Here is a 144,179-nt window from a genome sequence, read left to right on the forward strand (position 1 = left end):
GATAATAGTATAGAAAAAGATGTAATGTCAAATTATGTTTAATTGCAAGAATCTTTAAAATTGACCAAATCCAGCCAACAAGATAGCAAATGCAAGACTGAGAGTAGGTCCTACAGATGCAGATATCTATATAACACTGAAGTCTGAATTAAGGCAAAACAATGTGAGAGCTTTGCTACCTTATACTTTATGATTTAAATGACTTAATAATAATTTAATTTGCCCCGGTCTCCTTTAGATCCTCCTCCACCCTGAAGTCGAGCTGTGAGTGAGCACATTCTCTTATTATCCGCAAAATAACCAGCATAAACTGGGAGAAGTTGCCCAGTGCTCTGAGCCGGGTGCAGCCACTTCCCTTCGGCTTTCTGTATCAAGTCTCGCGTGTAGAAAATGAAACTCCTCTCTAACGTTCTGAGCTTTCCTGAAAGGACTTGGCCTTTTGTTCATGTTTTGCCTACATTAGAGGCGAACGTAGAGTTGGTAAAAAGGCTTGGGCGTGCAGATGGCATTTTGAATATAATCCTTTAAGATACAGAACCTGTGGGACTTGGAAATCAAAATTACGTTTGGACTGGCAGCTTGTACGCAGTAAGGTTCATCTCAAAGTAATTTGAAAGAGCTGAGATCCTAAGCTGCCTAAATCAGCCTTTTGAAAGGAAAAGACGAGCTCAGCAGGCCATGACTGTGTTACTTCAGCGACTACAAGACGCTCAAATGTGCCAGATCTAAGCGGAGTAACGCACTGTGATGTGTTCAGAGGAAGGATTGGATTCCACAAGACAAGAAAGCCACTGATGGAGACTTTTATGCAAGTTGATTAATAAACTTCTCAAAGGATTACACCAAAATCAATGGCTTCCTCTAGAATAATGTACAACAGGACGTGAAAACTCCACTGACAGCTGGCAGCAGAATTCATTGCAGGAAGGGAGCTGGCGCAGGGAGGACGACTCACGGGGAAGAAGGTGAGATCTGGAGGGCTTGGGTAGTGACTGGTCCTGCAGAAGCCTGGAAGGAAATGGCTGACTGTTCAACTCAAGGGGCATTTTTGGGGCTATTGAATGAGGGTATGAGAGGAGAGGTGGATGGGGGGCAAGAGGCGTGAAGACATGGTGTGAGGCTGAGCAACTAGAGAGCATTAGGTAGTCCAAGCACAAGGATGCTTGAAGTTCAACCTGAAGTTCTTTGAGATGTAAACTCTTGTTTGGTCTCCCTCCAAATCTCCAGTACAGTGATCTGATAAACACAAACAGTGCCTTTGCGCATGAATGTTTTTTGTGGGATTTGAGGAAGGGGCTGCAACTTACATCTGAATCTGTGCGATGCAGACCAGAGGTAGCAACCATGGGGCGGCAAGGCAATGAGTAGATTGAAGAGGTGGGAACCAGAGGGGAGCATAAGAATTCAAAGGCACCCTTCCCCCAGCCACATTTACTGGAACTGTCTGGAACTCATGGAGAGGGTTTGAGGGCTTGAGTGATACCATCCCATTACTTGCATTCAGACTTGTGAGGCCCCTATTGGATGGGGAGTTGGGCGTCTTCCTCAGGCTCTTCTGTTCGCCCGTGGGGTGAGCTGAGTGCGCTGTGGCTCTGATGCTCCTGCATCCTGTTCTCTGCCCTGAACACTGGCCAATGCGACCTGGCTTCAGGTTGGCCTTGGCTCGTGGGGAGCCCCACGCAGAGCCTCTGCAGGAGGTTAGAAGGAGAGAGGAGAGTGAAGTCAGGGTTTCTATTCCCCTTGACCTCCTCCCTCTGAGGTCACTCTGAAAAAAATGTGGCCTTGTCTGAAGATCACTTGCTTCCTTGTATAAGGGGACTGTCTTTCTTTCCAGGTTTCAATGACCATTCCTTGCCTTTCTACCTCAGCACTAGATGGGGTGATCAACCATCTTCCTTTGCTGGAACTGAGGGTGTTCCCAGGACATGGGATTTTGAGCTTTAAAACTGGGACAGTCCTGGGCAAACAGGGACAATTTGGTTCCCCTACCCTAGGAATGGTTAATAGCTCCTCTGCTGTTTCTAACTTCAGGTTACTAAATTATCCCTTGTGGTGCCCCTACACCCCATCCCTTTCTTTGTAGTCCTTTTGTCAAACAAACAAACACACTCTCCCGGAATTATTTTACTCAAGGGCGTTGTCTCTTTTCTGTTGGGACTTGACACCGGGTGTCCATGAATACTCACATCCTCTCTACTTAGGTTTGTTCTACTGCCAAATAAAAGGTTTACACTAGAACATTCCCTTACATCTTTCCGGCTCCAACATCATGAAGTTGTTGAAAAGAACATCATGGTCTTTATCTCTCTTTTTTTAAAATTTATTTATTTTTTATTTTTGGCTGCGTTGGGCCTTCGTTGCTATGTGCTGGCTTTCTCTAGTTGCAGCGAGCGGGGGCTACTCTTTGCTGCGGTTCATGGGCTTCTCATGGTGGTGGCTTCTCTTGTTGCGGAGCACGGGCTCTAGGCGCGCGGGCTTCAGTAGTTGTGGTGCACGGGCTTAGTCGCTCCACGGCATGTGGGATCTTCCCGGACCAGGGCTCGAACCCATGTCCCCTGCGTTGGCAGGTAGATTCTTAACCACTGCACCATGAGGGAAGCCCCGATCTTTATCTCTTAAAATTTTGTAACTCTACTTAATTCATACTGTCATCTTCTAGGAATTCTGCCTAAAGAATTCTTGAGGGCATCCGATTACCAGACCTCAGCTGTGCCCTGGGGAAACTGAGATGCAGGGTACATAGTCCGGGCCCTGGAGAGGGTCATGTGTGGTCTACAGGGAGGGAAAGAGGAAGATGCCAGACTGTCAGCAGATCATTTCAGCTGTCAGCAGATCATTTCAGATCACAATGTGCTACATATGTGCTAAACGAGATTTATACAAGGTGTCCTAGAAGCCCAAAGAGGGGTAGCCAACTAAGCCTAGGAGGTCACGGAAGGCTTCCTGGAGGAAGGGACACCTGAACTGAGTTTTAAATAATGTGTAGGGCCCAGGTGTTGGGGCAGAGGACATGAAAAAGGCAGGCAGAGTATTCCTTGCTGAGGCCTGGAGGAGGCCAAGGACATAAGTCCTAAGAGGAATATGGGAGGATTTTGGGGTGGAGTAAATTAGCTGTTCAGTTCGGGTGGAGCCTAAGATGTGAGGCAGGAGATGAGTCTGGCAAGGCCAGATTACAGAGAGTCTGGCAGGCTGCTGAAGGAGGTGACCCTTTACCTTGTGGATGACAGAAAGCCACTACACGATGGGCTTTGTCATTGAGCAGGGTGATCTAACATTTAAATATCCAGTTTCTTTCTGAAAATTAAATACAACGAGCAGCTCTGAACCACGACCAACAAAAAATAACGTGTGTTCAGCAAACTTTCTGAGGTCTTGCTCATACAATGGAACTTGAAATCTGCATTTTTAGTTATATGAAATGATAACGTGATGCTGCTATTAGGAAAAGTCATCAAACTCTACCCCAAAGGCTTCTCTGAAGGGAAAAGAGCAGATACTAGGCTTGATAGATTCACCTTGATTGTCTTCATTCATTTACTTCAATATTCATTTCAGTTCACCCACATTTTGAGGTTTTGAGGACAAAAGTATATCTGATTTATATTTGCCTCACCAGCAATTAAGACATTGTTTGGCACATAGAGAGGTCAATAAATATTTGTTCCATGAAAAATGTCTGTTTCGGGCTCCCCTGGTGGCACAGTGGTTGAGAGTCCACCTGCCAATGCAGGGGACACGGGTTCGTGCCCTGGTCCAGGAAGATCCCACATGCCGCGGAGCGGCTAGGCCCGTGAGCCGTGGCCGCTGAGCCTGCGCGTCCGGAGCCTGTGCTCCGCAACGGGAGAGCCCACAGCGGTGAGAGCCCTGCGTACCGCATTAAAAAAAAAAAAAAAAAAAGAAAAATGTCTGTTTCACTGAGGGCCTGCTGAACAGTAAGTACCAGCTGCACTAAGGCCGAGAAATAGAGTAACAAGACCCAAAGTTTCTGTCCTCAGTACATTAAAGGCTGCGGGTGGACCTTGAATTGAACAGACCAACTATAAAAGGACATTTTTGTTCTTTTAGTGAAATTTGAATACGGAGTGGGTATTAGATGTAATCATTATTATTTTTTTAGGTGTAATAACAGCACTGTGGTTGTATGACAAAACATCTTTTTTAGCATGGTAAAATTCAAAGTATTTAGAGTGAAATAACACAATGTCAGGGATTTACATTAAAATATTGTCACTTATGCCTCAAAAAGTTTGTTTAAAAACAAAAATTATATAAATTACTGCCAAAACAAGAAAGAAAGAAAGAAAGAAAGAAAGAAGAAAGAAAGAAGGAAAGAAGGAAGGAGAGAAGGGAGGAAGGAAGGAGAGAAGGAAGAACTTAGCTGGTTCCAGTCCAGGAGAAACTTCTAGGTTTGAAAACGCAACATTTGCAGTGTTATATACACTGGTGAGTAAATTCGTTTTGTGATGGGGCGTGAAAAAAGCATAATTACAGTGTGGGTAGAGACCAAGAAGCATGAATCCCTGAAGACGTATATTTTGCGTCAGGTCTCTTCGGTTCATAACAAGAGCTCATTTCAAATTGAAGTCACCCTTTCCTGTTCTCTATTTTAGTAGAACAATGTTTCTCACTTCCTCTCCAAGTATAGCATCCTTTAGAAGAAACATAATGGGGTAAGACACTCTCTTGTGATAACTTGGTTACAATAAATAAAAATGATCTGGGTAGTTATCTAGAGATGATGCTCCTTGGTGGCTAACCGTGTGACCCTGGTTACTGACAATAATAACATGATTGTTTATTTCACAAATTCATGAAAATCTTATGGAGTATCTACTCTGTCTTGAGTGATGCATTAGGCATGGCAGCAGAAAACAGGACAAAGTTCCTGCCTTCATGCTGTTTACATGCTTGGGGACTATGTTCATAGCTTACAATCAGCTTTTGTGTATGGGATTGTCTTCTTGGCTTCAATCTTGAAAACAATGTAGTGAGGTTAGCTGCTATTTATACGACCTTCCTTTCAAACGTAAGGGTGGGTTGGCTCACGCCTTGCTCATGGTCATGCTAATAAATGGCAGCAAGTATGATTCAAACTTGGATCTTCTCACTTGGAGTCCAGCCCTGTCCCCAGCGCACCACAGGCTGCTCTTTCTTATGTTGCATCTGTGAACCAAAATGCAATGCAGGTGCCATGTGCACATGGCTGGATGTCTGGAAGGGGGGAGCAGTGCCAGCTCTTCTGGCCACAAGCACACGTTCTACTTGGAGCTGCTCTGTGGTGCAGCTCTGAGGGCGGCTCTGTTAACTAACAGCACATTGTGACACTTCAGGGGAGATTTTCTGTTACCAGTTAATTATCACTTACATTTGTCAAGAAGGGAAAAAGCGCCTCTCACATCTTATTTTAAAATATAAAAAACCTTGGAAAAGTTTGAGGGTGATTTGCTGCTCTTGCAGCACCACAGGTGGCCCCAGCCAGACCTGAAACAAGTACTGGCGGAAGGGCTGTCAGTGTGGTGCCCCTGAGGCACTCCTCGGGGGTTGCGATCCCAGACCGGAGACTGCACACCGAATAAGATGCAAACAACACTGGTGAGTGCCTGGGAAGGGAAGAGCGAGGATGGAAATGGAAGATGGATCTCAAAGCAATTAACTGGAAATGATTTGTACCCAGAAGGGTCGCTGATGCCAAGAGAATAAAGCCAGACACAAAAGACCACATATCGGAGGATTCCATTTATGTAAGGTATCCAGAACAGACAAATCCATAGAGGTAGATAGAAAAAAAAAAAATATACACACACACACACACACACACACACAAACTTAAAAGAATCATCTTACTGGCTGGTTAATCTCAAAACTATTATAATTTGGCTATATACCCGTTGAGTGGTCATCCAGATTTTACCAGAATATCTTCTCTGAGAAGAACATTGTCATCTCAAAAGTAAGCTTATTTCATTTTAGGAAGCCTTGATTGTTAGAAAGTTCACTATTAAAGTGACTTAAAAATCTACGAGAGCGAGAGTGAGAGAGAGAGAGAGAGAGAGAGAGAGAGAGATTGCCCAGTGATTAGAATGAAACGGTATCAGGTACCTCAGACATTTCCCCCATTTATATTTATATCTGTGCCTTGAGAGACTGCAGTTGCATTTCTGGGCAAAGGGCAACGGTCTTGCAAAGACAGCTGAGTGAAAGTGTGCTCCAATCTAGAGCGGAGTTGCTACATTTTGGGATGCAGAAGTTCTGTCTGGGATTATTCCAGACCTTGGACTGTAGATTATTCAAAATCTAACTTTATAGAGCACTGCACCTGACAGACAGGAAGCTAGGAAAAATTTCAGAATTTTCTGTTGGAAGAAATATACTCCCATGCTCGTTTTAAGATGAGAAAATGTTCCCACCTGAAAAAAATGCATGAGAAAAACCAGATTACCAGAAATGTCATGGGTTTTATAAGCAGATCTACAATACAAAGTCTTTAAATGATGAAACCCCCAAGGACTTTGATTTGACTTATTTATAATCTGACTTATTTTATTTATTTATTTATTTTTGCGGTACGCGGGCCTCTCACTGTTGTGGCCTCTCCCGTTGCGGAGCACAGGCTCCGGACGCGCAGGCTCAGCGGTCATGGCTCACGGGCCCACCCGCTCTGCTGCATGTGGGATCTTCCCAGACCGGGGCACGAACCCGTGTCCCCTGCATCGGCAGGCGGACTCTCAACCACTGCGCCACCAGGGAAACCCCCAGCTCCCTTTTGTGCTTCTCACAGCTCCTCTGAAGTGCCCTCCCTTCTACCAGGGTGCCAAAGAGCTTTGTGGCAGAACAAAGGAAGATGTGACTTTTGTCCCTGGGAACTAACGCTGTTTTTTATTTTGAAAGCCCTGCTTTTAGATGGTTCCCAGCATACGAACATTTGAACAATGTCTTATCTTTTATCATCATTGCAGTGGAAAAATACTAGCCTGAGGCTGTGGGCTGCTTAAAGCTGTCAGAGCCTGCCCACCTTTCGTATTTCGTGATGACATGATGACATTAGAAGCTTTCTGCCACCCATACTCAGATCTGACTCAACATGGGAAGAATCCAGAAATACCAGAGCAATTCAGGAAAAATGGAAGAGCAGCAAGGGAGAAGCCAAGTGGAGAAGAAGCTTTGTTTTAGACCCGGATTGAAGGAGACGGAACCAGGTTAAGACACAAAGGATGTGAAAAACATTTATCTTTCCCAGAAAGTGGTGAAAGCTGGGGAACACAGGACCCACGCAAAGCTCCTATTCGCGGAAGCTTCGAGGCCTACGATTTTCTCTAACTGTGGGAGGGGCGGGTGGTTTGAGATGAAGGAGAGGCCCAGAACACAGTGTGATGGTGACAACTTTGCTTCTCCCTCCCTTCCTGTGGATTGATTAGGCAGGCGGGCAAATCGGTGTGCGAAGAATAGGTCTGCTGGATAACAGCTGCGTCAGTGACACGTTATCCAGTTTTGCAGGCACATACTGAACTGCAGCCGCAGAGAAATGAAATTATATGAGGCCAAGGGCTCTGCGGTGCCAGCTTCAGGGCTAAGCGTTGGCCTGGCCACTCTCTGCTCCCGGAAGGGTTTTATTTGCAGTCTGTCTCACAGCCTGCAGTTCCCTGCTGTGCCCTCCCTTAGCACGGAGGTGGTGTTTACTCACTCAGGTGAAGAGGACGTTTTAACTCTCCATCTTCTCCTCCAGCGTGCAGTATTGATTTTCTGCTGGAAGGAAGGAAGAAAGACCTTTCTTCAAAGTACCTTTGGAGGCAGAGTTGGCCGTGGATCAGGTTTAGTGAGAAAGGACCCATATTCAGGGAACGTGGAATCTCTTTCTCAGTTGCATATTGTGTTTGTACAATTTACTAGTCATGACAAGTTCATGTTTCACCGTTAGTTGTTCAAGAAAAATCCAACAGATTGAAGCTGCTACATCACTTGATTAGTCTAAACAAGTTCGGATAATTAGCTTGGCTAATTAATACCTATGTCTAGTGTGCAGTTTGAGCTGACATATTTTGAAGGTGGTGCCAGTTCAAAAATGTAGAAATAATTACTCCATAAAACTGGGCATGAGGCATAGTTCCATGGGATTTCACCTTGAATATGCAAATGCTCTCCCTTTTGAAATGTGATTTACAAAAATGAGGAGTATTTGAAAATTCTCCCATCTGGAAATGCTTTTTTTTTTTTTCCAGGAGTTTATGGAAACCCTGATCCTGCCTTGCAGGCATAAAATGCTTTCCAGTAACATCTAATAAAGGAAAAAAAATTAACAGAGCTATCTCTTGCTCTAAAAACTCAGGTATATAGTTTGCTGAATTTGTCGTCTTGATAAAACAGAGAATTAGTTTTTTATCACTTTGAAATTAAGTGCTCACGTTCAATGCCTCCCCATCGCTTCCCAAATTAAGTACGGATTCCCCAGCCTGGTTTTCAAAAGGACTGAACCTCATACCCAACCTCTACAGGCCAAATGGGAGATTGCAACGTACTTTTATTAAATATAAATACCACAAAATACTGTACTTAGGTGTCGGGGAAATTCCGGAGGCCACGAGTGAGAGGAAAAGACAGGAGATCAAAGGAAAACAGATTTATCGGTTCATTGATTCCTTCGAGGTCTATTTCCTGAGAAGTAACCTAAGGAGATGCATGGCGAACGGTACTCAAAAGAATCATAAAATGAAAAAAATGTCATTAATAAGTTAGTGGCAGCTGGAGGTGGAAATACTAACTTACTCTGCAGCATGCCTTCTTTGTTTTGGAAAGGACCAACTTTGGTGGTGCCATGCAGTTATTAAGATGAAGGGCAGAGAATTCCCTGGCGGTCCAGTGGTAAAGACTCCGTGCTTTCACTGCCGAGGGCCCGGGTTCGATCCCTGCTGAGGGAAATAAGATCCCACGAGCTGCGCAGTGGGGGCCAAGGAAATAGAAAAAAAGATGTAGGGCAAATGTGGATTGGGACCAAGGAGGGTTCTTGGAGGAAGGGAACAAATCCCTCGGCGTTGAAGTTTAACGTTCTGTGTCTGATGGGTTGATGTGACCATGGCTGAGGACAGCTGTTTATAAATAAAGATCTCAAGAGGAAACTCACTTTAAGGAGGAAAGCGGTCTCGAGTGGTGGCCAAGGCAGTGCATCATTAGAAAAAGACACAGGGCATCAGGGCATGGCTGATGCTAGAACACCTCTTGGCCACGGAGCGTGTCTGTGTGTGTGTGTGTGTGTGTGTGTGTGTGTGTGTGTGTGTGTGTGTAAACGTAAAGAGCTGAGCCAACAACAGATTATGGCTTTGGAAGGCCAGGCCAATCACAGAGTTCTGTGAGCACTGCTGTGTGCGAGCCTGGAGGAGAGATGCTGCTCCAGATGTCCCCTCACCTGAGGAAACACCGTCACAGCAGCAAGTTCCTGTGGCCTGAGCATGACCAGGGGTGGACGGGGCTGCCAGAGTGCCTGGTAGAGGACACTTTTTTGGGCAGAGACTCCATGTTGCACAGCATGGGGCTTTTCAAAATATAGGCACGATTTTCCAGCTTATTGGAGTTCCTGACTTATCTTGTAGCTGGGGGGTTGGGAGGAGACTATCTATTGAGGAAGGCGTGCATTATTGAGATAAATGGAAATAGGGATCTGAGGTGATTGGTTTCAAAACAAAATTAAATGTGACCTAATCTTTCTTGTGCCCCCAAATGGGCAAATCAGTCAGGGCTCTTCACACAAACTCTATCTATCTATCTATCTACCTATCATCTATCTATCTATGTATCTATCTTCTATCATCTATCTATCTATCTTCTATCTATCTATCTTCTATCTATCTATCTATCTATCTATCTATCTATCTATCTATCTATCTTATCTATCTGGTCTATCTGTAGGAAATTATACCAATAGGAAGGGAGAGAGACAGAGAAAGAGGGAGAGATTTATTTTATGGAATTGGTTCATGTGATTATGGGGGCTGCCAAGCCCCAAATCTGTAAGACTGGCAGAAAGTCTGGAAATTTCGGTGAAAGTTGATGTTGTAATTTTGAGTCCAAGATCTGTAGGGCAGGCCAGCAAGCTAGAAACTCAGGCAGGACTTCTATGTTACAATCTTTTAGGCAGAATTCCTTCTTCCTTAGGAATCCTCAGTTTTTGCTCTTAAGGCCTTTAAATGGTTGGATGAGGCCTACTCACATTAGGGAGGATAATCTACTTTACATAAAATCAGCTAATTGTAAACATTAGTATATCTGCAAAACATCTTCACAGTAATATCTAGACTAGTATTTGACCAAACAACAGGGCATCTATAATCTAAGCAAGTTGAACTATATAATTAACCATCACACTGGGGAAACAGGACAGGCCGGCCGTTTACCAAACAAACTTCCAACTTGGTAATGGAATAGTAAATGTATCACAAAACGAAGTATGCAAAGTAGTATGTGTCATAAAAGGGATGCAAACTAAGTGATATAGGGGTTCTGAGGAGTGGCAGTTAGCAGGAACCTGGGGGTGACCGGACAAGGACATTTCTGATAGAAGCAAAGGCCAGAACAGTTTCAGAGGAAAGTCTCAGAGGAAAGCATTGAATTGACATAGCAGAGCATAGCATGAGACATGTAGGAAAGCACTAGAAGACTGCAACAGGCCGGACACTGAGACTTAAATGGAAAGAGAAGGGGGCTGGTGGGAGTTTCTGAACACGAGAGTGCTTTTGTGTACAGTTGCAGGGGGTTAAGTGTGTCATGGGAGGTTGGATTTTTTTAATATGGTAGAAATGTGGTTAGAATTGTGCCCCAGGAAGACTACTATAATAAAGGTTTTCTGGATAAATGTGACAGAAAGTGATTCAGGATAAACAGTTGGGAGGCTCATAGCTATTATGCAGTGAAGGATGGAAATGAGGGTTGAAGCTGTAGAAGTTAAATTAAGGGGTCATGTTTTAAAGATATTACAGAAGTCAATCTATAGGACATGCCAGTTAATTGAGGGTAAAGCAAACAGGAATGGGAAGAGTAAAGGCAGATATTAATACTTCCAGACAATATGAATGAAAAAGTAAGGGTAATACTGACAGGACTAGAGAATTCAGGAAGAGAAACTGGTATGGAAGACAAGGTAATGATTTCATCTTTAGACATCTTGATTTTGACATGCTGGAGGGACAATCTGGTGAAATTCTTTAGGACCCAGTTATAAACATGGTCTGGAACTCAGGAAGGAGGTCAGGATTAGAAATATATGTTTGTTTCTAACGATTGTCTAGGTTAAGGTATGTCTGTGATACTCCCATGCTGGAGTCTTTGCCCTTCCAGGCAAATATCACTTCGTATTTACAAGGACAATACCATAGAGTGGTTAAAAGTTTTTCTTTTGGCTTCAGCGGGGTCCTACCCAGTTATTTACAGACTCTGTAAACATTGGGGGTGTTACTGAGCCTCCTTCTGCCTTGGTTTCTTTATCTATAAGTTGGGAACCATAACATCAGGATGGTTGTATTTGCTAAGTTAATACGCATGAAATACCTGGCTGGGCTACTGTTACACTCCTGGGACTCTTAACAGAGGTGGCTTTCCTCCTGTGGCTCAGATCCTCAGCTGTGGACACCAGGACATCCTCCCTCTCCTGCCCACCCCAAATCTCACATGAAACTCTTTTTCCTCTGCCAGTATGAGGTGCATTCACCTGGAGTGGTGAGAAAGTGCAATCCTTACCTGTCGGTCTATGGAGATTCTTCTTTATTCTCCTCTATATCTTGAGAGATTAGTTGATGATGTGAAGGTTGGGTTGTACCCTTAGCCTGAGGATGTGTGTCTCTAGTTTAGGTCCACTTACACAGACAGAAAAGAAGTTGTCTTTATCTGTTCCCCGGAAGAAGAAAAATCAATCCTTAATCAGACAAATGTACTTGTGTAGAGATGATGGCTGAAGCTGCAGGAGTGGCTAGCATTGCCACTGGAGTGGGTGTAGAAAGAGAAGAGCCTCTAGAACAGAACCTTCGTGGATATGATCATTTTTGAGTCTTGGAGAAGAAAAACTTGCTATAGTTATACTAATAAGACAACCATAATTAATAGCAAGAGCCTTATTTCTTTTGTTCACCACTGTATCCCCAGCATTTATTCATTCAACAAATACTTATTGATATCTATGACATATAAACCACTATAATAGGCATTGTGAACATAGCAGTGAACAAATTAGGCAAACAATTCTGGCTTTCACGGAGCTTAGACTGTAGTAGGCACTTTAAAAAATACTTGTTAAACGAATGAATAAATATTTGAACAAGAAGCATGTCTGCAGAAAGGGGGCCTCTAGTATGTGCAAGCACTGCATTTGGTAGGCACTGGGAAGTCTGTAAAGGAATAAAGATAGGAGGTGATTCTTGGAGGATGGACAGGATTTAGAGGAATGGAAAGAAGGGCGAATGTTCAGAAGAGGGATGCAGGGAAAGCGCAGAGATGGGTATTTGCATAATGTCTTTAATGAGTAAGAAGACAGTGGCTGGCAAGTTTGGGGGAGCATTCAGCTCCCCACAGGAGTGGAGAGGCAGAGAGTAGAGATAATGAGGTCAAAGAACTTGACCTCAAGGTCAAGAACCTGTTGCAAAATAAAGAACATGAGGTTCCTATTTTGAGTTGGAGCCTTCATCCATCATCTCCAAGTCAACAAATTTGACCATTACAGCATTTGCTGGTCAGTAAGAAGAGGAAACTACATCTGTTAAGCTTCTACCGAGTGCCAAACATTAGATCAGAAGCTATGAGTATATGGGACTTAAATAAATTTATCTCCACAACATCCACGTGCACAGCCATCCTGTTTCTTTTCTTATTAAATCAGGTTATACCTGGATTGGCTCAGACCAGCCAGGGTTGGTGAGAAATTGAATTTCCGTTTTTGCTGGAGAGGAATAGGCTTCGGCTCCCTTGTGGGGCAGGGTGGAGGAAGCGCCATAGCCTCAGGATCTGCACAAGCCAGGAGGCTTAAAAAAGGATTTCTGGTGTTTGGTCCACTGTTACTAAGATGTTTCTTTCGTGTCTCCTTTCTGCGTCAGGTTAGGGCCTGGACCATTGCTCCTGCCTCCCAGCCTTGAGGTGCTTGATGTCAAGTTCCCACTCATCCACTGGGGACCTCTGATAGGGCCTCTGCCATCATTAGGAGCAGGTTTCTGGCTCTCCTCCCGGCCCCAGTCTTCTCAGTACCTGGAGTGGGACACTCGCTTCCTCATCAAAGCACCTGCTCCCCCATCTCTCGTCCGTAACTGCCCTCCAAGCATCCGCTCCTCCCATACTCTCTTGTGGGGAGGTTGTCTTCAGGGCAGCTCATGCCATCAAAGAAAAAGTTCTTTCCCTCTGTGGCCAAGAATCTAAGACACAGGCCTATTCTGCCAGGACATGGGAGGAGGAGGGAAGAGGGGAAAAAAGAAAAGAAAATCAGTTCTTCATTTTCTGGCATTTCCTAGAGAAGCAAGAATAATACAAAAATTAATATGCCAGGGCTTCCCTGGTGGCGCAGTGGTCGAGAGTCCGCCTGCCGATGCAGGGGACGCGGGTTCGTGCCCCGGTCCGGGAAGATCCCACATGCCGCGGAGCGGCTGGGCCCGTGAGCCATGGCCGCTGAGCCTGCGCGTCCGGAGCCTGTGCTCCACAACGGGAGAGGCCACAACAGTGAGAGGCCCGCGTACTGCAAAAAACAAAAACAAACAAACAAACAAATTTAATATGCCAGTGTATTATCTTGCCGTGTGCATTATCTCCTCTAATCCTCCAAATCAGAGCATGAGCTAGGTACTGTTACTACGATTTTATGGAAGAATTAATTCATTCAATAAGTATTTATTCTCTCTGCCTTACAGTGTCCCAGGCTCTGGAGAACAACAACAAAAAAAACCCAGCAACAAGAAAAAACGGTGAATAAGACAGAAAAAAACCCAGATGAAGACACGAAGTCCCTGAAAGTAAATACTGTGCTTGAGATCACATAATCCATAAGTGGAAAAGCTACCATGAGCCCAGGACTATTTCTCCAGAGTCCACACCATTTTATGCTGCATTCGCAATATGAGCTATTCTGCAGAAAACTGCTTGGGCTTTTGACAGACTTCTTGGGAGAATAAAATCACTTATCACAAGCAGTGATAATATAAAAATAATTATTTTATAAAATAAAATCACATTATTAAATAATTATAAATTTATAAATAATTATAATTTATTAATATTATAACTATTTATAAATATTAATTTATAAATAATTATAAACATTATAAATAATTATCACAAGCAGTGATAATAATAGTACTTATCATGTAGTGATTGCCTACCGTGTAGCAGGCAATGAAAGAGATTGCCGGCAGTATCTCATTTAACCCTCACAAGAAGCCCACATTCTCACTTTTCATGGTTCAAGGAAACTGAAAATTAACAGCACGTTTCTTGCCAAGAGCACTGGGCCAGCATGTGAGCGAGCAGAACTTCAATCTAAACATCATTATTCCAATCTGGGGTGCTAAATAGTACTGTCCCTCATCCTGATTGCCTGGGGGTCTTGTTAAGTTGAAACTCCTCTTTTCTCCCATCTTGGTTCTGCCTCCGGCTGGGAAACCTGTGCTGGGTCGGGTATGGATAGTCAGTTTCTCATTCTTGTTCCTCAGTTACGAACATCTACTGTTATGGGTTTCTGCAGGTTTGGTTATAGAGGTCAGAGAGGACAGGAAAGGCTCAGGGAAAGTCTTACAACTTGATCCCTTTTGTGGACAGTGAATGTCCAGCATTAATTCTTTATCCCAACGGTCCCTGCAGCCATTTCTTGTGGGTCCCCCACTCTGGACTAGGCTTCCAGAGGCCCCTTTGGGTAGCCCAGACTCTATTTAGACTTCTCAGACATAATTGAGGGGCTGGTCCCTGCAGCCTTTAAACTCCTAAGAATACATGTTTCACTCTCTAAGTGGTTCTTTTGAAGCCCCCATATTATCTGGCTTAATGTGACAAAGTGCAGGATCACCTCCATGTCTTCTGCCCTGGATGGGTGACCCAGAGGGAAGGGAAAAACCTGACCCAAAGTCATCCTCATTGCCTGCCTCTGCAAAGGCTCAGTGAGTTTCTTAGTGTCTTTTACACAGCCTGAAACTGGAGGGTGGCAGGAGTATCCCAGTGGGACCTGCTCAGATTGTGAGACTATTTGGAACCTCTGCTGAAAACACAAAAAAAGTGTCGTTTCATATCCAGTTTGTATTGGCCCCAGAAGCTGCTTAAGGATGCATAAGATCATAGGCTTTGGAATCAAATTGCCCAGGTTTGCATCTTTATTCTTTTCCTTACTAGCTATAAGAAGTGAGGCAATTACTAACCTCTATGTATTTCTATTTTCTCTGCATATCCATCTATAAGACAGGGATTCTAGCTACCAACCTCATAAGGTTGTTGGAAGAATATAGGAGGCAAATACGTGTTAACTGAAGCACAGCACCGGCCACGTGGCTAACGTCCCCAAACTGAGCTGTTATTATTCTCACCACGTTGTCCTGTACATCAATTTCTGAGACAGATTGAAGGTAAACACTTCTGAGTGTAGAGCACAGGCTTTTGTAAAACCAAAACTCAAGAGGCAGATATAAGAGATAAAATACATATGACTTCTTTTAGAACTATGGCTTAATTGGATTTAGGGCTGCCATGATTTCTTTTCGCTTTCCAGAAAGGGAGTTTGTTGCCTAGTTTGGGCTGCTGTATTTCTTCCAGTGTGGTTGTTACTGTTTTCAAGTTGATCAGAAGCAATGTGCCGTGGTAATTAAGACAGAAGACACCGGAGCAGTCAGACTTGGCCTCTGATCTCTGCTCTGACACTTAATAGCTACTATGACTTTTTGCAAGTTACTTAATTTCCTCATCTGAAAAATGAAAACAATACTTGTGCTTACTTCATCAAGTTGTGAGGATTAAATAAGACAATGTAGGTAAAGAGCCTGGCACAAAGGTGGTAGCCATGGTATGGTAGATGGTGCTAGAGTTTGGTTTTTGATCATGGATTAGAAGCAAAATGTCTTTTGACTTTTGTTGTCAACAGATCTAAATTGTTAGAACTAATCTCCCCAAAGTAGGTTGGATCTGCTACAGAAAAATTCGAACATATTAGACAATGAACACACAATCTCAAAAGCTGACATAGTGATTGGTGCTGCTGGAGAGGGGTCTGGTTGACTTATTGAGAAAGGCTCAGGTTTCATCTAAATCCCTAAAAATAGTGCTAGAAACAGGGACGGACCATGGGGGTTCAAGACCCCTCACTGGGAGGTGGAGAGCTCTCTGCTTTCCTCTCAGACTTTGCCAAATGTTTCTTCCATCTTCTCTTCAAAGTATGAGCCTGTTGGTCTCAAAGTCATCCCAGAAGGCCCTTCCCTCAGTCCATATCCTTGGAATTTATCTGATCATTGGCTTAATCCAGTTCAGGTTAGGATAGGCATTTTGTGTCTATCCTTAGCTGCGCTCAGTTCTTTTTACCATATCTTCCTTTTCACAATATAATGGAACTGCTTTGAGGACAGATGTAATGAGCCAGGCTCTGACTCTCTCTGCTCCACTCTGTTCTGAAGAGGTTCTGCCCAGGCTGCTTTCCTCAGAGAACGCCATCTAGGGTGGGTGTCATCAAGGCTTGTTAAATCCCAATATGCACTAATCTTATCTGCTTTCTAGCAATATTTTCTTCCGTCCTCACCCTGTAGTTTCTCATCTGGGCTGGTCATGCCTGAGTGGTTTACCCAGAGGACACAATGATCAAATTGTTACCTAACACAAGTTCCTGTGCCCAGTGCACAACCAGCCCATAGAAACCAAAATGTCGAAGTTTGGAGCAGAGAAAAGTTTATTGCAGGCCCAAGCAAGGAGATCGGGTGGTTCTTCCCCACCCCCGCAACCAGACCCTGGCAGTGGTTTTTATTTATTATTTTTTTTAATATTTATTTATTTATTTATTTAGTTGAGGCAAGTGGGATCTTTCGTTGTGGCACACGGGCTCTTTGTTGCAGTGCGCAGGCTTCTTTCTACTTGTGGCATGCGAGCTCTAGAGCGCATGGGCTCATCAGTTGCGGCGAGAGGGCTCTCTAGTTGTGGTGTGCGGGCTTAGTAGTTGCAGCATGCGGGCTTTAGTTGCCCTGCGGCATGTAGGATCTCAAGTCCCTGACCAGGGATCGAACTGGTGTCCCCTGCATTGCAGGATGGATTCTTAACCACTGGATCACCAGGGAAGTCCCCTGGTGGTGGGAAAAACTCAGGAAGTATGTATGAGATACTATTATCTGAGTACTTCAGAGAGGAGCTAGAGCAGAGGGTATGGGGGAGGGCTCTAACCCGAGAAGGCCCCATAGGGTCCTACTTGGTTACAATATCGCCCCGCTGATTGGGTCGATTGGGTTCCTGTAGATCTTCCTTCTGGTAGTGCACTTCGAGCTGGTATTCTTCTTGTTGGTGATCCCTCCCCCAGGCCCCAGGGTCCTGGTTGTCCAAGGACCACACCCCCACCCAGGGCTTCTTGATGCTGCTGCTGCTTGGGGGACTGCCATTCTCTTTTTCACGAGTTGTCCTCCTCATGTGCTTATCTTCAGATAAAGATTATTAAAACAATTAGGAGCTCAGAGTTTTATAATTTTTTTAGAGAGAGAAGTAGAGAAAAAGAAAGAGGGAGAGACAGACAGGGAGAGAGCAACTTCTCTACGACAAGAGGTCTTCTTGTCACATCAGACTCACCCATAGGGCTTGTAAACACACATGCCTGACCCCGTCTCAGATTTTCTTTTTTTTTTTTTTTTTTTTTTTTTTTTTTTCTCAGATTTTCTTGACCAGATTTTTTTCTGGGCACCCATTTGAGTTTGTTGACTATGCATATGTGTTGATTCCAGTCTTTCCACTTGTGTAGTTTCCCTCTCTGGATCCTCTGAGAGGTATGAAAGAGGCAGTGAGGTGGACTCAGCCACAGATGAAAGTTAGACAGGAGAGTGGATGAAGAAAGGACAAATGAGCAAGGATATTGAGTATGTGGACAAGGGGGTGATTGAAACACATAGACTTAATAAAGATGGGAGAGCTATTGAAGATCCTGGTGAGGTCTCAGAACGCGTATAGTGAAACTGGTTGTGCAGGTCACTGGAAGGAGAGGAGGATGTTATCAGAGCGTGACATTTTTCCGAATTAGGATTTCGGAGGGGAAAAATGCAAAGACAGGACAATCACTCAGGTATGCAATAATCAATATAAATGAGCCTCTGGTAATCTGAAAATGGAATGATTTCTCAATCACCCCAGGCTTTAATTCAGTCCTTACTTTCCCTCTTGGTTGCATTACAGTCTCTACTTAACCTCTGATTCCCTTATTTTGGTGTCTCCAGTTTATAGCTTTTCCCATGTCCCTTCAGCTATTGACAGAACTTGGACTCTCTGGCTTTGAACCTCGAAGATAGATTTCTATCCTTCTATTGGTATTTCCTACTGCTGGCTGCTCCAGGGAACCACCTAAATGAATCTCTGGCCCTTACACTACATACCAACACTGATTCCTTACCTGGGTCTACCTTGGCCTTTGCAAACAGTATTGGGTACCAGGTTTCTTGCCTTAGTCCAGTGCTTTTCTTCCCACACACACACTGCCATGCTCCCCTACATACTTGAGAGCCTGGCTTTCTGTTTGTGACCAAGGACCCAGTTTCACCCTCTGTTTATGCACCCTTTAGAGCGCTCTCTTTGGGTTCCACCGACTCTCCCAGATCTTGCCATGAGTAGTGATGTGACAGCACTATGGGGGTGACCTGTCTGTTGTTGCTTTTTCTTAGCTTTTCTCTAGCTAAGTAGCCCTATTTGAGCTCAGCTCTTGAAATATTTCTGAGAATTTTCTCTTGCTTAACTTGTTTGAGATCAGTCAGCTCAACTGATGTTCCTCATTCTGAAAGTGATCAATAAATGACTCAGGAAGCCACAGAAAAGGCATTTAGTGTGGAGGCAGAAGATCCATCCTCATGTGATACTGGTGCTGATTTGGGTAATTTTGCAGTGACTTGAGTCAGAATGAGAGTGTGCTGTGCTTTAGAACATGAACAAGGTGACAAGAAATAAGGTTAGCTGGGGCTTCCCTGGTGGCGCAGTGGTTGAGAGTCCGCCTGCCGATGCAGGGGACATGGGTTCGTGCCCCGGTCTGGGAGAATCCCACATGCTGCGGAGCGGCTGGGCCCATGAGCCATGGCCGCTGGGCCTGCGCGTCCGGAGCCTGTGCTCTGCAGTGGGAGAGGCCACAGCAGTGAGAGGCCCGCATACCGCAAAAAAAAAAAAAAAAAAAAAGAAATAAGGTTAGCTGCTTTCAGGAGTCACTGGCACTCAGTCTATATTTGGAATCCAGGAACTTTTAGTGAAAAATGGTATTTCTTACCAGGCTCCATGCAACCTTACACTTAACCAACCCTGTCGTTAGACATTAGTAAAAAGACAAAGATTTCTACCACAAACACATCTTCCCAGAGATCTAGGGTAATGGTAACAAGATGGCAACAACAAGGGATACACTTCGTTAAACTTCTGTTGTTTTATTGTTTAATTTACTTTAGACCTATGTGAGATGCTACTAACTAAGGCACTTGTAAATAACTAGAGTGGTAGAAAGAACGCAATCTTGAATGAGGCAGATTTGATTTTGAATTAGAGCCCACCCCTATGCACTATGTCATTGGGACAAGTTCTTACTGTCTCTGAGCCTCTGTCTCCTCACTGGTAAAGTGGAGGTATAGTACCTGCCTTATCCAGTTGGCAAAGTGCCTACCACATAGGAGATACTCGTGGATACTGTGGATTGGCTATTCAACATCCACTCCAAACGCCCTATGTGGTACCCCCTCATTTCAGAGGCCGGAAAGCTGAAAAGGAAATTTCTCAGACTCTCTTGCAGCTAAAGTTCTGGATTTGATTTCAGTTCCATCAACTACATGCACCCAAACAAGACTTGAATATGGATCAGAGTTAAGGAGAGAGAGAGAGATTGCAGGAGGTAAAGCGTCCGTTTTGCCGACACAGACTGTGACGGAGGCAAGGTGCAAAGGAGTGGCTTTCGGCAGCAACAGTGTCCACTTTCCTTATTATGGGGATTCTGGGGGCTGGGAGTTGTTCCTGGAAGTTTAGTCTAGAGTTTGCTCCCCTAGCCCTTCCAGTAATTGCGGAAGCCCCCGAATACCTGATATAAATCTCTTTACGCTGAAATTGGTAATAGCAGTTTCTGCTACCTAAAACTGTAACTGAAACAAAACTGAGTGAATGGTAGCCAGACAGCAGCTAGGCCCCCTCCTTATGATGACATATACACTGAGCTCTATGCAGGTTCTATATAGGTTGTAGGAAATGCAACAAGGACTGGGGCACAGTCCCCCTTCCTAGGGAGCTTATTGTTTTGTAGAAGAGACACACTTGCAAGTGAATACACTTTAAGATGATCTAAGCACCATGTTATCACCAAACTGCTTTGAGAACCTAAGGATGGGGTAAATAGCAGTGGCTTGATGGGCTGGATCAGAGGGATGGCATTTTATAGTATTGGGAATAAATGCTATAACAAAAATGGGCAGAAGACCTAAATAGACATCTCTCCAAAGAAGACACACAGACTGCCAACAAACACATGAAAGAATGCTCAACATCATTAATCATTAGAGAAATGCAAATCAAAACTACAATGAGATATCATCTCACACCAGTCAGAATGGCCATCATCAAAAAATCTAGAAACAATAAATGCTGGAGAGGGTGTGGAGAAAAGGGAACACTCTTGCACTGCTGGTGGGAATGTGAATTGGTACAGCCACTGTGGAGAACACTATGGAGGTTCCTTAAAAAACTACAAATAGAACTACCATATGACCCAGCAATCCCACTACTGGGCATATACCCTGAGAAAACCATAATTCAAAAAGAGTCATGTACCAAAATGTTCATTGCAGCTCTATTTACAAGAGCCTGGAGATGGAAACAACCTAAGTGTCCATCATCGGATGAATGGATAAAGAAGATGTGGCACATATATACAGTGGAATATTACTCAATCATAGAAAGAAACGAAACTGAGCTATTTGTAATGAGGTGGATAGACCTAGAGTCTGTCATACAGAGTGAAGTAACTCAGAAAGAGAAAGACAAATACCGTATGCTAACACATATATATGGAATTTAAGGAAAAAAATGTCATGAAGAACCTAGGGGTAAGACAGGAATAAAGACACAGACCTACTAGGGAATGGACTTGAGGATATGGGGAGGGGGAAGGGTAAGCTGTGACAAAGCGAGAGAGTGGCATGGACATATATACACTACCAAACATGAAATAGATAGCTAGTGGGAAGCAGCCACATAGCACAGGGAGATCAGCTTGGTGCGGAGGGGTGGGATAGGTAGGGTGAGAGGGAGGGAGATGCAAGAGGGAAGAGATATGGGAACATATGTATATGTATGACTGATTCACTTTGTTATAAAGCAGAAACTAACACACCATTGTAAAGCAATTATACTCCAATAAAGATGTAAAAAAGACCAAAACAAACAGACAAACAAAAAGATCAATAGGTGGAAAGAAGGGAAGGGGTGAAAGGGGAGAAGAGAGCATTTCCAAATAAGGGGCCCAGTATTTGCAAAGGGGCCAAGATGTGTATGTGCTGTTAGAGAAGCATGAGAGGTTTGGTGGCTCTTGGGTGTGGCTGGGATGGAGCGGGGTGGGTATAGGACGGGGAGCATTAATGAGTTTGAAGAGTTAGGTTCCGACCAGATTGTGTAGAAATAGATGTGCCTAATTAGGGAATTTGAACGTTATCGTCCAGTGCTAGTGAGCCATCAGGGATTTTGTAGCAAAGGAGTGAAAATAAACAATTTTTCTCTTTATGAGGAAAATTCTGCCATCAGAGTGGAGAATAAACTGCAGGATGAAGATGCTCAAAGGCAAACAGTAGGCTGTTTAAAAAAAAAAAAAAGGTGAGAGAATGAGAGTGGCAGTAGTGATGGGAGGAGGGGCAGAATCTAGAATAGGTTTCTGAAATAAAAATGTATAGAATGAAGAGCAATTAGATTGGAAGGAGAGAAAGTAGAAGGGAATGAAGTATGTAGTCAGAATACAGGGTTCATTGGAGTAAGAACTTTGTTCATGGAAATATCCACGGTACTTAGAATAATGTCTAGCACTCAGTAGATGGTCAATAAATAGTTATTAGGTGAATGGGGTGAGCTACAGCGTCATGAACTGGATGATGAGATTATTTTTGGCCGCCTGTGGAGCACCCAGGTAGAAATGTTCACTGTGCCAATCTGGTGCTTAGAGGAAAGATCAAGCCTGAGGTTATAAACAGAAGTCTTAGAGAAGTTGAGCTTAGATGAGATGTTCCAGGGAGAATATCTCAAGTGCGGAGAGGGCTAATGGTGGACTTCCGGGATGCACCAGACCTTAAAAAGTTGGCAGAGTGGGACTTCCTGTGAAGAAGCTTGAGATGCAGTGACCAGCTATCAATCAGAACCAGACATGTTGGAAAGGTAGGTTAGGAGAAATGTGTTGGTACATGGTGCTAACTCCGTGCTGAGATCGAATTGGATAAAAACCTAAAACAGCCCATTGGGTTTCTAAATTAGGTCTTTAATCTTTTTTGCTAGTCCCACTTGAATAGAGTTGTAGTCACAGGGGTCATATTGTTAATCGGTTTGGTACTGAATGGAAGGTGAGAGATTAAAGGGGATAAGTGTTGATTTCCATGTCAAGAAGTACAAGGGCAAGGAGAAGCAGAGGGAGAGAGTAGTAACCAGAGGAGAAGCAAGACTCTCCTCTTTAGAAGTGGCAGAAACCCACCCAAACCTGCTTAAGGTGTGGAGAAAGAAAGTCGCTTCCCACATCAGTAAACAAAGGATGTTGCAGACATCAGCCACTGCAGCCCCCCTACCTGTGCACCCGAGGGGATTCAGAATGGAGAATAGCAGAATGCTAGCCCTAAATAGTTACGGTGCCTATCAAAGGAATAATTTCAATCAGCCCAGACCCTTGCATCTTCCCACACATAGAAAAGTGCTAAATTTATTAACTTGAGATGTCTGGTTTTCTTTAATTAGCAGACATTTTTTGATGTTCCGACTACCTGGTCTTTGTTGCAAAAACTCCTGTATATCCTGGCTTCTCCCCTACCTCTTCCGAATAGTCCCTCAGAGCTATCTGAGAGGCTGCCTCTCAGGCTTAAGTCCTCAGCAAGTCCGTGGAATAAAACATAATTCTCAACTTTTATGTTGTGATTTTTTTTTTTCAGTGGACAATGGATGTAAAAGGTTTGGGGAGGGTTACTGGCTTATGTAACCAAAACATGGGTAGGGCAGGGATGCAGCTGGCCTAAGACTGGTTGCACGGGAACTCTGACAGAGCCATCTTTTGGTCTCTCAGCTCAGCTTTCCTCCGTGTGCCAGTTTTATTCTCTTAGCAAACTTCTCTTTGAGGACTAAGCTACAGGCAAATTCAGTTTCCCACTCATATAGTTTTACCACGAAAGAGGAAAAATACTTTTTCCTTGCAGCTTTAGTTTGAAAAATTTAGGGAAGCCTTTTGGTTGGTCTTATTTGGGTCATGTGACTCACTGCCCATTGGACCAGTCACTGCGGTCAGGGGCTTGTTCATTGGCCATAGGATCACCGTATAATAATCACTGGGACTAAGTCGATGTGCTCCTGTAAGAAGATGGCTGTTCCCATGTTGCAGTGAGGAAGGGTCAGGATGGGGAGAAATTTCTCCCCCAAAAAGCAGGGGAGGTCAAACAGGATCACTGAGGGGGTAGCTGTGACCCGGACATTTACCCCAAATGTTCTCTACTGTGAGAAATGGCAAACAGAATGCAGTAGATTGAGTGGTGCCTAGGAGAGGGGGGAAGCTAGGACAGTAAATGCACATTTCTGGGGCTTCCCTGGTGGCACAGTGGTTGAGAGTCCGCCTGCTGATGCAGGGGACACGGGTTCGTGCCCCAGTCCGGGAGGATCCCACATGCCGCAGAGTGGCTGGGCCCGTGAGCCATGGCTGCTGAGCCTGCACGTCCGGAGCCTGTGCTCCGCAATGGGAGAGGCCACAACAGTGAGAGGCCCGCGTACCGCAAAAAAAAAAAAAAAAAAGCACATTTCTCTTTCGAGAAGACTGAGGTTTATTTATATGGAGAGCAGCCTCGGGGTGCGGGGGGTGAATTATCTCTCCCTCAGAGTCTGAATATCCTCACAAAACATCCCCCCAAAACATACAATACAGGTAAAAAATTACGATTGCTAGGCAAATTTGGTCTGAAGGCCAATCTCCTAGCTCCTGCATTTGCTGATGAAGGGGAGAAACCTAGTGGAGAGGATGAGATTAAGGAGACAGGAAATAGAGGAAGGGACTCGCTAATGGAAGTTCTAGAAGCTGGAAGAAAGTGTGTTTGGTTTTGAAGAGGAGAGTCATTTTGCCTCTAAGAAAGAATCAAAGGAGGAACGTGGAAGTATATAGATATTGATATCTATTGCTAAGGGGTTGCAAATATGTTTAGAGTGGAAGGGATGGAGGAGAAAATACTTCACGTGGCCTTCAGCTGTGTTGTGAAGCGAAAGGCACAACCTGGCTTAAATGAAAGGGACCGTATGCATGGAGTCAGAGATTTGAAGAGAGTGGTTGGAAATATTGAACTTCCATGGTGGCGAGTGTGAATAGGAGCAGCCCATGGATAGAGGAAAGGATTTTTGAGCAGCTTTATGGAGCATTGATGATAAACCTGACTCAGTAGAAAGGGAATATTAACTAAATTTAATCATAAGAGCTAACATTTTTTGAACTCTTCCTATACACCAGGCATCTTGTGAAGTTCTTTATTTGAACTGCCTCATGCAATCAACTCAACCACAGGTGAGGGAACTAAGACAAAGAGAGGGAGAGAACTTGCTCAAACTCATGCATTTGGAAAGCAGCAGAGATGGCATTTAGCTCCAGGCCTGTCTGACCTCAGAGTCGGAGCTCTCACCTCTACAGAACACTCTTCTTTGTGGCTGCTTTCCTCATTACATGCCCAGGTGGGCTGTCCACAGGCAAGGGATGTAGAAAGCTCAGGGCCCAAGTTTTATAGCTTCTCTTGCGTTGGGTCACGCAAAGAGCATTTGCATCCCAGCACTGACCTTCTTAGCATCGTGGCTTTGGGTAAGGCGCTCAGCTTTTAGGAGCAATGAGATGATAAGCAGCACTGGTTAGAGTTAGATGGAATATTTGAAGGGGCATGGGATTTAGAGGTAGAGAACCCGAATTTGAAATGGATCTGCCACCTTTCAGCTAGTTTAGGGAAAGTTATTTAAACTCTGTACACACTTTTTTTTTTTTTTTTTGCTTCTCACTTTTGAATATAGGGCTGGAAATACGCTCTTGGCAGGAATGTGGTAAAAATGAGAGATAGGTAAGTAAAGCATTAGAAGAGTGCTCAAATCTTAGTCCTTACATTATTGCCTTAGCATGACAAAGTGGATGGGGGAGAGCCACTCCGCCCTTTGTCTTTACTAAGATAAGCCAGTATATTTGTGCTTTCCTATCTTCTCTCCTAGTTGTATAATACATAGGCCTGTATTCCCAACTGGGAGCGATTTTGCCCTCCAGTGGACATTCGGTTCCATCTAAAGCATTTTTGAATATCACAGCTGGAAGGGAACTACTGGAATCTAGTAGATAGAGGTCAAGGATGCTATGAGACATCCTCCAGTGCACAGAACAGTCCCCAAGAACAGAGAATGATCTGGCCATTGTACTGATGTTGAGAAACCCTGCTAAAGAGGACAACACTGATGAAATGAGGCCAGTAGGAAGAAACGGTGAGGCAGAGAGGAAGAAGAGGATATTTTCTTCCTTTAGATACGTGACCCAGATTCATCAAGTAGAGCTTTAAAAAGCTCTGTCAGTGGAATATAAACAGATTAAATCCACTAGCTGAGCAAATGGCCTCCGGAATATCGCTGCCTTTTCCTTTTCCTCTTCCAGTTCTGACAAGAGTGGCTTGATTCGGAAAGCTTGCTGCCACTTCTCCTTGTTGTGAGGGAACACAGCCTGAGGACTCTGTCGTCAGCGTTGCTGGGTGTGCGATGAAGCCTTCGACCACTTTTTCTGAACTGAAAATTGGGTTACCTGATGAGTCAAGTATGAGCGTATCTATGGGGACAAGGTGACAGGACTTGTAAAACTGGGACAACCTGGAGCTTCCAGCTTGTGTCCTTGGAAGAGAGAAGACAGAAAGAACTCTGGACATGGAGCTGGGAGATCCAGGTACAAATCTCCACTCCCCTGATTACTGGCTGCCTGGTCCTAAGACAACCCTAATCTTCTCTGAGCCTCAGTTTCTTCATTTGTAAAATTAGAATAATGATACTTACCTCGGTGGTTGAAGTACATGTGAATGCCAGGATGCATTAGAAAGTGCTTTGGAAATTGACTAGCACAGTCAATTAACATTGTTATTTAGGGTGTTTTAATAAATAGTACTAGTGACATATATGAGGTGTGAATATAAAATAATAACAGTATATTTTCTATATAAAAATGTACATAGGGCTTCCCTGGTGGCACAGTGGTTGAGAGTCCGCCTGCCGATGCAGGGGACACGGGTTCGTGCCCCGGTCCGGGAAGATCCCACATGCCGCGGAGCGGCTGGGCCCGTGAGCCATGGCCGCTGAGCCTGCGCGTCCGGAGCCTGTGCTCCGCAACGGGAGAAGTCACAACAATGAGAGGCCCGCGTACCGCAAAAAAAAAAATGTACATAAATGTAACCAGAACTTGGGTACCCAACCAAATATAGACTTCTTAGGGGCAGAATCCTTGGTTGCTTTGTTCACTTCCTGGCATGTACGTCAGAGGAAAACCATATGAACAATGTTGGAGTCTTTCTATTTTTTCTTTGCAAACGTAAAGCATATGCAAAGTAGCTGAGCTTTCCAATTAGCTGGCTCTCAGAATAAAGTGAGAAAGTGATACATGTAGGTAAAATTATTATGTGATTGTCAGCAATTCTGATTAAATACATTTTGGGTCAGTTTTTGAAAACAGAAAGTTTTGTCTTTGATTAAAATAAAATTTGAAAAACAACACCTCCTCCCTAACAGAATGTTCCTAGCTTCTTTTCCCCCTTCTTTTGTAGCTTATCTCAAGATAGAAAACTTTTGGGAAGGCCCTGTAGTTCATTCATGGCTTAGCTCTTACGAGTGAAAGTCTTCAGAAATGTAGAAGTTCTGGGTCACGACTGACTGTGTTGGCTGGCACTTAGGCTAAGTTTTACTATTTTTGCATAGCAGGCATTTAATAAATAATTGCTGAAGGAAGAAAAGAGGAAGACATGAGATCAGGCATGTGAAGTGGTTATCAGAATGCCTGGCTCATAGTAGTTGCTCAATAAAAGACAGATGCTTGGATTTGTAAACGATGAGATGCCCGGAGTAAAAGTATTAAAAGGAATGTGCTGTGGATTCTGAAGAAGACAAGAAGTATTCTAGGGGCTCCTATAAAAGCCTTTGGCCTCTTGGTAAAAGAGACAAGAAACTGCCTTGATTCTCCTTATTTTTATATTGAACCCAGACATGATGCCATTTGTGGCATAAAATGACAGGGGTGAGGACAAAGGTCATATGTCAATGGTGGCTGAGTAAAAGTCCACCTTCATAACAACTTAATGGAGCTGACGTACCAGCCCTACACTGTTGACCTCCTGACTTGTGGTTGTGTGATTTGGATAAGCCACTAGATGTTGGCTCTGTCATTTTGTGCAGCCAGAAGGAATCCTAACGATCCAGCCACACTAGACTCAACGGGCACATCTGCATATGTGGATCCCACCACCAATGAGGGGCAGTCTTGAGATGGAAAAGCAAAGACATTCCCCTGTGTCTCCTTTATACTGGCCTTCAATTTTATTCTTCGGTAAGTTTCCAGGTACGTTTTTATTGATATTACACACAGGATTATCATTTCTTGAGCTTCCTTCTAGCTCTCATCTCATATTCCCCATGACTGTTCTTCAGGGTGACAATGATGAAGAGGATAATGTCTATATCCAAGTCCAACTCATCTCAGACGTTTGGGCCTCTCAGAGCCACATAAATTCACTCCTGGAACTGCCCTCTGGGCACCGAGGAAGTAGGCGGGAATGTCAGCTCTGCCTACACGTGCAGAGGTGATCTAGTCCAGGGGTCCCTTGGAGGTGTATCAAAGACTTACTGAGGTGGGTGGTCTTGTAGCGGTGCCCAGGAGGCCAGGATCCAACCTCTTCTTTCTCGCCTGTCCACTAGGATTTCTCCATTTTGATCTGTATTGTATAATGTACATTAGAAAAGGGGCTCCATGGAGTCACAGATCAGTAATAAGAGGAACGGAGAGGTTAATCTAGCACATACTTAAATTTATGGTTGCCAAAGTGGATAGCAGTGGGGAGAAATAAATTAGGAGGTTGGGATTAACATATACACACTACTATATATAAAATAGATAAATAACACAGACCTACTGTATAGCACAGGAAACTCTATTCATATCTTGTAATAACTTATAATGGAAAAGAATCTGAAGAAGAATGAATATCTCTATATATCTATATACATCTGAATCACTTTGATGTAACCTGAAACTAACACAGCACTGTTAATTAACTATACTTCAATAAAAAAAGAAAAAAACCTAACATATACTTGTTGAGAGTCCGCTATATATGCAACATCACTGTGGGCAGGTCTGTGCACTGTACAGATCTAGAGGCTGCAGTTCCCACACACTACAGTGTGAATGCCGCCCTGGAGTTGTGCAGTGAGGCAGCCCTATCTACAGGTGCCATGTACACGATGGGTACGATAGTGTTCTTACCTTAAGGCACTAAGAATTGTCTGTAAGGAAGGAATGGGGAAGATATGAAGGGCACACTGCCGTTCTTAGGTAGGGCAGAGTGAGGTAAATATAAGACATCTCAACTCAGGATGATGAAAGTTTAAAGAGATAAAAGGTCCAAAGTGAGTTCAAACAACTTTGAACAGGAAGCAATATTTAATATGGACCTTGAAAGAAAGCTAGAAGCATGTGTGGATTAGTGTAGACTGGTACCACTGAAAGAAATCTTCACTGAGGATAGGTGATCGGTAATAGGTGAGTACACAGCTCCTAGTGCATTCATGGGAAGCAAGGTTATTATCCCCATTTTAAAATTTTTTTTTTTTTTTTTTTCCTGTGGTACGCGGGCCTCTCACTGCTGTGGCCTCTCCCGTTGCGGAGCACAGCCTCCGGATGCGCAGGCTCAGTGGCCATGGCTCACGGGCCCAGCCGCTCCGCGGCATGTGGGATCTTCCCGGACCGGGGCACGAACCCGCGTCCCCTGCATCGGCAGGTGGACTCTCAACCACTGCGCCACCAGGGAAGCCCCATCCCCATTTTAAAGATAAGAACACCGAAGGAAGGAGGTCGAAGAATTTGCCCAAGGCCTTACAGCTAACAGCTGGGGGACACAGGATTCAAAATCAGATCCATTTGCTGTCTAAGCCTGAGCTCTCTCTAGGCTCAACCTAAAATAATTTCAGGCAGAGGAGAAGGAAACTACTCTATAACTTGCTTTGAAGACTTAATCATCTAACCCTCATGGCAACCCCAGAAGGTCCTGCTGTTATCTCCACTTTAAAGCGAACCCTGAGCCAGATTACACAAATTGGGGTCCTTGTGCAGCCTTGATGATGATCTAAGTATCCTTGATTTCAAGGCAATACACCTTCCTCTCAAGCACATGGCCTCCTCACGTGAATAAAAAAATAAGGTTGGCAGTGGGGTGGGGAGGGAAGGATTGGGAGTTTGGGATTAGCAGATGCAAACTAGTATATATAGAAGGGATAAACAATAAGGTCATACTGTGTAGCACAAGGGACAATATTCAATATCCTGGGATAAACTATAATAGAAAAGAATATGAAAAAGAATATATATATGTATAACTGAGTCACTTTGCTGTATAGCAGTAATTAACACAACATTGTAAATCAACTATAGTTCAATAAAATTTAGAATATATATATATATATATATATATATATATATATATATATATATATGGAAATAAGGATGGGAACCTGTGTGTGTGTGTGTAGAACGGTAGGTTATGTGACAGAAGTGGTGGACGGTGACTCTAGCATCCAATGCCAAGGTGAGGTGCTGTATCAGAAGCTGAAAATGTCAAAGACCTTCTTGCATCTGTTTTCTGTCAACAGCGGGCTCTCTGATGGCATGGTCTTCCATTTGGAAAGCAGATCCTGAGGCAGTGGCTTGTGTTCCTGCATTTATTCATGGGGAGGGATTCCAGAGAACAGAGGTAGGGACTGGGGGGAATGAAGGGAGAAGGAGGGGGGACCATCTAGAGGGATGGTCTTGAGTTGATCACTGCTGTGAGAAACTGGAGCTCTGCTTGATTTCACTGAAGTCTTTGGAGGAGCCATGCAGAATGCACCTCAGTATTGTATGGCCAAGGACACAGGCAGGTCGTGTTGCCCACCAGTCCCCAGCCCTGAGTGTTAAGCCCCGGCACTTCTGGTGGTTCACATGCTGGGCAGTATCCCACGGGGTCCCTCCCACGGAGTGGAGAAACTCACGGTGCAGCTGAGGCGCGATGCTGACCACGCAACCGGGGCTGGAGTAAGAGGTGGGCGGAGGGGGTGTGAGGGGGGCGCAACAGGTGTCAGGACGTGGGAGTCAGGACAGGAGCTTCCTCCAGAAGGGAAACAAGCTTTAACAAATACAGACCCGATGTCGTTTCTTGTAGGATCCATTTATGATCTCTAAATAGGAGATTTATATGAGGTAGTATGTAAATGCTAGAGAACAAGGAATACTGGAAAACAATTTTTAAAATTGTCATGAAATGTACAAAACTGACCATCTTAATTTTATTTTATTATTTTTTAACATCTTTATTGGAGTATAATTGCTTTACAATTGTGTTCTTTTCTGCTGTATAACAAAGTGAATTAATTTTAAATTGTACAATTCAGTGAAGCTAAATATAGTCACAATGTGGTGCAACCATCACCACTATCTAGTTCCAGAACTTCATCATCACCTCAAAAGGAAACCAAGAACTTATTAAGCAGTGATTCGCTTTCCCACCCCTCTTCCTCTTGTCCCTACACCCCGAATCTGCTTTCTGGCTCTACGGATTTGCCTACTCTAGATCTTTCACATAAACGGAATCATACAATATGTGACCTTTGTGTCTGTCTTCTTTCACTTAGCGTAGTGTTTTCAAGGTTGAAAAACATATTTTGAAAGGAACTGTTTTTGTTGCATCCACCAGCAATTTCGTCCTGCTTGGAGGTGGAAGGCAAGTCCTCCCTGCTGTCACTGCTTGCAGAACAGCGGCCCCTGGTGGACTACGGGAGAAGTTCGCTTGTCCACCTGCAGGCAAGCCCTGAGGAAATGAAGGTTAAGAGGGTTCGTTTAAAAAGACAGGGGGATTAAAAAAAAAAAAAATCAAATTTAGCTTGTCCTCACTACCGAAGCCTTACTAAAGCAAGACCGCAGGGGGAAACATCTGTCAAACTGGTGTTAGCAATTGATGGTCATCAAGCTCTGTATTACAGGGAATCTGCAGGGTCGAGATAAGTGTATGGGGTCATTTGCATTGCTTGTGATTACTCCCGTGGGATAGGATGTCCTTGTAACTTAGCTCCAATAAAATAGCAGCTGCCTTTGGAGAAATCCATACCTAAAGTTATGTTAAATACCCATAAATTAAACCTAAACACTGTTGTGCTATTACTTTGGTTATTAGTGGCAATCAAGTGTTTAAGTGCTGAAAATTGCCCCATCAAAATTCAAGTCCATGGCAACCAAGATAATAAAGAAGAAACATATTCTTATGTTGATAAGACTATATTTGAAACTTGGCCTTCCCCAGTGAGACAAACTAAGTAGTTAAATAGATCTTCGGCCAAATATTTGTTCCTATTATTTGGGTTCCTCTTCAGCTCTAGCATATTCCTAGGTACATTTTCTTCTCCTGACATAAAATGGACCCAGAGCAATAGAAGAGAGGCACGGGAGATTTTGTAGACAGCAGGTGGGAAGCCAATATTCACTAATCCTAATAAAAGCCTCCTTGTGTGTTGCTTCCATGGCTCCCTGAACTTCCTTCAGCAATTAGTAAGTTGCTGATTACTTAATTATTTTATATGTCTGTTCTTCCTCCATGGGGAGATGTGCTGAATATTTATATCTCTGTATCCCTATCTACCTATCTATGTAACCCTCTATCTAACCATCTATCTATCTATCATGTTTCCTAAAGCCCAGAAGAGTGCCTAGCTTAGAGTAGGTCCTCAGTAAATATTTTTGGATTGATTGTCTAATTGAAAAGCATTCTGGAAATATGGTTTCTTGTTTTGACTCGATATCTTGTGTTTTGACTTATCTAAGCTCTTGTGAGAATCAGATGAGACAGTGTGCTTTAAAATAGTACTTTTAAATAGTAAGTTTCCATTTTTTTTTTACCATTTTTAAATTGAAGTATAGTTAATTTACAATGTTGTGTTAGTTTCGGGTGTACAGCAAAGTGATTCAGTTATATATATACAGATTCTTTTTCTATTATAAGTTATTACAAGATATTGAATTTGATAAAAGAAGAGAACAAGACAAAAACGAAAACAAGCATGTCAGGTAAGCTCTTCAAGTTACTTAACTATAGGTGTGACATAGGCAACTAGCAATGAGAACAGAAGCCAGCTGGTAAGGCTGAACATCAATCCTATGTAGAGGTAAAGTGGGCTTTACAATTATGTCTTCAGTGAAAAAGAGAATAAGGAACAAAGTAATAGTGCTATTCAAACTTTCCCACTGAAGTACAGATAAAAGCAAATAAGAGTTTAAAAAAATGTCCATCGATCTGGGCCTGTGTGGCCCCAAATGGCCTGCTATGATTTTGAAATTACTTTGAAGTCATGGGCTTTGTCTCAAACATCACGTACATTTTGCATTCTATACCACAGTGTACCTCATTTACCTTGTGTTATAACATAAAAATACCCTGTACCCCTGCTCAAGACCTGAACATAACTGACGTTCCAGCCAGCCTCAGTGAATTTGTTTAGGACCCTTAGGTATGCTTCCTTGCACTGTGGAGGATGTACCCCACTTGAGAAGCTGGGGACCCCAGTGGGAAAAGTATGGAGTAAATCATTCAGCCAGAGGTAGACTTTTGTCCCAAAGGATCTAATTCTCCTTTGGGTCTGCACACTGTGTGTGTGAAGGGCAGCGCGTCTTCATTTTGTTTACTTTTTCTTCCAGTCTTATTGAGATATAATTGACATACAGCGCTGTGTAAGTGTAAGGTATACAGCATAATGATTTGACTCACATGCCTCATGAGATTATTATCACCGTAAGTTTAGTGAATATCCAACATCTCACGTAGATACAAAATTAAAGCAATAGAAAAAAAACCTTTTTCCTTGTGATGAGAACTCAGGACTTACTCTCTAACAGCTTTTATAAATAACATTCAGCAGTATTTATTGTGTTGTACATTACACCTCTCTCTGGTACTTATTTATCTTATAACTGGAAGTTTCTACCTTTTGACTACCTTCATCCAAATCCACCTTTCCCTCATCCCCCAACTCTGGTAACCACCAATCGGATTTCTTTTTCTATGAGTTTGTTTGTTGAAGTACAATTAACCTACAACACTCTGTTAGTTCCTGGTGGACAACATAGTGAGCCAATATTTCTGTACATTTCAAAATAACCACCCCGAGGAGTCTAGTTACCATCTGTTATTATACAAAGATATTCCTTTATTATTGCCTGTATTCCCCGTGCTGTACCTTTCATCCCCGTGACTCACTGATTTTTTTAACTGGGAGTTTGTACCTCTTAATGAGAGACATTTAATTTAATTTATTCCAAGCTTAGGAGACTTGGAATGTTGTCATTCACTGCAGAATTTTAAACTAAAGTCTTCAGTTTTCCTGTTTCTAGACTAGTTTGACTCAATTCTCTGTGACAACTATCTATTAAATACCTTATACATATATATACTGTGCTATAGTAAAAACTAAACCAAATCAAAACAACCTTATTGAGTACTGATTCTTCAGTCACCCCATTCTTCCCATGGAAGAAGAAATAAAGGACCAAAGAGACTGCCTTGGCCCAGTTCTCACTGTTGGTAGATGGTCGAACCAGAACATCAATTGACCCAAGGACTTGGAATTCAAATCCAGTGCTTTTCCCATCATTACACTTCTCTTCAAATTCAAATTGTGAATATAAATCTTTATTTGGAAAGTTGTTCTTAGGTTGTTTAACGGTGACTCCTGTAAATAATGATGCCCTCAGAAGCTTCCCAAACTACCTGGATGACTTCCCAGGCTCGTAAGGGTGAGCAGGGCCAGAGGTTTGATTAACACCCTATGTCCCCCATGCCAGCCATTCTCTGAGGTCCCTGGTGATTTTCTGAAGACCAAATTCAATTGCTTTTCCTCAGACTCATCTATCTTGACCTCTCTGCAGCATTTGGACACTGGGGACTGTTTCCTCCAACTTGACTTGTCCAATAAAAAAATTTTTTTATTGGACTTCTGTGAAAATACACCTTCTTTCATTTTCTTGTAGTTTCTGCTGTGACTGTGGCTGAGTTTTCTTCTTAAATCTTGCCTCTTAAATGTGGGTGATTTTTGATTTTTAACAGTTATGTCTCCCTCTTTACTAATTATCTCTGGGTGACTGCTACTGATGCGTGATGCTAAACAAGAGCCTTCATAGATAACACCTGCGGCCCTAACCTCTGCCTGAGCTTTAACTCTGTATCCCACAGTGCAGAAGACTTTCCACTTACATGTCTTCCTATTGCCTCAAGCTAACAAGGCCTGGTTTTCATCTTTCCCAGACCCACCTCACCTCCCGACGTGCCCATTTCTGCCAGCCATGACACTGGCTGACATCCGCACAGCCGGCTCAAAACTTTGGAATCATCTCTCCCTCATCCTTCTCGTTTGTACCTTATATCCTCCCGGTTACCAGTACTTATCAGGTTAATGATGAATGGTCACTGAGCTCTGAAAGAATTAGTATCACGGTTTCACTTAGTATTAATCTTTGTGATTTTCTCATTTTCCTGCGCACACTTTCTGATCCTTTCCCTTGGCTGTCTAAGGAAGACAAGGGGGAATTGGGATTTTAAGGGAGAAATTGGGATTTCAATGTAAGAATGTAAAGATAGAAAGGTTAGCTTTCAGTTCTTTTGACATCCAAACGATATTCTTGAGAATCAAAAGGGAAAGCCCCAGGGCAGGTAGGATTTACTGTTTATGCAAGGATGAAGATTGGAAAGAGACTTGAAGGAGAGCGTTAGAGGGTAAAGACCACTGGGATTGGGTGGGAGTGAACTGGGACCATCGTTTAGGGACGTGTGTGACACACATGGAAGATGGCAAATGCCAATGAGCCTCTGCGAGCCCGACCCCTCCCCTGACATCCACCCAGCCCGCTGCATGCCTCACACCTCTTGGAGGAGGTTGGTCCATCCTGGCATTTCATCTCATCCATGGATTATCCCATAGGGTTCCTGTCTTAACTGCCCTACCTGTTAACGCCTACTCCCGACCCAGCAGGGTAGCAGCAGTGGTGTTGAAGTGTCAAACAGTAATTAGTACTGAGGCTGCAGAGAGCAAAGAGCTTTAGTTGGGAGTCTTAGGAATTGTAATTCAGGAGACACGTTTGGGTAAACCCGGGAGTTCTGGGGAAGAGAAAGAATCAAGGGATTATAAAGGCAGAAGCCACAAGGTTGCTAAAGGTGTCTGGCAGGAATTATGACTGACTCTGACGCTAGAAAGGAAATAGCTGTCCTGAAGGCAGAGGTTGTCATGAGTTATTTAACGGTAAGGGTCCTATAAGTGTCTTGAGTTTCTGGAACATTGGGCAGACGTTCTGGATGACCACGTTAAGACAATAAGTGGTCAAAATTCAGGTTCCATCCAGGCTGAGACATGCATAAGGCGCACTTCCTCAATGGCTTCCTGGTTCCATTTGGGAGAGTTCTTAACAATACTGACTCCATTTTGATTTTCCTTTCACAGAAGAGAGAGCCCAACGTTTGGACTTGGGTGGGTCTCTCATTACAAACACCTCAGTGACTGGTGTCTGCCAGAGCAACGTTTTGCAAGGACATCGTGAAAGGCTGATGGAGAAGTGGAATCCAGTTTCTTTCTTTCTCTCAGCGGGGTCTCCATAGCCTGGAGGAGGTTTGGAGATATTCATCTTCCTCTGAGCAGCCCTGAGGTCTGGCCACCTAAAATTAGTGAAACAACAGGGGGACAGATAGGAGGGTGTGAAAGACCAGCTGGGAGATGATTTATTTAGGCTCTCACAGTAGGGGAAGTGTTCACTAGTGAGAACTACCTCAAAGAAAAGAAAGAAAACCTGGAGTTTTACAGAAAAGCAAGTAAACAAGGAGTGCTGAGAAAAGGTAGGGAGAGTGAGCCTTATCTGAGTCCTGAGGAATCTCTGCTAGGGCAGGGCGATCCTTTGTGCTTTGCCCTTTCTTGGAACATGATAGCATTGGAGGGGATTTCTTAACTGTAGCCGCTTTCTGGGAACACAGGGCTCAGATAAAGTTTAACGTTGTCAAGGGAAAACTCTAAAGCAAATATGTATATGCCACTATTTCCCACCTCTGCAGTTAAAGGCTTCTTTTTTAAAAGAATTGAAGTATAGTTGACTTACAATAACATATTAATTTCAGGTATACAACATAGTAATTTGATATTTTTAAAGATATACTCCATAGAAACTTATTATAAAATGTTGACTATATTCCCTGTGTTGTACATTACATCCTTGTAACTTATTTATTTTATACCTAGTAGTTTGTATCTTTTAACCCCCTTCACCTACTTCCCCCTCCCCTACCTTCCCCTGCCTCCAATAAACCCTAGTTTGATCTCTGTATCTGTGAGTCTGTTTCTGTTTCGTTATATTTGTTCATTTGTTTTATTTTTTAGATTCCACATCTAAGTGAAAACCTACCGTATTTGTCTTTCTCTGTCTGACTTATTTCACTAAGAATAACACCTTCCTGCAGTTAAAGGCTTCTTTTCACACAGCTGGCATCCTATCTTGTTCCTGGCTAGTTGTCAACTAATTCTTAATAAAGTGTGAAACACCTAAGGTTCTGATTTGCATAAAGATGGTATTTGTGAGCTTATGTTTGGACTATGTTATGATTTTTAAAAGAAGAAGAGACCCATTTTAATAGTAATCTTTAAAAGCGAAGTTTCTAACAGATGACAATTCACTTGGACTATTACGTGGAAATCCCTGCCACAAAGGGAAGAAACTTGCATTTTCTCAGCACACCCAGGTTTGACAGGACTCCTGTGATCTTAGGACCTCCTGCAGCTCTGCAAAGTCAAGAGTTTCTCAACTTCTGATGATGGGTGCTGGTTAACTCTTTGTGGTGGGGTCTGCCCTGTGCATTTTTGGATATTTTGTGCCATTCCTGGCCTCTCCCCTCTCTATGCCATCAGCACTCCCATCCCTCCTTCCCCTCTGCAGTAGGGACCATCAGAAATGTCTGCAGACATTGCCAAATGTCCTCTGGGAGGCAAAAATGTCCCCAGCTGAGAACCAGTGATTAAAGAGTTTATGTTGTAGATTCAGAAAATGTCAGGATTTGAATAGGAATGGAAAATATAAGCCCTACTTTGAAACAGAGTTTAATAAAAGAATTAGGTTGATAGGGTAGTAACCGGAAACAACATTGCAGTCCATGGAAGTAGGCAGAAAAGCACAGAATAACTAGGACCAAGTGTTAAAAATCCAAAGGAAGGGATGAGGGAAAGACTGGTGCCTAATTAAGAAAGACCTGGGAGTTTCCAAATGAACAAAATTAAAGAAAAAATGTGATCAAGAGATTAAAAGTCCACTTAAAGGTCACGTGGTATAGCTGTTGATTTCCTATTCTGTTATTTTAATACTTAATCATTTCATATGAAGATTATATATTTTTATTTTGTTCAATTTATATTAATAAGTGATATTTAAAAGGACACGTGTTCAGCCATGTTCTTTTCTTTTTCATGTTTCCGAAGAACTGACTCAGTCTGAGACTCAGTTGTGCCATCTGGTGTTACAAACCTCAAACTGCAGGCAAAAAGAATCCTGAGAAAATTCTCTGGGGACCTAACAGGCCGATTTGCTTTTTCTCAGAGACAAAACAAAAGCAAAAACAACAACAACAAAAACGCACAACAAGGTGGTATTGAAGGCAGTTTAACCTGCAACTGTTTTCAGTAGTATTTCTGTTTTAACAGTATTTTCACTAGTTTTAAATCTCTTGTGGGCAGGGACCGGGTCTCATTTGCCTTTGTATCCTTAGCATGATCCTTAGAATACAGTAGATACTTAATACATATACATATTTGCTGAATAAATGGATGAATACATGTGGTTTGAGACTCAAAGAAATGGGTCTCCTAGGCAAAATTTCAGGCAGAGACAGGTACGCTGTGCTGGGCAGTGGTAGGACAAGGAAAAAGCATCATGGCATTTGAGTAGTTTCTATGCCATCATTGGGAAGCGATCCTTAGAGAATAGACCCGTCTAGTAATGTGGGCCCAACATTTCAGCATGGTCTGCAACACTCATCATGATCTCTGCAAAGAACCTTAACCGGGACCAGGGATGTTTTTAGAGCCCTCTCACCTCTGAACCACAGCCATCATCCTCTGAACTCCAGCTCTATTAAGAGGACTTAATTCTGCAACCAAAACCTCTGAGGTTTAAAAGCTGTATTTGTGCATCCACATAGCCAAATTCACTGGTAGGAACTAGAGAGTTTTCTAAGATCCTGTTCACTCGTGAATTTGCATGTCGAAATGAAGATGTAGAAATAGACCTTCTCCTGTATTTCGCAATGTGGTTGAGTGTTACGAGATTTATAGCTTGAGGACATAATGCACAGATTTGTAAAATTTCATGGCGTTTTGCCAGAATGGATGGAGTCAGTGATATTCCTCTGATTTTAAGTATTTATTTTATCGACTGGTGAAATGATAACCATTTTTATTCTTTTTTTCTCACTCATTCCTTCTATAAACATGTGCTCACTGAGTGCTTGTTCTGAGTAGAGAACTGTGCTAGGAGCCCTTAAGGTTTGAGGAAGGCAGAGGCTCTTCAAAACCAAGAAAGAAGAAAGTTTAAGAGTGAAAATGAAAGTTTAAGAGTGAAAGTTTTAAGAGTTTAAGTGAAAATGCAACTGGTGCAATTTTGCAAGCCCCTGACTACATTCTGTGATTACGGTTTGAATTTGAATATGCTTATTTGGTGTAATGAAGGGAGCGCTGAGCAGAATAAATTCTCCTTGTTCAGCCTGTCGTTCATCATTTGGTTAATTCATTGAATGCCACTTGAATGGCTGAATATTTGATGATGGACAAAAGTGGACAAAATGTGAGTACTGCAAAAAGGGCAGTGAGGAGGAGAAAACAAGAACACAGCCTCTGATAGAGGAAAATTCCCACTTTTAGCTAGTTTGCTTTATGGGCAAGGAGAGAAAGAAAAATTTATTTCTAAATCCTACAGTCTATCAATCTTAGGCCTTATTGTGATTCATATCATCAGTTGAAGGATCTGAGAGGCAATCTTTGTAAACCAACTAGAATGTTTTTAATTGAGAAGAAATGTGAAGTTCCTATCTTACCCAGCAGCCTTAAGAAGTTTACAACATGCAACCTACCTAAAATCTGAAGAAGGCCTGCCACCTGATCTTTTTCTTTTCCATCCTTTAGTTTCCTTTAATTAGCTCTAGGGAGTAGACCTTAACATATCTGGCAGATGGAACATTCACACATTGGATCATTTGCTTTCACAGCCCTTACCTTCTTCAAGCATCACAGTATATTTAAACAATCATGCATTTTAGTGGTTGCTCTGTTCAGATTTCAGTTTGAACATATGTCCGTTATAGTTTCTGAACTTGAGTTAATGTCTTGAAGTGACAATGGTGAGAAAATCCCTTAATTGGGGTTCTGTTTGAGTTAGATTATTAACGATAATGAGTGTAACTATTTATTAGTCTACTTAAGTCCCTCTGCCATGGAAACATCTGTCATGTGAAAGTACTAAGGCTATGTACTACATGGGCAAGTATGGTGTACAATTCCACTTCAGTGATGAAATGTAATCTTACCACCAATAAAAGGACCTGCAATTACATAAAAAGCATCCAGGGCTTCGCTGGTTGCACAGTGGTTGAAAGTCCGCCTGCCGATACAGGGGACATGGGTTCGTGGCCCGGTCCGGGAAGATCCCACATGCCGCGGAGCAGCTAGGCCCGTGAGCCATGGCCGCTGAGCCTGCGCGTCCAGAGCCTGTTGCTCTGCAACGGGAGAGGCCACAACAGTGAGAGGCCCGCGTACCACAAAAAAACAAAACAAAACAAAACCAACATCCAGCTGAAAAGAGGTGTAAACTCGACTTTATAGAAATGCTGTTGGTCATTGTTCTTTATCCACAAACATTAATCCTAATTTGAACTGGTCTATCAAATTGTTCTGATCTTGTTCTTTTGGTATGCTCTTCTACCCCACCCCCCAATTTTAATCACTCCTCAAATATTAATTTAAAGCCCCCTTTCATGCTGTAGGTGCAATTGTTGAGAAACTCCTGGAATTAGACCCAGTGGGTGGTATCATGAGTGTTTGAGAGCAAAGAGTGGACAGGCTGCAATAATTGCTGGGCATGGAGATGGCTGCTCGTGGCTGTGCAGGTCTCCTCGTGGACCACGGCACGATATAATGCTGAGTCTCTCAAAGTTCAGATATTGACTCTCTTCACAGTTTTCAGTGTATTGCCTGTGCAATTTCTAATTTAAATTTTTCCCTTAAATTAACTCTTATTTAAAAAATTTACATACTACTTTAGCCTCATCTTAAGTAATAATATCCATGTATCAGAGATGTGATGTGCCTTTTCTATACCTTATTTCATTAGATCTATGGCCCCCATTTTTCCACATTGTTAACATATCTGAAGTCGTGATGTCTCTGTCAATGGATGCCAGGGACCATCCTTGCGTTTTCTGTTGACTGGTCAGTGGTCAGGATGTAATTGTCATTGCCTGACACCTTCTGGTGAGAAGAAGGAGGTACTGGATAAAACTTGAAGAATGAATGTCAGTGGCATGGATGAAAATCCCAAAGGCAATGCGGGAGCATCCTTGAAGAAATGCAGCCTCACCAGTGCCATGCTCTCCATGGCATGGACGATGATATCATGGGGCAAACCATGGACATTGTTGACCTTGAGTTTCAAGTGATTCAGAAGAATTGCACACTTGATAGTAAAGAAATTTAAGAAATATTTTAGCCAATTGAATTTGTTTGTATGTTCCTTTGTATGTATGCCCACGTGTAATTTATTTTAAAATGCTGTGCACAAAAGAAGCCTAAAAGAGTTCTTTTATCAAGAATAAAATAGAAATATTAACTGATAAGAAAACATTGGGTCGTGCTGTGTTTTTTTTCTTAGCAATACATAACAAAATACTGGTGTATGTTATAATTGAAAGTGTCTTAAATTTGATGAAATATTGTATTACTTTTCTAATACACATTGAATTAAAAATGAAACAATCCATCACGCACCACCCTAAAGCTTCTCAAGTACCCTCAGTGGTACATTTGCTGTGTTTGGGGTAATGTGTGTATAGTGATTAAGTGGAGTCAGTTGTGGGTAGGAATCTGTCCTTTTTCACTTACTAGTGGTGTCATGTGGGCAAGTGACTTACTTGTTAGACCCCAGTTGCTCTATCTTTTAAATGGGTGTCTTGAGTTGATACCCTCAGAAACAGACCCTGAGACAAAAGTGTGAGTGTAAATAGTGTTTGGGATCCTAGGAAGAAGAGGTGCAGGGAAAGTGAGACAAGGAGAGAAAGGAAGCCAGCACAGTTGTGTCCACGGGCAGCTCACCACTGTGGGCAATTAAACCTGGATCCCAGTGGGATCCTCTGACCCTGGCATGTATAGAACATGCCTCAGAGTTAACCCACCCACGGAGCGAGGAAGAGATTGATTTATCAATTACTTACTTACTAAGATTTTGATACTTGATAAGTATTTATGTATTGAGTACTGTTCTGTATCATTGAGGGCTACTTCTGGGGATGTGAACTCCGCAGCAGCTCCGGCTGTCCCGTGTACCTGCAGCCTTCTCTTGAGGCAGAGAAGGGCTGGCGCTTGCAGGAGGAAGCTGTTGACATGTGGTAATGGTGAGCACTAAGGGAATACAGGCAGGACATCGACAACATTGCCTCCGATGGGAATGATAACACCTCGAAGCACTGTTGTGAGTGTTAAGTGCAATCAGACATAAGCACACCTGCATTGTAATCAATTTCAACGAATGTCGGCCAGCTTATTATTATGTGTCATTCTCACCTTATTATTACGTGCCATTCTCACCTTGGACTGTTATTCGTCTCACTAATCTGTGAGGCTGCGGGTCAGTATTTCTCTGGCAGTCTCATACCGCATGAGCTTTGCTTTTTGTGTGTCCTTAAGCTTTTCTTTCTTTGCCTCTTGGTTAATGTGTTTTCACTCCGAGTGGCCAATCGGCAAACCTGTAAGAAATATGTTCTCCTCTCTGTATTTGAATGTGACACGCATGGCATTTTGGAAGATTGTCCTCTTTTTGGTATTTTTTCACTTGGTTCCACTCTTGACAAATTGTTTTAAAAGTAGATATTTTTTGGGCTTCCCTGGTGGCGCAGTGGTTGAGAGTCTGCCTGCCGATGCAGGGGACACGGGTTCGTGTCCCAGTCCAGGAAGATCCCACATGCCACAGAGCAGCTGGGCCCGTGAGCCATGGCCGCTGAGCCTGCGCGTCCGGAGCCTGTGCTCTGCAACAGGAGAGGCCACAACAGTGAGAGGCCCATGTACTGCAAAAAAAATAAAAAATAAATAAATAGAAGTAGATATTTTTTTCACCAATTACATAAGAATTACATGCTTATATAAAGCTCAAACAATTGCTTCTAATCCTACCACCGTGATAACTCCTGCCAACTTTCAGTGTATATTTTGTCAGGTCTTTCTATATTTTAGTGGGCATTCATCCATCTTCTACCCGATACTGACACCTTCCCTCTAAACTTCACCCAGATTTTGGGGGGTATAGGCACTCTCCACCATCATTACTATGTATAGTAGTCATATGGTTTGGTAGAACAGACCCAGACCACTTCCAAGGATGAGTCTTAATTGGCCTAAGTCTTTCAGAAAATCCCACCCTCCTTGATAGAACTTTTGGTTCCAGGATGGGCATTAACCCAGGCCTAAGCCAATCAGTCCATGATATTCCTCTGGTTCAGATGTAGCCATAACGCTTACAATGGCCAAGTTGAATTTAAGGGAAGGGCCTACATTTAATGACTGAGGTGAGAGACTGTCTCCCTTCCTCTGGACCAGAATGAGAAAGTTTATAGCCTTGAGTGTTGCTGACAACTTTCCATGCTCTAAGTTTGAGAGGCCTGGGCCTTAGTGGTCATTGTGGAGGAGAGGGTAGAAAGAAGTAAAGAAGGAACGGGTTGGGTCTGTTTTAAAACACAGCCAACTTTAGAGACTCCTGGAGGGCTGGGGTGGGTATAAATCACATCTCTCCTGATGTTTCCTTGAGCTTCCTCATGAAAGATCAGAGTTCATAGAGCTGCATAAGACAAATAATCATTTTTTCATACACTGGGAGATAGTCTATGGTGAGTGTCACCCTTTGGGGAAGCCATGTGGCCCTAACCAATGTCCTCGCAAGATACCTTCCATCTTGTCTCTGCTATGGTGAAGATGCATTAGGATGTTTGCGTTTCTCAGGGGATGAAGAAGTAGAAGAAGAGTTCTGACATTCTTTTCTTATGAGAGCCTCTCAAAATTTCTCCAAGGTACCACTGTGCTCCAAGCCAAGCCACACAGTTGTGGGAGGGATGATGTTCAAAGGTCATGTGTTCAAAGGTGGAAGAGGATGAGGAAGGATGAGAGATTGCTGCGATCAAGGATTCCCAGTTCTCCAACAGCTCTTTAACACACCTGTAAGTTCTTGAGGGAGCTCTGAGGAGAGGAGATTTGAGGGACTTTTGACACCGGGTCCCGGGTTCTGTTGAGTAGGGTTGGCCTACATGAAGGTACTAGAGGTAAGACCGCCTACATTTGAATCCAAGCTCCATAATTCCCTACCTTTGTAATCTCAGGCAGGTTGCGTAAATCCACCGAACTTCAGTTTTCCCATCTGTCGGGAACATACGATAGCAGCACTTACCTCATAAGGCTGTGGTGAGGATTAAATAAGAAAATTATTGTAAAGCACTTAGCACAATACCTGGCACGGAGTTATTGCTTCACAGATTAACTACAGCTGCTGCTGTTATTATTAATTATTAACTATGATGATTATTTGCCTAATCAGACTTAAGTGGATTGTACTAGAAACAGAACTCCCTAGATCCAGATCCGAAACTTGTGTTTGCACTCTTATCTCTCCCACGGTGAGGAGAGAGCCTTAAGGAAAAGTAAACCGTATGAGTCTCCACCTTTAGAGGTTTTGCTCTGGGGCAAAAGACCTATGGTCTTCCCAGGTGGGGGCATCTCCTGAGAGAGAAGCTTCGTTGTCTTTGGTCTTTGCTACCTCACCGGACCCATGGAAGATGTCTTCTCCAAACAGGCCAGGGAGGCCTTTTCACACAGAAGCCGGGACTTCAGCCTCCCTGCTGGGCCCAGCTAAAGCCCCGCTCCCTGGCATGGATGGCTGACTGACAGTGCCGCCTTGGCTGCGGTCCTCCTTATGCTTCTTCCTGGGTGGTGGGCAGGAAGGAGGGAGAGAGAGTTGTGAAGAGAGGAGGCTTGAGATCTTCCGAGAACAGAGGGTCCTGTGGAAACTTTGTAAGGCCAACTAGTTTGTAAGATGTTTTCATCAATATTTCTTTAAAATCCTACTGAATATTACAAAACATAACAGAGTTCCTTGTGGAAGATATAAAACACATGTGATCCACCTGCATACAAACCTATGTGTACACGTCATACATATTCACGAATGCATTTCTAGTAACCCAAGGAATATTAGCAGTGGATTCATCTGGGTAGGAATAGGGCTTGTTATGAATTAGTTTGAGGATTGGGGCTAAAACTAAGGAAGAGGAGAGGGGAACTAAGGGGAGAAGGGAACATTTACTAAGTCCATTTGTTTCATATCTGTTCCCTCATACGTACACAAGTAGTAATTGATAAAAGAGGTCTTATTGTTCCCATTAGGCTGATGCCTAACGTGGCAGACGGTAAGCAGCAGAGTCCAGCTTAAGCCCCAGGACTGTCTGATTTCGAGGCCCCCGTCTTATCCATGAGCGCTACTCTTTCATTTTCATTAAATAGTAAAAAAAACTGCCTTGCGATCAAGTTCAGTGGAGCTTTGATGTCGGTAAGTTCCACTGAGATAATCTGGAATGCCCACCATCACTTTCTTTACTTAACAGAGTTCTACAGACTCCGGTCCCACCTCATGTGTCCAAACTTTTATTCCCTCGATCGTAGCAGAGGCTTCTGCTCTACCAGAGCCAGACCCAGACTCCAGCACATTCCCATCTCTTGTCCATAATGTCTCTCACATCTGGATGCCCTCTTCCACTAATGAAACAGCAAACACTCCTTTCCCCATTTCTCATTAAATCTTTCCACCCCTGCCCCCTGGCAGTCACAGGTCTGGCAGTTAGCCCTGCAATTTTCATCCCTAGGTCAGATGGCAGAAGTCACTGTCTGGGATTTGTCTCAAAAGCTTGGTCCTGGGAAGGAACAAGATATTTAGACAACTGCATGTTAAGTAGGTTGTGAAACCAAAAGTAGATCAAGTTTCCCAGGGCTGGGTGAGGAAGAAAGCAGGAGGATCAGAGGGGTAGGGTTTTATGTGGGTGGATTCCTCAGAAGCCGACCTTCAAGAACCTGTGTCCTGGGGGTGAGGTGTGCTCATGGAACCTGGATTCATCTGGGGAGTTTGAGAGCAAGGATGGTCTGGGCCCCCAGACGGGAGTTCCCGGTGCTTCCACTTGCTGTGGGGCAGGGTAACAATGCCCTGAGCTGAGAAGGGCCTCAGAGCAGCCCCTGCAGCTCAGAACGTGTGGGGTAAGTATGTGTTTCTTGCAGAGCAGCTTGGACAGGACGTCCAGAGGGCTATCAGACACAAGGGGCCTTGCAGCTGGGAACACGGAGGACACAGCTTTGCGCTGTGTGGACCGATAACCGGATCCCGACGTGAAGGGAGACATCTAGCTAGTGAAGGTGGAGAAGGACGACCGGAGGCCCTGTTTCCAGACCAGGGTACCACTGCATACCTTCCTCACCCAACTCAGTTTAGATCTGACGAGATGGGGGCAGATTATGTCCCTGCCTTTCAAATGGGGCTCAACACCAAAGTTCAGTTCAGTTTAAACAAAAACCATTTGAGGGGCTTCCCTGGTGGCGCAGTGGTTGAGAGTCCGCCTGCCGATGCGGGGGACACGGGTTCGTGCCACGGTCCGGGAGGATCCCACATGCCGCGGAGCGGCTGGGCCCGTGAGCCATGGCCGCTGAGCCTGCGCGTCCGGAGCCTGTGCTCTGCAACGGGAGAGGCCACGGCAGTGAGAGGCCCGCCTACCGTAAAAAGAAAAAAAAAAACCAAAACATTTGAGTTTGCACAGTAATATTCAGAGACAATTGAAATAGGCCGGTGGAGTTGAAGAATGGCCATTCAGGCCCCACAATAGGCCAGCTCCTCTTCTATTCCTTTCCAGGTATCACTTCTCCAATATGGGAAACCTTCTGGTCTTCAGTCTCACAAAGCTTGAGGCGACTTCAGCCACAGGAGGGACACAGACTGGTACTTCTGGCATTGTCCTGGGTAGCAGATGGGGTCAGGGGTACTTTAAAGACAACTTCACTAGCTTTGGAATCATGTGGAAATTTGCCTGGAGACATTCTATCCAGCACCAGGGGAGAAAGTCATGGGGGAAACAATTAGAGATGCAGTTTACTGGCACAAATCAGGTAGAAAGTTGGCGGGCGTGTCTACAAATGAAAAATATTCCCAAGCAATCAAGCAAATATAAATTAAAACAACAGTTACCATTTTATGATGATCAGATTGGCAAAGATAAGAAAAGAAAGATAACACCTAGTGGTGATGAGGAAAGCTGGTGGGAACACAAATTGTTCAATTCCTTCTGGAGAGCAGTTTGGTACCATGGATCAAAATGAAAACTGTTTGTTTCACCTTGAGTCAGCAATTCTTCTAGGAATTTATCCAAATGGAAGGATCAGAAGAATATGAATATGTATGTATGAGGAAGTTGATCTCAGCTTGGTTTATAGGTGAAACATGCGTAACCACAAGTGTATTCATAAAAAGTGAAGTGAATAAATTATGGAACAGCCATATAGCAGTCAGCAATCTATATGCAAACGAACCCAGAGGTGTGATGTAGACATTGCAATGCTGATGTAGATTTATATTTATTAGCATAGTATGGTCTTTAAGGTATTTCTTAAGTCATAAAAGCAGCTTAGAATTGGCATATTTGGTGAATGAATTAAAAATATGCAGAGAAAAAACTCACAGAAAAAAACATGAATGACCACAGTTAATTAAAGCCTTGATGTTCTTTTTAGAAAGGATTAAAAAGTGCATTTTTTTTTTTTTTTTTTTTTTTTTTTTGCGGTACGCGGGCCTCTCACTGTTGTGGCCTCTCCCGTTGCGGAGCACAGGCTCCGGACGCGCAGGCTCAGCGGCCATGGCTCACGGGCCCAGCCGCTCCGCGGCATGTGGGATCTTCCCAGACGGGGGCACGAACTCGTGTCCCCTGCATCGGCAGGCGGACTCTCAACCACTGCGCCACTAGGGAAGCCCAAAAAGTGCATTTTTTAACCTTACAAATTGTTGTGGTCGTAGCACAGCTGTTTATTCCCTCTTTAAAATATATGCAGAGAGATAAGAAGCTGAGAATGTAATGTATAGCATGGTGACTATAGTTAATAATACAGTATTCTACATTTGAAAATTGTCGGTAGATCTTAAGCATTCTTACCACACACGGACACACACATGCATACACACACAAAGAGTTACCTATGTAAACTATGTGAGGTGATGTTTGTATTAATTATCTTGATCTGGTAATCATTCTAATATATATATTTTATATATATATAAAATCTTGTTTTAGACTTTAAATATATACAATTATATTTGTCAATTACTCTTGATCTGAATAAAGTTAAAAATATGCATAGAGGGCTTCCCTGGTGGCGCAGTGGTTGAGAATCTGCCTGCTAATGCAGGGGACACGGGTTCGAGCCCCGGTCTGGGAGGATCCCACATGCCGCGGAGCAACTAGGCCCGTGGGCCACAACTACTGAGCCTGCGCGTCTGGAGCCTGTGCTCCGCAACGGGAGAGGCCGTGATAGTGAGAGGCCCACGCACTATGATGAAGAGTGGCCATCGCTCACCGCAACTGGAGGAAGCCCTCGTACAGAAACGAAGACCCAACACAGCCAAAAATGAATATAAAATAAATTTAAAATATGCATAGAGAAAAGCCTGGAGGTCATTACACCAAAATATTAAAGGTAAGTGTTTTGGGGGCAGTGGTAATATTAAAACAACTAAAGTGATTTTTACTTTCTCCTTTTCAACTTAAAGAATTATGTGATAAACTTTTTTAGAATAAGCATGCATTATATACTTATATTTATTTAAGTACCATGGGGTGTTGGACCAGGTCCTTCCCTCCCTGCCGTGATGAACTCTTCCCTCCCCTAATTCCTCCCTGCAGTATTTTCTCTCCTCTCTGAACTCCTGGGGCAGTTACACCCCAAGTTCTGTCCAAGGTAGAAGTTCAATAAAGCTTTTCTGTAAAAGGTATCATGGGTGATGAGTCTGTCTTATGCCGTTTTTCCAGCAGCTTTGTGAATTCAACTAGATTCTGAATTATTTCAGGGCAGAAACCAAGCATCACTAAGACATTTTTTGATGGGTCTCTATTCTTAGACACTTCTGAGAGCCCAGAGGGCAGACATAACCCTTCGTGGATTGATTTGGGTGTAGACAGGTGGTGGGGGAAGAAGGCCACCTTGGAGTCAGATGGCATTTCTCACATGGGGATTGAAGAACTGGAGCCGTTATAGGGTCAAGGCGAAGTACCTTGTGATGATTAGAACTGCAGAGCTCTGTGATATGATAAAGCCCAGCAACCACTCTGTCCTGGGACCCTTCTCTTCTCTCCTTCCTAACAGTAAACACAAAAGCTGCTTTTGCCCTGGCCTGAGAAGCTGGCCTTATGGAATGCTGAACATCTGCCCAGTCTGCTTGTGGTACAAACTTCTTATTCTTGGGTAGGAGAGAAAGCAGGGGCTGCATCACCCTTGAGCTTGATTCAGGGGTAAAACCTGAAAATCAATGGTCTGAATTTTATACGTGCTCCCTGACTCTTGATAAGCAAACTGAGATGAAAACTTTGGATGCAAGTAAGTGCAGTCATCCCTTGGTATCCCTGTGGGATTCATTTCAGGACCCCACAGATAGCAAAATCTGAGGATGCTCAATCCCTTATATAAAATCACATAGTATTTGCATGTAACCTATGCATATCCTCTTATATACTTTGTCATCTTTAGATTATTTGTAATACCTAATTCAGTATAAATTCCATGTAAATCATTGTAAATACAATGTCAATGTATGTTGATAGTTGCCAGAATGCAGCAAAATCAAGTTTTGTTTTTTGGAACTTTCTGGAATTTTTTTTTTTCTGAGTATTTTTGATCTGTGGTCAGTCGAATCTGGGGATGAAGAACCCATGAATATGGAGGACTGATTGGATACCATGGAAAAAGAGAGGGAAAAAAAGGCGGAAAATGAAAATATAAGCGGAAATAAAGGATAAAATGAAGGAAGGAAGGCTAAAAGGAACAAAGGAATGAAGGAAGACAAGAAGAAAAACATTGTGAAGAAAAAGTGATGGAAGAATTTTGCAGGTACTATCTCTGAAAGCAGTTGTAAAGATTTTTGAAGGCCTTGCACTGTGTTCTCCTCACAGGGCTTTAGGGAGCGTTTGGGGCCCTGGGAACGTGCAAGACGAGCGGTCAGAGAGACTGTGCAGAGAAGGTGTAGCTCTGTCATGAACCAATCCCTTGGCTTTGCCTGAATGCAAGCTCTCTGGACTTCCTCTTGAAACATGGGAATGAGCAAGGAGCTGGCAAAGTTTCCTTCCAGCTCTAACATTCCCTATCTTACAAATGAAAAAAGCACACGTTCTGAAGTGGGCCAGTGGGGTTTTTTCGTGGTGGCCGTTTTACAAACGAACCACCTGTTCAGTTTTCCACTTGCCTTTGTTTCTGCCCTCTGCCCCAGCCAGTGACTGTCAGAAGACATACACATAGCTCCCCACAGAAAACGGGCCCTGCACCCACGAAAGCAATGCTTTGTTTTCACATGTGCTTACAATCTGTGTGTTTACAACCTTGTTTTCCTGTGCTTACAATCTGACCCAAGGGGTGGCCCTAACATTTTCAGTGAAATTAAAGAAATGACAAGACCCCAAGCCCTTTACTCAATGATGTCTAGGTTTGACAGACATTCGACTTCTTATCTAATTTCCTGAGTATCCATAAGAAATCTGTGTGGGACTTGGCTTTTACTAGGCTACAAAAATATTATCCCGAGGCTGTTATCTCTCAGGATTGGGGGTAAGACAACAATTATGACGCTTTATTTAAAAAACTTATTACTGAGATACACCATGCATACAGGAAAGGGATAACATGCATTAAGTACATTGTTCATAAATATACAGTTTGGTGTGTATTCACCAAACTTGTGTTCAAACCTATGTAATCCCCATCCGGATTGAGATATAGAACATTCTGTCACGATCAGTTGGTCTTGTCTGTTCTTAAACCTCATATAATGGACGCATGTAGTATGCACATGTTGGGTCTGGTGGGAGAAATCATTTGGTTCACTTCACTGTAGTCACTTATTTTACTGTCTGGTCTATGCCTCTCTACTTAATCACGGCAGACAGTGCCATCAAAACAATTCCTGACGTGAAGTACATGTTGTCTGACTGCCATATGTACCTTCACGTGCAGCTGTACAATTTCACTCACATGACTTAAACTCATGTCAGAGGTCTCCAACCTCTTTGATCAAGTGCCATAAGAGTTAGGAAATAAATGGTGAATCCAGGGCAATAGACCCTGCTGAAAACAGATGAACCAGGCCCAGAGGTGAGTCACTATAATTGTGTAAAAGGGGTAAATTGTTCCCTAGGAGGGGATACTTTTTACAAAGGTGTAATAAGAGGAGGCATCTCATCTCCTAACAGGGAACCAAGTAAACGCCTAATTCGTTTGACTTAACTGGCCTACCCAGAAATGCAGACAAACAACCTGCTATTCTGCACAACGTCACTAGATGGAGATCTTGAGTCGATCATGGCTTGCTGGCTTTATCTCAGGTTTTCTTTATTTGAATCTGCTTTACCAAGGGTCTGAATACCCACAGAATGCAACTTTACAATTTTGGCGTTTCACGTTTTTTTGCTGAACTTTTTGGGGATGGTAATTTCAAGTAAAATGGATTTCGTTTTAAATGTATTAGCTTAATTAATTTCTCATCTGGGGTCCCAGCGAGGTGGAAGCGCCCCTGATGTGTAGGCTGCGTGCTGTTAATCTGGTGTTTATTTCTGGCAGAAGCTACCAGTGTTTATTCACATGGCCCCCAGAGGGTGTGGCTGGTTGTAGAAGACTGTCATTATACCTTAGAACTGATTAAAAGAGGAAATCCTCACTAGAAATGGCTCCGTGGCCACCAACAAGTGAACCCAGCTGCTTTATTTCCATAGAATAAGCCGTTTCAACCTCTTTATTTACAAAACTCTAGCAGTGAAAGCTAAGCTTTTTGTCCTTTTTTATTCTGAATGAAATTCCAAAGTGATTTTTATGTTTAATCACAATTTGACATTATAGAGAAATCTAGAAGTATCAGGTAAAAGCCTTTGCTTTCTCTTTTAGTTGTCAAGGCAGTCATGCCATTCAGGAATAAAATCCTCAGTTTGCCGAAGAAGAAAATGACTGAAACAGCTTGTCTTTGTGAATAAGTTTTTGAAAAAACTCAGGGGCTGGAGAGTTTTGCCTGTGACATGTTGACATTCTACCCAGGGACGATGTGGCCATTTAGCTTTGGCTGCTGTCTGAAATGAGTTTGAGTGTCTCAGCTCATTTCATAAGAAACACAAATAAAGCCCACATAATAAAACATGCAGTTTGGGAATTATAGCCAGTCTCTGTTCAGAAGGTGCCCAGAACTACATTTCCGAAAACGAAATTCCTGTTCCACGTAGATAGGGACCCTTGTACTACCAGAGGGGGGCAGTTAGAGGGGAAGGAAGGAGGAAAAGAAGAAAACTGTAAACCGTGAGGCATCATGCTGGTGGTGACCCAGGCTGAAGGCCCTGCAGTGCCATCAACCCCGCCTTCAAACCGTCTGAACCTGCAAGATTTAAAGGCTCAGGCAGAGGCCGGCCTCTGCTTTCCTATGTCATGTTCTCCTTTTCAGCTTCTTCAAAGCTGCATAATAAGCAATGGTATGGACTTCACTTCTAACTGCCCTTACCTGTTCCTGCCACAGTTCCAACCCACAGGGCAGCCAGGGAAACAAGAGCCCATAGGCCCGAGGCAGTGAGCTCACTGTTGGCGCTTGTCTTCTATCTTCCTATCAGGCCTGAGAGATAGGTTCCAGGGCCTGGTGGTGGCTAAGAAGGTGCTTTGTCCTGTGGGTGTAACTCTGAACCAGTTTTCATAAGAATGGGGCCTTATTCAAGAAATGACTCTATTTCAGACTCTGAATGATCATCTCATCAAGACAGGATATTTTGGTTCGCTTGTGTGTTTTTCCTTACAGTTCTTTATCTTAAAAGCAAACCCATGTTCATTAGAGAGAAGAATTCTAGTACATGCAGGTAGTTCAAGAGAAAAAAATTTACAATTATTTTTAATCTTGCCACCTTGACATAAACTCTGCTAATGCCTTTCTGTATATCTTTCAATCAAAGGTCTATGGATATATACGTACGTAAAATTTTTACAAAAATAAGAGTCCTTTTGTACATACTCTTTTATGGCTTTTATTTTCACAGAATGCCGTATCATATCTTTTTATATTAGTAAATATTTATATGTAACCTCACATTTAACAGCTGCTTTGCATTCTATTATAAACAATCCCTTAATGTTGAACAGCAGCTTCCCCCATCACCAATTTTATTGATGACACAAACAAAACTATAATTAACACTCGAAAGTGATTTTTATTGTATATTCTAATTTTCAAATATATCCAGTTTGAAGAACTTGACTACTGAGAGATTCCTTCCAATATGAGAAAACTATGCCCTTTACAGGACTCAGGAACATAAATCGTCATTTATGAAGAATACAAAAGATCCTCCCCCATATTAAAACACTCCCTGCATATATTTACCTGAATTGTACATATATACCTGAATACTCCCAAGTGATACACCATTTTAATGTAATGGAAAGTAGTTACTTTAAGCCTTAGAGTTGATTCTTATGTGGGTAAATGGGAAAAAAAAATATGCTGGGAAACAAGATGCATGAAAAATGTTTTAAAGTCTTTATTGGGCTTGAAATGATGAGAGTTTACATAATTAATCATAAGGGGATGTTTTTAGTCACAGAAATGATCATTAGTACTGCACTAGAGCTAAGTAATCTTTATAGCAATATAAAAATGCCATTTCACCCTTAGATCTTACCGAGATTTTGTCTCTCTTTTATGCTCTTTGGCATTACAGCACTCGGTAATTGAATGCTACTTAATAATCAGGGTGGGTAATGAAACCATCTAAGCTAATGTGTCCGCGGAAATTCCTGAAGCCCAAACTCCAAATATCACCACAATACATTGTGTTAGCCCAAAGCTAGGAAAAAGAGAAATTAAGTGCTATCATTGTGGTGTTTAAAAATTACCCCCACTTTAAAAATTAATAGCCTTTGTTCTTTTTCATCTTTTTTTTAAATGATGTTTTAAGATGCAAATTCTGCATTTCAGCCTTGGCTTTCATCAATTGCTTTGGTGGGAACAGTCATAAATTTTAACTATCCTTCCTAAATTATAAGAATGTCTGTGGTAAGTTTTTTTTGATAAACAGATGGCTCCTATTTGATCTATTTTGACAAAGAGGCAATAATAAAGACAATTAGTGATTTTCATTGGCTCACATGTCAGTGGTTAACAGTGCAGCTCCTGGAATCAGGGACTTGGTTTGTATCTGGGCCCTGCCGTGTCCTGGTGATGTGAACTTGGGGTGATCCTCTAACTCCCAGAGGGTGTTTCCCCTGAAAAATGAGTATAAAAATGTTGTGAGATTAAATGAGGAAATTCTAGGTGTGTATCACAGTGCCTGACATAGCAAAGTAGTTCAATAAATTGTTAACTATTGTTAAAAATACTGGCTAACCGCAGTGGAATGCTCAGTGGAGTAAGATTTCACTTTATTTTGCTTCCAAACAAAATGCCTGTGAGTCAGGGTAGTTGTGGATATTTCAGCCTATTTGGTCAGAACTGTGTCATCATCTAACTAAAATCCCCCAAGAATTTAGTTCAGAGATATTAACATTTTTAGAAACAAAAGCACAAAACTGTGGTCTAGATGTTTTGACTTTTCTCTGATCTGTTCAATAAAATGACCCTTCAATTGAGATATATGTCTTCTTATCACAAAATGTCTTCTCATAACGGCTTTTAGCAAATGTAACATTGAAAATAGGAAAAGCTGCCTAACATAACATTTAATGAAGCACCTTTAAAAAAAAAGCAAGAATATCTCTTGTGCCTTCGAAATGGAACTTAATTGGTTCCAAACATGAACAGTTGGATTTTGATCTCCTTTAAAAAAAAAAAATCTTTGATTTTGACTATAAGACCTGGTTTAAAATTTAACTGAAGTAATTGATTTGTAAAATTTCAAAAGCAACTCTTTAATCTTTTACTAAACTGTTAATAAGTTAATAACCTCATTTCACTGGATTTGCTCTTTTATTATATTAAGTCCGGCTCCTTGAGTAAGTCCGTGTTCGTTCAAAAATATGCTCTTATTTTTTGAAATATCAATCGTGCTATGTAAGAAAAATGAATTTGTGGCATCTTTTCTTGTTGCAGTTTTCCACTAAAACTTACCTTTAAGTGAAAGTGAGGTGGGGGAGGGCAAGAGAGGGTAACCATGGAAAATTTTCTGGACCTCATACTCCAAATTTTAGCAAACCTGGTTTTTAAGTAAGTGAATTCCAATTGTCTTTAATCCTTCCTGTAAATAGATACGGTTGGATAGAAGATCATCAGATTCCTTTGTCTACGTATTTCAAAAACAGTGTTCTTTTTATGACTATTACATAAGAAAGAATATAGATCATGTCTGTTCTGTAATAAATAGACTTCTCAATTTTGTATGAAAAACAGTTTATACAAAACTTTTTCTGTGTCTACACTTTACTTATCAAAATATCCTCACAGTTGGTCACATATCACTTAGCACATTATTGACACCATCTGTTTTAAGCTTGGGATGATTGTCTCTTAACTTTAAGAAGTGAAGTTTTTGGAAGTTGAGTTATGTCTGTTCAGTGTCTCTCAATTGTTAGAAGACTGGTATATTTAAATGCTCTAATAATGGGGGGAAATGTAGATCAACTGTCTTCCATTTGAGATCAATACAGTAACTGACTTAAAAATCAAAAACAGATGAAGCCTTAATAATTTATTTGATTCTCTCAAAGATGGTGACTATATTAGTCTGTGTGCATGAATGGGAATAGCCAGGTTTAGTAATTCATGAGAAGTGGCTCTTCTGTTGGCTTTTAAAAACCACTAGATCCGTGTAGTAGCTAAAGTTAGTTCTAGGCTCCCAGCCCTGTTATAGCATGGTCAAGAAAGATTCCCGAGCATGTATTTTATAATTTGATTATAAAGAAGTGTATGTCCTTTATGAAAGCTCAAGCCTTTTGATATCTGACCTTACAAGAGTTCATGACTTTTTTTTTTTTTTTTTCTTTTTTGGCCGCACTGCACAGCTTGCAGGATCTTAGTTCCCCGATCGGGGATTGAACCCGGGCCCTGGCAGTGAAAGCACTGAGTCCTAACCACTGGACTGCCAGGGAATTCCCTCATGACATTTTTAGATAGTGACTCTTGTGACCCAGGGGCAGATGAGAGATTGAGATATACATTTTTTTGTTCGTTTGTGTATGATCTAATGCCACGACAATGTAAGGTGTATGACAGCAAGTCAATGTTTATTTTATTCACTCTTGTATCCTTAGTGCATAGAAGAGAATTTGGGTCTTAATAAATAGGGTCCTAATAAATATTTGTGGAATGATGACATCAAGTGAAAAAAGTAAAAGAAGGGAAAGAATGCGTTCTGAGAGCTAGGAGGTACAGCAGTGGAGAAGTACTGCTAATCTTCAACCATAGCAGGCAAGGAAGTCCCAGTTTTTCCAGCCCTGAAACCTTGCAGGAGGGCGTGAGTGATGCCGAGTAGGAACCAGGCAGGGAGCGTCATTTCGTTGTCTAGTTTCCTTCTTAAGTCACCCCAGCTCGGATTGTCTGGCTATTCCTAGCTTCTCAGTTCCCTGGGGGCTTCCTCCTCTCCCAGTTGCCCTCTGCTTGTGTCGACATGAAGCCTGGGTTTTCTGGGTAATGAGCAGAACAGTGACATGGTTGAGAATTCGGGCGTGGGCTTCAGACACATCTGGGCACTGGCCCAGATTCTGCCATCTCCATGTATCCGATCCTGAGCGAGCTCCATCGCCTTTCCTCCCCTATGTACGCGGATTGATAATAATTTTGCTTACCTAGTTGGGTTTCTGAAAGATTAATTGAGAAGATGCCTGATATGAGTAACAAATGGTCAAGACCTTGTGAGGATGGCTCATTGCTTTCAAGAAGTGGAACTTCCTATAGAAGGAAGGTGCATGTGAAGCATTCAGCATAGGTCTGATGGTGAGAAGACTTTGACAACACGTGAGCTTCTAGTTCCATGTGTGTCTTTTCATTGATCCCAGTGTTGAGAAACAGGACACAAGTAGGGGCCAAAAGTATAAAGACTCTGACCCTAACAAGGGATTTGAAGTAAGGGGTATCTTGTATCTAGGCCTCACTCTCCAGAGACTGAGGTGAGTCAGGCAGGTGTAACTACCAACATTGAAGTGATCTACATGCAATAAACCTTTTCCAATCTGAGTATTAAAATTCTTTTGTTACATTATCATAGTCATTTTATTTATTTTTAACTTTTTATTTTATATTGGAGTAGAGTTGATTAACAACGTTGTGTTAGTTTCAGGTGTACAGCAAAGTGGTTCAGTTATACCTATACATGTATCTATTCTTTTTCAAATTCTTTTCCCATTTAGGTAGTTACATAATATTGGAGAGTTTGGGATTGACATGTACACACTGCTGTATTTAAAATGGTCAACCAACAAAGATCTACTGCATAGCACAGGGAGCTCTGTTCTATGTTATCGTAGTCATTTTAGCTTTGCTACTGTGGAAGACATTTCTCCCCAGACTGTGTTTCTCCTTTCAAGTTGATTTTTAAAATTCTGATAGCATTTGCCGTGATGTAACAGGCTTGGGTTTTATTGGAGCGATGCTCAGTAGGCTGTTTATGTTTCCATGTTATGAAAATACGCTGCTGTGAAGAGGCCTGTGAGATCTCACTTGTGATCTTGTGGTTCAAGTGGCGGACTTCCTCATGGGTGTGGTTGAATGGTTAATCTCCCAAGAGAAAGAAAGAAAAATTTGACAGGCTTTTCCTACGTAACTATTACTAAGTCATTTGAAGAAAAATAGAATTCCTTATTAAAATAACTAAGCATAAACTTAGGCCAAGGCTACTAATTTTCCTGTATAGAATATGCAATTAGAACAAGATAATAAAGAAAATAAACACCTAATTACAATTCGATACCTTTATTGTTAACCTTCAACTGTTATGAATGTTAATTCTTTCCCTTGCTTCCTTTATAATTTTAAACAAAGATGGAAACATTCAGGCAATTCCTTTTCACATAGCTTCCCTGAAACCCCCTACCTCTTCCCAGATACTGACTCCTCGACTCTTAGAGCTAAAATATTCACATCTTTCTTGGAACCTGGTACTCTCTCCTGCCTCTTTGCCTTCCTGCCTTTTCATATACTGTTCCTTAATTAAGGAAAGCTCTTCCTTAGTCATCCCTGATATCGAGATTTGGTTCAAACAGTATCTCTCCTGTAAGGGATACTCTCAGGCAGAGAACTCTTTAATAAAAGAGTTTTGTATTTTGTGGATTCCTTTTCATCACGTTGTCATTTTATTATGTGTTTACACATCTGCCTGCCCACCCAGCAGGCAATTTTTTCAGGGATCAGGCCATAGAGTTGGGTTCACCTTTTCATTTGTTTGTTTGTTTTTGTAACATAAAAGTTTTACTGAGATATAAATTCTTACCAAGTGATTCATTCGTGTGTCTAATTCAATGGTTTTGAGCATATTCATAGAGTTGCACAGCCATCACCACGATCAATTTTAGAATGTTTTCATCACTCCAAGAAGAAACCCTCTACCCATTAGCAGCCACCCTCTTTCATTCCTCAGTCCTCCTACGTTAGCCCCAGGGAACCACTCATCTACTGTCTGTCTCTAGAGATTTGCGTATTCTGGGTATTTTACATAAACATCGTTTGCTTTTAAACTATACTGCACATAATTAGAAGCAAAGAAACTTCATTAAATGCCAGACTCAAAGATACATCCCTAAATATTTTTCCTTAACACAAGAGAGAAATCCACTGGAACGAGTTGTGTTATTTTAATTATGGAATAATGCAAATACCAGAACGTCACAGATTAAAGCTTAACAAAGACACTTTACCTGCTGTTTCAGGGAATAATCACCATCAGTAGCAACATAGCAGGAAGCAAAGTTATTTTCTCCCCTTATATATTTTAGGGACATAGTTCTGTTCAATTTGGATAAAATTCTGGAGGGAAAAAAGCTGCCTCTTAGCATTATGTACAAGTCACTTGCCTTCTCTTGTCATAACTGAATGCTGACATAAATCTTTTTTAATAAAATGAACTATTACAATTATTTCTTTCCTGAATGATGGCTGAAACAGATGTATTTTAATCTACAGGACAAAGAAAATGAAATTTATATGTCGCTGAGGTTTCTCTGGTTAATAAATGTTTTAAATAGAAAGAAAGCACCAAGCTAAATAAATATGAGACTATGCTGCTTTGCATAGGATTAAAAAAGTAAAATTAGAGGGTTTTTTCTCTACCAAAGAACGGATTTATAAGGTGAAGGTATTTTACACTATCAAATATGTCTTTTAGAATATCACGAAAATGCTGCTTTGCTGTTCTTCTTTAAAAAAACAAAAACAAACAAACAAAAAAACCCTGCAACATGCAGTTCAAAGTATTGCCTCTGCATTTCTAACTTGACTGGTGGGCCTGGTACGGAAGTACCGGCCTGGCTGTCTTTACTACTATTGTAACATTTTCTCTATTTTCGAGTGCTAGGGAGCTAAAAGAAATGAGTTCCACTCATAGCCTTGCTCTATAATTTTACGAAGGTTTTGTTCATTATAAAACACATAAGATACACCTAAATTTTGTTTATTGCAGTCAGAAAATGTCCATGATAAAAAAATGAGGAAATGAGAACTGCCCTTGAAAAGGCTTGACAATTTTTTTCCTTTTTTAAAAAAAAAACTTTTCCTGGGCTTCCCTGGTGGCGCAGTGGTTGAGAGTCCGCCTGCCGATGCAGGGGTCACGGGTTTGTGCCCCGGTCCGGGGAAGATCCTACATGCCGCGGAGCGGCTGGGCCCGTGAGCCATGGCCGCTGAGCCTGCGCGTCCGGAGCCTGTGCTCCGCAACGGGAGAGGCCACAACAGTGAGAGGCCCGCGTACCGCACAAAAACAAAAACAAAAACAAAAACAAAAACTTTTCCTGTGTGCTTTGAACTGTTGACAAACTAGATATAGGTAAAAATGGCTGACTTTTCCTAAATTGCTTGAATGAAAAACCTTCAAATAACTTTAATGGACAAGCAGTCTAAACACCCAGTGCCATGAATCCATCTCACCCACATGGTCACCCTCCCACCCCTGAGGAGATGTAACCATGGTGGAATCAACCTTGGAAAAGTAAAATGGCAGCTCAGATGGTCCGAATCGTACCCCAAACACCACAATGCCTTGAAAGTTACTCTTTTCATTGTAGTCAATTGGCTGAAAATACAGGGATTCTATTCCAAATTCACCTCTCTATCGTTAAAAATTGTGGTAAAAGTCATTTTTCAAAGCATGGTTATAGAAAGGGCTCAGGTGTTATCCTAGTCTGATTAAAACGGGTTGTGAGTCTTCCCCTGTCCTTTAAATTGCAACAAGACAGACTCTGATATGATGCACAGATGTATTTTTTAACAACAAACTGAGTTCGAGAATTATAATTTAGAGTGTATTGGATGTATCACCAAAAGACAGGGTGGTTGGGCGATTGTGAGGGAGTATTGTATTGTTGTTAGTCTGAGTAAATCTGAATCTTTTCAAGCTTTGGTTGAGTGGGTTAATTCCAGGACCTGAATTACAAGTACAATTTGAATTACATTGCAAATGCTGAATTTCCTTCACTTTTGCAAGGTGCTTTCCTTTTCCCTTCTCAGACTTATGAATTCTAGCTATTTTGATGTTTTTCAAATGTTGCAATATTTCAGTTAGCTGTAAAAAAATAGCAGTTCTAACTAGAAATGAAGGAAAAGATTTTTCCCCTTTGCCTCTTTGTTTATTAATTCCTTTTTTTTTTTTTTTTGGTTTGCCTCTATTTTGTGAAATCTCCACTTTTAATATCGATTAAAATTGTAGCAGCTCCTGAAGCATTCCAGGCAGTATACCATTAACCCTTCAATCCTAGGATAAATAATTTGTAAAAAAGACTGCCATGGACAGTCAAAACAGCCCCGGCTTCAAATGGAGGGGGGAACAAAAGAACAGGTAAGAAATTAATATATGATGCAAATTGGGATGTCCCATGCATGAACAAGCATTGATAAATACAGTCTCTTAGAAACCCTGTGAGGTAAATCTACACTATGACACTGATTTTATGGACAAAGAACGAGGAAGTTAAGTGGATTGTTTAGAGCTTGAATTCCTGTCTCCCAGCTCGATTCTAACCATTCTGTGCTGAGGATACAAAAGTCCTGCAAACAGCAAACCGGCATGGGGTGGGACCAGGAGCCTCTGCTATCACTCTAGAGAAAATGTTAGGCATTTCAGCAGTCGGGAGAGGTGGTAGACAAACTGCCCGGTAATTATTTAAGAACATACCAATTTATTTGTAGCATAAAGTCTAAGATCAAGCTGCTTGGGTATGACACTATAGTTTTCCGACTGTGCAGGTATTTATCTCCCACTCGTCACAAAAGAAGTTTGATTGAATAATTGGTGGCAGAAGACAAGAAAATACAGGTTAACATGGGGAGTTCAAAAGCTTGACACATTTTTAAAGAGAACCTGCTAAATGGGGTACTAACACTGTAGAAAATTGCAATAATCAAGGGCTTTCGGCAAAGAACTAACTGGAAATGAGTAGTCAATCTAGAACCTCGTATGCTGTGGTTCTAGTGTGTTTGGGGGGCTTTGTTCACCCGTGCTTGTACTTCCTTTCCAGTTTTAAAGTCCCCATTTATTAGAGCATCTCCTTGCATTGCACTTGGGTCATGTGGTGTCTCACACATTGAAAACGACGCTGGGAGAACTTGCAGGGAACCCGGGACCCCTGTCAGTCCTCACTCAAGAGATTATCACTCCAAATAATCACGTTTTGCTGTTTTCTGTGTAATTGGAAATATTCTATATGTACAATTTGAGTGAGTTAATGTTTCTAGGAGAATGTGGAAACAGGGCACGACTGGGTAAGAGGTGGAGGATTTCTTTATAAGTAGAGCGGGTCCTATTTTTTAGGGTGAGGTAAGCCAGCTGAAGCTAACTTGGAGTATTGTGACTTATGTTGAGTCTCCTTGACAGTGAGGCATTTCCCAGAATTGCAGCCTGGCTTAGGTTGAGATTTACGATATGGGCTGGGCCACAGGGTCTGCCTCCACTTCGTAGGTCAGGATCTACAAATTAATTTTATGACCTGAAAGGTGGAAGAAGGAAGCCATATGACATCTAGAGGAAGACTTTTCTTAGAGCAAGTAAAGCCAGAATTGGTGTGTTGAAAACCACAAATGAGGTGAGGCTCACAGGAGTTTAGTGAGAAGGAAGAAAATGCTGGCAGGAGCCCGATCACATGAGGCTCCCTTAATGGTGAAGAAAAGTTTGGATTTTACCTTAAGTGCCATGGGAACACTGCAGTGAGAGACTTGGCTCAGATATATTCATTCATTCACTCTTCATTCATCCATTCATGCACTCATGTGTGCATTTGTCTTTTTCATAGACTTATTTTTTAGAACCATTTAGGTTGGGAGCAAAATAGAGTAGAAAGTACAGAGTTCCCATATACACACAGCGCCTCCTCCACTGTCAACACCGCCCACCCCCGCCCCCGAGCGGTCCATTTATTACAATTGATGCACCTACATTGACACGTCATTATCATCCAAAGCCCATAGTTTACGCTGCCTTGTTCATTCTATGGGTTTTGACAAACGTATAATGACATATATCTAACATTATAGTATCATACAAACTAGTTTCACAGCCTGAAAATTCTCTGTGTTAAACCTATTCATCCCTCGCTCCCCTGGAACCCCTTGATCTTGTTACTGTCTCCATAGTTTTGCGTTTTCCAGAATGTCGTATAGTTGGAATCATACAGTACGTCACCTTTTCAGATGAGCCTCTCGTGCTTGGTAATGTGCGTTTAAGTTTCTTCCACGTTTTTTTTTTTTTTTTTTTTGCAGTACGCGGGCCTCTCACCGTTGTGGCCTCTCCCGTTGCGGAGCACAGGCTCCGGACGCGAAGGCTCAGCGGCCATGGCTCACCGGCCCAGCCGCTCCGCGGCATGTGGGATCCTGCCGGACCGGGGCACGAACCCGTGTCCCCTGCATCGGCAGGCGGACTCTCAACCACTGCGCCACCAGGGAAGCCCTCTTCCATGTTTTTTCATGGCTTGATAGCTCATTTCTTTTTAGTGCTGAAGAATATTCCACTGTCTGGATGTCCCATAGTTTACTCTATGGTGATTCGTTTTTTCATTCAACTGAATATGTGGCAGCTGACGTGTTTGCCACTGAAGATATAGTGATTAACTAAATAAATTTAGTCTGTGGAACTCATGGTCTAGTGGGGGAGATAGGTGTTAAGTAAATAATAAGTGGAGTGGCTATAAAGTTATAAGCAGATATGTGCTCTGAAGGACTGGGACATCTTTTGATAGGTATGTGCAAAGAAGGAGCCTTGGAGACCAAGAAGGGATTTCCTGATGAAATGATGTCGACCTGGAGTGAAGTCTGAAGGGTAAAGTGAAAAGGCAGGCTGTTTGGGAAAGAAGAGTGTTGCAGATAAAGGAAGCTTGGCCCATCCGAGGAGCAGAAAGGCCAGTGTGGCAGGAGCACAGCTCTCAGTGGAAGGCTGAGGAGTTGGCAGGGCTCTGCCTGAGTGGGAGCCTGTGGGCCAGAGGAAGGTCACACTTTCATCCCAGAAGCAGCAGGAAGGCCCTGACAGTTTTCACACCGAAGAGTGACATGGGCAGATGGGCATTCTGGAAGCACAGAGGGCAGAGGAGGAGACCAGTGAAGAGAATTTTCAGTAGATCTCATAGCAGCCACCATGACTCGGGTAAGAAGCGGGGAGGCAAACAGACTGGAGAGAGATTTTGGAGGTGAAATTGATTGGGATGAGGGTGAGAAAGCAGGAAGAATCAAAGCGTCTCCTAGGTTTCTGGCTAGAACAAGATGGACGGAGACAGTGAGCCCTAGAGGAGGACCGGGGTTGAATGTAAAATGATTGTCACTTTTTCTCATATTAGAAAAAAACATATCATTGAGCTGCTACCGGTTTTCTGCAGATTCTAGAATCAAAGAGGAGAAATCCCTGTTCAAATTGTACAGAGGAAAAAACTGTCTACTGGGGATAGCGCTTGACAGAGGAGCTGTAAATACAGGATTAGATGTGGAATTCCTTTTCTTGTTTGGGAACTCAGTAACTGAGCAAAAGGTAGACTCATGTAAATTTTAGTAGAAACTTAGACTTGTTTTTAGGGTCAGCAAGATGTATGAGGATAGTATCACATTTTCCTACAACTTTAAAAGTAGACTATAGCCTATAGTAAAATAAGAAAAACACTTAGGGAAAGCCTAATATGGATGCAGAGTGGCGTTATGCTTATTTATTATTTGCATGGGTTACTTCCTATAAAACTAAAAAAAAAAAAAATTGAATAAATACTCATTATATCCAACTCTATGCCAGTAAATGTCCAAGAGCTGGCCCTCCAGGAGACCAGGAGCCTCTGTCTGCGGCTCTTGCCAACTGCCTTTTCGGAGGTGTTAATTTTCCCATCGTGGCCGATTCCAGCCACCAGGGTGATGCCACTGAAGATGAGGTTGTGAAGGGCCGTGCATAATCCTCTCCCGAGTCTGTGTGCACCAGCTCCAACATGCCACTGACTCTCCCTCTTATTCATGGGGCACTTAGGGCTTGGAAAGTAAGTAGCTCATCCAAGTTCATAGAGAGTAAGAGGCAGAGTGAGAATTTTCACTCTGGCAGAGACCCCGAAGCCCTGGGGTTTAACTGCTATGCAGTGGATACCAAGAGCTGAATCATAGTGTTGAAATAATAATAAGATTTAATTAATCATAATGTGAACTCAGAAGCCATTTAAGTCCAACCGCTTTTAACAGGGGAGGAAACTAAGCTCCAAAACATTTTATTGATTTGCTCAAGGTTAAAAGGCTGTTTATTGACAAAGCTGAGGCTGTAAGCCAATTCTTTGGTCACTGCCCTACAGGATGCTGTAACTACTTGTGTTTTGCAAACCTCTGTCACAAAATGTTTAAGTAGTATATCTTTCATAGAAAGAAGAAATGGTGGGGACTCTTTTCCCTTCCACATATTTGAGTGAAAATCTTATCATCTGGCGGTGTAATTCAACAGCATCACCACGCTTGGAAGCAATTAATTGTGCACAGAATTCCTAAAGAATAGTCATGATAATAAAAGTCATAGCTGCCAACATTTCTTTAGTACATGTTAGTATATTTTACACAAAGACAACGAACTATGGAGATCTAAATGTGCTACGAGTCATATGTACCCAGTGGTGTGTGTGTGTTTGTGTGTGTGTAACTGTAAAGCAACAAACCATTAGTTGTACAACTTGTTGCGTAATTAGCTGCATAACTAGGAAGTGAGCCATGCTTGGCAACTCCAAAAGCTCATACTCGAAGAAGCTGGTCCTACAAAATTCCAGCTCATTTTAGGGCCAAACAAATGACACAATTTGCCTTAATCTCAAGTTTAGAATCAGCAGTTTAAAAGAGAACGAGAGGATGAAAATGAATTATGAATTGAACATAAGAATAACAATAATAATTACAGAGCTTCTAGTGAAACCTCAAAACACAAGTTGGCCAAGTTACCAACCTTCCCTAAATCAGGAAAAGTAGTTACTCATCTCACGGAAGTGGTGTTAGGGAAAATTAATTGGTGATGGTAATGCTATCTACAAGTGTCATTTCTAGAGAGATTCTGAGTTTCAAGGAGACTCCAGTTAAAGCAACTGAAGATTGAAATATTATCACTTATAAGATGTAGTATGAAAGACATTAGTTACATAATATGTTGACCAATAGTTTGAAAAACTATGCTACTTATGGAGAAACATTTTATTTGCTTGGTAATTAATGAGAAAAGACTTGCAATTTACTGCTTGTTAAAAGATTTTATTTCTTCATTTTGCTCTTTACATCAAATCGTAAACTATTGAGGATGGAAATAAAAAATCATTCCAAGAGTTACATGTGAAAATTACTGGAAAAAAAGTGCCTTTCATTAAGGTAAATCCATTTCTTGGGCTTAAATCTGGCGTATCAGTGTTTCCATAGCACAGCAGGTAGACGTGTGGTTTTAGAAAGGAAATAAGAACTGTGTTTTCAAAATATGCTCAGCGCAGATTGAGCCTATGGAAATACGATATCCAAATGAACATGAGATTGAAGGAAAGTGCCAGATAAAATGAAGATCTTAAGTACTGTATATGCTTGAACGTTGTAGATATTCCTAGGGAGAATTCTTGACCTTTCTTAGAGCTGTCACTTTAAGCCTGGGGACAAATAGTTGCATTTTTGACAGTCGTGTGAAGATTACATTGGGGACTGCAGATGTGAGACTCTTTCTCTCTGTCAGAACTGAGAATTAAACCCACATCAAAAGCATTGCGAGAAGTGGAAGATCAGTGGGACATACTCAGTGAAAAGCTCTTAATGAGCAGATAGACTGCTGTATAGCCTCTGTGATGTGTGTCAACTTAGTCTTGACATAGCCAATTCCCAATTCTCTGTGCAAGATAGAATGAGGGTAACAAGGATAATTGAAACCCACAGATAATCCATGGGTTCCACTTTAACCCTCAATTGTAACTGACTGCCTTGCAAGCCTTTTAGGCGACCCAGGAAGGAGTTGCATCTCCTTTTCGTGATGTTGATTCTTCAGCATGTCCTGTGTTCCCTGTGTTGGGGAACCATGAAATAAATACACAGAAGAGGCAGTATCGTTCAGGGGCCTGCCAGGAAACAGATGGTATGCTCAGAATGTGATTAACAAGAGTCTAACGAAGGGACCATTTTCAAAGGTGTGGGCAAGGTCAAGGGAAGCCAAACAGGAAACACCCTGGGGTTAGCAATGACCAGGAGTGTTCCCACCCCTTAGGGATGAAGGAGCAACAGGCCAGAGCTGTGAGTAGAACTAAGAAGAACTGACTATAGAAGAATTGCCTGTCAGGAGCTGTGGTCTTCCCGGCAGGAAGGCAGCCACTGGCAACCAGAGCTCCACACTGCAGGAGCCAGGGCAGTAAACCCCAAACCTCCCTCTCCTCTCACCTTCTGATCTCCTGCCAATGCTCCCCAGTGGCCAAACCCATCTGGAAGCCAGAAAGAAACTAAGGCCGTTGATGTGGTCCACAGATGTCAGAGTCCTGGGGCACAGAGCAGGGTGGAGAAGAGTGAAGTGTGGATCTGGAGGGAAAACAGAGAATATCTAGCCCAGAGGGGATGAGGAAAATGATCATGGGTAGGTCAACTAGTCATAGTTACCAGGCCCTGTATTTGAATGCAAGACCCCATCTTTTTTTGTTTTGCTTTGGTTTTTGCATTTTATTTTATTATTATTTTTTTAAACATCTTTATTGGGGTATAATTGCTTCACAATGGTGTGTTAGTTTCTGCTTTATAATCAAGTGAATCAGATATATATATATACACATATCCCCATATCTCTTCCCTCTTGCGTCTCCCTCCCACCCTCTGTATCCCACCCCTTTAGGTGGTCACAAAGCACCGAGCTGATCTCCCTGTGCTATGCGGCTGCTTCCCACTAGCTATCTGTTTTACACTTGGTAGTGTATATATGTCCATGCCACTCTCACTTCATCCCAGCTTACCCTTCCCCATCTCTGTGTCTTCAAGTCCATTCTCTATGTCTGCATCTTTATTTCTGTCCTGCCTCTAGGTTCTTCAGAGCCATTTTTTTTTACATTCCATATATATGTATTAGCATACAGTATTTGTTTTTCTCTTTCTGACTTCACTCTGTATGACAGACTCTAGGTCCATCCACCTCACTACAAATAACTCAATTTCATTTCTTTTTATGGCTGAGTAGTATTCCATTGTATATATGTGCCACATCTTCTTTATCCATTCATCTGTCGATGGACACTTAGGTTGCTTCCATGTCCTAGCTATTGTAAATAGAGCTGCAATGAACACTGTGGTACATGACTGTTTTTGAACTATGGTTCTCTCAGGGTATATGCCCAGTAGTGGGATTGCTGAGTCGTATGGTAGTTCTATTTTTAGTTTTTTAAGGAACCTCCATACTATTCTCCATAGTGGCTCTATCAATTTACTGTCCCACCAGCCGTGCAAGAGGGTTCCCTTTTCTCCACAACCTCTCCAGCATTTATCGTTTGTAGAATTTTTGATGATGGCCAATCTGACTGGTGTGAAGTGATACCTCAGTGTAGTTTTGATTTACATTTCTCTAATGATTAGTGATGTTGAGCATCCTTTCATGTGTTTGTTGGCAATCTGTATATCTTTTTTGGAGAAATGTCTACTTAGGTGTGCTGCCTATTTTTGGATTGGGTTGTTTGATTTTTTGCTATTGAGCTGCATGAGCTGCTTGTAAATTTTGGAGATTAATCCTTTGCCAGTTGCTTCATTTGCAAATATTTTCTCCCATTCTGAGGGTTCTCTTTTTGTCTTGTTTATGTTTTCCTTTGCTCTAAAGCTTTAAAGTTTCATTAGGTCCCTTTTGTTTATTTTTGTTTTTATTACCATTTCTCTAGGAGGTGGGTCAAAAAGGATCTTGCTGTGATTTATGTCATAGAGTGTTCTGCCTATGTTTTCCTCTAAGAGTTTGATAGTGTCTGGCCTTACACTTAGGTCTTTAATCCATTTTGAGTTTATTTTTCTGTATGGTGTTAGGGAGTGTTCTAATTTCATTCTTTTTCATGTAGCTGTCCAGTTTTCCCAGCACCACTTATTGAGGAGGCTGTCTTTTCTCCACTGTATATTCTTGCCTCCTTTATCAAAGATAAGGTGACCATATGTGTGTGGGTTTATCTCTGGGCTTTGTATCCTGTTCCATTGATCTATATTTCTGTTTTTGTGCCAGTATCATACTCTCTTGTTTACTGTAGCTTTGTAGTATAGTCTGAAGGCCAGGAGCCTGATTCCTCCAGCTGCGTTTTTCTTTCTCAAGTTTGCTTTGGCTATTCAGGGTCTTTTGTGTTTCCATAAAAATTGTGAAATTTTTTGTACTAGTTCTGTGAAAAATGCCATTGGTAGTTTGATAGAGATTGCATTGAAACTGTAGATTGCTTTGGGTAGTATAGTCATTTTCGCAATGTTGATTCTTCCAATTCAAGAACATGGTATATCTCTCCATCTGTTTGCATCACCTTTAATTTCTTTCATCAGAGTCTTATAGTTTTCTGCATACAAGTCTTTTGTCTCCTTAGGTAGGTTTATTCCTAGGTATTTTATTCTTTTTGTTGCAGTGGTAAATAGGAGCGTTTCCTTAACTTCTCTTTCAGATTTTTCATCATTAGTGTATAGGAATGCAAGAGATTTCTGTGCATTAATTTTGCATCCTGCTACTTTACCAAATTCATTGATTAGCTCTAGTAGTTTTCTGGTAGCATCTTTAGGATTCTCTATGTATAATATCATGTCATCTGCAAACATTGACAGCTTTACTTCTTCTTTTCTGATTTGGATTCTTTTTATTTCTTTTTCTTCTCTGATTGCTGCGGCTAAAACTTCCAAAACTATGTTGAATAATAGTGGTGAGACTGAACAACCTTGCCCTGTGCCTGATCTTAGAGGAAATGGTTTCAGTTTTTCACCATTGAGAACGATGTTGGCTGTGGGTTTGCCATATATGGCCTTTTTTATGTTGAAGTAAGTTCCCTCTTTGCCTACTTTCTGGAGGGTTTTTATCACAAATGGGTGTTGAATTTTGTCAAAAGCTTTTTCTGCATCTATTGAGATGATCATATGGTTTTTCTCCTTCAATTTGTTAATATGGTTTATCACATTGATTGATTTGCATATACCGAAAACCCTTGCATTCCTGGGATAAACCCCACTTGATCATGGTGTATGATCCTTTTAATGTGCTGTTGGATTCTGTTTGCTAGTATTTTGCTGAGGATTTTTACATCTATGTTCATTAGTGATATTGGCCTGTAGTTTCCTTTCTTTGTGACATCTTTGTCTGGTTTTGGTATCAGGGTGATGGTGGCCTCGTAGAATGAGTTAGGGAGTGTTCCTCCCTCTGCTATATTTTGGAAGAGTTTGAGAAGGATAGCTGTTAGCTCTTCTCTAAATGTTTGATAGAATTAGCCTGTGAAGCCATCTGGTCCTGGGCTTTTGTTTGTTGGAAGATTTTTAATCACCATCTCAATTTCAGTGCTTGTGATTGGTCCGTTTAAATTTTCTATTTCTTCCTGGTTCAGTCTTGGAAGGTTGTGCTTTTCTAGGAATTTGTCCATTTCTTCCAGGTTGTCCATTTTATCAGCATAGAGTTGCTTGTAGTAATCTCTCATGATCCTTTGTATTTCTGCAGTGTCAGTTGTTACTTCTCCCTTTTCATTTCTAATTCTATTGATTTGAGTCTTCTCTCTTTTTTTCTTGATGAGTCTGGCTAATGGTTTTTCAATTTTGTTTATCTTGTCAAAGAACCAGCTTTTAGTTTTATTGATCTTTGTTATTGTTTCCTTCATTTCTTTTTCATGTATTTCTGATCTGATCTTTATGATTTGTTTCCTTCTGCTAACTTTGGGGTTTTTTTGTTCTTCTTTCTCTAATTGCTTTAGGTGTAAGGTTGTGTATTTGAGATATTTCTTGTTTCTTGAGGTAGAATTGTATTGCTATAAACTTCCCTCTTAGAATTGCTTTTGCTGCATTCCATAGGTTTTGGGTTATCGTGTTTTCATTGTCATTTGTTTCTAGGTATTTTTTGATTTCCTCTTTGATTTCTTCAGTGATCTCTTGGTTATTTAATAGTGTATTGTTTAGCCTACATGTGTTTGTATTTTGTACAGATATTTTCCTGTAATTGATATCTAGTCTCATAGCATTGTGGTCAGAAAAGATAGTTGATACAATTTCAATTTTCTTAAATTTACCAAGGCTTGGTTTGTGACTCCAGATATGATCTGTCCTGGAAAATATTCCATGAGCACTTGAGAAGAAAGTGTATTCTGTTGTTTTTGGATGGAATGTCCTATAAATATCAATTAAGTCCATTTTTAATGTATTATTTAAAGCTTCTGTTTCCTTATTTATTTTCATTTTGGATGATCTGTCCATTGGTGAAAGTGGGGTATTAAAGTCCCCTACTCTGATTGTGTTCCTGTCAATTTCCCCTTTCATGGCTGTTAACATTTGCCTTATGTATTGAAGTGCTCCTATGTTGGGTGCATAAATATTTACAATTGTTATATCTTCTTCTTGGATTGATCCCTTGATCATTAGGTAGTGTCCTTCTTTGTCTCTTGTAATAGTGTTTATTTTAAAGCCTATTGTTTCTGATATAACAATTGCTACTCCAGATTTCTTTTGATTTCCACTTGCATAGAATATATTTTTCCATCGCCTCACTTTCAGTCTGTATGTATCCCTAGGTTTGAAGTGGGTCTCTTGTAGACAGCATATATATGGGTCTTGTTTTTGTATCCATTCAGCCAGTCTGTGTCATTTGGTTAGAGCATTTAATCCATTTACATTTAAGGTAGTTATCGATATGTATATTCCTCTTACTATTTTCTTAATTGTTTTGGGTTTGTTATTGTAGATCTTTTCCTTCTCTTGTGTTTCCTGCCTAGAGAAGTTCCTTTAGCGTTTGTTGTAAAGCTGGTTTGGTGGTGCTGAGTTCTCTTAGCTTTTGGTTGTCTGTAAAGGTTTTGATTTCTCCTTCAAAGCTGAATGAGATCCTTGCTGGGTAGAGTAATCTTGGTTGTAGATTTTTCCCTTTCATCACTTTAAGTATGTCCTGTCACTCCCTTCTGGCCTGCAGAGTTTCTGCTGAAGGATCAGCTGTTAACCTTATGGGGATTCCCTTGTATGTTATTTGTTGTTTTTTCCTTGCTGCTTTTAATATTTTTTCTTTGTATTTAATTTTTGATAGTTTGATTAATATGTGTCTTGATGTGTTTCTCCTTGTATTTGTCCAGTATGGGACTCTCTGCAGTTCCTCGACCTGTTTGACTATTTCCTTTCCCATATTAGGGAAATTGTTAACTATAATCTCTTCAAATATTTTCTCAGTCCCTTTCTTTTTCTCTTCTTCTTCTGGGACCCCTATAATTCGAATGTTGGTGTGTTTCATGTTGTCCCAGAGGTCTCTGACAATGTCCTCAATTATTTTCATTCTTTTTTATTTATTCTGCTCTGCCGTAGTTATTTCCACTATTTTATCTTCCAGGTCACTTATCCGTTCTTCTGCCTCAGTTATTCTGCTGTTGATCCCTTCTAGAGAATTTTTAATTTCATTTATTGTGATTTTCATCATTGTTTGTTTGCTCCTTAGTTCTTTGAGGTCCTTGTTAAATGTTTCTTGCATTTTGTCTATTCTATTTCCAAGATTTTGGATCATCTTTACTATCACTACTCTGAATTCTCTTTCAGGTAGACTGCCTACTTCCTCCTCATTTGTTTGGTCTGGTGGGTTTTTACCTTGCTCCTTCATCTGTTGTGTTTCTCTGTCTTCTCATTTTGCTTAACTTACTGTGTTTGGGGTCTCCTTTTTGCAGGCTGCAGGTTCGTAGTTCCTGATGTTTTTGGTGTCTGCTCTCAGTGGGTAAGGTTGGTTCAGTGGGTTGTGTGGGCTTCCTGGTGGAGGTGACTGGTGCCTGTGTTCTGGTGGATGAGGCTGGATCTTGTCTTTCTGGTGGGCAGGACCACATCCATTGGTGTGTTTTGTAGTGTCTGTGACCTTATTATGATTTTAGGCAGCCTCTCTGCTAATGGGTGGGGTTGTGTTCCTGACTTGCTAGTTGTTTGGCATAGGGTGTCCAGCACTGTAGTTTGCTGGTCATTGAGTGGAGCTGGGTCTTAGCGTTGAGTGGAGATCTCTGGGAGAGCTTTTGCCATTTGATATTATGTGGAGCCGGGAGGTCTCTGGTGGACCAATATCCTGAACTCGGCTGTCCCACTTCAGAGGCACAGGCCTGACACCCAACCGGAGCACCAAGACCCTGTCAGCCACACGGAGGTTTATTCCTTAACCAAACTGGAGTTTTCTGTAGTCTACTCCACCTCAAGGGCCAATAATATTCAGAACTGGTGAGATTTCTAAGTCTTCATGTTCTCTTTTATTCCTGTGGACTTCTTGTTTTTCCTTTGTGTGTAGTCTAGCTTCACTTGCTCACAGGGTGCCGCATTCACAGGCTTCACAACAGCCCTTCAGAACAGAGTTCATGAATCCTCGCGGCCCAGCGTCCGGTCTCCGGTGCTGATCGCAGCGTGCGCCCCTCGTCTTCCCGTGCCCCTCCGTCCCGCTGCCTCCCACACCCAGGCCGGATGCTGGGAGCGGCAGCAGCGGCAGCAACTCGGGCTCCAAGACCACATCTTTCAGAAGAGATACTTTTAGAAAACCAATCAAGACAGAAGGTAAAAAAAACCCAACATTCTCTAGGAGATGGCCATCTACATGACATGTAAGTATTGAATATCCAGTCTTTCATTCTTGATAGAGAGAGAGGTAATTACATGAAAGTTAAGATTTAATTGGTTGTTTAAATTTGGGGGTTGGCGGTGGGTAGAAAACCTTTGTTGTGATTATAGTATCTTTTATCAGTAGGGAGTCCTGAGGGGTTCCTTGATGAAATCTGGATGCATGAGCATTCCAAAGGCCAATTTGAAGAGCAGAAGTTTCCAATGTGCTTTCTGAAATTCAGACCCAGAATAAGTGGCCACACTCCTACGAGAGACAGTTTAACCTGTATCATTAGTTACCATTACTTGCAAGAAAGACATTAAAATGAGCTTTCCTTGGAGATCCAGTTACGGCAAGAAACTGAATACCTCAAAGTATTGCAAAAGTATTACAAAGTATTATGGCTTAACTATTTTAATATGGTTAAGCATTCAACAATATGGAAGACCCTGTGTTAATTCAGCTTTCTCTATCTCACTATTATCTTAGTGGCAAAGATGTTCTTCTAGGGCAGGGGTCCCCAATTCCCGGGCCGTGGACAAGTACCAGTCTGTGGCCTGTTAGGAACCGGGCCACACAGCAAGAGGTGAGCGGTGAGCGAGCGACCAAAGTTTCATTTGCTGCTCCCCATTGCTCGCCCTGCTCCCCATCCCTCCCCATCCCTCCCCATCGCTCCCCATCACTCCCCCTCGCTCCCTCATCGCTCCCCATCCCTCCCCATCGCTCCCCATTGCTCCCCATCACTCCGCATCACTCCCCATCACTCGCATTACCACCTGAACCATCCACACACCTCACCCTCCCATGGAAAAATTGTCTTCCATGACAATTGGTCCTTGGTGCCAAAAAGGTTGGGGACTGCTTTTCTAGGGGATTTCTGGGGTTCACATAAAAATATAGGAGAACATGAGTGCCTGTCTTCCCCCATTCCTGTCCACTTTCCATGGCAGGATTTGCCCTCTGTCCCATTCCAAAGCTTAATCCAACCAGCACTGGGAACATTTTAACATTCTGGCCCAGTATTTGTTGGAGGCTAGAATAAGTTTCACTGACACTGTCTCTAAATCTAAAGTGTTGGGGTGACTGTTGAGTTACCCCTGACCCCAGCAGTGGCTTTCAACACAAGTGACAAGTAAGGTTTAGAATTGGTAAATTTTCGTGACCCTACCCTGAACTTCAATTTGCTTGACCAAGAAATTGTCACTTTTCCTAACTTTTGCCAGATCTTCTCTCTCTCTTGAACAAGATCTGGACCATGACCCCATCATCTTTCATGCTGATCTTCTGGGCTTCTGCTGCCATGCTCTGCCCACCATACTGAGCTTTACATAAGCAACTTCCCCTTTTTTCTCTACCTCTCTACTCCTGCCCCCAATCCTGCCATGTTGTTCTAGCCTGCAGGGGACTGACTGGGCTTCTGTCTCCAAAGCGAGAACTTGGGTCCCCATTGGGATAGATGCTCATGGACAGATTGAGCAGAGACATGGCCACCTCTCGGTTGTGAGGCTTTCTGCCACCTGGCCTCTTACATTTGTTCATCACTTAGTGGATAGATGTTTTATACTGGCACCCTTCCACAAACTGAGTTTGATGAAGTCCTGCTACCCCTGCAGAGGTCAGTCCCACATCAATTTTGGGATAATACTGGGTTGATATTGGGTTGGTCAAAAAGTGCCTTTGGTTTTTAAGTAAAAATAAAAGACACATTTTTCATTTTCACAAAGAACGTTATTGAACAGCATATTCACTGTTTTGTTCCACTACCTTCAGCCATTTTCCAGGCAACTTCATAATTCCATCTTCCCAAAACTTTTTATTTTTTTGAGCAAAGAACTGTTCCAGGTGCCTTTTACAGTCTTCCAGGGAATTGACATTTTTTCCCTTAAGAGAATTTTGTAAAGAACAAAATAAATGGAAATCTGAACTTGTAATGTCTGGTGAATATGGCGGATGAATCAGAACTTCCTAGCCAAGCTGTAACTGTTTTTGTCTGGTGATCAAAGAAACATGTGGTCTTGCGTTATCCTGATGGAAGATTTTGTGTTTTCTGTTGACTAATTCTGGACAATTTTCATCGAGTGCCGCTTTCAGTTGGTCTAATTGGGAGCAGTACTTGTTGGAATTATTGTTTGGTTTTCCAGAAGAAGCTCATAAGAGAGGACTCCCTTCCAATCCCACCATATATACAACATCACCTTCTTTGGATGAAGACCGGACTTTGGTGTGGTTGGTGGTGGTTCATTTCATTTGCCCCATGATCTCTTCCATTCCACATTATTGTATAATGTCCACTTTTCACCACCTGTCACAATTTGTTTTAAAAATGGAACATTTTCATTACTTTTAAGTGGAGGATTGCATGCGGAAATACGGTCAAGAAGGTTTTTTTTGCTTAACATAGATGGAACCCAAACATCAAAGTGATGAACATAGCCAAGCTGGTGCAAATGATTTTCAATGCTACATTTGGATATTTTGAGTATGTCGGCTATCTTCCACATGGTATAAAGTTGATTGTTCTCAATTAACGTCTCAATATGATCATTATCAACTTCAACTAGTCTACCCGACCGTGGAGCATCGTCCAGCGAGAAATCTCCAGCACGAAACTTCGCAAACCACTTTTGACATGTTCAATCAGTCACAGCACTTTCTCCATACACTGCAAAAAATTTTTTTTGCGTTTCAGTTGCATTTTTACCTTTCTTGATATAGTAAAGCATAATAGGCTGAAAATGTGGCTTTTTTTTCCTTCCATCTTCATTATTAAAATGGCTTCACAAAAATTCACCAATTTTGATGTCTTTTTTTTTGCGGTACGCGGGCCTCTCACTGTTGTGGCCTCTCCCATTGCGGAGCGCAGGCTCCGGACGCACAGGCTCAGTGGCCATGGCTCACAGGCCTAGCCACTCCGTGGCATGTGGGATCTTCCTGGACCGGGGCGCGAACCCATGTCCCCTGCATCGGCAGGCGGACTCTCAACCACTGCGCCACCAGGGAAGCCCTGACGCCTTTTTTAAAATGCATGCTGATATGACAGCTGTCACATACAGTCTAATAAAATTGTTTTGAATGACATTAAAGACAGCTAAGTGCTACTAGAGCCATCTTACTGAAAAAAATGAATGAAACTTTTGGCTAACCCAATATCTTCCCATCCTATCTGGTATCTGGTCCCATGTCCTCCTTCTAGTGTCCCATGTTGCTGAAGTCCCCACTCAGCTGGAGGCAGACCCACCTAATAGATGACAGATCACCTCAAGATAAATGAATTCCCTCTTTTCCAATAATTGATTATGTTCCAGTAAGGCATGATATTGAAATGTTAATCTATCAAATTAGAGACACACTGGAGGGCTAGGACTTTATTATTTGCTCTGAAAATACCATGTAAGTTTAGCAAACTTTAAACTCCTCTTTGGTTATTTCATTAGGAAAAAGTAATCTCATTTACCTGGCACTTTTACCGCTACATTTATGCTTTTAAAACAGTGAAGTGAGTGTTCTACAGCTATGTAAAAGAAACACATTATCAAAGCATTAGGAAATGATTAAACTGACATTTTCTTAAGAAAATGAAAGGAGCAGGAAAAAGCCATTCTAAAAAGACTGAGCGCTACATACTCTAGATAGTATCTTCAGTGTTTACTCAGGGATCTTTAAAGAAGCTTATTACCAAGTACCCTAAGAAGACAAGTGTGGATGTGTACAGATCAGAGGAATGCAAGTTAATGCACCTGCCAGATTTTACTATCATACAAAGTATGTCAATCAGCACTCAGACCTTGCATTTAAAACTGTGTTCTTTCACGTTTCCTCTGTGCTGTGTCATTCATAACTCAATCCTCCAAGTCAGTAACCGTTCCACGTTGCCAATTGTCATAAATGGTACAAGTGTGTCCCGTGCGTGCTCACACACATGGCTCTTGAAGTTATTCATAACCTTTTCTGGACACACAAAAATATTTTGACACAAGAAAAAGTTAGACTCTTGGCCATCCAAACTGTTAAAAGACTCTTATTCAGCTAACATTTATTAAGCATTTGCTGTATGCTGGGCACCACGTTTCATGATTTCACCCATGCTATCTCACGTGATCAGCGTGCAACGCTCCAGGATTTAGATCCAAATTGGTGGAGAATCTTAGTCTTCTATGAAAGAAGAAAAGATATGTGCTGATTTTATTAGGACGACATTTCTAGCAGTGAGGCTAGCTCCAAAAGGAAGGAACAAGAGTAGGAGCTCGGGCTTCCCTGGTGGCGCAGTGGTTGGGAGTCCGCCTGCCGATGCAGGGGACGCGGGTTCGTGCCCTGGTCCGGAAGGATCTCGCATGCCGTGGAGCGGCTGGGCCCGTGGGCCATGGCCGCTGAGCCTGCGCGTCAGGGGCCTGTGCTCCGCGGCGGGAAAGGCCACGGCAGTGGGAGGCCCGCGTACAAAAAAAGATTAGGAGCTCAGGGTTGTCAGACAGTGGTTGTGAATATTTTTCCTCTTTTCTAAGGCTCTTGCCAAGGATTCTGGAAAACAGTGCCAGATACTTGCTGTTGCAGCATACATGGGTGGCAGGGTGGTGGAGTGAACAAGATTGGTAGGTGTTCATTATATGTTGATATGAACATTTTTCAAAATTTGTCTACTGACTTCTTAACAGCAATTGATGTAGCTGACCACACGCTCCTTCCCCACATACTGGGTTTCCTTGCTTTCTCAACACCATACTTGACAGATTTCCCCCAAAGGGATTGCCTTTTGGGACAGGAGAAGAGGGGAGATTGTGCTAGCGCACTGAGTAATGTTTCCAAGGTCACCCAGTGAGGTTCGTCTGACTCTTGCCCTGTGTAGAGAGACTTGGGACAGTGTGTGTGGCCTCAGTCATAAGAGTCTTGTCCAATAGTCTGTTCTGTGGGAATAAGAATGTGAAATAGAAAAAGCAATGAGTCTGGAGACTTGAGTCTGCTCTGGTTCTTCTCACTATTAGCTGTGTGATCGTGGCTTGGATGCACCCTTAAATTCTTCCTCTTTAATTCTTTAAGTGGGGATAATAATACCTACTTGCCTAACCTCACAAGGCTGATGTTAGGGAAAATTAGATTATATATATCAAAGCCCATTGAAATTAAGCGTTAATTAAATTTAATGTGAAAGAGAGTAGCATGATTCTTTTCCTGGCCCCAACACTTACTACCTGTGTCATCCTGGCCAAATTAATTAACCCCTCTCTGCTTTGGTTTCCTCATCTGTATAAAGAACATATAAAAAGTAGGTACCTTACAAGGTTGTTTTAAGGTTAAATTTAGATGTGTGATATTTTAGACAAGATTGTCTCATGCCAAAGATTGTTTTGTTTCTTTACTCCCAATACTCATTTCATAATGTCCATTTAGTAAGGAATAGTCCAATTAAACTAGGTCAAGGATTAGAAGACACAGGTACTGTGCCTAGTGCTCCCATTGCCCCCCTATGTATCTTTGGGTGAATTATTTGACCTTAGAACCCTGAGTTTCCTCCTCTGTAATAGGCACTTTACAGGACTGTTGTGAGGATAAAAAGAGAGTACGTATATCAAGAACTTGGCATGTAGCTGCCACATAGTAGATTCACACAGTAGTAGTAGAGAAGCAGAGTAGGTCCACAAAAATTGTAGTTTCGTTCCTTTTTCTCTTCTTTCATACTTCTTTGACCTCATCTTCCTAATGTGTGAGATGTAGATTTTTATTCTTGTCTTGCATCTCTTTAGGATTCTTTTTTTTTGTGGTACGCGGACCTCTCACTGTTGTGGCCTCTCCCGTTGCAGAGCACAGGCTCCGGACGCGCAGGCTCAGCGGCCATGGCTCACGGGGCCCAGCCGCTCCGCGGCCTGTGGGATCTTCCCAGACCGGGGCACGAACCCGTGTCCCCTGCATCGGCAGGTGGGCTCCCAACCACTGCGCCACCAGGGAAGCCCTTTGGGATTCTTTTGAGGCAACATTGAAATACAGCTTATGAAGGCACTCAGGTCATTACGTAGGTGTAAAATATTACTCACAACAATGGCGGCTAGTGATTTACTAATTTACTCAGAAACATTACTGAGTGTCTGTTATATTACAGGCACCATGCTGAGTGTTGGGGATATAGTGTTGACAATCACAGCCATAGTTTTTACTTTCAAGGAACTTTTAGAAGGAAAAGACATGTGTATATAATCTTTTTTTTTTTTTTTTTTTCGGTATGCAGGCCTCTCACTGTTGTGGCCTCTCCCGTTGTGGAGCACAGGCTCCGGACGCACAGGCTCAGCAGCCATGGCTCACAGGTCCACCCGCTCCACGGCATGTGGGATCTTCCCGGACTGGGGCACGAACCCTTGTCCCCTGCATCGGCAGGCGGACTCTCAACCACTGCACCACCAGGGAAGCCCTGTATATAATCTTTCCTCGTACCTGTTTTAAGAAAACAGAGTATTAAAATCTCTGTTGATAATTAAACCTGTTACTTTTGCTTAATCCAGCATTTCTCATCGTTATTTGATCATAGAATGACCTCCCTGGTCATCGTTTTTTGCATTTTATGCAAACCCACTAAGATGTTGTGTAACACACCCTGGAAAACAGTAATGAGGAGGCAGGATTTCCTCTCCCATGTGGCCTGGTATCTATTCCCTCAATGTGCTGTATTTGTGTAAATCATATGATGTAGGTGGCTGCCTGCTTTGCCCATGGTCAGGGCCAGCCCTAGATAGGGTACAAGCTTGGAGTGAACAAAACAGGAGTCACTCCTGGTCAGAGAACGCAAACTTGGTCAAAATAAATTACTGGAAACATTTTTATTAAAGAAGAGGAGTCGTTTCGAGGGTGTGATAGCTTCTGTTAAAGCTTATGCAGTTAATCATTCCTTGTTTGAGGTTTGGACTTTCTTCCCTTTGATGTAATTAGCCATTAGGCTTTCTGAAGTACATTTTTCATGTCAAGGAGACAATGGTTTCAAAGGAGAGATAGGGTGGGGCTGAAAGGAAGGCCAAGTTAATGCACAGAGCAGCAAAAGACGCAGGAAAATATCAACAGTCCTTACACCAGCCATTTGCTAACAGTGCCTTGGAACACGATGCTATTTCGCTGTAAATACAGCGATGTTTTACACGGTGCTTTGTTGCATCATAAGGGTTTTCTGGAACTTTTCCCAGGACTGTGGGATGCATGTGTTTGGGAATGGTATGGAAGCGCTTTCCTGGTTCAATCAGAGAAGCTCTCCTATTATGTTTTATTTGCTTATGCTTCAAAGTAAGATGTTATTTGAAAAAATAACAACTGCTAAAAGCATCTTAAAACCTCTGAATAGATGATTCAACTAAGTGAGACAGGACTGGCTAGCCACCTGTTGCTCCGTTTCTACTAAAACTGACTTTGCTGTAGCAGAACAAATTTCCAAGTCAAGTTATCCAAAGAAAGAGTAGTTTATCCAAACTCTTTCTTCATTCCATAAATGTTTATTGAAAGTACAGTACTTTCAGTAAACTGGGAGGGATTGTTTGGTTTTGTGTAAATGTAGGAGTAAGAGGCATGTGTGGGAATGGGTGTGTGTATATGTGTGCATGTACATGCATGTATATATGTACAGATGTATGTATATGTGTGTACATGTGTTTATGTGCATGTGCATGTGTGTGAATTACAGGAACTTCAAAGCTGACACCAATCTAAATTCTACCTTTAAAGAGCTCGGTCAGGGCTTCCCTGGTGGCAGTGGTTGAGAGTCCGCCTGCCGATGCAGGGGACGCGGGTTCGTGCCCCGGTCCGGGAAGATCCCACATGCCGGGGAGCGGCTGGGCCCGTGAGCCATGGCCGCTGAGCCTGCGCGTCTGGAGCCTGTGCTCCACAACGGGAGAGGCCACAGCAGTGAGAGGCCCGCGTACTGCAAAAAAAAAAAAAAAAAAAAGAGCTTGGTCAATACAAGAAGTAAGGCACGCATACAAACAGTTATAATCAAAAGCAGTAAGTAATACGTGCCAGGTAGTAGTTGATTGGTTCACATTTCAAATTTAAATAAAAACATCATCACCCAGGAGGATGTCCTTGTCTTCATTCTTTGTCTTCCAACAATATAAAACATACAAAGTATACAGGTTAATATTAAAATCACCAGATTTCTGCCACTCCAGACTGATTATTTAAAATTCTTTTTTTGATTGGTGTGAGCCTTTCTCTGGAAAAACTAAGACAAAGTTGACGTTTCCTTTGATCTTTTAATTATGTTCATCTGGGCCTGTATCCAGTCTCAATGGTTTTCATGAATTTAGTATATGTCCTTCCAGTTCTTGCTTAATATTTTTCCAAAACTATATTTGTATCCATGTATACTGTTTTTTCCGCTTTTCCAAATGTGCATGTGCAGTATTAAACTTTTTGCATTTTTTCCATTGTAGTCTTGCATTGCATTGTAGTCTTGAAATATACAGATGTTGAGCGCGCCAAATCCTAACCCTTAGACCACCAGGGAGCGTCTAGATGTTGAAATAAATGGATATAGCACAAGTTCATTACTTTATTACTGTGTTAGTATCCCATGTTGGGACAATATCTCCTTTTATTTATTCCTTTCCCTAGTGCTGTGTATTAAAGTTCTTTACAATTTTTCGTAATTACAGATGATGCTGCAGTGAATATCTTTGCATATGTGTTCTTTCAAGAGATTCTCTCAGGTGAGATTTCCTCTCAAGGTTAATGGAAATGAGGAGCTAATAGGGTGTACACTTACTAGATCCTGCCAAATTGCTCTCCAAAGCATACTACCCATTTCTACTTTGAACATCAGTGAATGAATGTTCCTATTTCTCCACATCCAGGTCAATGCATGGTGGGGTTGAGCTTTTAGATTTTTGCCAATTTTGTTTTTTCATTTTCCATTTCTTGATAACTAGTTAGTTTGAACATCATTTTAAAGATTTAGTGACCCTTTGAATTTCTTCTGTGAATTCTTTGTACCATTTCCTCACTTTCCTATTACATAAGTATTATTTCACTGTAACATATTTTGCAGATTTCTTCTTTTGGCAGGTTGTTATTTTTCTTTGAAATCTGTTTATATCTTTTGACATTTATAACGTTTGAAGTTTTCTAATGAATGAAATTTAATTTTTATAAGGGTGCAGATCGGGAGTTAATTTAATTTTTTTCTGCAAGGATCATTGATATTCTTTAGGTCTCATTCCATTTGGCATTTTGATTGAAGAGGGCAATAGAGTATAGTGATTAAGAATGCAGGTTCTAGAGCCAGGCTGCCTAGATTCAAATCCCAGATCTGTCACTTATAAACTTTATTGCCTTAGGTGTTATTTTCTGAGCCTCAGTTTGTTCATCTGTAAAATGAGGGTGTTAGAAATATTACCTTTTGTAGGTATTTTTGTCAAGCTAAATTAGTTAGTATATGTAAAGCACTTAGAACAGTCCTAGAATATAGTAGTATTATATGTGTCTGCTATTATTAATTCCTCATGAGAATAAATACTAAAACCTGAGTTTTAGAATATCTATATCTAAGCTACCTTTTGTTTCAGATAGGATAAATATATTTGTATAGAGAAAGATGAATCTGGAGCACAATAACATATGAATTCAGAGGACTAAAATGACATATGGCTAACTCTTATTTATATTTATTTGTGTCCCTCCTATAAATACCTCATTTCTCTTTTTATTCTTAGAACCTAACACAGTGCCTGGCATAACTAAACACTCATTCAGATCTGATCAATGAATGAATAAATAAATGAATGATTTTCTTATGCTTATGTTTAGCCATATACCCCACTATTTCCCGTCAGTATTTTCTCAGAATGAAAACTGCCTTAATATCAGCACAAACAAACCCAAGAGGATCAATCAGCTGCAAAATTATTATGCAAAGCATTCCCGAGCCAAATGTAAATGACTTTTGGATTATCTGATGTTACGTAGTTTCTGCATCACCACCCCCTCCATCAGTGTGACTATTCAGCAGATAGGTGTGCTAAGCAATCAGGTGCCTGCTTCACCATCAGGGAGTCCAAGAAAGTGAAAACATTCCAAATTGTTTTAGAATGGCTTCCTCCTTGTTAATGCTACTCACTCCGTTTGTGCTCCTGAGTTGATCACCGTATAAGGCACTCAGAGGTTTTTAAATTGAATTTATTGTGATGAAATGTATTGGTATCTGAATCAGGGAGGGTGAATGTCATGCCATCGTTCATATATCAAGTTACTGCCCATCCACTCACCCGCCCATGTATCCATCTATTCTACAGATATTTAGGGAGACCCTACTGTGTGCACGTGTGCATTGGGTGGTGCTGTGGAGGACGCAGAGGATAATGTGCCGTATCTGTCAGTCCCAAGGACCTGTAGAAAATCATGATGGCCAACCCTTGAAAAATGCACAGATTCTAGTATGAGATTCACTACCTTCCAGTTAAAGCTCTCATATTTACGGTGATGCTTGTAGCAAATATTTAAACTTCCCTAAATACCGATAAGGAAATGCATATAAAATTGTGTGGAAAATAGTAAATGCTCTCTAAAGTTTAGTTTTTATTCCTACAACTGTGGATATCAAATGGGTAAAGAGGGATGTTCACCTTAAATGCAAGCCCGTAATTCTGAAAACATGAAAATTTGGCAAAGATATTTGTCAATATTGGAAACTGCAGATGGGGCAACCCTGCCTATGATTCAGCTTCAGCCTCTGCAAAGACATGTCCATGCCATCATTTATGGTGAGTATTTACTGAATGCTTACTATCGGATAGGGTCTCCTGTAAATGCTTTTACATCTATTAATTCATTATTTTAGTACTTCCAGAAATAATGTGTAGAGGGTTCTATTATCCCAAATTTACAGATGGAGAGATTGAACCAGAGTGAAGTTAACCACATTGCCTCAGGTCACACGATAGAAATTGATAAAGTCAGATTCAAATTCTGAAGTCTGGCTCCAGAGCCCATGCTCCAGCTACCTGTCCTTGCTTAAGATGATGGTTGAAGACTACTGGACTCAGCTCATTAGACTAGGCTTTGTTTCTAGGAAGCATAGGGGCCCATGACATGTTGAAGACATGGAAGCCAGATTTATGCTTCCCTCAAGCCAAAGAAGTAGCTCCTGGTTTCCCAGAAAAAAATTTTCTTGACCTCTAGTAATGAGAGTACGCCCCTCTGATTTTGAGTCTAAAGTAGAGTTTTCTTGTATTTATACAAGAACTATTTCTTGAACGCATACATTTATCAGACGAGATGCTGTCAGGATATAGTGGATAACAACATGGGCGTGGTTTTGGGCCTGGATGAGTATATCGCATTGTACATTGTCACTCTACTTCAATTTATTCTAATTTTGGAGAATCAAAGGATTAGTTGAAAGTGTTGAAAATCTGATATCTATCATCAGAATTATTACTGTTATTTGTTGCTAATTTGCATGTATTATAGATAGTTCAAGTTCTCCTGAAACATACAAAGAATCTGTTTCAAATTAATTGGGTGTAGCAAGCACTGTGTCCTGGGCTCGAAAAGTTCTCTGAGCACATCCTGGACAATGCTTTGCAGCCTGTTTTGCACCTTAGGTGTGGCTGTGTGACCCAGTGCTGGCCAAGGGGGTGTCGACTGCAGTCTGAAGCAGTTTTTAGCAGAAACAAATACCCCTAGACTTCTATGTTCCTTTAGCAAACACACAGTCTCCTACAGAATTAGAGCCATCGAATCTAGAACCTGCTCCCCCAAAATGAAGAAGATATCTTCCCATCAAAGCAAACGGCTAGGAGACAGGTGTTCCTCCTTCCCAAGGGTGTAGTATTTCCATTATCATTGAAATGCCACCTTTTTTCACTTTGTGGGGGTCCTGTGAGCTAGCCATTTTCATTGTATTCCTTTTCTTGTGTCAGTTTCTGTTCTACAATGATAAAATATTTGAAATTCTGGTATTGAATTTCATCTCCTCCTGAGACTTTCTCATTTAGAGACATGGCTCTTCAGCAGTGCCAAAGTTTCAGCTCCTAAACTTCAGAGGCAGAGATTTAAAACCAGTGGCAATCTGGGCCGATGTCAGCAGGTGAGAGGTTTCCACAGCCAGTCCTCATAAAGCACATGTCCGTACCGCACTGTGGCTTCTAATCCACCAATAAAGCACAGATCCTACTGCGATCATCGGCAGAGCCTTATGTCCAAAGGCAGATATTTTATTCAAATAATCTCACACTGCTCTGTGGGAAATACTATTTTCATTATGTTTGCAAACATGTTAGCATTCATTAAAATGTGCACTGCCTGCAAGAAAGATTCATGGTGAGCTTTTCCTGTTAGAGGACATATTTGTGAACAGCTCTCATGAGGCAGAAGTTTATAACACTGGTGATTTGAAATGTGTGATACTTTACATTGCTACTCTCATCAGAAAGTTTCAGAGTGCAGGCATCTGGCGTACGTTCCATCCCTCCAGCCATTTGACAGGGCCAGGGCTTCAGAGTCCTGGAAGGTCCTTAAGCTCCTTTTTTCTTTGTGGAAGACTTCATTCTGGGCTAACTTTTGGTTTTATACTGTTTTTTTTTTTTTTTCTCTTCCATCATGGTATCCTTATCTGATTAATACTTTTGAAGGCTTTCCTTCTATTTCTTTATTATTTCTCTTACGCCTTTTTTTGTCTTCTGTTTAGGTTATCTTCTTGTCTTAACAGCTTCATAGCCTACTTTCTCTGTTGAGAACATGCTTTGTCCTTTTCATCCATTGTATATTTTTTATTACCTGTCTAGGTATTATTCTGTTTTACAATGGATGGGATACTAAAAACTCAAAAGCAAAAAGCGTTTATAAGTTGAATGTAACTTTTACGTAAACCTACATTATATTTTTAAAGATGCTTCGTGTCAGTCAAATGAAATACTCTCTAGTTCCAGAGGTGCAGTTAGAGTAGATTCTTTCCTTTCTAAATGAATGGACATTTGTACAGAGGCAGAGATCCATAGACTGTGGATAAAAATTTAAGTCAACTTTAATTTCTAAACGAATGTGATCCCACAGTCATGCTTGTATTTCATGTACATGCACACACATGTATGTACACACACATGCAGATACCTGTACTTCATGGTAATGGCCAAGCAGCAAGGACCTGAAGTCTAATCATGTCAAAAATTACTGGTGTCGGGCTTCCCTGGTGGCGCAGTGGTTGGGAGTCCTCCTGCCGATGCAGGGGACACGGGTTCGCGCCCCGGTCTGGGAAGATCCCACATGCCATGGAGCGGCTGGGCCCGTGAGCCATGGCCGCTGGGCCTGCGCATCCGGAGCCTGTGCTCCACGGCGGGAGGGGCCGCAGCAGTGAGAGGCCCGCGTGCCGCCAAAAAAAAAGAAAAAAAAAAGTTACTGGTGTCTAAGGGTGGGTTGGATCAACGAAGCCCTCAAAAATTTGAGACCAGATAGACAAGGGTTAGCCATCACCCCATACTCAGGAAAAATAATCTATTTATCACTAAAAGTTATGCAAAGTGACAATCAGATCTCTCATTTTAAATAAAGCCTTTAAAGCTAAAACCAAATTTCTATGTTGTCAAATACCTTAGGAGACAATCTAGTGCCCAACAGAAGAAAATCTCATCTTAGGGAGCCTCTTACTAGGAGTGAGCTGGGAGAAAGAGGTGTCTAGGGATTTTCTCTCAAGACTTGTTATTTTTATCTTCCTTCCAATGAATTTTAAATCAATTGAAAAAGTATTTGCTTCTTTGTCAGTGATTGGTAAAAATGGTTGTCCCTGTACTGAGCAAGTTATTTAACTTTTATTTCCTCCTTTACAAAAGGAATCACAATTCCAACTTAATTGAGATGTTGGGAGGATTATGGGATGTGAACTCTGTAAAGGTCAGAATAAAACCAGATACCTAATAGGGACTCCACGTTGGTGGCTCTTCCAGGATCTGCTTTCCTCTTTATGGCTTTAAGATGCTTCCTGGTCTCCTAGGGTCTGCTTGATGCAACCGGTCCCTAGACCTTCATAGTTCTTCCATGTATTGTAAAACCCTGTCTATTCAAACTTGGGGTGGGATACGTTGGGATCTATGTAGATTCAGTTCAGTCATTCTACTTTAACCCATAATTTGAAGCTTACTCTATCTTCTTACTTCCAAACTGACAGGTAGAGGATCTGATATTCTAATCAAAGCATTCATTCTAACCCAAGTAAAGGTTAGTGACTTCTGGTGGTCAGGGCCTGAGTGTTTTGGTCTAATTTGAAGGAGAGTTCTAATAGCAAAAAATTTCAGAATAGGAAAGTAAAAAAAAAAAGACCGTCATATATATAATAGAATTAAAGTTGGAAAAGATCTGAGAGATTCTGTGCCTCAAGTTCTCATTATCCAGATGGAACTGAAGACTAGACGGGCTAAGTAAAATTTTCAAGGTCATTCAGTGAATTAAACTGGGAGCCGAGCCGCGAAAGAGTATTCTGATTCCTAGCATTTTGGGTTTTTTCACTTGTACTCCATTGTCTTTTAAAAACAGATGCTTTCTTGCTGGTTTGATCCATGGGCCCCTCAACTCATAGAGCATGGAGCACGGGCAGCTGGTTGCTTCTCTCCTCACACTTCTATACCCTGGCTTTTACTACCCATCTTTTCTGATAGTCAGAGACCTAAAAGCCCTATGTCAGCAGTGTTTCATTCATCGAGAAGTACTGTAATAATGTTACACTTAATTAACAAAAAATTGTAGAAATGCAGGGTTCATCAGATATATACTGAACACACGTCAGACATTGTGCTAATACAACGATGGACCATTTATATTTTCTGTCACAAAGAAACTCACGATCTTGTGGGGAAGGAGATTCATATACAAATAATTGTAATTCAGATAGGTACTACAACTTATAATGTAAACAGGATCCATTTCTAATAGTTGGTGTATAATTGGGAAGGATGTATAGAAACAGTTCTTGAGTATTATTTCCTTGTATTGAGATGAATATAGCAGGTTATTTATAAATTAATTATTTTCTTCCCTTCTCTCATCCCCCTAACATCTAACATAAATTGTGTTAATAATCTCAGTATTTAAGTTACAGGATATTCAAGTGGGACATTCAGCTAGAAGAAGAAAGGACATCACCCCAAAATGGATGAGGAGACATTTTTGTATCATTTTTTTTGAGAGAGTTTGCGTGTTTCAGGTGTGTGAGGGATAGTTGCATTGTGTCAGGTGTAGGCACAATTTTGCTATTTATTTAGAGGTTAAATAAGGTTAAAAGAGGTTTATTTAACCTCTAAATAAAAAAGAACTTCTAAATAAAAAAGAGTTAGACTGTGATGAGTTTGTGCCATTCAGATGAGCTAAGCTGGAACTGTAGTTTTCAGAATCCCCTTAACTACATGGCTCCTTTAGGGAAATCGTGTGATACGTGGACGGAACAATGAAGCAGCAGCCTTTATGCTTTGAGGTTCCTGAGGGTGTTGGATGCCACTGCAGCTCATGCACCTTGGGGTGGATTCGTGAACTCACTTTGTGACACCCTCTGGCGTCATCTACTCCATCCCCCCACTGAGCAATCTCCTCCTTCAGTTTCACATAGTTCTGGCCCAGGTGAACTTGCAGCTTCACGGAGAAGGGCACCCACTTCTTTCGGCAGATCGTCCATATCACTGAGTTGCAGGTGGTAAGAAACATATGCAAGTTCTGGTTTGTCCTCACTCTCCTCTCTTCACTTATAGTTTTTCTTTCTGATTAGCTTCTCTGCTGACCTACGGTGAGTTCAGGATCAGATTTCTTCCCTAATGTTCATGACTGTACAAAGTCTAATCCCTCTTTTAAATTCATTATTTTTGGTCACACATAGCGATTCTGCTTCTTTGAAGGAAACCTTTCATGTTCAAAATGAAAACCTTGATATTTATAATGTTTAAATATTATGTGTGTGCTTCTGCTGTTGTTGCTTTTCAGTTTCAGTCCTTCACTTCAACCTATGTGATTCTCTTTAGATGTTGATTATGGCACCAATACAATTCGTGTTCTTCTGAGTTTCATGTCCTCTCCAGTTTTGGCGAACAGGTCATCTATATTTTCATCCACATCATATATAAAAAGATTGGTTTGTTTTAGACTTATTAGCATATTTTTTGTAAGTTACATAACCGCAATTATCACTTCATTCAGTGAATATTTCTTCATCTTTTCCATAAAGATTAATAAGAGAATTTGTCAAAGACTTTGGTCATACTCAGATATGTTACATTTACTATACTTTTATGATTCCACAGGTTACTAATTCTATCTGTGAGATTTTTTTAAAAGTTGCTTTTTACTCAATTAGAAAATGGGCAAGGACTTGAATAGATATTTCTCCAAAGAAGGCATACAAATGGCCAACAGATAAACAAAAATGTGCTCAAGATCACTGATCATCAGGGAAGTGCAAATCAAAAGCACAATGATATATCACCCCATACCTGTCAGAATGGTTAGTATCCAAACAACAAAACAAAACATAAGTGTTGGTGATGGTGTGGAGGAAATTGGAAGACTTATGCACTGTTGGTGGAAACATAAAATGGTGCAGCCACTATGGAAAACAGTATAGAGGTCTCTCAAAAAATTAAAATAGAATTACCATATGATCTAGCAATCCCACTTCTGGGTATTTATCCAAAAGAATTGAAATCAATATCTCAAAGAGATATCTTTATTCCCAAGTATATTGTAACATTATTCACGCTAACCAAGATAAGGAAACAACTTGAATGCCTATAAATGACTAAATGGATAAAGAAAATGTGGTATATAATACAACGGAATATAATTCAACCTTAAAAAAGAAGAAAACCTTGCATTATGCAATAACATGGATGAACCCAGAGGACATTATGCTAAATAAAAAGCTGGTCACAGAAGGACAAATACTGCATGATTTCACTTATATAAGATATCTGAAATAGTCAAACACATCAAAGCAGAAAGTTGAATGTTAATTGCCAGGGACTTGAGGGAGAGGGAAATAGGGAGTTGTTCAACAGGTATAAAGTTTCAATTATGCAAGTTGAATAAATTCTAGAGATCTGTAGATCAAAATATTGCCTATCATTAACAATACTGTATTGTTTACTTAAAAATTTAATAGGGTAGATTTCATGTTATGTTTTAACTACAATGAAAAAAAGTTACTTTTACTTAAATAGTTCTTTAGAAAATCAATTGTGAACCCTAGTGACCCATTTAATGATCTTTAAAAAAAAATCTATCCCTTTATGATTTATAATTGAATCTTGCTCAGGTTTTAACATCCAACTCACTGCTGTATGTTCTGTATAATCCATCCTCCCATTTTTCACTCCCTTATTTGAAAATTAAAATGATAATTATATGTCTTAAATATTCTGGGATCTTTCTAAGCAACAAATGTCACCACCAGTACATGCTTCCCCTTCTCTCTCTGGAATGTAAAACAAGTGACTTTTGCGCAGGCTCAGTGGCCATGGCTCACGGGCCCAGCCGCTCCGCAGCATGTGGGATCTTCCCGGACCAGGGCACAAACCCGTGTCCCCTGCATCGGCAGGCGGACTCTCAACCACTGTGCCACCAGGGAAGCCCCTAAAACAAGTGACTTTAACTTATTTAGAATATCAGGAAATCTTTTTGTGAATTTCTTTTCACCTCTTTTGGGCTTACCAATATTAATTTTATCCATTTTAGTCTGAACATAATTCCCTTTTACAGAGAAGAAAGAAGTACATTTAGAACTGAGAAATTTATTTTTCCTCTGTAGACCAAGAACTTCTTTGATCAGTCCAGTCTTCCAGCATTGAGGAATTCTAATTTTGGTACAATATTTGCTCAGTGCTATTGAAAAATTCCATTAGCTTCATGAAAGATGTGATGACTTCCACTGATTTTTTTCTTTCCTTAATAGCAAATATATTCTTTTAAAATTTAAATTCATCTATAGAATTTATGGTCTGTGCTGTTCTGGTATCATAGCATTTATATTTCCTGAGCGACAGATAAAAAATAAAAATGAATAATTTAAAGAAAGTTGGAAAAGTTAATTATTTTGTATACAGAAATGCCTAGCATTACACAAAAGCTGTTGGAAGGGAAAAACTATAGTACTTCTTATTAATTACCTTTTAAAAATGAATACTCCAAGGATGAGATAAAATTTAGATGTTTCTGCATCTTCTCTCCTCTATGTCTGAATTCATTTGATCTAGGCATTCTAGAGAAGAAGGATGGCAGTGTTTCCTAAACCCGCCTATGCTAAGAGTCACCTGGGTGCTTGTTAACTTCACAGATTTCTTCCATCCTTCCTTGGAAATTTTGGTTCTTTAGGTTTAGGGTGGGCTTAGAATTCTGTATGCTTAACAAGCACTGCAGACGACTGTATCATCAGGTAAGCTTGGGAAACAATGGAAAGAGCCCATTACTTGAACATCAGCCTGACCTATGTATGAATTCAATGTCTAAAGCTTAACAGCTATATAAACTCAGGCACATTGTTTAGCCTTTTTGAAAGTTAATTTCTTCATCATTAAAGAGGGAATGTTAACATCTTCCCCAAAGAAATCTTGTGTAAATTCAATGATATAAAATGCAAAATGTGTAGCTAACTCTAGTGTTATCATTATTGAAAACTATGTTGTAACCTTTTTTCTAATCTTTTAGTCTTTACTCTTGCTGCAGGAGAAAATATAAATTTCTGAAGCAAAACAAAATATTCATGTCTTCTTTCTCAATGTAAACAATAGTAGAGTCATTTACTCATTTGCAATGTGTCTGAGGCACAAAGGCCCACATTTAGATGACTGGTAAACTAATGAGTGGTGTTACCTTTCCGATATTCAAAGGCAACACCACAATTGTTATATTTCCATCTTATTAAAAGCAAGATAAAATAATTTTTGGTAGATTTTTTTTTCTCCATACACCTTTAAAAAAAAAAGTCTATAGGAAGTTTTTATGCTCATCAATTCTTTACAACACTGGTTCTCAAAATGTGGCTCTTGGGATGCAGCAGCATCACCTGGGAACTTTTCTGAAAAGAAAATTCTCAGTCCCTACTCCAGACTACTAAATCCTAAAGATGCCACCAGAAAACTACTAGAGCTCATCAGTGAATCTGGTAAGGTTGCAGATACAAAATTAGTATACAGAAAACCGTTGCATTTCTATACACTAACAACGAAGTATCAGAAAGAGGAATTAAGGAAATAATCCCATTTACCTTTGCAGCTATATTAGAAACTTTTGAAGTGAGGCACTGCCATCTGTGTTTTAACAAGGCCTCTGGGTGATTCTCACGCAGGCTCAAATTTAGAAACCACTGTTCTATTTCCAGTGTCCGATTGCCTCTCCCCTTCCAACCTGTTCATCTGCTGCATTCCTGATCTCAGGTCATGGAAACACTATGTTTCCAGATCTTCAGGTCAAACATGTGGTCATCCTTAATTTCTAATTTTCTGTCTAGCTCATATCCAATGTATCAGAAAATCCTGTTGTTTTACCTTCCATTACCAGGATATCACCATTCATCCCTCCACTGTTAATAGCCTGGTCCTAGTCTCTATTTTCTCTTGCATGGATTATTACAACAATCTTCTAACTGTTCTCCCAGCTTCCACTCTTTTATTCTTCCAGACTGTTCTCAACACCGAAGCCAGAGTGATGCTTTTAAAATAAAAGTCTGATTGACTCACGGACATGGAGAACAGACTTGTGGAGTGGGAAGTTGGGGTTAGCAGATGTAAGCTATTATATATGGAGTGGATAAACGGTCCTACTGTATAGCACAGGGAACTGTATTCATAAACCATAATGGAAAAAGTAAATAAATAAATAAATATATATATATATATATATATATATATATATATATTTAACTGAATCTCTTTGCTGTATGGCAGAAATCAACACTACATTGTAAATCAACTATACTCCAATAAAAAAAGTCTGATTAGGTCATTTGCACTGAATTATCTATTGGTTCATTACAACCATTCTTACTTTTCCTAGTCTCTCCTGTTTCCTGGAAGCTGGGAGCCTAGAAACTTTATTTCCCAGAATTCCTGCCACTGGAGTTCTAGATCAAATGTCAACAATGGGAGAAAATTACTCTAGAGATTTGGAAGGTGGAATGGAAGCAGAAACCATAGCACTTTTCCTCTAGCATGGTAGAGAAAGACATGAAATTTTGTAGGAGCCTCAGGGATTTTTCTTTGAATCACCTGCTTCCATGCTGCTATTTTTCCAGCTGTCCCTTCAATTCCCATAACTTCTGAACAACTCTGAAAGCTAGTCATGAACCTAAGAACTGGTTGGCAGCAACCTTCTCTGATCTTCATCACTCCAGTCCTGCCAATGATTTTGTAAACACAAATTTCCCTGCATACATCCCTTCCTGCTAAAATCTGGAGTGGTTTCTAGTTTTCTGATAGAATCCTAATTGTTCTTATCAAAATGCTTGACTCCCTTCCCATCTCATTCAGAGTAAAATTCCTTCAGTGCCTACAAGACCCTACACAGCCTGGTCCCCTATCTGATCTCACTCCCTCAATGCTTTCGTGCACAAACTCTGCTCCTGCCTGACTGGTCTTCCTGCTGTTCCTCAAAGTGCCTTTGCACTTTCTGTTCCTTCTGTCCAGAGTGCCTCTCCTCCAGATAGCTGCCCAGCTTACCTTCTCACCTTCTTCAGTTCTTGGCACAAATGCCATCTTTTCAAAGAGGGCTTTCCCCTGACGACCCAATGCAAAAGAACCTCTACCCCCCAGCACAGGCTGTGGAAGTAGTTGGCAGAATCCTCTCCATTTAAAACACAGGAAAATATACAACTAGGAAAAGAAACTCATCAAAGTCTCATGGCTTTTAAATATTAAACTTAACATTTAACTTATCCAAAGGGCCAAGAAAAGAACCTTTAAAGGGTGGGTGGTTAGTAAACATTCGTGTTGAGGTTTCGATGATGGCAGGGGTGGGATAGAGCAGGGGTGATTACAACTCTTTTAAGGAAGAACAGTTAGGCCTGACCAGTAATAGGGAAGACCACTGGAGAGTGAGTGACTGCTAGTCATAGATTTCACAGCTTATGGTATTCTTTGGGAGGTTAGACTGGATCCCTTTATTTTGTTCTACAAAGGCAGGTCAGAATAAAAGAAATTCCAATTTTTTAAAAAAAATGGATCTTCTAGGGCTTCCCTGGTGGTGCAGTGGTTGAGAGTCCGCCTGCCGATACAGGGGACACGGGTTCGTGCACAGGTCTGGGAAGATCCCACATGCCGCGGAGCGCGGAGCGCGGAGCGGCTGGGCCCGTGAGCCATGGCTGCTGAACCTGCTCATCCCAAGCCTGTGCTCTGCGACGGGAGAGGCCACAACAGTGAGAGGCCCGCGTACCGCAAAAAAAAAAAAGGATCTTTTAGTCTAAATACTGTTTTAAATTCTGGTTAGGACATTCAGGACCACCGGCAAATTTCCTAATATCAGCATGTTATAATGATAGGCTTATTTAGGTAAAATTACTCAATTCCTTTACTCTTTGTTTATAGTATAAGTATTAAGGAATTTATTTACTATTGTAAAGTTATGGGTAAAATGGAATTGGAGTCCATAAAAAAGTAATGAAATGGAATCAATATGGCAGGAATAATTAATAGTTCTTCGTAATCCTTTTTAGGATGTATGCATTGATTATTTTCCTGAAAGCCTGGCTGGAAGGGAGTGGCAAGAAGAGCATTTTTATGTAGAAAAACTTTCAGGTTTTTAGTTTCGAGAGTAAAAGTAAATCAACTGGAGCCAGAGTAATATTGAAAAGAGTTGGCAGAGCTGACTAGAAAAATAAAATGGATCTAGTCATCTCTGTGACCTGGGCTATTTAGCCACAGACAGTGCTCTGCCTTTAAAGAAAGCAGTGAACTCTTCAAGAACAAAAATAAGGTAACTCTCTTAAAGAAAAATAGATAGAACAATTCAGGAAAAAATGTAGTTGGAAATGGCAAAAGAACACACAAAGGACAAAATTGCCCTTTATCCAATTTAAGGGGTGAAAAACAACTAGAATTGTGCTGGAATTCTTTGCTGGAAGAAATCCGAAGAGACAAAATTGAAGATTGAATTTATGGTCACAGTTCTCCTGGAAATGGGCTTTATGTAATATCTAGGCACAGACAGAGGAAAAGCATCCATAGCTGGCTTTTTTGTTGTTCCCTGTAAGCCCCAAATGACAGGGTTTTTCCCCCCCTTTAAGGTTCCCCAGTGACAGTAAAGGACATCCACAGACTTTATCTCCATAGTTAGGTTTCTGCTTTGGATTATGAAAACAACTGCTAACTTGGTTTTCTTTCTCTAGTTTTGCCCTTACTATCTTATTCTCACAAAATTCAGTGTAATCTTTATAAATGCACATCTGATGATGTCTGTTGCCTGATAAAGACCATTCAGTGACTCCCCATTGAAGACAACAGCAATTCCCAAAGTTTACTCTCATAACTGCCATAAACTGTTAGTATATATTTTTTTTAAATGTGGAAAATTCCAAGTTGAGAGTAAGCATTTTTCTTTACAATAGTTTTTTTTGTTTGTTTTTTGTTTTGATTGAAGTGCAGTTGGTTTACAATATTGTGCTAGCTTCTGGTGGACGGCAAAGTGATTGTTATATATAGAAATATATATTTTTCCAATTCTTTTCCATTGTAGGTTATTACAAGATATTGAATATAGTTCCCTGTGCTATACAGTAAATCCTTGTTTTCTGTCTATTCTATATATAGTTTTGTGTATCTGTTAATCCCATACAATAGGTTTTAATGCTGATGTTTGCTGTGAACCGCTAAAAAAGGGAAGGATATAATATGCAAGATTTCCCAAACTTTTTGAACATGGAAGCTGTTTCTTTTTCGTGGAGTGCCGCACGGGACTAGTTTGGTGTGGAACACATCTTTAGAAATACTGGCTTATACTGCAGTTCAAGTTTGTGAGCAAAGCAAGGAATGATCAGAATGATCTGGAACCTGCTTACCTTAGTTGGCATTTCCCTGACACATTATGCTTTCTTTCTCGTCTGTGCTGCCCAAGAAGAAGTCCCCTAGAAGATAGAAGAAACTCAAATGAGTAACAATAATTAAAGAGAAGATTATAGCTATGGAGCACAGAGAATAGAAATTTAAGCAAAAGATAATTTATGTTTCTAAAGATGAATCCAGAATAAATGGAACAGAAGCAAAACCCATAAATGGAATAAAAGAAGCTAAAGAAATACCTCAGAGTGTACGTAGAATGAAACCTCCTTCTGTGTACAAAATTAGGAAAAGGAGATTACTATCTAACCATATCCAAAAAAATTTAAGACCCCAAAGTAAAAGAATCTGGCAAGATTCCCAGGAAAAAAAGTTACCTACAGAAGTAGAAACTTCAGGCCTGCCATGGTCTTCTCCTTAACATTAAATGCTTGGACATAATGAGGCAAAGTTTACATAATTTTGATGGGAAAGTTTGTGGCTCAAGAAATTTGTATCTAGCCATATTGTTGTTAAGATGTAAAGGTAATAGAAAGACATAATCAGATTTAATTTACATGTCATTTTCTGAAAGAATTACTCAAAATATGTTCTACTAAATGAGAAAGGAATCAAAATAAGAAACTCAAGAATAGAAAATTATGTATGAACCGACTTATGGTAAGCATCGAAACCACATCAATGTAGACTTATGCATAGTATTTATAAAAATGGTAACAATCAGAAACATAGTACTAGTAGACTTAAAAGCATCCTTATTTCATAGGTCAAACTGGGAAAATAATTATTAAAGGATTTAATTAGTATGTATAAAATTGATTTAATAAATACACATTTCATTTTGTGTACTAAATATGGAGACTAGCTCACCTTGTTTTCAAGGTGGCTCATGGAACATTTATAATATTGATCACATATTAGGTGACAAAAGAAAGCCTCATTGCATTCTCCAAAACAATTTAAATAGATCACTTTCTTAATGATACTGAAATAAAATTAAAAATTTTGCAAATATGCAACCATTTATAATTTAAATATTGTTCTTGACTATGTTAGAATTTAAAAGTGTAGTTAATGGAAAATTTAGAAAATACTAGCAATGAGAACACAATGTTAAATCTGAGACTTTTCCAGAGTCCCACTCTGAGAAAAAGATCAGATTAATAAAAATGTTTTCAATACTAAAGAGAAAAGAATAAGTGATTAAAGGTTATGGAGATGATAGTTTTTGTTTTATACTTCCAAATTTCAGCCTCCTTCCTTCCCCCCACTCCAAAGTTTAATGTGCATTATCACCAGTAAATATAAAAATATCTGTTTTATAGCATCTGCTCAACTTTATTATTTAACATAGTTACCAATTTGATATATTTAAAAATATATAGTGTTTGAATACCCACGGGGTTAAACAATTTTATACTGCTTATGGACATTTATATTTCTACCTCTATGACTTGACTTTTACAAGAAAGGGATTGTAAAGTATATCAGAACAGGCATGATCATTTGGAGAAAGAATAGTAATAAAGGGGATCAGTGCCGCTAGGTTAATCAGTGCAGAACTGGCATACTTGTATAGGTCATGGAAAAGATAATAAGCCCTGTAACAGACTGGCAGAGACTGAGGTAGTTTTGAAATACGCATTTCCTCTTCTTCTTTGGCACGCAGAGGTACTGTATTTCCCATTCTTTCCTGCAGGTAGATGTGACCACATGTTTGAATCCTAGTCAATGGATTTCACCATCTCTCCATAAAAACTTCCCATGGAGGTGGGGAATCCTCCATTCTCATTTCCTTTCCACTAGTTTGAAACATACCAGCACAGACACCTTGCAGGCACACATTGAAGAAGTGGTATCTCAGCATGGAAAGTCCTGGGTTTTGAATCCCTTTTTTGAGAGGAGCCGCCTGGCAATCAACAAAACTGTTTTGAACTTGACATGAGCAAGAAGCAAACTTCTGTTTTGCTAGTCCATCAATATTTTGGCATGTTTTGTTACAGCAGCTAGTTTACTCAGACTAACAAACAGACTTTCATATGTGTGTATATATATAAATTTATTCCATTAAAATATGGTGATATAGTGGTTGTTAGTTTATGGTTGCTGTGAACCTGTGTCTTGTATAGCATCTACCATATACTAAATGGTTTGTCTAGTAATAATGATGATGAACTTGGCATTTCAGATATTTGAGATCAATTGAGAAAGGTTTGATTATTCAAAAAATGGTGCTGGATGACATGGTTAAATATGAAAACAACTGAAGTTAGATTCCCTAACTCAATCACTTCGTGTTATATTAAAAAGCAAGGAGAGTGCATAACGTATTAGTTAAGCAGAGACATCTGGTATCACCCCACTTGAGTGCACAGTCCAGCTCAGCCTCTAAGTGTGTGATAGCAGTAAATATGTGACAGAGATTTTTAAAAACATGATCAGGAAAATAATGATGATGCATAAATTGGTTGCATTCACCCTTGTGAAACTTTGAATTGGTAAAATCAGAAAATCGCCATGCTTTATCAAAAGCCTTTAAAATGTCCATGATTTTATTGTACAATTTAGCTTCTAGGAATTTACCTTAAAGAAATAATCACATAAGTACAAATGTACGTACAATAATGCTCACAGTAGCATCATTTTTAGCAAGGATAATCTGAAAATAAACTAACTGTGTAACAAGGGGATTGGTTATATAAATGTTGGCACATTTATCTGTTACAGTGCATGGTGATTAAGGGTGTGGCTTTTGCTGTTACATTGGCCTGGGTTTGACTTCTTTCTGCTTCAACCATTTATTAGTTATGTGAATTTGGATAAGCTAGTTAACCTCTAATTCTGTTTTTTTTTATTCATAAAATTGAGCTAATAATAGCATATATCTATCTTATAGGTTTGCTGCACAAGTATTGAGATAATTTATGTAGAGCATCTGATACATAGTAAATGGTACCTACTATTATCAATATTTAAGGAATTAGAAAATTCGTAAAGATTATAATAGGGTATTTGTGAGGAAGATGTCTAGATTGGTGTCTCCCACCTGTCAGTAGGAGTTACCTAGGAATTGGTTATTATTTTTCCCCTTCTCGCCACACCTGATCTTGCAGCAAGTTCTACCCTTTCACTAGCACGTCCTGCCTCTAACCACCCACCTTCTCCACTGCCACAAACAGCCTGAGCCATCGTCATCTCTTGCCCGGAAAACTGTGATGGTTCCTCACCAGCTCTTCCTTCTTTCTTGTCCTCTTAGAGCCCATTATCTATATGTGGGCCCTGTTTAAAACCCTCCAAAGGCTTCCGCTGCAACCAGAATGGAATCTAAGCTCCCATAAGACTCTCTTTGATCTGGCCCTTCCCTAACTTTTCAACTTTATCTTTCTCCATTATTTCTCTAATTCACGTTTCAGAAGCACTGGTCTTACTTCTACCCTTCAAATATGAAGGCTCCTTTTGCTTGGAATGTTCTTTTCTGACAGCTAGGTCTAAAATCAAGTGTCATTTCTCCCCAGAGGCCTTCAAACCACGCTTATGATAGCAGCTTCCAAAGAACTTTCTTTACCCTACTTTATCTTCTTCATAACACGTATCTTCTTGTTTTGTTTATTTTCTCCTCTGTAGCCAGTAGAACATAGGTTTCTTTGGGAGAGTAGCTTTATTTCTCATGTTCAACACTGTGTCCTGGGCACCTAGAACAGTTCCTGGTGTAGGGGACCCACTCGGGAGGGATTTGTTGACTGACTCTTGTCCTGGAGTGTGTAGACCTGTTTTGGAAAGTAAAAGAAAGGGCCTTCAGCACTTACTCTATACAATGGCATTATTGTAATTTTTTATAGTATAAAATAAAATGATAATGATGGTTATTTGTGAATACGGAATTAAGGGTACTTTAAATCTTTTTATTCATAATTCCCACATCTTATATATTTTCTTCCATAAACCTATTCTTTTTAGAATCAGAACAATATTTTAAAAACTACTATAAAACTTTGGTCAGACAAATAATTTTGATTATATATTGTCATATATACCTGGATTGGCAATTAGTAATAATAATAATGTATAATAATTTATACTTAGCCATGTTTAAGTAATGAATAATGATTAATATTTATGGTGTCAATTATAGTAATAAACACGGTAATTAGAAAATAGGAATAGTTGTGCCAGATTATGATAGGACTTTTAAGAAAAGTTCTTTATTTTCTCTCTTTTGTTTTTTTGTTGTTCTTTGCCTGTCTCTAAAATAAATGTAATCTTTTCTGTCTACAGGTGATAGTATCTTTACTGTGAAATCTCTAGTGTGGACCTTAAATATACCTGGAAACAGATGTAATGCTCTGGGGTAAAAATAAGGCTGCAACCTGGAGATGAAAGAAAAGGACACAAATTCAGAAAAATCTTCTAAAAGACTGAAATGAAAAAAGAGACAGTTATTTCACAAAAGGAGCTTAGGACCTAATTTCCTTGTGAAAGATTCCATAGGGTTCCAACACAAGCCCCTAATGCTTTATTTAATAGAGTTCTAAAACATTCTACTTCTGGCTTTACTATTTATCTATCCTTTCCTTTCATAAAACATTTTTTTGGTTTTACACTGTGCCAAACATTGTTCTAGGATCACAGAAAGGAATGATGACCCCAAAATAGACACAATTACATTTCAGAGCAAAGGTACAAGTTGGAGCTTATCAAATCAGGTTCCAGGACACTGAGAGAAACCAGAGTAGCCTCATGAGGCAGAAGGTGAAGTTAAATTATATTTGACTCTGGTAAAATGTCTATTTCTGAACAGCCAACATACGTAAAAGCATCTATTGTCGGTGATTCGCCTATTTTCTTTCTCTTTTAGTTTTGAGTCAGTTTTTAATGTTAAAATATTAAAAACTGTTCTAATGTTTACTGTTTTAATGTTTAAAAACTAAAATTTTAGCCCATCATTTATTATTCACAGAGGATCTAGTTTGTGTGGGTTTAGAGTGTAAGATGATTTTTCTGGGGGGAATTGCCTTGGACTGGTAAAGATTGTTGCAATTCATAACACTACAGCCTATGTCTTTCCCCCCCATTTTAAAATTTAGCTTTGCTGTTATTTCTTTGACCTGCCTCCACTCTGTTTCAGATTTGTATACTCATGTTTCATGTATCAGTGATGATTCCAATTACACGCTAGGTAACAAGAGTTTAATAAAATGTGGCAATAAATTGTGGAAAGACATCATGCATGTGAAAAAAGTGTATTAAGAAATGTGTTCCAGGTAGAGCTTCCAGTATTAAATGACTAATCACTTCCACACACATATACAAAGTGAAGGTTTTATTTAGTGGAACTTGGCCTTTCAAAACTAGAAGGCCAAGGAGTGCCTTGTAACTGGTTTTCTAGCCTGTCTGAAGCAAGTTGTTGTTGTTTCTTTTTACTGAGAACTTTTTAGATGGTCTTCAATAGGCCTTCAGCTGAAAGGAGGTAGGATATCTTGTTCAAAGCTCATATTATTTTGATTTAAATAGCAAATGGTAATAAAAAGAATGTGCAATAATTTATACTCAGTACAGCCTAGTGGTCAGATGACTGGAATTGAATCCAGGCTCTTCCTCATAGTAGATATGTGATGTTAGGCCAGTATCTTACATGCTGCAGTTTTTTACTGGCAAAAACTGCAATAGTAACATCTCCTTTACTGAGATATGGTGGAAGATGAATACTTTTTTTTTAAATGTAAAATATTAAGACCTACATGGGCCACTCAATAAATATATTATTATTATGCAGAGAGAGTCTAATGCAAAGGTTTGAATAGGTATAACAGCTCTAGAACAAAACAAAACAGGTTACGTAGGGGCAGAGATGCTGTCTTGGTTTTTGATTTCCCTGTCACTCCTAGGTTATGCTTTACGAGACCTTCTCCATCAGGTGTAGCATCATTTGGGTTTACTTCCGCTCACCTCACGTTCACTAAGAACTGCTGTAAGAAGGCCTGAGTTTCAGCAACTGCTTGCTGAGATAGGAATCATAAGTGTAACTCCTTCCTGCCCATTTCATTTTGCAAGCAAGCATTCAGAAAACATAGGTATTAAGGAAACCGTTTGCTGATGACCAGGTTGATCTTACTACACATACACCAGGAACATTCTGAGAACCCATAAAGGAGGTAGTGGTACCTGTGTTCTATCTGTGCAGGAGTGTGTTAGAGGGAAGGGCATCTGGGTTGTGGGCTCAGAGAGCCCATCACTTTCTCACTGTGTGATATTGAGAAAGTTATTGAATTCTTCTGTACCTCTCTGTTCTCTTATGTAAAGTGGCGGTAATGATACATGACAGGGCAGCAGTAAGAATTAGAGAACAAGTGTTTCAAGGTGCCCAGGATGGAGCTTGGCAAATGATAGTCCTTCAATAAAGGCTAGTTTGTTGGTATATTATTGAGGATTTGTGGGAATAAAAGGTCAAGTTAGATGGGAAGGCTAGAACTGAAGCAGTATATGTTTAAGTTAACTTTTATCCTCAGGGAAGCAATACATAAAAAAGGTTACCCATGTTTTGAATATAGAAAAATTATGGTGAAGAACAAAGACATCAGAGCCTACATTTTTTTCATAAACATATGAGTAAGAATAGAAGAGGTAGTCCAACAATAATTGAAATTGTAGTAACAGTTGGTATACCCAATATTAGATCCTGTTCAATGGGTAATTTGACTCTGAAAACAATGTTATATTAAAAAAAGAGTTTTATTCAGGGATTTGGGGCTCCTTTCTTTATATCTGCTCATGAGTAATAGTTATAAAAATAGTAAGTACTGGGCTTCCCTGGTGGCGCAGTGGTTGAGAGTCCGCCTGCCGATGCAGGGGACACAGGTTCGTGCCCTTGTCCGGAAAGATCCCACATTGCTGCGGAGTGGCTGGGCCCGTGAGCCATGGCCGCTGAGCCTGCGCGTCCGGAGCCTGTGCTCCGCAACGGGAGAGGCCAAAACAGTGAGAGGCCCGCGTACCGCAAAAAAAAAAAAGGAAATAGTAAGTACTTGTTTAATGCTTACTATTCACCTAGTGTGTTTCTGAGTGTGTTCCAAGTGCATGACTTACTTCTCACATCAACCCTATGAAGAGGATACTATTGTCCTTACAGTACTACAAGGAAAATGAACACTTTCACTGTTTCTTCCCAAAGAAGGGTGATCTCCTTTTTCCCATAGTCCAAGAGATTTGGGGAACCATAGCTTGCCTTGTGTGGAAGGAAAAATAGAGTACTCAAGATCCTTAGGAGGGAAGGAAGCCATACCTTGGAGAACCTCTTATGATGCCAGTACAACTTACGATGATGGTGATGATAATAATAACCACGTCACTATTATTATTGTAAGACTTATTGAGTGCTATGTTTCATGCATTTCTGCCTTATATAATGACATTTCTGGGAATGAGCGGTATCATAATATATTCTTTAAAATTAATACAGGTATTATAGTGTACTGAAGTATTCACTGATGAAGGTAACACATATCTTGTCTAACAATTTGTATATATAATTTTTTGTTTTGTAATATCTATTAAGTTATAACAAATGTAAAAACCTTACATGGGGGAAAGAATAATCAGGGAGAATGATTTCTGATTGTTTTGGCTCCGAGAGTCAGCTAAACTTTGGGAGTACTAACACACTCTTGTCTGGGGTTGCCCTGATTTAGTGACATTAATATTGAAGGTTTCAGTTTCTTGTTTTTGGGAAAGGACGTCAGCTGAGTATTTTTGAGTTAATGTCAATGGGATTTGGACTTAACCTAGAATATGTATATAAATAAAATATTATATAATAAATAAATTTTTAAGAAAAATATTTTTAAAATCACACCTTTGTCAATGATCTATAATAATTGTACTTTAGTGATTTTTATAATAAAATATTATATTGTAAGTAATTCAATTAAGGTTTACCTTGCTTTACCTAAGTTGGATGTTTTGAAACTCTTTAAAAAATAAATTATGGACATTTGCTTTGCCAAAATAAATCTGTACGTATAAAAAGACTTATGATAGGAGTCTTTTGAACAGGAAATCCTTTAGAACATCGAAATGTGTGTCAATTTAATGAAATTTGACTTATACATGTGTTGGTTATCATAAAAGACCAATGTTTTTACTTAAAATCATGTAGACTTGCCCCTGGGTTTTCACATGACTTCTATATTATTAGTTCCTTGTGTGACTTGGGTGTTGGACTAGATTTCTTTTTTCTTAGTTTTGTTTTTGCTCTAAAATTCTAAGGTTCTGTAAATGTTTTTAAAAGGCCCTCTTGTCTAACAAGTCCTTACCTTATTTGAAAGACAGTATAGTTGACAGACTGTAGAATGAGAGCAACTGGGTTCCAATCCTTGTTCCAACCTCTATTGGATGTGTGCCCTTGGCCAGTCACTTAACCTCTGAGTCTCAGTTCTTCACTCGAGACATGGATTATGTAGCTATCTGATAGGAGTTTCATGAAAATTTGCAGAACACTTAGAAAAGTGGCTGGTACATTAAACATTATACATATTGCTGTTATTTAATTAATTGTTTATTTAATTAAAAATCCCAAGCTTACCTTGTCCAGACATGAAAATTACTGAAACATCTGTGAATGGAGGACCTTCAACTAAGGAATTTAAGAGCTGGTGAAGAAAACAGGACTGGGGAACCTATGAAAACTATTATTAAAGAAAGAAGACATTTATAGTCAATGAAACAAGACAGTAATAATGAGAGACTAAAAAGATGAAATGGAATGCTAAATTGACTTCCAACCATATTTTCTACATTTTAAAATTAGCAATAATGGCTTCTCCACCCACACTCTTTTTTTTTTTGGAGCAGAGGCTCCGGACGCGCAGGCCCAGCAGCCATGGCTCACGGGCCCAGCCGCTCCGCGACACGTGGGATCTTCCCGGACCAGGGCACGAACCTGTGTCCCCTGCATCGGCAGGTGGACTCTCAACCACTGCGCCACCAGGGAAGCCCCACCCACAATCTTTTAACTAGAAATATTTCAAGTTCTCCTTCTCTGACATTTACAACAAAAACTTTGTGATTTTGGTTTTTTTGTTTTGTTGCTAAGAAGCACTTTTTACCCCCATGGCTAGTCCTCCACCAAGATGTTGACAACCTTCTTAAAATTTAAGTATGTTGGATCTGTAGGTTTCTGTTCATGATGTGGAGTTTCAATTCGATGTCTGTATGTTCAAAGTAACTCTTATTCCTACTCCATCAGGCAGGGTTAATACCACTACTGCCCAAGGCCAGAAATGCTCCTTCTCTCAATTTCCAGACAGAAGATTCCTTCCCAGGAACATCATGAAAGATATGGACCTAGTGCCTCTGGCCACTTGTTGGAAAATGCAAGGATATTTGTTTAAATGGGAGTCGATGGAATTATTATTATGTTCCTTTACAGATGAGTCAACTGAGATTGCTTAAATAACTCTTTTAAGATTATAAAATTAGTAAACCATTGGCAGACTGCCACCAAAGCCCATGTTCTTTCCATACAAAAAGGGATGGAAAACTATCAGGACTTATATGATATTGTGCTTGAGAGCACATACTTGGTACCTTCAGAGGGAAAGGGAGAGTTGGGAATGGATGAGTTTTTACCTAGTATAGTCTATGTGCTAGGGTTTGTCTATAAGTTTAAATAACTTATTTCTTTGATTATAGAAATATTACACAATCATCAAGAAAAACTTGGGAAATACAAAAAATAAACAAAGAAAAAGATGATGCAAAAATTCACAACTCAGAGATAACCACAGCTGACATTTTTGTGTAATTCTCCTCAGTGTTTTCTTTTTACTAAGAGATTGATATCTGAAATAACATAACAGGGTTCATACCATACAAGCAGTTTCCAATACTGCTTTTTCCATTTAACATTATGTCTTGTGCATTGTTCAAGTTAGCATGAGAATAACTCCTTGAAGTTTTGAGAAATTATAATTTGGCTTGTGTTATCCTTTTATTGAGCAGAAAGGCTTGATTTAACTAAAGGGATGTGAAAACACCAAGTTACAGGTTTTCATAGAAAAAAAAAATATGGAAAGGGAGCAGGTACAAGATAGCTTGGAATTTACCAAAAATACGATTCATATTTAGCAGGCCCACCATATGTGGGTATTCTCTTGTGGAAACCTCCCTGGAGACACGGCAAGAAGCCTGATATAGGGGAGATGTTCAAACTGAGTAGACTCCTGACTTTTGACCTGTTTTCTAGAAGGGATCTCAAGCGCACCCTAGCAGACTCCAAATCAGAGGTCCGTCTTGGATTTGGATTTGTCCTGGAATGACCTGGAGCTTCTCCCCTCTCCTCTATTGTAACTCATGCAACACAGCGCTTTACTGAGCTCCCTCCATGGGCCGGGCACTCTGCTAGGCACAGCTAATGAGACTAACATGACCTCTGCTTTCAGAGAACTTATAATGTGGTAGAGGAGAGAGGTTCTAAACCACAATTTGCTTCTTGACAGCTTGGCTAAGTACGATGGTGGGAAATGATATGGAAGGAAAGCAGAAGGTGGTATGAGTCTTGGGGCACGAGCTGGTGGAGAGTGGGCAGTTAGGGAAAGCTTTCCTGAAGAAGACATATTTCACCTGAGGCTTGAAGGACGAGTAAAATCTGTCCAGGATAAATGCAGGTAAGGAGCTAGAGGGAGGAGAACATAGTTTCCCTAAGAATAAGCAAGAGGATAGCAGCTTGGGTTTGGGGGGAAACAGAGGCCAGGGTAGTTAGAGCATAGTGATAAAGTGATTTGAGGTGAATCTGGACAAATCCTATAGTCTATTCTATTCTGTATTCTTTGAATAAACCTCAGTAGAATCTAATAAATGCCCACCAAGCGTTAAAACAGCCAAGTCATCCTGGCAATTGAAATTTAAATGGGCCTAGAAAAGGAACAATTTTAATTGTTAGGGAAGGAAATATAAATAAAAGAAATTGGGAAGACAAATGCAGAGGGAGATTGAGACAGAAATGACTAAACTCAAGACAAATTCAGAGGGCAGTTTTCCTTTATTTTAATTTTCAGTGTTTATTCAGAGGATCATATGAATATATTCATAAGTTTAAGGCTCCCTCCTTGAAAAAAAATTTTTTTAAACACCAATTTTTATTTCAAGAACAGAGGAAGCTAATGCTCACCTTTTTATTCTGAATGAATTGCCAACATTTTATTCACTAGTTTCACAAAAGAGCTGGAACGTCACTGAGGTTTCTGAATTAAATTAGCTTTCAGAACCATTTAAAGTTCTTCCATTCTATTAATTCAGCAGACAATCAAGTTGTTCACTTGTTGACTTTTATCCACATGCACTCAATCAAATCAGCTATTGAAGAGAGATACCTATTAGCTGTTAATTTCATATGTTAGATAGGAATCCTAGAACTCTTGTTTATATCTGTTTGATAACCTTCTAATCTTTGCCACAGTCTCACTAACAACAGCATTAACTAGTCTGCCATCTATCTTGATTAACAACACGGGGACTCAAAAGATGCTCAACAACTGATAAGCCTAACAATCCAAACTTCTAACAATGCCCATAGCCCTATGGAAAACGGGCTTCTACCGCCATTCTCACAAACCCTTTAAGTTGTCTTTAAATAACAATTTTGCAAATTATTACTTTAAGAAAATGAGAAGAGCTTGTCTTAGTGTAGGAGCTCTTATGAATAATTGGTAAGACTGAATGCTTTGGGACATGTTTACCCTCTATTTTGCATCCTCTGGGTTTGAGTTTTAGAAATTATTTTTGCCTTATATTGAATTATAAGTGTGCTGTTATCTCTGGATCAGATGAATTCAACCCATATTTGCTAGTCTCTATGTGCTAGCACTTACCAGGTACATAAAAGGTACAGAAAATAGAGCTCCACATATCATAAAGTTCCATTTTTTGAAATCACAGCAACTAGATTTGTCTCACAAGTGGCATTATGTTGGCTTTTATGACAGAGAAAAGGAGGGAGGGAGAAAGGAAATATAATCTTTGCTCCACATGGTAACTTCCAGGTTATTCCTCATGTAGTTCTTTCAAAATCTATTCAGTCACTTTATTCTTTATCCAGTTTCATTGCTGAAATATTAAGGACACTTTACACACCATCCATGCTGATTTTAGCAGCTGGCAACTTTTGTCTTTAAACTATTCTCAGGAAGTCCTTGGTGACTTCCATATCCACCTTAATGATGGTTCTACCGCCATGATTTCATGGTTTCATGTTTTTAAAACTTCCACTGACCCTATCCTTTATTTCACTTCAGACATTCTTAGGCAACGCTACACTGTCGAACTTGGTTGGGATCATGCCATCTCCAATACTGAACTCTGAAAAATTCCTTTTGACCGTCTCTGAATATTGGTCTATCTTCTCCCTCAGGCAGCTTGTGGGAAGTAAATATCAACAAGAGGGTAGAGCAGAAGAATACAGAATAAATGTTTCTTAATGTGAAACATACACCTAAAATAAAGGGCATAGAGTTGACAGAGAAGTGCTGAATTCTTATATAATCTCATGAGGGCTTTGAACTAGCACATCTCAGATATTAATGTGATAAAATGTAATTTAGATAAAATTCATACCCTCATGATGATGGGCCATAAAGACATCCACATTGCTTTCTCAATTCCCATATCTGTGCAAATGACTCCTTAATTTATTTCTGAAGCCAAGGTCACTCGCTTTGCTTCTAGGAATGAATTTCTAATGACTTGTTAGCTGTCTCCAAATGCATCTCCCCAAACACCTTCAAGCCCAATGTATCCCAATTCGGATTCATCATTAACCCTCTTACACTAGTATTATCTGGGAATTTCATTGTCCATTAATAATATCACCATTCTTTAACTCATCCAGTTTCCTTATTTTGTTCCTCCACTTCCAATCCATTGCCAACCTCTGGCAATTCTTTTCCCTGAGATTTCTCTTAAGTGTATTCTTTATTTTTTTCCATTCCAAATCTACTTCCCCAATTCAACTCATCCTTATATCTCATTCTGAGTATTGCAATACACTTCTTTCTGTTTTCCCCAGACTCTCACTCCTCTAATACATCCTACCCATAACCGTAAATTGCTTTCATAAAGCTACTTTAATATAGTCATCCCTGCTCAAAAATTTTCAGGGATCCACCTTCTCGATGAAATTCAGACTCTTGAATCTGGTATCCTGGTCCTTTAAAACCTGCCCAAGCTTTTCCTTCAATTTTATTTTCCTGTCATGTATATTCTTCCATATAGCTTTCTCCACCCATTACCTTTTTACATCTCATGCCTTTGCTTATGAGGTTTCTTCTGACTCTATTTCCCCTTTTCTACATATCTATTGGTCACCAAAATAATTTTCAAAACTCTAAAAAAGAAAATCCTTCTTCCTTCCTTTCTGTTTTCCCCTTCCTTCCTTCCTTCCTTCCTTTTTTCCCTCCCTCCCTCCTTCCTTCCTTCCATGAGTGGATATATTAATAGGCACTTATTATGTTCCAAAAGGGCATGCACGTCTGCTGCCATAAAGGCTCTCACAGTCCAGGGGAGAGATGACCAAAACGTCAATAGGTAAAGGAAATATGAGAGCAGAGAGGAGGAGACTACAATAGTCTTGTCGGTGGGGAGGATGGGAGGTGAATCAACAGGAGACTTTTTGAAAGAGGTTGCAGCTATGCTGAATCTTGAAGTATGACAAATAAATATCCATGTGAAGAAGGCTAGCAGAGAAGGAAGGTCTTTCCAAATTTTAGAGCTATCATAGCACAGGCTAGCTGAAAAAGGGAGGTGTGTGATGAAATCACCAGGAAGTAGAAGTTGCTTGAGCTCAAAGGATGGGGGGAGAAGCAATAGAATATGAGAACAGAGAGGTAAGCAGGGCTTGGGTAGAAACTGATGTACAATGTTTAAAACTGGAATTTGTCCTATAGGTGATGGGAACCATGAATGGAATTAAGCAGGGGAGTGACACGACCAGATTTGCATTTTAGATAGACCAAGCAGGAAGCTATGTTAAGAATGGATTTGAGGAAGAAAGACAACAGCCAATGACAGTAGATGGAAGATATTAACATTATCTATGGGGAAGAGAGAATTAAAAGAGAATTAGCTACTTAGTAGCTAATATAGGTAGCACTCTTTTAATTGACGCTGGAGATTGGAAGAGAGAGGCAATGGTGACATCCACATTTCAGTTTGCATAATTGGGTGGATAGTGGTGCTACTAAGTGAGATTTTTAAAAAATGCATAGGGAGCAGGAGAAGTGAGAAGGAAAGTTTAAAAGATAAATTTAAATAGCCTCATTATCTCATGAGGTGAAGATGAATAGAGTTAAGTATTATACAAGATGCACAGTATACTACCTGAAGCTCAGGAGGCAGGTCTGAACTGAGCCTGAGTTGAGATTAATCTGAATAGAGGTGGTATATTATACCTGGGTTGTGTCTGTAGCAATGCAGTGTACCCTGGAAGAAAACCTAAAGGGATAGATGGAGGAATAGGAGGTGAGGAAGTAAATCGGGAAAAAATAATTGAAAAGAAAAATAATCAGAAACATACTTTTCCCTTTATTCCCTCTTTTCTTTGAGTTCCCAAAGCATTTGACACTTTTGGGGAGGTAGGAGTTTCCTTCTATCATCTCCCTTATTCTTTACAATACCCAAATTCTGGTCAGATTAAAGGAAATTTATAGGACCATATTTACTAGTGGATGGATTTACTCTTGCAAATTGAGGTACTCTTGGGCCAAGACCTCTCTTTTTTCTTCTTCCCATTGTCTTCAAGAAATGTAATTGGTAAGCTGTACCGAGGCTCTCTTGAAAGTCTTTCTTGCTCCTCTTTTCTTATGAACTTCTAAATTCACATCACTTCTGGTGAGTAGCTGGGGAATTAAGACTGGGACATGGTAGCCCTGTATGGGCTTTGGACATCCAACACATTGTCCAAACCAGCTTTATCAGAGAACGCTGCACTAGGGTATTGGGCCCTGGCTTACCTAATTCTAAAGCGGTAATGTAACCATTCTCTTTGTCTCTTGTACGTATGGCTTCCTCAGTGCTTCCAAGACAGAGGAAATTGTTGGGCATTCCTATCTTTCTCCTTCTACTTCAGTATTCCTTTGTGGCACATATTACTTTTTATCTTATATTTATATATTTTTTATATTTTGATTATTTCTGCCTGTCTCATTGTAAGAATGAAATTTCAAGTCATTGAAATTTCAATCATTCTTACAATGATTAAAAACATTCTTATTTTTAACTAAATACTAGATCCTTAGTTTGAAAGATTATACCAACCTGCATCATTCTAAGTTGACAAAAATTATGTATTGAAACATGAAATGACAGCATTTTGTATGATGACTACAATTTTGACTTGAAGTAAGGATCATAAACAAAACCAAGACTTCTGATAATATGATATACACTTTATTGTAGTAATTCAGGGTCTCACTCAATGCTGTATAATCATATTAGTGGGGTATCTTTTCCTCCCCATGGAAAGCCCTGATGTATATGGGCTTTCCTACAGTCATTCCAGCAGATGTTAGGAGTATTATGGTATTTGGGGATTTCGATGAAAAAGATTTCATTTTTTATACTTAAGCTTCCAATTAGTTTACTCTGAGTGTCCTACTTGCTTGGCTGATTGGTGCATAAGTGACACCTTGGTGTCTTTATTATTTTCTCAGGAGACCCTTCCCAATGGTAAGGGAGTTACTTAGATGTGTATGTGTGTGTGTGTGATGCAATTAGCTAACATTTCTGAACATGTATTTTGAGCAAAGTACAAATCATTTAACTTCCTTAAAAAAGAAATTTGAATCACTGATGCTATGAAGCTATAAGTGAGTATTAGGTCTCTTCACTCTGGAGTGAATATAGCTGACTACTCAACACTATTGGCTCAAACCAACCAGGTTGTTAGACTCTGTTTACACACAGTAATCCTCCTTAAGGATGAAGGGTTTACTTAAAATTTTTCATTTGTAACTTAATGAATTTTTAGAAAGAAAATTGTGTATTAAGGAGATAGTAAAATTTGGAGATTCTCAAAGATATTATGTCACTTCATCACCACCTTGTCAATACTTTTTGAACTATTAAGTGTAAGGCAGAACTCCTATCTTCAAGGAGTTTATGATTTAGTTGAAGAGAATGTGAAAAGTTAAATTAAAAGGGGCTCACAATACAAAACTAGAGCACATGAAATGTCAAAAGGCAGTTACCCAATGAACATGGGAAGGCTAATACCATTTTGGGATCCTGATTTCAATTCTTTTGGATATACACCTGGAAGTAGGATTGCTGAATCATATGGTAATTAATTTTTTGAGGAACCTCCATACTATTTTCCATGAAAGCTGCCCATTTTACATTTCCACCCACAGTACAATAGGGTTTCAATTTCTCCATAGTCTCATGAACACTTGCCTTTTCTTTTTTGATAATAGCTATCCTGCAGCACTCTTCACAATAGCCAAGATGTGGAAACAACCTAAATGTCCATTGAGAGATGAATGGATAAAGGAAAGTGGTCTATACATACAACAGAATACTATTCAGCCTTAGAAAAGAAGGAAACAGTGCAACATGAATGAATCTTGAGGCTATTATGTTAAATGAGATAAATCAGTCTCAGAAAGGCAAATATTGCATGATTCCACTTATATGAGACATCTAAAAGAGTCAAATTCATAGAATCAAAGAGTGAATAGAATTAAGATGAATAAGCTCCAGAGATCTGCTTTACAACATTGTATCTGTAGTCACCACTCATGTACTGTACACTTAAAACTTGTAAAGACAGATCTCCTGTTAAATGTTTCTACCACACAAGGAAAGGGCAATGATTCAAACTTTAGAATGAAGTTTAAATTTATCTTAATAAAATATTCCCTTGACCTCTTATAATTCTGCAAACATCCCTGGTTCCTGTTAAATGCCCGGGAAATGGAGCCATCGCAAGTGCTGAGTCCATTTTGTAAGGTGTGGATAATAACTTTTGAAAATTTAAGAGAGAAGGAGTGCTTTATCAATGAAGTTGAATGAAACGCATTATATCATATCATGACTATCAGAGTTCTATTTTTCCGGAGTCACTCAGGTATGGCCACAGAGCCAAGGCTGGGATATTGCTGTCTTGTTTTCAGCCCAAATGCTGGCAATCACGGAAGGCAAAAAAAATTATTATATTTTTGATGTTGATGATTCTGGTCTGGGTTCCCAATCTGAAAACTAAATCTAGAAATGACCTGGAGGTTTGCATCCTTTTGATGACTGCCTTTAATCAAATCCCATTTTCCCAGATTTCTTGGCAAAAGCATATTCTCCCTCGTTGAAACCTAACATTTCAGTCTCTCCATATCCTCTGTTCTGAACTATTGTTTACTTCCCTTCTCTCTCACTGCAAATGACAATAACGGCAAACTTCAGCTTTGGGGAGGGCAGATGGGCTGCCTTTCTTTTCGACCAGGTCCTCCCCAGGAAAACAATATTAAGTGGATCTTTCTTTTTTTTCCCTTTGCTTTAGTATATTCCTTTGGCAAGTACTTTCAAATCTGTTCTCTTCCTGCGTTCTGAAGACAGGAAATCTGTAAGCAATTGCAGAAATTTTGTTTTATACCTTTAGTAATTTTTACCTCATCCATATAAATCTTCCAATTTATAGTGAATATTCAACTGGGTCACATAAGCCTGGATATTCAACTTCCATGAGAAAGGCTGGCTGTATGGGATGTTTCTCCATAACTAGATTAAGATTATCTACATATGTGTTATCTCCCCTAGGACCCTTGCCACTCTTTTTGTTTTAAAATTTATTTTCTCTTTGTTTTGTTGCATTCTGCAGCATTCAAAAAACAAAATAAAATCAGACCTCTTCCTTCCTCTCCATGTGGCATTTAGATAAATTAAAATTGTGGCAAACTTGCTATTAAGTCTCATTTTTTCACATTCATCCCTTCCAATATTAATGAGCACATCTTAGTTGCAATAATTGTATTAAATTTTTAACATTAAAAGCACTGAGGGAGCATTTCAAAGCTGACTCTCTTGATCTGACAGCCACAGAGGGATCCCCTTGAGCATAGTTTACTGTAAAGAGAGAATATTTTCATTGCTAAAAGGAGATGTGAGAGAAAGAAAATTAACATTTGTTGATCACATAATATGTAGTAGGCACGACAGTCTTTTTTATAATAACCTCATGAGGTAGGAAATAGTATGCTCATCTTATAAACATAGCTTAGAGATGACGTATTTTGGCGAAAGACGCAGGACTAGAAGATGAGTAAAGCTGGGGTTGAACCCAAGTCTACCTGGCTATGGAGCCCATGTACTTGCCTCAGTGTATTCTGCTGGCTTCTAGCCTCATGGCAGTATGAAAAGCACTGCACCAAGGAGGAAAAAAACTGGGTCTAAACTCATTTATAGATGTGAAGCCATGAGAAACTTTGGCTTCTGGGCCACTGTCTCTCAATTTGTCAAGTGAGAATAAAATACCCCCCAAGTTGGTTGTGAGACTCAAATAAGATCATTTATGTGTAAATCCTTTGTAGAAAATAGTTATGCCCAACTTGTATTCACCTGTATGGTGGCCATTCTACTACAGACTTTTAAAGTAGCTATTAATTTAATTATTACTTATGTGGTTATTTATATCCCCACCCTACATAAGGAAACTGAGGCACAGATAGGCTAAGTAACTTGCCCAAGGTCACACAGTGAGCTAAGATGCAGAAGCAGGATTTGAACTCAGGAAACCAGGATCTAGGATGCAAGTTAGTAAACACTGCTGTATATTGTGCTATAAAATGCAGGGATTAGTATGATAATTTCAAACATCAAAATAAGTATCGAAAGAATACAAGAATTTAGGCAAGATCAGTGTTATCTAAAAGCTTTGGAGAAGTGGAGATGGAACTGTTCAACATCCTGGCTTCAAAAATGTGCCATAAGACTTATTTTAAATAAGGTCAATCTAGTCCACTATCCCGTGAGGATGGAATCAGGCAGTCCTTGTGGTTCTACTTGGGCCCAGTAGCAATACTTAGACTAGCTAAAACATTCTACTCTTCCCAGGGAGACCCAAGTGTCTCGGTGACACGCTCACTAAAGAAGAATTCAAAGGATCCTAGCAGGACAATACCCCCTTAGAGACATAAGCAGAATACTTATGCCCATAATACAAACATAAAAAGGGGGAACTCTTCTTGGAGATTTATGTTAACAAGGTGCAGAATTCAAAATATACTTTTTTGGCTTCAGTCCACTCCCAGCCCTGACCTCATAACCATGACCTCATAACTCTACAAATAGTCTTTTCCTCTGGGCCTGAATGTGGCCTTAGAACACTTGTCAACACAAATCTCGGACTTTCCTACTAATTTCCACTCTGGTCTTTATTATTTCCTTTCTTCTGCTTACTCTAGGGTTTGTTTGCTCTTCTTTTTTTCCCTGTGTCTTAAGGTGAAAGTTTAGGTTATTGATTTGAGATGTTTCTTCCTTTTTAATATGGGCATTTACATGTATAAATTTCCCTCTAAGCACTGTTTTAACTGCAACCCATGAGTTCTGGTATGTTGTGCCTTTATTTTCATTCATCTCATTTTCTATTTTCTAATATCCATTTTGATTTCTTCTTTAATCCATTGTGTTTTTTTAGGGGTGTGATTGTTTAATTTCTACATATCTGCGTGTTTTGCAAATTTCTTTCTGTTATTGATTTCTAACTTTATTCCACTGTGATTAGAGAACATGTTTTGTGTCATTTTATCTTTTTAAATTGATTGAGGTTTGTTTTATGATCCAGCGTATGGTCTATGCTGCAGAATGTCCTATGTGCATTTGAGAAGAATGTATGTTCTGCTGTTGTTGGGTGAAGTGTTCTATGTATGTCTCTTAGGTCTACAGATATAAGTTTTTGTAGATTTATAGTGCTGGTCAAGTCAGACAGAAGTCAGGGGAAGCAGGGTTGGGTGAGGAGCTAGGGAGTGGGGATTCAAAGCTAAGGGAACTGAGTATGCAAAGGTCATGAGGCAGAAAAGAACTTGTTACACTCAAGTAGGAAAGCCAGCTGTGAACAAGGGGAGAAAGACAGATAAAGTTGGTAGGGCCCAGACATGAAAGGCTTATAAACTGAGATAAGTGTATACATCAGACCTCATTTAACCCTAATTATCTCCCAAAGGCCCCGTCTCCAAATACTATCACATTAGTATTAGGCTTAGGGCTAATATTAGAGTTAGGGCTTCAGCATGTGAATTTTGAAGAGACACAGTTCAGTCCATTCAGTCCATGGCACTCCTCCTGGTCTTCCCAAACTCCAAACATCTCAGAGAGACTTGTCTGACCACTAGTCTGTTTTAGAGACCTTCCTTTGTTCCCATAGTACACTGTGCATGCTTCCATCACAGAACTGGTCATGCTGAACTATAACTGCCCAACAGACTCAGCTTCCTGAAGGTGGTACCTGGCCTTATTCATCTCTATATCCCAAGGGCCTAGCATAGAACAATTGTTCAATAAATTCTGTTAAGTGGATAAATCATTCTTGAGCAACACACTATTACTAGAAATGCCTCCTTTATTTTAAAATAGTGACCAGCTATTTGGAAAAGAACTAACTAAAATGTTAAAAGTATACATCTGTGGTGCATAAACATACTCAGAGGGAAGAATATATTTTAACTTGATTTAAGCTTCCTGATGACAGGATAGATTTTGGGAAAATGTGGTTCTACAATGCAGATTCCACCTTACATGAGGAGTGCAGAGCTGCTTGTGGCTATGGAGATGCCTTGGTGTATGTAAATGCTGACATGTGTGACTAATGTAGTCTCCCTCTCTTTTGAGTTAAAAAGAAGATTCTTACCTGAATTGTTTTCAATGCAAATAGAAGCATAAATAAAGATTTATGTAGAAATTGCAGATGGCTGAGACAGAATGAATGCATAGAAGAGGTCAGATGAGAACAAAAACATTCATGCTGAAAGTTGTCTCCATAAAAACCTTATATTTCTGTGGCTGTGGTTTGTTTTGTGTTTTTATGTAATATTTATTGTTTACTATACTCCAGGCACTTAAGCATCTAACATACCTTATCTCGTTTATCCACATGACAGCCCTGGGAGGTAAACTAGTTGATTTTAGTTTATGCTCTGAGTTTGTTATTAGCGTCCATGGACTCTAATCAGGATTTGGGGGTAGATCCTTAGATATATTTGCTAACATGCCAAGCCATAGTAGGCCTGGCTTCTCAATTATAAATATGACTGTTATCTCACTTTTACGTTTCTGACAAATAAATGAACATTTGTGCATTTACTATTCTGGACTGATAGAATCTTTCTTTAAGGTTAAACATTGTTCATTGAAAAACCTTTCCATGGACTCCATTATCGTTTGAATGTAGCCATTCTTTTTACTTCCTCTTGTGTTTGTGGTTAATTGAGGAATTGTAACGAATCCAAAGAGTAAGTAATTATGACTAACTAAGGCTTCAGACTCTGAGGAAATGCCGAGTGCCATGAACCACAACCAAGACAACTTATCTGAGCCCAGTCCCAGCTTCAAAGATCCATAGAAGGATTACTTTATGTTGTGACTATACGAGGATTAGGGAACTCCTTGGCCTTAGTGTATGAAGATGCAGAGGAAGCCAATTGTACAGTTACTGGAGTAAACAATGCTCCCAGGAGTCCCTTCTTTATTCCCCCAGGCCTCGAAATAAGGCCTAAGAAGAAAGAGCTGAAAGTCTCCTGTACCTTTCACCTGAGTCTTTCTCTGGATTTTTTTCAAGACCTGTTCTTGTTCCTTGGTGAAAACCTCTCTCTCAAAAATCCTTGCAGAAATACTCCCTAAATATTTTTGTATTAGAATATTCTAAAACACAAACTTTTAACTCCTGGAGTCACACAGCTTTGTAAAAGATCATTAAATTTAGAGGAATAAAAGTAGTCAGTCTGGTGGGTTTGCAATCAGTGGTTTCTACCACATGACTGTGATTAATCATCAGATTACACAGTGTAGGTTATGCAGGTTCAAATTTAGATACATGTGCTTAACATGGTAAAGGATGGATTTACACCTGGGCATTTTTTTTACACCATGTAACTATTTATGAAGCACTTAATTTGAAGATTACACTTGGAGATACTATAATAAATTGTGATAGTGTATTTTACTCAGTTTACATTCAGTTTCAGGAAATACATTCTATAAAATGTATTTCAAGGCTACCTAGAAAAGACAAAATAGACACTCATTAAGCAGTTTACAAGATACAGATCTTTATCTCCTACAAAGGAAGGGAAACAAGAAAGCTGTAAATAATAAGTTCTGAATAGGAACGACATAAACTGCCTAATCAATGTCTTCCAGAACTGGCGAGTGACACCTCTTTGTTTTTTGCAAATAAAAACCTTCTTACCATCACAATATAAACCATTATCTCTGCAGGCAAGGTATATTTAGAAATGTACAAAATGTACATTTCCTGCCAGCCTCTAGATCAGTAGGTGGAGATCTAAAGTCATGCAAATATTACAGTAAATGCAGGCAACCAATTTCTAATTATTCCATATCAGCAGATTTGTGAGGAATATAATTTATTAAAAAAGAACAGTTTATGATCAGCAGACCTTGGTTATGACTGTTTAGGAATTCAGTGCATTTTGATCTAATCACAAAATCAAAATATTCATGAAACACAATGATATCTCCCCAAAGCAGCCGGGCAGCCATTAATTTTGAAATTCGGGTAATTTATTAACACTTATCTGAGGCTGTAAAAGCTTACCTCTGTGTTTGTAATACGGGGAAAACTGAAAGCAGTTTTAAAACTGATTCCTAATGATTTATAATGGTTTGCTGTAATTTGAGCCAGAAATTCAATTAAAATGTATGTTTAGTTTTGTTTCAAGATCTTTAGTTAAAAATTCTATTAAAATTCTATTTCCTTCTTGCATTAAATGTATCTGTTATCTGCATATACAAGAAATATAAGAAAATTCTATCATTTATTCCCCAGTCTCCATAAATGCTTCAAAAAAGCATTCATTTTTATTTCATAATTCTGCTAAGGTAGCGTTTGGAATTTATATATAGTAGAGGAAGAATAACTGTATATTCCTATTTCTCAGTAAGGAAAGAAATCTAACACTGAATACTTTAGGAACAAGTCAAATGATCTTTGCCAATTTATCAAACTAGAGGAAAACAAATAAAATGAAACAGACATTTTTGGCTCCAAATTATTCACCTAATAGGTTGTCTCTGAGATATTTTAAAAAATATAACTTTCCAGAGAAAGGGGTAGGAGTTGGGGTGAGGTGGGGATGGGGAAACTGTTCAGCCTCCCTGAAACAAATGCAAATAGATTAAAAAAAACTTTGAAAGAGTTGTCCTCAGATATGAGATTCTTTAGGTTCTTATTTTCTCTAGACATGAGTTTGGTAAGTCGCTTAAAGGAGAACCCCATTGGCTCTTGCTTTTTGTTTTCTGCTATTTTCTTGAACTGCATGAAATCTTGCAATGATTACTCGATGCAAACATTTTATGGCTTGTGTCTTAATGGTTTTTGGTAGCAAGAGTCTATAAGCAGAAATAGTAATGATGCTATAACTTACTGAGCATTTGCTATGTGTAGATGAATGAATTACATGGATTTTTAAATAGTTCAATCGTCTCAATAGTATTTGTATTATATACAGATACTATTATTCATATTTTACTAAAGTGGCGGCAGAGGCACAAAGTTTCATAGAGCTGATAAGTGGAAGAGCTAGGATTCGAATCTAGAAGGGTTATGACTGATCTCCTTTTCAATTTGATCATATGGCGATGGGGGGTGGATGATGGGCCTTCACTTCATAAAGCCAAGAGTTGGGATGAAAGGAGCTAACTCCGAGTTTGTGGATTGTTTCTGAGAAAGGGGAAGATTTGGTTAACAAAAGCTGATAGGCGCTGGGAAGAAGCAGAATGGCACTTTCCTTGGTGTATCTCTCGTACTCTAATAATTCCAAGATTGTGGCCCTACTTGTCTTCCTTCCCGTGGGGAATTGGGGACCCGAGCAGGGTGCAGAGCTTGAGGGATGTACAGCTGAGTGTCAAATGCCAGAATGCAAACAAGGTAAATAATAGAAAGCTTGGTCACCAAGCCAAATGGGCTGAGAGAAAAAGAGGAAGAAAGAAAGAACAAAAAACAAGAACAAGCAAGTAAGCCAAGTTATAATGTCCTACGAGCCTGTGACAGAGGGAAGCCTAGGAATGAGATTGTAGAAAAGCCAAAGGAAGGGAGATAGGGCTGGAGCAATTCCCAAGTGGAGGAGGCTTTAATGCTGTCCTGACGGTCGTCCATGAGGATGAACTGAAATCATAAAAAGGGATAGACACCAGTAAACCACGCATTTTTATTTGACTACTCCCTTAGACAGAATCACACTGAGATTTCCCTTTGCTTACTTGTTGCAAGTTACTAATGGCCAGTGAGTTTCTATTTTGTACTCCCAGGTGGGCCAGGGTCTGACATCTCTTCCCTACCCATACTAGGGTTCCTGATATGGGGTCATCAGAATCAGGGCAGGGTTTTATTGGACTAGGCTTGTTGATAAATAATGGAAGTCAGGGTGGATGTCAGAACTGCTGTGAAAGTGGGTGTTGATAAAAGCGGATTCGGGGATGAGGTAGGTGGCACAATTGTATTGATATTACAGATGGGTACCATATTGATGGAGGAATTTTTCTAGGCATTAATAGGCTCCATGTATCCATCAGACAACAATGGCTAGGTAGACATGAATCTGAAAGGCCTTAAACAATGTTACTAAAGCTGTGTTGCAAACTGGGATTCACGGTCAGAGGGAGCAGGTAGATTAGAAGTAAGGAAGATGGGAGGTCAGGAGTCAAAAGGTACCGCAGCTACCAGATGGTCTCACGGTTGAGGAAAAGGTAGTCAGAGATGCAGCGTAATGTGGTAGTATTTGAGGATATCCTGGGAGCAACGTTCCCTTGGGTTGGCTTGGCCCATACTTGACACCTGCACCATTTCCTGTTGTGGGTGTGCCCTCCAGCAGTCTCTACACTTTGTTAAAAAGTTTGCATGGGCCAGGTTGGCCAGCCAGATGGCCCTATGGCATAACCAAGTCTTCCTGGCATGTTTATATAGTTGCCTACTTTTCTAGAATAGGTCCTTTGGCATTCTGAACTTCCCAAGGTCAGGCTTGGGAAGCCCTGAATTTGGGGGAATATGAGGCTAAGTGCTAGGTGAATTGTCCAATCATATTCTTGATGAGGGGGAAGTTTTGGACTCTGTTAGAAAATACCTTCTCTCAGGCAACATACTTGCCCCATGGCATGAGAACGATTGATAGGGACGTTCTGCAAGATGCAGTCATTTCTCTTTACGGATTTCTGATGTCACATAGACGGCGTGTGTTTCTTGGGAGGTGGCCAGGTCACGAGCCTCTAGTCATGTTTCAAAATGGATGCAGTCACCTCTGAGTTGACTTGTGGCTATGGCTCCCTCTACAGGCTCCCCGATGTGGCCGAGCCAAGGCTGCATAATAAGCAAAAATGGAGTAAATGATGATTAGGGAGCAAGATGACAGCTGTGGAAGAATTACAAACAAAAGAAGGTTTAGGACCACATGTGGGCGACTTAGAGACTGTGAGATGACCCTGGTTCCCCATGCCCTTCTCCCCTCCACTGCATGGGAATTGGACGAAAATCCTTACACTAGAATCACTGGGCTTTTCTGAGCACTTAGCCCTTTTTGTTTGCAATGAATTGTTTCTGTTAACTAAATTTCTTCCTATAACCTTATAATAAGGGTGCTTTTTCTGCAAGGCAGATGGCATATGAAAGGAATATCTCTAAAGGCTATTTGTAGAAGACCGTGACTGACAAAAGAGTTACATGGTAAGGGTTACATTCCCAAGGTTTACCCAGGCAAGGCAAAATCAAAAGGCCTTGAAATAAAGTTACTGATGCTGAGTGACTGTTAAATAATGCTGCCTTTAAGAACTGGGATGGGACGTGCGATCATTTGATTCTATTTACAAAAATCTAATAGGCATTAGCGTCCTGGGGTTATTAAAAATAACATTAAAACACTAAAAAACATGTTGGGAAATACCTGTTTTTATGATTCTAAAATATTCAATATAATATAAAATTGGAAATAACTTGTTAAAAATCAGGACAATTCATTCAGAATTAATTGTCATAGCAAGTAAATGAATACTTATTGCTTTGGCAGATATTCATTTATTTGTTCATATTTTAAATTCATCAGTTAACTTCAAAGCAATACCATTATTCCTTTACCATCAAACTTCTTGAAAAAATGTTTTACGTTTGATGATTTTACTTCCTCCACATTGTCTCTTTACCCTGCTATATAGTCTAGTTTATGTTCCTCCTATTCTAATGAAACTGCTTTCATTAAGTTCTCTAATAATCTCGTAATTATCAATATTTATGGCTTGTTTCTAACCATCATATTTCTCAGTTTCTGTAAATATGTCTTCCGGTCAGTCACTCACCGCTTACCAGTCTCCTTTCTTTTCAGTTTTTATCAAGCTCTCCTGCTCTCTTTGAGCCTTCTTCTTCCTTCCTTCCCAGTCCATTTTGTGGTTTCCTAGGATTCTGTCGTTGATTCATTTCCAGGATCAAACCCATGTTCCAGTCCCTTGGGTCAGGCTTTTTTCTAGGCTGTCCTATCCCAGACAAAGGTAAGGGCAGGTGGTACCCATTTTGTATCATACTAAAGTTTGTTATGTTCTTGGCTCTATTTCTGGGTTACCTATTTTCTTCCATTACCTTGTCTATGTAGTCTTATCACATCTTCAATCACTGCAGCTTTATAATATATTGAGCTCTGGGAAGGTTAGCATCTCCCTTCCTTTGTTAAACTCTTTTTTTCAAAATGCCTTTAGCCATATATTGCTGTTTATTATTACTTTGACAAATATTGGTGTAGTTTGTAGTGTTCTGTGTGTTTCTCACGTTTCATGTTGCCCTAAAGAGAAACTTTCATTGCAGCTATAAGGAAGGCTTTTGACAATGTATTTTGATAAACATACAGGGTTTTGTGAAAAAAGCCCTGGATGAAACAGAAGGTACAGATTCTAGCTATGACTTTGAACAGGTTACAATTTCTTTCTTTTTAAATTAATTTTTATTGGAGTATAGTTGATTTACAATGTTGTGTTAGTTTCTGCTGTACAGCAAAGTGAATCAGTTATACATATACATATATCCACTCTTTTTTTTTTGGCTGCGTTGGGTCTTTGTTGCTGGGCACGGGCTTTTTCTAATTGCAGTGAGTGGGGCTACTCTTCGTTGCCATGCACGAGCTTCTAATTGCAGTGGCTTCTCTTGTAGTGGAGCACAGGCTCTAGGTGCGAGGGCTTCAGTAGTTGTGGCTCGTGGGCTCAGTAGTTGTGGCTCGTGGGCTCTAGAATGCAGGCTCAGTAGTTGTGGCTCACAGGCTCAGTAGTTGTGGTGCATGGGCTTAGTTGCTCCGTGGTATCTGGGATCTTCCCGGACCAGGGATCGAATCCATGTCCCCTGCATTGACAGGCAGATTCTTAACCACTGCGCCACCAGGAAAGTCTCTATATCCACTCTTTTTTAGATTCTTTTCCCGTATAGGTCATTACAGAGTACTGAGTGGAGTTCCCTGTGCTATACAGTAGGTTCTTATTCGTTATCTATTTTATATATAGTAGTGTGTATGTGTTGGTCCCAGTCTCCCAGTTTATCCCTCCCTCCTCCCTTTTTCTCCCTTGGTAATCATTGTTTGTTTTCTACATCTGTGACTCTATTTCTGTTTTGTAAATCAGTTCATTTGTACCATTATTTTAAGGTTCAATTTCTCTTACTATCACCTTCTCACTTAAAAAGTGAGAGACTTGTTCTACACAATTTTAAGCTTTCTTTCAACTCAGCCTTTTTACTCACAGAGTTCTGATGTTATATAAACATCAGATTATATAAACATTTATATAAATATAAATGTATATATTTACTTATATATACATTTATTGTTTCATTAAGTTTCTGAACACTTGGGAACAATGGTGGGAATGGTGGTAGGGATGGGATGGAAGGAGGCAAGGGGATAAGCATACATATAAAATACAGTTCTAATCTTCAAGTAATTTACTAGATATATTTGTTTATCTCTGCCACTAGACTGTAAACTCAGGAAGGGCAGAGCTTACACATTTTTTCTTGTGCCTTCTTACAAATAATAAATGTACATACAGATGATTTGTTGAATGGATAAGCACTGACTTCTACAAATCAGAAGAACATTTTGGGGGGCCCTCCAAAGCGACTAAGGCAACAACCCCATAGCCTTCTTTCTCCAACTGTCCTTTTCCTGAAAATCAACCTCTTCCTGTTTTAATCAGCCAACTCAGTTTTGTCTTCCATCCTACATTCTTGGGCCTAAGCTCCAGCAACACAAGATGAGAAGCTGAATACACAGTAGGATAAACACCAGACTCCTGCCCGTCCCTTAGTCAATTCAAATACATGAGGCAACGGAAATGGGAAGAGGGACTTAACCCAAACACCAGTCAGGATTTTCAGATATTTCCCAAGATCCCTCTCTTTCTTATTTCCAATCTTCCTTCACTTTCATACTATCTCTTGTTACTCCTGAACTTATCTCTTCTTGTGATTCTTTGGAGTTGGTTTTCATATTTGATATGTCTTGTTAAATCACAGCTTTTCCTGACTCTGAAGGTCTGCCAATCTGGCTGTGGGTATCCCAAGACAGTCTTGTGTAGAAACCTCTGTCTGGCAAAACGCCACCCTGAATTTTAATCTTGTCCCCTCCACTTATACTTACCTAGACCACCTCCCTCACCCTGTGAAGAACTGACTAGGCAGAATCATTGGGTAGCCCCAGAATAAAGTTCCAAACCGAAGAGAAAGTGCTGCTACTGAGAGAGTGTTGGGAATCTATGTTTTTTTTTTTTAATTTTAAAATTGTGGTTAAATACACATAATATAAAACTGACCATGTTAACCATTTTAAGTGTAGAGTTCAGTGGTATTAAGTACATTCATATTTTTGTGCAAACATCATCACTATCCATCTCCAGAATGCTTTCCATCCTGCAAAACTGGGACTCTACACCCATTAAATGACAACTTCCTATTCCCCTCTCTTCCCAGCCCCTGGCAACCACCTTTCTACTTTCTGTCTCTATGAATTTGATTATTCTAAGTACCTCATATACATGGTATCATACAGTAATTGTTTTTCTGTGTGTGTAACTGGCTTATTTTCCTTAGAATAATGTCCTCAAGTTTCATCCATGCTATAGCACCTGTCAGAATTTCCTTCCTGTTTAAGGCTGAATATTATTCAATTGTCCGTGTATATCACATTTTGCTTATTTATTCGTCCATCAATGGACACTTGTGTTGTTTCCATGTTTTACCTATTATAAATAACGCTGCTATGAAATTTGGTGTGCAAATATCTCCTCAAGACCTTACTTTCAATTCTTTTGGGCATATGCCAAATTGCTAGATCATATGATAATTCTATTTTTAATTTTTTGAGGAACTGTCATACTGTTTTCCACAGCAGCTGTGCCATTTTATATTCCTAGCAATAGTGCACAAGTGTTCCAATTGCTCCATATCCTTGCCAACACGTTATTTTCTGAGTTTTAAAATTTTATTTATTTATTTATTTATGGCTGTGTTGAGTCCTCCTTGCTGTGCGTGGGCTTTCTCCAGTTGCGGTGAGCAGGGGCTACTCTTCATTGCAGTGCAAGGGCTTCTCATTGCTGTGGCTTCTCTTGTTGCGGAGCACGGGCTCTAGGCACGAGGGCTTCAGTAGTTGTGGCATGTGGGCTCAGTAGCTGTGGCTCATGGCCTCTAGAGCGCAGGGTCAGTAGTTGTGGTGCACGGGCTTAGTTGCTCTGCGGCATGTGGGATCTTCCTGGACCAGGGATCAAACCTGTGTCCCCTGCATTGGCAGGCGGATTCTTAACAACTGCGCCACCAGGGAAGCCCTGAGGTTTTTTTTTTAATAGTAATCATTCTAATGGGTGTGAAGTGGTCGCTCCTTGCATTTTTCTAGTGATTCATGACATTAAGGATTCTTTTTTCTGTGGTTATCAGTCATTTGTGTATCTTCTTTGGAGAAATGTCTATTCAAGTCCTTTGTTCATAGGAGCCTATGTTTAAAAAACTTGAATCAAATCTTTTTTTACTTTTTTCAAGTTTTCCAGGATTTAACTTTCTTCAGTAAACAGCCAATTTTTGCCTCTTCTATGAAGCTATCTCTGATTTCCCTAGGTGAAATTAGCTGCTTTTCTTTTCTGTTTTCATCTATATCTTCTATAGCCTCTTTGTTTTTTTCTGTATAAATTTTTTAAAACATTTTTATTGGAGTATAATTGCTTTATAATGGTGTGTTAGTTTCTGCTTTATAACAAAGTGAATCAGTTATACATATACATATATCCCCATATCTCTTCCCTCTTGCCCCTCCCCATCCCACCCTTCTAGGTGGTCACAAAGCACTGAGCTGATCTCCCTGTGCTATGCGGCTGATTCCCACTATCTATCTATTTTACATTTGGTAGTGTATATATGTCCATGCCACTCTCTCACTTTGTCCCAGCTTACGCTTACTGCCCCCGTGTCCTCAAGTCCATTCTCTAGTAGGTCTGCGTCTTTATTCCTGTCCTGCCCCTAGGTTCTTCATAACATTTTTTAAAAAATGTATATTCCATATATATATGTTAGCATACGGTATTTGTTTTTCTCTTTCTGACTTACTTCACTCTGTATGACAGACTCTAGGTCCATCCACCTCACTATAAATAACTCAATTTCGTTTCTTTTTATGGCTGAGTAACATCCCATTGTATATATGTGCCATATCTTCTTTATCCATTCATCTGTCGATGGACACTTAGGTTGCTTCCATGTCCTGGCTATTGTAAATAGAGCTGCAATGAACATTGTGGTACATGACTCTTTTTGAATTATGGCTTTCTCAGGGTATATGCCCAGTAGTGGGATTGCTGGGTCGTATGGTAGTTCTATTTTTAGTTTTTTAAGGAAACTCCACACTGTTCTCCATAGTGGCTGCATCAATTTACATTCCCACCAACAGTGTATGAGGGTTCCCTTTTCTCAACACCCTCTCCAGCATTTATTTTTTGTAGATTTTTTGATGATGGCCATTCTGACCAGTGTGAGATGATATCACATTGTAGTTTTGATTTGCATTTCTCTAATGATTATGACGTTGAGCATCCTTTCATGTGTTTGCTGGCAATCTGTATACCTTCTTTAGAGAAATCTCTGTTTAGGTCTTCTGCCCATTTTTGGATTGGATGGTTTCTTTTTTTGATATTGAGCTGCATGAGCTGCTTGTAAGTTTTGGAGATTAATCCTTTGTCAGTTGCTTCATTTGCAAATATTTTCTCCCATTCTGAGGGCTGTCTTTTCGTCTTGTTTATGGTTTCCTTTGCTATGCAAAAGCTTTTAAGTTTCATTAGGTCCCATTTGTTTATTTTTGTTTTTATTTCCATTTTTCTAGGAGGTGGGTCAAAAAGGATCTTGCTGTGATTTGTGTCATAGAGTGTTCTGCCTATGTTTTCCTCTAAGAGTTTTAGAGTGTCTGGCCTTACATTTAGGTCTTTAATCCATTTTGAGTTTATTTCTGTGTATGGTGTTAGGGAATGTTCTAATTTCATTCTTTTTCATGTAGCTGTCCAGTTTTCCCAACACCACTTACTGAAGAGGCTGTCTTTCCTCCCTTGTATATTCTTGCCTCCTGTATCAAAGATAAGGTGACTATATGTGTGTGGGTTTATCTCTGGGCTTTCTATCCTGTTCCATTGATCTATATTTCTGTTTTTGTGCCAGTACCATACTCTCTTGATTACTGTAGCTTCGTAGTATTGTCTGAAGTCCGGAAGTCTGATTCCTTCAGCTCCGTTTTTCTGTCTCAAGATTGCTTTGGCTATTCAGGGTCTTTTGTGTTTCCATACAAATTGCAAAATTTTTTGTTCTAGTTCTGTGAAAAATGCCATTGGAATTTGATAGGAATTGCATTGAATCTGTATATTGCTTTGGGTAGTATAGTCATTTTCACAATGTTGATTCTTCCAATCCAAGAACATGGTCTATCTCTCCATCTATTTGTATCATCTTTAATTTCTTTCATCAGAGTCTTATAATTTTCTGCATATAGGTCTTTTGTCTCCTTAGATAGATTTATTCCTAGGTATTTTATTCTTTCTGTTGCAATGGTAGATGGGAGTGTTTTCTTAATTTCACTTTCAGATTTTTCATCATTAGTGTAAAGGAATGCCAGAGATTTCTGTGCATTAATTTTGTATCCTGCTACTTTACCAAATTCATTGATTAGCTCTAGCAGTTTTCTGGTAGCCTCTTTAGGATTCTCTATGGATAATATCATGTCATCTGCAAACAGTGACAGCTTTACTTCTTCTTTCTGATTTGGATTCCTTTTATTTCTTTTTCTTCGATGATTGCTGTGGCTAAAACTTCCAAAACTATGTTGAATAATAGTGGTGAGAGTGGGCAACCTTGTCTTGTTCCTGATCTTAGAGGAAATGTTTTCAGTTTTTTGCCATTGAGGACGATGTTGGCTGTGGGTTTGTTATATGTGACCTTTATTATGTTGAGGTAAGTTCCCTATATGCTTACTTTCTGTTAACCTTATGGGGATTCCCTTGTATGTTATTTGTTGTTTTTCCCTTGCTGCTTTTAATAGTTTTTCTTTGTATTTAATATTTGATAGTTTGATTAATATGTGTCTTGGCGTGTTTCTCTTTGGATTTATCCTGTATGGGGCTCTGTGCTTCCTGGACTTGATTAACTATTTCCTTTTCCATATTAGGGAAGTTGTCAACTATAACCTCTTTAAATATTTTCTCAGTCCCTTTCTTTTTCTCTTCTTCTTCTGGGATCCCTATAATTCGAATGTTGGTGCGTTTAATGTTGTCCCAGAGGTCTCTGAGACTGTCCTCAATTCTTTTCATTCTTTTTTCTTTATTCTGCTCTGCAGTAGTTATTTCCATTTTTTTATCTTCCAGGTCACTTATCCATTCTTCTGCCTCAGTTATTCTGCTATTGATTCCTTCTAGAGAAATTTTAATTTCATTTATTGTGTTGTTCATGATTGTTTGTTTGCTCTTTAGTTCTTCTAGGTCCTTGTTAAACGTTTCTTGTATTTTCTCCATTCTATTTCAAAGATTCTGGATCATCTTTACTGTCATTATTCTGAATTCTTTTTCAGGTAGACTGCCTATTTCATCTTCATTTGTTAGGTCTGGTGGGTTTTTACCTTGCTCCTTCATCTGCTGTGTGTTTCTCTGTCTTCTCATTTTGCTTAACTTACTGTGTTTGGGGTCTCCTTTTTGCAGGCTGCATGTTCATAGTTTCTGTTTTTTTTTTTTTTTTTGGTGTCTGCCCCCAGTGACTAAGGTTGGTTCAGTGGGTTGTGTAGGCGTCCTGGTGGAGGGAACTAGTGCCTGTGGTCTGGTGGATGAGGCTGGATCTTGTCTTTCTGGTGGGTAGGTCCACGTCTGGTGGTGTGTTTTGTGGTGCCTGTAACCTTATTATGATTTTAGGCAGCCCCTGTGCTAATGGGTGGGGTTGTGTTCCTGTCTTGCTAGTTGTTTGGCATAGGGTGTCCAGCACTGTAGCTTGCTGGTCGTTGAGTGGAGCTGGTCTTGGCGTTGAGATGGAGATACCTGGGAGATTTTCGCCGTTTGATATTACGTGGAGCTTGGAGGTCTCTGGTGGACCAATGTCTTGAACTTGGCTCTCCCACCTCAGAGGCACAGCCCTGATGCCTGGCTGGAGCACCAAGAGCCTGTCATCCACATTGCTCAGAATAAAAGGGAGAAAAAAAGAAAGCAAGTAAAAGATAAAATAAAATAAAATATAAAAGTTATTAAAATAAGAAACAAAAAATAATTAAAAAAAATTTTTTTAAGTAATAAAAAAAAGCACAAAAGAACCAACCAAACCAAAAAACAAATCTGCCAATGATAACAGGTGCTGAAACTATACTAAAATAAAAAAACAGACAGAACCCTAGCATTTTACAAATGGTAAAAGCAAAGCTATACAGACAAAATCACACACATATGCATACGCATACACACTCTCAAAAAGAGAAAAAAAAAAAAAAAAAATATATATATATCGTTGCTCCCGAAGTCCACCTCCTCAATTTGGGATGATTCGTTGTCTATTCAGGTATTCCACAGATGCAGGGTACACCAAGCTGACTGTGGAGGTTTAATCTGCTGCTTCTGAGGCTGCTGGGCGAGATTTCCCTTTCTCTTCTTTGTTCGCACAGCTCCCGGGGGCTCAGCTTTGGATTTGGCCCCGCCTCTGCGTGTAGGTCGCCTGAGGGCGTCTGTTCTTCCCTCAGACAGGACGGGGTTAAAGGAGCCGCTGATTCGGGGGCTCTGGCTCACTCAGGCCGGGGGTCGGGAGGGGTGCGGATGCGGGGCGAGCCTGCGGCCGCAGAGGCCAGCAGGATGTTGCACGAGCCTGAGGCGCGCCTTGCGTTCTCCCGGGGAAGTTGTTCCTGGATCCCGGGACCCTAGCAGTGGCGGGCTGCACAGGCTCCCCGGAAGGGAGGTGTGGATAGTGACCTGTGCTCGCACACAGGCTTCTTGGGGGCGGCAGCAGCAGCCTTAGCGTCTCATGCCCGTCTCTGGGGTCCGCGCTGATGGCCACGGCTTGCGCCCGTCTCTGGAGCTCCTTTAAGCAGCACTCTTAATCCCCTCTCCTCGCGCACCAGGAAACAAAGTGGGAAGAAAAAGTCTTTTGCCTCTTCGGCAGGTCCAGACTTTTTCCCGGACTCCCTCCCGGCCAGCCGTGGCGCACTAACCCCTTCAGGCTGTGTTCACGCCACCAACCCCAGTCCTCTCCCTGCGCTCCACCGGAAGCCCGAGCCTCAGCTCGCAGCCCCGCCCTCCCCGGCGGGTGAACAGAGAAGCTTCTCGGGCTGGTGAGTGCCGGTTGGCCCGGATCCTCTGTGTGGGAATCTCTGCGCTTTGCCCTCCGCACCCCTGTTGCTGCGCTCTTCTCCGCGGCTGAAGCTTCCCCCTCTGCCACCTGCAGTCTCCGCCAGGGAAGGGGCTTCCTAGTGTGTGGAAACATTTCCTCCTTCACAGCTACCTCCCACAGGTGCAGGTACCGTCCCTATTCTTTTGTCTCTGTTTTTTCTTTTTCCCTACCCAGGTACGTGGGGAGTTTCTTACCTTTTGGGAGGTCTGAGGTCTTCTGCCAGTGCTCGGTAGGTGTTCTGTAGGAGCTGTTCCACCTGTAGATGTATTTTTGATGTATTTGTGGGGAGGAAGGTGATCTCCACATCTTGCTCTTCCGCCATCTTGAAGCTCCTCTCTGTAGCCTCAAAAAACATTTATTCCAGTACCTTGTAATCATCCTGTCAACAATTATGTTTCCTCCTCTTTATACAGGAGGTCAGCAAACATGTTTTATTAATCTTTGCATACATATTATTTATTATGGCACACAGTAAGTGCTTAGTGAATTTCTATTGAATAAATCAATATATTAATTACCTACTTTTAATATAAAATGCGTATTTTTATAGACAACTGAATATTTCAATCATGGCTTCTTAGGAAATTAATAAATGGTGTCTTTTAAGGCCCCCTGCATTTTTGCTCTTCACTACCATAAATGGTGGGTAATTCTCTACTCTGGTTTAACATGCAAATTGTCTGAATTCCTGGGTTTAACCTCAGAGATGCCAGGTGAGGCTTGGGTATTGTATTTTTTTAATAGCTCCTCAGTTAATTCTAATGTGTGGCCAGGGCTGAGAACCATGAAGAATCACCAAAAACTGTGACTGCGAAGTCTATTGCTCCCTCCAGCTTTCTGGGGCTGAGTCCACTAGTGTCACATTATAGGAAACAGGTAACACATTTATGAAAATTAGTTTGTAGATCTGCTCACTTCCTACGTTTTCTTGTCTGTGTTGAAATACTCCAACACCGCCCCTCTATACCTCACATCTTTATAAGCAGTCATATGATAATCTAGTTGGTAGTCCAGCAGTCACGAGGATGTTCCTATTTTATTTTAGTTTGAGAGACCTAGTTCGGGTATCATTAATCCAGGCATTTAGAATCCATGGAATCAGGTAAGAAGCATGACATATCTCTAAGTCTGAGCTATTTCCACATGAAATGTTACCAAAGTTGGCAGGGCAATGTTGGTCACTTCTTTGCACAGGGAGATGTGGATTTTATAATTACTTATGACTTTGCTTCTTTTATTGTCTCTGGCTCTAGTCTTGGCATTCTTTTAATGTGCATTTCTGTACAAATTAAAAAGCAAGAGTTAAGATGTGGAACTTATGTGTCTGGCCACAGATGTTCAGAGCAATTCAGTGTGTCAAGCTGAGGTCAAATGAATAGGGAATGTCATTACTAAATGGTAACATTTTTCTGAGAGCTTTAAAGAAATTCAAGTCCTTTTTGAATCTACATTTATTTTATCTTTTTTTCAGGGTGATAGGTTGCACTTCTAGTTCTTCTCAGAGATTTGTACATTAAAATGACTTTAAATTTAACTCTTCTAGAAACCAACTTTCCAAATAGTATTTCAGGCAGCACCAGTAGAAGACATACCATTTTATTTGAGATATAAACTTCCTTTTTAAATTCAATGAGATATACTAGTTTATTTGTAAAGCTGATGTGACATATGCCTATATATCTTTTTGATGTATTAACAAAGACACTGGGGATTAGGACATGTTTCCAAATTCCATGATCTGAAGTCTATGTATCTTCTTATGGCCCACTGAATTTAAAATGCTATAATGTTCAGAAGTTTAGGACATACTTATACCAGTTTGAAAGCTAACAAAGTGAACTACACACCTGTCCATTCATGTTGTGCATTATGATAATACACTTTGATAAACAGGGGGGTTTGGGTATAAAATATGTTATGCATATTTCAAGCCAATGGTGTAGCAGTTATGGTACAGAATTTGCAAAAATGGTTGAAGGGCAAACTAAGTTATTGAATAGCATTTTCATGCATGCCATCTCTATTATGCCATTAAAGAACTACGTTACATACTGAACAATAGAAAACTGGGAATCTACACCTCTTAATTATCTCTGGAATAGAGGTGAGCAGAAATATAGCTAAATATATGGTGGATTGGTATAGCATACACTGTTGGTACCTCACACATGTCTTTTGGACCTTTGCATTTCCTGCTCTCATGCTGATTTCCAATCATCAGCATCTCCAGCTTTTTGTCTAAGGACTTTTTCTGAAGCAATAGAAATCTGTTCAGCCCACTCACAGGGCAGGATGGAAGGGCCGGGGAATTATCTTTTTAGACACACCCCTCATCCAGTGATGGATGGGAGTTAATGGAAAAATACTCTGGTTTCCTTTTCTGCAAGTGGGAGAACTCTGAGGTACTTGTTCTATTCCATCTTCCAGACTTCCCCAGTTGGATTATCTCTAAGTGCCCAGTGGAGCAATTCGCTGGATTTAACACACCAATAAACACACCCTTTATTGTCTTATTGCTTTATTGGCACTCTTTCCAGCTATCTTACATCCCCACTCACACACCAGCATTTCCTGCACCTCCCAAACTTGCAAACAAGTCCTTGTCTTAAGGTCCACTTTTAGGACAACTCAAACTATGAATATTGACAGTGGTATGTGATTTTTTACTTTTGTTTTAAAATGGAAATTTATGGGAATTCACCTAAAATGTGTTTGCAGAAAGATACTCTTAGGAACTCTGTGGCTTGGAGGAACTCACATCTTCCTGAGTTTCAGTTGCCTTATTTAGAAACGTAACAGATGAAATAAATGATCTCACTTTAAGATTCTGTTATTTTAAGACATGAATTAGGGTTTCTTTCTCTCTCATCCTAGCATTAGTTCTGCAGTTCACTGCTGAGTGTTACTTCTGTGTGTTGGTAAAGACCATTCTCTTTCAAGGTCCTCTTAGCCAATGTGAGCAGAGCTTCCGAAAGGTCTTTCTGCTGGATGCATTCTTTGAGTTCTTTGTTCTCACTTGTCATAAGCACAGAGTCTGGGTACCATTACTCCTACTGCTTCCCCCTCCTTTGAGGTTGATAGTTGCAGCCTCAGCTATAGAGCGTCAAGATCCCAGGCTCCATTCTCTGGGAAGCCCTTTGCTTTCTTCTCCTTCCCCCCCACCCCAGCTTTGTTCTGTCTTGAAGTGATCAGAATCTGCCTCTCCGTGGGGCTGCCATGGTCACTCCTTACAGAGGTATGAGCACTTACTCCTCATTCAGATTTTATTTGTACACTTTAATGAAAAGCGGTTGCCTACCATACTCAACAGATGTGTCCAGCATGAGAGGCTGATTCCACAGATGAAGTTGGTGCCTTTTCAGGGGTTGAAATAATCGTGAGAACCACCAGCATGGCTTGCCTTCAGGGGGATGGAAGTAAAGACAAAAAGAAATACGAAGTAAGGCGGGGGGGGGAAGCATACACTTTAAATATTTATTTTTTAAAAAATGCAAACATGATTGTTATTTTCCAAGCCTTGGCTGGTCTAGAGAGGGCCGTCTTGGCTTTCCTGAGCACCTGCAGCTCTGCAGTCTGTCCTCTTGGCAGACAGAAAGGCTTTTAGATTCTGGGTACTCATTTCCTTTTGCTTCCAGCTATTCTTGGATTTGGAATAGACCTGGGAATAGATAGAGTACTATGGAGAGGGCAACATGGCATCACTGTTGCTCAGAATGGGCTTCCTGCAAAAGGGCTGTCACTCATGTTTTTCAGGTGGTTTATCTCAGTTTATCAGGGCTTTGACATCCAGAGCCTCAGGATCACAATTCCAACAGGCATCTCACAATCCAAGCGAATGAGAACAAATGTACGAATGTATGTGGGTTCTAGGTATTTTCTCCTTAAGTGCGGTTTCAACTGGTTTACATTTTGGTTTCATTTCTGCATTGATGCAATACTCCCATTTTTATGTATACATTTTAGGCCTCAAAATGGTCTATACAGTGGTGAGTAAATGTGGTGGTATTAAAATAGTGGATGATAACAACTGTGTATACGGACTTGATAGAAAATACGGTGATAAGCAAACTTACTGGAAGTGTGAAAAAAGAGGGTGTAAAGCCAGATTGCATACTATTCTAGAAAATGATAACGTAGCAGTTGAAAAATCCTTCAGTGAACACAGGCACCCCTCCCACCCATCAGGACCAAAAGTTTACTAAGCTGTGGCGAATATAAAAGAGGTGGCTAGTAATTCACAACAGTTTTTGAGAGCATTAACGACCTATTCTTTAGCTAATTTAGATGCAGTGCCTTGTCCTTTCATGCCGTCTTTACCACAGTTATGACATTATATTAGAAGTTGGAGGCAAGGGAAGAATCAAGTTCCTCCTATCCCCCCAAAAAGAAATGGTTACCTGATTCCTGATGAGTATAAGTTTCTTGGAAAAGTTTTGCTATTTGATAGTGGAGAACATGATGCGGACAGGATTTTGGTGTTTGGCACAGAATCTGGCTTAGATGACTTGGGGAAATATGAACACTGGGCATGCGATGAAACACTTAAATGTAGTCCAGATATGCACTACCGGTTTTATACATTACATATATTGACAAGAAATAGCAGTATCCCTCCTCTGTTTGTTTTACCTCCTGGGAAATATGAAAAGCCTTTCAAGCAGATTTTTTAATATTGTAAAGAACTTAATGTCCAACATTAGATCCTGAATCCTTAATGATCCACTTTGAGAAAGGAAGAATCATTGCTTCCTGTAAGATGAACCTGAATACAAATATAACCATGAATAACACATTTTAAATGAATTCAAATCTTTTTTGTATTTTCTTTTTCACAATAAAATGTTTATTACTAGTTTTTCATGATTCATTATGTCCTTTTTAATGTCCTTATTTTATTTTATTTTTGTTATTTTTATCTTTTACTGCACAATTATCTTCCGACCTGTTAGTTGTGTGGCAAAATCGTTTGCGGTGAAATTGCTTGAAGCAAAGATGTTTAAAATGAAACTACTGGACTCAATTTATGTGGACTTGGTTAGACTCATGACTAGGCACTAAAGCACTGAAACGGGGTTCTGGAATACAGAACCTCATGGAGGAACCAGATTTCCAGCAGATGAATAAAGAGGAATGAATTGAGATGACAGTGATGTTCAAATCCGACAACACTTCCAGTGTGGGGTGGTGGACTTACTCATATCTGCTAGCGTCTGTGATGATTTTAGGGTTTTCCAAGTTGCTTTGTTCACATTTGTTCTGAGTAGGCTCAGTTGTATTACTATCTTGAACTGCAGAAGTTTCCCAGGTTAGCAGGTCATTTTTTTTTTTTCTTTTGGGGTACGCGGGCCTCTCACTGTTGTGGCCTCTCACGTTGCGGAGCACAGGCTCCGGACGCGCAGGCTCAGCGGCCATGGCTCACGGGCCCAGCCGCTCCGCGGCATGTGGGACCTTCCCGGACCGGGGCACGAACCCGTGTCCCCTGCATCGGCAGGCGGACTCTCAACCACTGCGCCACCAGGGAAGCCCCTAGCAGGTCATTTTTAAACACTCCAATCTTTCAAGTTCAAATCTGATCAAGAGAACATTCGAGTGGGTAAACCAGGAGTGATTCAGAATACTCACAAATGACCTAGACTCTTTTTTTTGTCTAGGTTGCAGCGAAGGGCAGGGAGTGGCAAGGAGTGTCTAGACCCAGCCAATCTGCTGATGGTCCTCTGCAAATCATCGTGGTTGGATTTCGAGGCAGCTCCAGAAGGAAGTGACTTCAAAATGGTATTTATCTCGCGTCTTGTGTTTTGATAGTGTGTTTTCTTCGCCATATTTGAAGCCCCTAGTTGGCAGTCTCTTCCTTTTTCTTAGTGGTGGTATCTTTACACAACCTTAGTGTGTCAGGGACAATCATTTTCATCAAATGTGCTTCCTCCATTCCTGGGCCCCAGGAAGTTAGGTGGACCATCTGGATAGTTCTTGCCAATGAGATGATGCGTGTCAGTGCTAAGCCGAGGCAGCAGAAATCCTGTGAAAGATCCTGCTGCGTCTCTGTCTTCTGTTTTGGAGGATAACAACGTTCCAGATGGTGGTGCCTCTGTCAGTCTGTGTTCATCAGTAGCTATGTGAAGAACAGCCCTATTTTGACTCACAAGGAGCATGTCGCATGTGTGAGAAATATACTATCGTTGTATTCAGTCACTGAGACATCAGGGTTATGTTACCACGGTATAATCAGTCCATCTTGACTAATATAGAAATTGGTACCTGAAACAGGGTGGTGCAGAACAAAACCATGTCACTTTGGTTTAGTGATCAGGTCACAGGGAGTGACTAAACTGATATTGGAAACTGGAAAGGTGGTAATTGTTGAATGCTGGCTCCCCAAAATAACCTCCTGATAAGACAAAGCTGGGTTATTGTTTACCAGAGTACGAAAGAACACCAATGTCGATGGAGCCCCTCGGGAAGGGTCATGGTATAACAGCGTGGGGTTGGTGGACACAGTGAGATGTAAGTGAAAGTGACAGTAGATGCTTTCTTTGCTAGAGCAAGTGTTTGAATAAACAGACTTCACTAATTTGGTTTCTAACTAAAATTTGTTTTTGACACAGTAGAATTTGAATTCGAAGGTGTTATGTAAAAGACCTACTCATTGAAAAGCAATTTTAAAGTATAGTTTTTAGAATCTAGTGGCTCCAGGACACTTTAACAGCCATGAACTACCTACATAAAGTATCATCTTTCTCAAGCTGATGCCCAGTGAGATCAATTAGCAGCTAGAAAATGATCTCTTGATTTTATCAGTCACCAAAACACAGAGGACTACAGTAGGCTCTTATTTAATTATTTATTTAGCCCTGTAACCCAACAGAAGTGCAAGGTGAGCCTTTATTTGTATTGTTTCCTTTCCCTTGTTTCTCATCCACACCCAGAGAGGTTCTTCTAGGCAAAGATTTAATGATGTATTCTTCTTGAGTCCTCCACAGATTCTCTTAATCACAGCTAATCCAACCCCCCTCTGTGCTCTCAGGGCACTTTATCTTTCTATTATAGCATTCACCATGGGCTGACTTTGTATTCACCGTTATCTGTGTCTGTGTCTCCCTTATGTCTCCATGCCTGGGCTAAAGCTTCCTAAATTTCAGATGAAGTGGGCCATCAGTGGGAAAAATTAACTGTGTTAAATCAATTCTTTCCCATAATGTTAAGAGAATAAATTTCTCTTGTGCAATTGCTCGATGTGTATTAGTCAGGATGGGATAAGTTATAGTGCTGTAACAAAAACCTCCCCAAATTTCCATGATTTGACACACACAATTTTATATCTCACTCACACTACATGTGAAAAATGAATCAGTATGAATTTCTACACGATCAGTGACTTAGGGACACAAGATGACAGAGAACTTGACATCTGAAATATTCTTGGTAGCTGTAACAGAGGAAGAAAGATTCTGGAGAATCATACATGAGTTTTGCACTGCCTCAGCCCAAACAGCTCATGGATGGATATCTGTCAAGGTATCGAAGAGCCACTGCATTCTAAAACCTACGTTTTAAAATTGTTATTCAATGAGCGGGTTTTTCTTTTTTTAACTAACACTTCATATGCAAATTCTACTGTCCCCAAACCAAAACTAAGCAAGAAACCAAAATTAGCAAAGACCATTTATTCATATGCTTGCAAGAGAAACATCTCCCATCCCTTTTGCTTCTGCAGGAGTTCAAAGAGAGTTTGAAAGGAAGGTGAACTTTATAAAGTAAACGGGAGACAATGTATTAGGGTGAGGTTTCTGGAAGGGGTGTGGGGAAGTTTTGTGATTGGTCTTTAGGTATTGTATTTGGTTGTCCTTGTTTGGTTGCCGCTGAACAGAAGAATAGTTTTGGGAGGTTTCCGGAGAGGAAGAGGTTATTCAGTCTGTGGTTGCCCATTTCTTAGAACTAGTGGGGGTCGGTAGAGTGTTCTTTATGGTTAAACTGATAAAATATTTGAGTCATGGTCCTCAGGTTGGGTGGTGGTGACAGTTTCTCAACTGAATTATTAACCTTACTGAGTTTTGGAAGCAACACTGAATTGTTGTATCCTTACCTGGTGTGATGAATTATGAGGGCTTGGACCAGTCAGCAATTCTCTCCTGACTGTGTTTTCTTCATACGATGAAGACAGTGAATTAGGTGATGTCTAAATTTTCTTCAGCTGCTTTCAAATCTAGGATTCCATGATGACGTTGGCCACAAACTATTGATAATTTAATTACCTCGTGTTTATCAATTGCTAATTGAGGTGAATAGCAGTTTGTCTCAGGGTGTGTACAGGGAGAAATCATGTTACATCAAGAGCCTTACAAATGAATACACCCACTGAGTTATGGAACTCTCTGTAATAACCAACCATTCTCTCTTATTTAAAGATGACAGCATTTTTGTGTGTGTGGGTCTTCCTTCCAAGCATATGTGTTTGTGACTCAAGAGACTGGTGGGGGTATGCCCTCCTCTTTGTACATCCCTGAAGTAAGGGCTTTTCTTTGATTGTGGATAAAGCCTTGTCTCCCAGAACCTAAGGCCATTCACGACCTTGCCACTTAGCTGTGCAGTCAGCTGGAAACCTTTATTCAAAGGAGCTGTTTTAGGCTTAGCGGCTGCCAAGCTGATGCCTCTTGCCCAGCTGCCCACATCTATGCCACGAAGTTGGAATCTATGCCCTGAAACAACCTGGATCCTTTTCTGCATATGGTTTCTCCACTTCAGCTCACCGAAGTCTGCAGCAGAGTTCACCTCGGGGCAGAAAGTATTGTCATGATTTTAGAAATTGTACAGTGGTCCTTCTTCATGTAAAAGATGAGGAAAGGATGCTCAATAATAATTTGAGGATGTATTTGCCAGTGGCCAGTATTTTGCTAATGCCTGTCTCTAATTCTTAAAGCTGGGTTCTCTTTACACTTTCCTTGGGAAGGGGAGTCACTTACCAGTTCAAGTAAGACATTTGAACTTGGTACACTGAGAGGATTCCTCACATTTACTCAGCTCTTACTCTGTGTTAGGCACTGTGCCAAGTTCTCTACATGACACTGAATAATCAAAATCACTTTAGAGTTTGGTACAATGTATAGCCCCATTTTACAGATTAAAAAAATGAGGAAGTTTAAAGTAACTTGCCTGAAGTTATATATGGAATAATGACATACTCTGGGCATGTCATTGGAGACTGTTGCTACAGAGGAGGCTTTCTAGTTTTAATTTATTTTTTTGCTATGGCTATAAATTTCCATTTTGAAAAAAATAAATAGGTTTTACGCATCTTGATTTTATTTCACTTTTAAAATATCACAAAGATGCCACAATACAATAGGGCTTTAGTTCTTCTGAGGGGCTTACCCAGATTTTTTGTTGGTAGGTACAGTGGCCTATGAGTACCTGCCATTGGAAGTTTCAAGTTGTGTTACCCCAGAAAGGAGAAAGAAATATGTTCTTCATTTTATATTTCGTGGCAGCCATGGTAGATGCCATGTTTCCTGGTGAAAAATGATCACACTCTGAAATCTGCCCCTATGATCTGGCAAAAGTTGTTGCTGTTTTGTTTTTTTTTAACGATTTCAGTGAATAAAAGGAGCTTGCTTATTTCTGTGGATCCTGAGAGAAGCAGTGGAGAAAGGCAGCACATCACCTCTCTTCCTCTCTCCCATCGTCCATCTGTAAAATGAGGATTATGAGTGACCTTAAAGAGAATGCTTGCTGAACGTTCTGGAATGCACTGGGCAGATGGCAAATATGACTCACTTTCTCATACGGCCCTTCTCCGGAGAGTGGGGCTGGGCAGCAGTTTCCCTGAATCTTTGCAGGCATGGGCTTAGATGAACATTTATGAAATGTTTATAACTGTGCAGTATATCACTTGGTAGGCACATACATTTGGTTTGAATCTTGATGAAGAAGTTGGGTTTTTTTCCCCTTGTTTTCCTGGCATAATATCCTGAACAGCAGCAGTGCAATCTGTTGTTTGTTTAGAAAAGACGGCAGAAGGGTATATGTTGTGTGCGCATGGGCATGTGGTGTGGAGGGGATTACTCATAAGACATCTTCACAGTCCCAGAAAAAAGGAATTTTGCAACATAAAGCTACCTGAGTTCGTTATCATCATTTGGGAAGAGGGTAAGTTTTAAATGAATTAGTTAAAGCTAAGCTCCTAGGGTGGACACATAGCACAGAAAATCCATTCTTCATCCCTCCCTCCCCAATGTGGGTACACGCATACATGCACGCAGATGTACACGCATATGTGCACACACATAGCAGAAGGGCATTTTCATCTCATGGTCTTCCTGCAGTAGAATTCTCCTGTCCTTGGCTTCAGCAGCCCTATCTTTTTCTCCCCACCACTCTCACTCCCTCCCACCTTGGAGGCTGGGCTCTGCTAGAGAGCAGAGGAAGCCTCTGAGCTGGTGGAAGAATCACCATAGCAACATGGCACTGAGTCCTACCCCCGAAGGTCTAGCCGTGCTTGGCTTTTGGTCTTAGCCCAAGTGAAGCAACATGAGGATTTTCCTCACAGCCCAATCAGTTGTGACTTTGAGCTACCTTTCCTTCCCAAGTAGGCCCATACTGCTGGCCTCTGCACACTTTTGAGCTGTGTTTTCCCTTTTCTCTCCACCGGGTCCGAGATGCTCAATGCCAATTTATTTACACGTTTCAGATAAGAAGTCAGCCCTATCCAAAGGTACCCAAAGGTGGTGGTTAGCAGCCGCCTACTGCTGTGATTCAAGGCTTCTGCCAAGAGCTCCCTCCAAATAAATATGCCACTCAGAAGGGGAAGGTGCGCTTGGAGGGAAAGAGTGAGCATTCTATAGTAGTGGTTTAGGTGCTGGTCTTTCACTTAGGACATTGGGGTTCAAATCTATTTCCTATAAACAGCATAGAGCTGGGTCTTCTCAGGTTTTTTTTTTTTAGCCAATGATTGAACTATAGGTATGTTCAACCATATGGATGATTCCTAGTAATGTGATGCTGAGCAAGAAACATAAGCTCCATTTTATAATAAAATTCAAAAACTACTAAAACTAAACAACGTTCTTTAAACACGCCTATACTGTGATAAAGAAGCGTGTGTGTGTGTGTTTGTGTGTGTGTGTGTAAAAGAACAATAAACATTGTGGCTACCTCAAGTTGTAAAAAAAAAAATAAGGATAGCATAGGGGTGGTAGATGTAAGTTACTGTCAATGTCGAGTCCTTGGGTTGGGTGGTGAGTTTATGAATATTCATTATTTAAATTACTTCATTAATTAAAGTAAGGAGGACCACTCATAGACCAGTAATGGTGGTATGTCTTGAAGCAATAATTATGGTTAGTGCAATTCCATATACTTGAGAGCTACAAAACAAAACCAAGCACTCCTTAACTATAGCTGCTGATGTAAGTTATTCCTGCTCTCTGAACCTTCGTTATCTTATTTGCATAATCATTGATTTGAGCTAAATTGTCTCACAGGTCTGTTTTAGGCTGAATAGTAACGTGGTTGAGAGAGCAGAATCTAGGGTCAGACTGTCTGAGGCTTGAATCTCAGCTGTGTCACCTTAGTTAAGGCAACAGATTATTGTAGAATCAGGAGTACTTGTGACTTTGTTACCAGCATCACAGATGTTTTCATATCACATGACAACTTCACAGGTACCTCAAAATATCATTCCCAGTTGTAATTATTTCAAAATTATGGTAGTTAGTAGGCCTGCCTCTAGATCTTTGTCTTAGGCCATTCAGGCAGCTATTAAAAAGTACCAGAGAATGATTGGCTTATAAATAACAGAAATTTACATCTCACAGTTGTGGTGGCTAGGAGTCTGAGATCAGAATGGCAGCATGGTCAGCTTCGGTGAGGGCGTCTTCTGGCTTGCAGACATCTGACTTATATCCTCACATGGTAGAGAGCAGAGAGAGGAAATAAACTTCCTTGTGATTCTTTTAAAGGCACTAATCCCATTCATGAGGGCCCTTCTCTCATGAGCCCATCTAATCTTAATCATCTCCCAAAGACCACACCTCCTAATTCCATCACATTGGGGGGATAGGTTTCAACATATGAATTTGTGGGGGGGACATAAACATTAAGCCCATAACAATCTTATTATTGAACACATTAATAAAGAAGCACATATATTACTATTTCACATATTTATTTTGACAACTGTGTTTTAATATACTTGGTTTCTTTACTAGTCTTATTTTTCTGAGGAGGGTTTCATAGGTTTCACCAGAGAGCCAAAGGAGTCCATAGCTCAAAAAGGTTATGCAACCTTTAGGAAAACTCAAAATTACCTAAACACACAAACACATATACACATAGAGAGGCATAAAATTCTGTTCAGTGGATAGCCTGGGTGGCCTGAGAGAGTTTGGGAAAAATATATGTTTTCCCCCTCAGTTCCCAATAAGCTTTTTTTGGTGTTTGTCTTTCCTTTTGATCTGTATTTATTCCTTTCAAGATGAGCAGCAAAACGGTACTTTTGACACATTAAAT

The sequence above is a fragment of the Phocoena sinus genome, chromosome 17 (genome assembly GCF_008692025.1).
Source record: "Phocoena sinus isolate mPhoSin1 chromosome 17, mPhoSin1.pri, whole genome shotgun sequence".
NCBI lineage: Eukaryota > Metazoa > Chordata > Mammalia > Artiodactyla > Phocoenidae > Phocoena > Phocoena sinus.